Source organism: Natator depressus, chromosome 4 (genome assembly GCF_965152275.1).
Source record: "Natator depressus isolate rNatDep1 chromosome 4, rNatDep2.hap1, whole genome shotgun sequence".
NCBI classification, from domain to species: domain Eukaryota; kingdom Metazoa; phylum Chordata; order Testudines; family Cheloniidae; genus Natator; species Natator depressus.
Genome location: NC_134237.1, coordinates 50,840,377 through 50,959,071, shown reverse-complemented (window position 1 = coordinate 50,959,071; position 118,695 = coordinate 50,840,377). Strand labels below are relative to the sequence as shown.

At 42.1% G+C, this 118,695-nt stretch overlaps 2 protein-coding genes across 4 annotated transcripts; one reads left to right on the top strand and one right to left on the bottom strand.

Annotated features, from left to right (window-relative positions):
- The first annotated feature begins 11,596 nt into the window (after positions 1-11,596).
- On the top strand, positions 11,597-76,468 carry ELF2 (E74 like ETS transcription factor 2). Of its 3 annotated transcripts, none has more exons than XM_074950867.1 (9): positions 11,597-11,755; positions 23,127-23,343; positions 24,396-24,561; positions 55,905-56,018; positions 60,248-60,421; positions 65,602-65,688; positions 71,968-72,160; positions 72,636-72,986; positions 74,845-76,468. In XM_074950867.1, exons 2-9 carry the CDS (start codon positions 23,272-23,274, stop codon positions 75,470-75,472), a joined length of 1,785 nt encoding a protein of 594 aa, XP_074806968.1. In that variant the 5' UTR covers positions 11,597-11,755; positions 23,127-23,271; the 3' UTR covers positions 75,473-76,468. The 3 variants fall into 3 exon arrangements, with proteins under 3 accessions (XP_074806968.1, XP_074806969.1, XP_074806970.1); XM_074950868.1 differs by lacking the exon at positions 11,597-11,755 and adding an exon at positions 22,806-22,820; XM_074950869.1 differs by lacking the exons at positions 11,597-11,755; positions 23,127-23,343; positions 24,396-24,561 and adding an exon at positions 41,277-41,534.
- Positions 76,469-85,754: 9,286 nt separating this feature from the next.
- Positions 85,755-110,010, bottom strand: NOCT (nocturnin). Its single transcript, XM_074950866.1, has 3 exons — positions 109,192-110,010; positions 89,220-89,489; positions 85,755-87,876 (listed from the first exon to the last, which is right to left on the bottom strand). The coding sequence occupies exons 1-3, from the start codon at positions 109,448-109,450 to the stop codon at positions 87,041-87,043; spliced, it is 1,365 nt and encodes a 454-aa protein (XP_074806967.1). The 5' UTR covers positions 109,451-110,010; the 3' UTR covers positions 85,755-87,040.
- Between the last annotated feature and the right edge of the window lie 8,685 nt (positions 110,011-118,695).

Below are 118,695 nucleotides of genomic sequence, written 5' to 3'. Positions count from 1 at the left end.
TTGTGGATGTTTGATGTAGTAGGTGATTACATTAAGAGAAGGTAGTTTGATGAAGGATTGCGTACAGACGGGCAGCTGAAGGGGGTAATTGAAGGCTGGCATCTCTAGGGGGCAGAATAATGGTTGCTGTCAAGTGGCTTAACTTTTCATGACCTCGATTTTGTGGGTTTGAATCAGTTGTGCTGTGTATGGAGTAGCTGCCACGGTTATGTAAGGATGTGGGAGTGAGTCCAGAACCCTAAGGTTTTAGAACACAGACATCTGGAAGGCAGAGGGCAGACAGCCTGGCAGTCTGATGCCTATAGCTGGCTCAGATGGCTGTTAGGGAACATTTAAGTAAAACTAACTTAACTATTAAGCTCTTTATGTCTTAGTAAGAACAACACACCAGATACTTGACGCTCAGTATGCTGTGTATTAATTTCCAAGGTTTTTTCTGTGCTTAATGGAGTGGGCAGTGGATGAGCAGAGACGAGTGGGCCTGCGGGGCTACAAATGAAGTAGGAAAATATTTTATCTGGCATTAGCTCTGCCTGAACCCTCCCATACCAGCAGTTGTGCACACAAACCCTTTTCTGCTGTAGGACAAAAATCTGACAGAAAAGTCAGCTCCTCCCGGAGATAGTTTTAAGTGTGTCTGGACTCTTGACCCCATTGGTCAGGGTTGCATGTGCCTGTTCCCCCTCACTCAAGCAGGTTTCTATGTCTCCCCTCACATCAATCAATAAGGTTTGGTTGTGCTTGCCCCCACTGCTGCCCCACCATCAGTCAGGATAGCATGTGCCCACCCCTAAACTCTCCTCTAATTAATCAGACTTTTGTATGCCCCCACACCAATCGATCGATCAATCAATCAATCATGTTTTGTCTGCGTTCACTCCTTCCCAAATAACCAATCAGCTTTCTGTGTTCCTGCCCTACCCCATTAACCAAGCAGGGTTGTGTGAATGCCCCTTTCTGCCCTCCCCTCCTCAGAATAATCAGGCTTCCATGCCCCACCATCAATCAATCAATATTGTGCACATCCTCCCCCCACACCCTCACTGCCACAATCAATTGTGTTATCGTGTACTTGCACTCCATCGATCATGCTTGCGTGCACAGTACATATGAACTTTCAGTTACAATGTTAGTAGCAGCTAAAAATGACCCTAAATCCCATATTCGGTTAAAAAATTTTCTCTGTTGCCCCGGTTCTCTGCAGGATCCACCTCTACCAAGTTTTTGTGTGGATAAACTATAAGTAGAACTGCCAAGGAGATCTTGAGCCAGAGCCCAAATTTCAAACCCTTACCATTAAAAATACAAGAAACAAAACAAAAACTACATAGAAAATTCGAAGAGAAAAAACACTAACCCAGTCTTAAATTTCATATTAACTGGCGATACACTTTTGGAGAAAAAACAGGAATTTATGCCCTATTTTTGAACATTACCCTAACTATGGAGTCTCCATAACCAGGCATTTCCACAATTCTAACAAATACATGAGATATTCTGTACACATCTGTGCATTTGGCTGTGTCAAGAAAGGATGAACTAGGCCTTGAAAAATGATGGATTATGAGAATTTGGAGTGTCTATAAAATTTCCTTACTTATACATGTGCAGATTACCATGGTGATGTGCTGTTGGTTGAATCATTAATATCTGGTGTCTATACTGGCTGAGCTGCTGTGTAAGAGATGACTTCCATTGGTATGTCTTGATACATCAGTTACCAAAACCCCACAAACATAATTAACAATGAGATTTTGGAGAAACCTCAACTAAAGTGAAAGTTAATGTCAGAATCATTTAATGGTTGTCTTTGACCTCTCTATCAAAACAGTGCACTATTATTAATACCACAGTAATGCATCAAGGTTTCCCCCACCTATTTTTAAAAACACTTATAGGTGGAGCTGGTAGTACTGCCTATTATTAAGGTTATCTTTCTCATTGGAAGTGTTGGGTGTGCCTTCACTGTAGGGTTAACCTGGACTCCTGCCTGGGCTTTAGCCCTGAGTCCCTGACTATTCACATATACAAACTTTTTACTTGGGTTTGGAGGTGCTTTGAACGCAAGCTAACTTACCCAGCTGAGGGTATAGACTAGAGCCTGGGTTCTGCTTGAACTTGGGCTGTAACCCATGTACTTTGCAGTATGGATGCAGGCTGTAAACCAGTTATTTAACATGGGTACTGACAGTCTTCCAATGCCTTCCCAAAATTCTCTTGGGCCATATTTTCCTGCCCTTCTACCTACTCCCTTCTTCTGCACTGGAAGTCACCTATCAGTTTATGTACACCAGTTTAGTATTTAAATCCAAATTCCAAGTGTCTAGAAGTACTTCAGTTTACTGAGTTAACAGGCTAAAAGTCCTTCTACACAGGGGGAAGGCAAGCACAGACAAGTTCTCCCACAACAACTGTGAAACAATTCATAGAGTGGTGCAGCTTAGTGCAGCGCTAAGAACCATGGGATATGCCCCCAGAAGTCCTAGCCTGGGTTAGGGCAGTGCCAGTAGGGATGTGACTACGCAGGCAGGACAGGTGGCTTAGCAGTGTGGACACTCAGACCCAGACTTTGCTAAGCCAGGTTCCCTGACTGCCCAGACCTGAGTTAACTCTGGGTTTGTACTGCCATAGCACCTACAAGCCCCAGTCATAGACCAGGACCTCATTGTGGTAGGCACTGTACAAACAGCAAACAAAAAGACAGACACTGCTGCAGAAAGCTTACAGTCTTTCTATGTAATACTCTGAGGCCCTGTTTTCAGTGGCTTTATATCTTTGCCAAACTGTAACCATTTGGGTTGAAACTTTCTGTTCCAGTTGTCTGCCTCCGGCTGATTATTTTTATTTATTTTTGGAAAATTTCAGCCAAAACAGTTCAGCTGTTTCTGAGAGTGAGGTCAGGGGAAAACATGCTGTTTTGTCCATCTAAATAAACTCTGGTAAACTTTTATTTGAAAATCTCTAGCACCTCCATTGCTTGGAGCAAAGATCTGAAATTTGGCAGGGGGGGGCTTTTGTGTGGCAGACATGCCTTTGGCAGCCCCTGTCAAAACCCACCCAAATTTGGCCAAGTTATAAGCCTTTAAAAAATCATAGTTTGCATATGCTCCGTAGAGACTCAGGCACCAATCCACAAAGTTACTTAGGCAGCTAAATCTTGGTCCCAATCTTAGGCTCCACTGTGATCCGGGTGCTCCAGGTGCCTAAGTTTTCAGGGTAAATGTTCCCTAGGCATCTGTGTTTCTGCCACTGGGAGCATGCGCTGCTGCCTCACCCTAGGCATCTGGATGCCTATTTCCTGCCTAAGCCCCAAAGTGATCCACAAACTGGGGGAAATAGGCGTTCACTCACTCGTCCATCTCCAGGCAGCAGCTGATCAGGTACGTGTGCTCAGCAGTGGCAGTGGTGTCTTCCTATAACTTTTAGCTCGGTAGTTAGAGCACTCACCTTGGATGTGGGAGACCAAGGTTCAATTGCCCCCTCTGGCTGATGGGGGAGAAAGCATTTGAACAGGAGTCTCCCACCATTCAGGAGTGTTCTAACTATGGTGCTATGGGCTATTCAGCTATGGGTCTCTCTCAATCTCTCCTGTGTAAGCTGCTCCACTGTGGATAAATAATGAAAGAGTGATTGGAGTAGGGGGCACCGGACCTTGGTCTCCCACCTCCTTGGTGCCTCTCTCTCTCTTGGCCCATTACTATTTAAGTAATTAGAAACAATGGAACAGCATTCCCCCTGTCATTGACATCTCCCATTGACTAATTTAGATGACTTGCTGGCTTTTGTTGATCACATTCTAAGGTGCCTATCTCTCCCCATTCATTGTATAGGGAGCCAAGGTGCCTAATTCAGGTTTTGTGGATCACAATGTTGTTCCTGTGATTTTCTAGGTGTCTAACAATTAAGCATTGTGACACTGAGCATTGCAATGCCTCTGTCCCTTTATGGATCCAGACCTTAGATTTTAGCAACTAAATTCTCTGAAGATTCCATCTGTGCTGGGCATGCTCCAGCATAGGGCTGAGCAGAACTTTCCCTGCAATAAAGCCCTGGATGCTATGGGCTGATTGGATCCAGATTCAGATCCTGGCATGGGCACCTAAACTGAGAGTAGGGAGCCTGTCTCTCCTGTGTTTGAAATGACCCAGGCAGCATGGAGGAGAAACATGGAGAGGGGACAAGAGTTTAGGGGAGGGAGTAGATTGGAATAAGGAGCCTGGCCAGATCTGGCAGCTTTCTAGAGCATGGCAACATGGCTAATAGGAAGCACAGAATCTGCTGCCCTGAATCTCACCCAGCATCTTTCCCCCTAAGAAAGAATGGATGGGATTGCCTTTGCGGCTCATCAGTGCTACTGTTTAACTGGAAGGGTTAGTGTTTAGTAACTTAAAACACTCTCTGAAAGGGGCAGAGTGCATTTCCTTGCTTTATTCTGAGTTCTTTGGTGGTCAAGTGAGAATCAAATTTAGATCTCATGCATATCAATAGAAAAGACTTTCAGCTAGGGTACAATGGCATGATTAGCAGATTTACAAGCAATAATGAGCTAGTACTTTGTACTGGGATTTGTATGAAATTATTTTCTCTTAACCATCACTTTTCCAATACCAACAGAATCAAATACTGTATTGTAACTCTGTCTACTCTTTATGTTCAGGCATATATCAGCATCATTTTATTATTCCTTAAGGATCAATATAACATGAACACCAGGAATTGATCCATTTTGTGCCTATAAAAGGGGCTGCGGGCAGCAATTAGAATGAGGTCATCCAAGATCTAATCCTTAAAATAGCCAAAAATATTAAAAAATAGCTGGGGGCATATTTTGGTGTGGGTTAATGCATTAGCTTTTCATCTCCTCAAAGTTAAAGTCAGGTCATCAGCCCAAATAAGTTTGGTGGTCTTATCTGGCCTTGATTTTTGTATGTCTTAAACACATCACTCATTGCAGTCTGGTGAGTGCCCTAATCACTAGGTTATAGGATATTCTGATGTGGGGCTCCCTCAATCTCTGTTGAAGTTGGTCCACTTAAATTAAACAATGGACTATCTAAACATTAATTGGGCTAAAGAAAGCATTTGAATGACTATCTAGCTTGGTGGTTAGGGCACCCATTTGAGAGGTAGATGATCCCTGTTCCAATCCCTTCTTCCCCCTCAGGAAGAGAGGTTACTTGGACCAGGAGTCTCCCACATCCTGGGTAAGTACCCTGTCCACTAAGGATTACAAGGGAGTTCCTTCTTCCCCACTGCACCTGCTATTGTATAAGCTCACCTGAGAGGCCCAATCCCGTAGGCAGCCTCTGAGCAAGCCTAGTGGATTGCGCCCCCCCACCCACACGTGACTTGGGCAGCTGCACACCTATCTTTCCCAGTTTGTGTGGCAGGAGATAGGCATCTGGGCATCTAGAGTGAGACTGCAGTGCACATGCACAGAGGCAAAAACTTAGACATCAAGCGAATTTAGGCACCTACAGGGATAGGCAACAGCCAGGAGGGAGTTTTGTGGATTATAGTGGGGCCAAAAACAGGACTTAGGTGTCTAAGTACCTTTGTGGATCCTATTCCTGGGTCCCTACCATGCCCCCCCTTCTCCTCCACCATTTTAATTTCTTTTATTTTTACTTGTCAACATTTTTAACATTGGGATGGTGAGGAGAGCTGATCTGGAGTATTATTATGCCAGAAACTGTTAATGGATCCCATGAATCAGTTCCTTGATCTACAGACACTTACAGATGTCGATGAAACTGCTTGGTCTGCTAACCCGACACAAGGAGCTGGTCCCATTTTCCCCATCTGTTTTTTTACCAAATTCAATAGGATTCTGCCCATTAATGCCAAGAACATCCCCTGAAATTCTGTAGTTGATCGGATTTAGTGTTCTAAAGTTACCATGTTACACACAGACAAACAGAAAAATATCATCAAGTTGCATGTAGGACTTTGCTGTGCTTGGCCAACTAATTATATTTTGCTGGACATAAACCCAAGTTATCAGCTTCATGTACAGATTAAGTGTTCCTAAATATCTCAAAGGGTTGGTAGTGTACTGGTGATTAGCTTTCCCCACTCCAAATGCCTGTGGCCTCCTTACCTCATGATTATGATATAAACATGAACCCAGATCTCCCACCAAGGAAAGTACTGTATATTGCCACTGCTTCATTGGCTCAGCTCAGTAGGTGGTATGAGTTGTAATTTGTCTCAGTAAAAATTCTGCAGTTCTGCAAACGAGTAAACAAAAGGAAACAACATAGGAATAAATTGGAGAGACCAAGTGGAAAAGGAGAAAGCCCAAATACTTGTCAAGTATGCAATATATAGCCAGCAAAGATTACTCCAAAAAAGGGCATTTTCTGAAGGATTGTAATTACATTAAAAGAAAGGGACATACAGGCTTGCAATGATTTCATGGCTTTTTCCACAATAGAATTTTCTAGTGGAGCTTTTCTTCCTATGTCTAGTGCTCTTGTAGTTTTCAACTTCTAAAACATTTCAGCCTCTTTCCACTCCCTATAGTTTTTAGTAGCATTATCTCTGTTTAGGCTAAATGAAGACAACAAACCATTGGCTTCTTGTGTACTGACACTATCAAACAGAAGAGGGCACTAAATCAAAGGCATCAAGGTTGCTGAAAAGTACCACAGAGGATCCTTCCAGTACAGAGGAAACCTGAAGCTGAACAATGCAGACAAAAATGAATAATTTATGGTTTTTACTGGAGAAAATTGGCTTGATTTTGAAGCTTAACTGCAGTTTGAAGGAAATGCAAATTATATTGTTTCTTTTCATTCTACAGTTGTAGAAGGCAATTATCTTCAATGCATCATCAGTGGGGTTCTAACTGTATATCCTTGTCTACACAATTAGCATCTCAATTATCTTTTAAAACATCATAAACAAATACACTGCACAATAATACAAGCGCTGGAAACTCTCTTATGATTTCTAACAGAAAACTGGAATCTATGTCCCAAAAAATTTCTGAACTATTTTCCTGAATTCTTTACTGATTGCTATTATAATCTTTCTCTTTAAGACTGATCATAAAATTGAAAACTGATGTGGTCAGATTTTTAAAGTTACACACACACAACTGTGTATATGCATTTGATTGTGCTTAATTTATTCATTAAAATATTCAGTGTAAGTCTCCTGATCACGTATATGGAAGTGCACAGCTAGCTGAAGGACTAGCAGGCTAGTTGCAGATGCTAAGACCTAATTTTTCTGAGACAGTGTGTATATTTTACGAACAACTGTTAACTAAGTATATGCCTCAATAGTGGCGATTTCATGTAAATTGGCTGCATTACAGATGGGGCTGGTATCACCATCTAACATTAAAGTTGTTCCACACTGCCAGTTGTAAGATCGTGCTGTCTGTTGCTTATATCTTTGCCAAACTTTACCTGTGTGGGTTAAACTTTTCCATGCAAAGTTTCTGCCTCAGGAGGACATATATTATATTTTAATTTCAGCCAAAATGATTCAGCTGTTTCCAAGAACAAGGTGGGGGATGTTGTTTTGTCCTGTTAAAAGAAAACTGGCAACTTTTTTCTTTTTAAATAGTTCTAGTGCTACCAGACTTTAGGGACTTGACATTTGGCAGGGGCTGCGGGAACGCTTTGTGTCAGGGATGTGCCTTTTGCCATCCCTGTAAAAAATCCACCCAAATTTGGCCAAGTTAAAAGCCTTTGAAAAAAATTATAATTCACAGTAGAGACTTAAGCCCAGATCCTTAAAAGTATTTAGGCACCTAACTCCCATTGAAATATATATGAGGTAGGCATCTAGATATCACTGGGGATCTGGGCCTTAGATTTTAGCAGCCAGATTCCCCAAAGATGCTGTCCACACTGGGCATGCTGCTGCCTGGAACTAAGCAGGACTTTCCCTGCAGTTGTAGCTCTCAGCAGCTGCAGGTCCGTGCATCTGAACTGAGAACAAGGAGCCTGTCTCTCCTGTGCTCCCAAAAACCATCCCCCACTCATGCCTAAGCAGTGTGGAGGAGGAAACTGCTGGACTGGAATGTAGAGAGTCCAAGAGCTGGGACTGTGGGAGGTTAGTGATGATATGAGTTAGGGAAAAGGAGCGTGAGTGGTAGCAACTGGGACTGGAGGTTGGTAGGAATGAGGGAAACTGGAACTGGTAGCTGAAGTGGGGGTAGACTGGGACTGGCTAGGTAAAGAGACTGGGAGCTGGGAGTAGAGACTGGGACTGGGAGCCAGTCTGGCTGGCTGGGCAAGGAGGCTGGAACTGAGAACCAGTGGGGTGGAGGAAGTAGTTATGGGGAAGAGACAGATCTGACAAGGAGTCAGGGTATGGGGAGAAAACTGGGACTGACCGGCAACAAGACTGGGACAAAGAGCCAGGGGAGGGAGATTGGGAGAGGGAGCTACTGGGGTAGGGTGACTGGATGCCAGGGTTGGGGAGAAAGACGGATCAGATGAGGAGCTGAAAAGGAGAAGTGGGACTGTCTGAGCAAGGAGCTGAAGGTGAAAGGGACTGCGAATGGCTAGGCAAAAGGACCAGGAATCTGCAAAGGGAGACTAGGATTGTAGGGCAAGGAGACTGAGACTGGGATGAGCAGCCTGAGCAGTGTAGATTGGGACTGGCTAGATGGGGAGAATAGGATTAGGACAAGGAGCCAGGGAGGGGAAGGGACTAGTGGAAAACATAGTATGTGATCATGTAATTAAAGACTGTATCATAATGCAAACACAGAAGGAGGCTGAATTAAGCTTGCACAGGCAATCTTAATAAAGTTCTTTTAACACAGTTTTGTGTGTGTAATCTGTACATAAATTTCTATTCTATTCAAGGTCTTAAATCACAGCCAACATGTGGCATTTTAGCCTGGCTAAAGCTTAATATTTGCAAACAGAGGGTTCAGTTTGGAGCACACAGCTGTTTTATACCAGTGTAACTCATTGACATCAGTGGAGTTACTCCTGATACACACTAGTATGAAAGCAAAATCAGGCCAAGAATTGACATGCCACATCACTGAGGGGATGATAAATGTATTATACATTTGGATTATTTTAACAATCGTGTGGTTTTTTTATTTGTAGAAAAGTTGAATGGACATTTCAACACTGTCACTACATGTTATCTGTTAAGCCATTTTTAACATAACTGTTTTCAAAAGGAACTCTTATTACATGAGTATGTGTTTGTGTTTACATTGTGTGTCTCCCTTCATTTTCAGAAATAAGCATACATTAGTTCTATATTTATTAATTTTTTAATATTTTTTTCAGCCGATTCAGAGAGTTTTTTGACAATATAAAAATGTTGACAGAGAAGATTTTGAAAGTATATGGCCTTATGTGCTAATTTCTTTTCATATGTCATTTCACTCATTCTTTAAGACCTTTTCAAGTTTCTTTTCAAACTTTGGTCCTTAAAGTTAAGCACCTAAATACATATTTAGGTACTTAAATGAAAGTGGCCTGGTTTTCAGAAGTGCCAAGCTGCTGGTGCAGAGGCATGCTGTGGATCCTGAGGAACCTTCCGGCTTGGAGATAGTCCTACAACCTTTCCTTTGGATGAGGGGAATCCCCATTTCCTTGCCAGGATGACATGAGGGAGATCTCTGCGAGGGAATCACCACAAGGGTCTGAATGCAATAATTTTGTAATGTCATACTACTCCACTAAGATCTCATTTTTTCCCTTGGTTATAACATTGGAAATTATCCAGGGTAAAGTCTGATCAACGTGCACCACAGCAGAAATGGAAAACTAACCACCAACTCAAGTTCTGTGAACTTGCTTTGAGAGGAAGAGGGGAGAGAAGAGAAAGTTGGGAATTTTTCAATATAAGCTGTTGACCAACAAAACAACAAATCTCATTATTTTAGGTTGAATGCTAATCAAACTTGATAGAACCAAACGTGATTGTTATGTCATCTTATTGCAAACTGCCTAAGCGCCAATCCTACAAACATATGGAGGTGTTTAACTTTCCTAGTGCAAGTAGTCACTATTTGATTCAGCAATGTTTACAGAAACTGTCACTGAAAGTGTTCTTTTTATGATTTTCATTGTCACAAGCATGAATAGTAAGTGGACTGTTAATGTACAGCCTCTATTTTGCAAGTGACAGCTGCTCTTGCAACGAAGAATCATTGTTTTATTGTAGCAGAAATCAGTTTCTATAAATGTGTGGGTACCCAAACATCAGAGCTTTAAACCCCATACAAGTCTTTCAGATTTTTTTTCTTTTTACACTGATATCATTAAATTTACCAGTACATCTCCATTTCCATTAATATGACATTGTTTTGTATAGATGCCTTCTGTAACAAAGAAACAACAACACATGTTATAATATCACACATTACCAGAACAAAACATGTTTACTGATTTTTTTTTCAAAAATAGTTGGAAGGAAAAGCCAAAGTACTTCTTCAGCAAGACAATTTATATTTATGATAGGTACTTACTGAAATTTAAACATTTTTTTTTACTTCTGAAAAAGGAGGGCTATTAATTTAAGAGAGAAAATATATGACTAGAAACATCACCCAATATAAATAAAACCGAATAACTATGGAAATACAGAAAGAAAAAAATCCACAGCAAAATCTAATTTGAAAGTCACTTGAAAGTGAGACACTTTATTATGTTTTAACTGATACATCTGGTTAATGTAGATTATAAAATTATCAGAACAGAAATCATACCTAATTCTGGGTAATCTTCAGGGGAAATCATGGACATCAATACACAGGCACTATCAATTAATCATAGCAATGAGGAAACCGCTCAAGCATACAACGGACACTGAATATTTGTATTCTAGTTTTTTCCCGTCAATCTAGATTCCTTCTGTTCCAGTAATGACAATCCAAATCCAATAAAATCATTTTATTATTCTTATATTCTCCCTCCTTTGCTCCTCCTTCCCTTAACCTACATCTGCTCACCCATCTCTGCATCCCATCGATCTCCTCCATCACCCCCATCCTCCAAAATCTGCCTCACTGTCCCCCACTCCCGTTCTCTCCTCTGCCACCCCCTCGGATCCCCGATCTGTTTCTCCCTCGCTCTCTCCCCCAGACCCCAGGTTTTTGCTCCATCACCAAAAGCTGCTCCAGCCTCCTCCGTCCCCCAACTCGATCTGTTCCTCCTCTCCTTCCGATCCACTTCTGCTCCCTAAACACCTACCCCGACCTCTTCCTTCATCCTTCCGGCCCCCTATTTCCTCCTTTGTCTCCTGATCCGTTCCTCTCCCCAGCCACTCACGCATCTGGCCGGACTCCGGTGAGCTGCTGGGTGCTCGCTGCTCCAGCCCGGCTCGCTGCGGGCGTTACCTTGGCCAGGGACAGGAGCCCGAGAGAGGCACAGGGTGAGGGCAGCAGCCTCACGTCGCCAGTGGGCATGTGCGGAGGCTGTGCGCATGCCCGCTGGGGCCCCGTCCGGCGTGCGAGCATGTGCAGAAGGGAACGGGGCACGTTCTGAGGCAGGGCTGGTTCTGCTGTTACACTGGCCAAGCCCCCTCCCACCCCCCGGGGCGGCTGCTACTGCTGGGGAGGCCCCGGCTCTCAGTCTCCGGGCGGCTGCGGGTTCTCGGCCTAGGGGAGACAGGGTGACGCGACGCCTGCCCCGACACACAAACGAGGTGGGCGAGCAGGGGTGTTGCTGCTGCCGCCGCCTCCCCGTGTGCGCCAGGGGGCCGGACCCTGCCACCTCCGCTCCGCTCCTCTGGCGACAGCGACCCTGGCAGCAGCGACTCGGGGGTGAGTCCGGCCTGGGTGCGGGCGGGCGAATCCTTCTCCCCCGCTCTGCGTGGCGGGCCGGAGCGGGCTGATGGTGGGCGGGATGGAGGGGCCGGTTCAGGTGGCCGATTGGTGTCTGCCTGCGCCCAGCCGGTTCCCGGCGCGGTCTCGCTGTGGCCCTCTCCAGCGGGGCTGGGATGTTACCTCGCCCTCTCCGGGGGGAGGCTGGGATGTGCTTAGCCCCGCCGCTGTTTATCCGGAGGCTTCGGTAAATTCCCCCCCACTACGGACGTGTGTCCTGGGCAGGAACAAGGACCTGCCTGGGCAGCGCCCCCGCGGACAGCGGCGCGGCTTCCACCCTCAGCCGGAGCAATAGGAGACGGGGGGGGGGAGGGGGCAGGTGCTGTAGGTATTTACCACCGCGGAAGGGCAGTCAGGCGCTGGCGGGGGGAACTTGCCCCGCTCTCACTCGCGCAGTTTGGTGCTATGCAAACAAACAGGCTCGAGGGAGACGTCTCCGGAGAGCCGGGGTGATCTGCAAGGCAACAGCCTGTTCGCTCCGTGCTGGGGTTGACTGAGGCCATCGTGTTGCTTTGCAGCCGAGCGGACTGAAATGGAGCAGTTTGAATCGGTCCTTGGCGAATGAGTTGTCGGCGTTACACCAGCACCAGCACCATCCCCTCCCCCGCAGCCGCCTGCACTTTCAGTTTCATGTGTATTTACTCGCCCCCTTCCCTGCTCGGCGTTGCCTGTAACTCCTCGGGGAACCGTCACTCAGGCAGGGGGTTTGATAATCGCATTTGCCTCTCTTCGTGGCTGTGAGTAGCTGTGGATTGTGTGTTACTAGTTCTGGGAGTCAGTTTTTAAACAGTGAGTGTGTGCGTGCGTGCTGGGCCGAGGAGTTGGTGGCTTGGAAGTGTTTTTCACTTCTTTTGGGAACAGCAGCGTGAATCAGCCTGCAGTCCACACACGAATGTTTTCCAGGGTAGGAGCGCCGTAACTGAGACCATCTAGTCTGTGTTTTTTCCCTATGATTTAGTTCCTATGCTGCTCTAGCTCTTTGATGTGTCTTGCTCGGTTTTATGGTGGTGCTGTTCATGGGGATTCCCGTCCTGTCGTTGATGACCTACTAAACACAGAAATGTTAGGGAGTCATCACCAGAGGGCTTATATCCTGGAAGGGGAGGGGAGATTCTCAGCCAGGCATGATGGCAGTTCTCTTTAGCTGTCAGTATAAACATAGCCTCAGGAATCTTTGTGTGTTTAGTTTCCTACTTTCATGAAAATACCTATTCTATGTTTCTTCATGTTACTTGCCAGTCCAGAAGCAGAACTTCAGATTGATAAATATGAACATCTACATGTTTGCATAGTAACTTGAAAGGGTATTAGAAAAATATTATAGAAATGTTCTCCTGTTTACACAGGATGGGCTAAGTAAGATGGCAGCCTTAGCTTGCCCTATGATGGCTGGTTAGCTAGTAGCCTTTTCCCAAGTTTACTTTTAAAAAACATTTATTTTCTGCCACCCTTCCTTTCCTAATCGGGTTCTCTTATTGTAACATTAATTAAATATTGTTATTTTTAAACTATCATGGCTCATTTCTAAGATTGTCCATTTATGTTTTTTGAACTCTTGCTTATATATAACTGTATATATTAATATTTTGTAAAATATATTAAGATCTATCAATTTTGTATTTGTTTTTACTTACTAGTCCCTTTAAAGTTTTTATTAAAATTTAATTAATTCCTCATTTCTTCTTTCCTGTTCCCTGCCTATGACTAGTCACTACCATGTCCTCCACAAACAGTATTTAACTATTTTATCTCTTTTACAAAGAACAGCAGCAACAACAACTTTTTAAAGTAGTCTAAAGAGCCTCATTTTGGTGAAATAATTGTTTCCAGAGGATATAGTGTATTATGTCCTTGTCGTGCCATCTAAGAGTCAACTTCTTAAATGTATGCTGAGTTATTCAGAATTTAAATTTAGTATTCCCGCTATCAGTGCCCAGTAAATTTGGATCATAATATCAGACCTACGGTTATTAAGTATTTCTTGATGCACCCATAGTCTCAAAGTTCTATGCTGATATCATAATTAGTCGAGACAGAGGGCATGAAATCAGGATTGACACAAATTTAGGTGATATTCTGGTATGTGAAAATCTGAAATGCAAGAAAACAGCTTTGAAACAACATTCTAATAATCAAGTATTTCTTTTGCTCTAAGCGATATAGGCCTAAATGCTATGATGTGGCCATTTTGTACCACACTGCAGATGCAAAAACAACTCTTAAGATCAGTATAAAAGGATATTGCTGAAGTGGGGGGGGGGGTCAGAGAAAGGTTTAGTCGATGCATGGAAAAACTCTTATGAAAATAAATGGAAAAGATTGGGATTATTTACCTTAGAGAGGAGATATGAGGGACTTGATAAAAGCATACAAAATAATGAATAGTACAGAAAAGGTAGGGTGAATCAAAGCTTCAGATCTATCTAAGAAAGTAAGAACCAGGGGACATTCAATGAAATTGAAAAGTGGCAAACTCAAAACAGTTAAAAGGAAATAACTTCACATAATTAACTTGTGGAACTTGCTGCCACACAACATAATGGAGGCCAAGAGTTTAGCAGGATTCAGAAAGAGATGAGTTTCAGAGTAGCAACCGTGTTAGTCTGTATTCACAAAAAGAAAAGGAGTACTTGTGGCACCTTAGAGACTAACAAATTTATTTGAGCATAAGCTTTCGTGAGCTACAGCTCACTTCATTGGATGCATTTGATGAAGAAAGAGATTAGTCATTTGTATGGATAACAAAAATATCCAGTGATAATAGTAAATACTGACCAAAAAAAAGGTTTGACGGGATAGAAACCCTCATGGTTCAGAGCTTGAGATGACCTCTAACTACTGAGATTTTGGAGGAAACTCTTTGCCTACACCGAAGGGTTTCCTCCATCTTCCTCTGAAGGTGCTAGTACTTGCCGCAGTTGGTGACAGGTTACTAGATGAGACAGACTGGTAGTCTGATCCAGTATGGCAGTTCCTATGTAACTGGCCACAGAAAGATTACCCCAATGCAGGGGGATCCATTGGTGGCGTAGAGCTTCTGGTGTGGGGGATGTGGCCAGGATTTTTTGCCTTGGTGATTCTTAGTTCTTGTATTAGCAAGTTGGAACTGGCAACTGGTATAATTTGGCAACTCATTGGGCTGTTCTGAATTCACTGAGGGACTGACTCAGCGGACAGATGGCCTTGGACTGGGGACTGCGAAGACCACTATTGCATCCCCTAACTTAAGCAGTAGTGGTGGGTGCTCAGCAGCTGTAACGGAAGATCTGTGCCTGAATCTAAGGCCTTGTCTACACTGTCACTTTACAGTGCTGAAACTTTCTTGGTTAGGGGTGTGAAAAACACCCCCCTGAGCGATGCAAATTTCAATGCTGTAAAGTGGCAGTGTAGACAGTGCACCAGTGCTGGGAGCTACTCCCCTCGTGGGGGTGGTTTTTTTTTACAGTGCTGGGAGAGCTCTCTCCCAGCGCTGATGACGCGACAACACATCTTCTCTTTCTGGGTAATGATTCTCTGAGTTTCACAGCAAATGACAATGATCCAAATTTTCATCTGCAAATGCCAATTTTTTTTTTTTTTAAACCAGAGTTTGAATATCATCTGGGGAAAAATCTCACATAAGTACTTTAATTATAGCAGGTTTAGCAGAGAGTAATAGTGAAAATTTGCTGGGATACAGTAGCCACTGTATTTGTTAAACTGGACCCCTGTGCTGATGTGAAATCCTGTTACAGGTAAAGAGACTCTTCAGGGGGTCTGGATTAGTGGATCCCAGTGCAGGATTTGGGCCTGAATTTGTAACTAATTTAGTTTCCTGGCTGACTGCCCCATCCTCTGAATTGCATCTGTGGAAGTTTTGCTGCTGTTTTGAAAAGTAGTATAGTACATTGCTGCCGACTTCATCCATATGGGCACCGATCAAAATCCATCTCCCACACTCTGGGTATAAAAGAGGTTAATGTTTCAACTACCCAAAGTTCCTTCTGTCTCCTGCAGAAGTAGATGTCTGAGCACAGCTCAGTATCCTTAAAACTTCCCTTGTTTAATTTATTTGTTGCTGCTGCTGTTCCTTTTCTGCCTTTCTAAGCAGTGCTTTTGTCTAGATTGTGTGGTTTGTGTTTGTTTTTAAACCAACAACTCGGTTTTGAAGTACCTGTGTCATTCAGGTCCATCCCTCTAATGCTCCTTTTTCTTCTGTTTTTCTGCTCTGTTGGGCTAATTAGGCCTTGTTAGTGGTCTGTTGCCAAGTAGAATCATGGCTACCAGGATAGACTGAAAGCCTTGGGCTTTATGTGACCCAGTGATGATGGTCACTGTTGATTCATTGACTTCAGTGACTGGGAGAAGACTAGTGTTTCGACTTGCTAAATTTCTTATCTTCTCCAACAGTATTCAAAATATTATTGGGGCTGTCTCAAATTCCTGTGGATAGATGCTCGGATACTATAGTGATGTGGGCCATAAATATATCTAGATAGGCCTAGTTGACTGAGTCTGGTACTTAGCATCTGACACCATCTGTGACAAGTAGCCTTTAGTCTTGGAAGACTTATCTCCTTGCCAGAAGTGGTTTTTTGGACCACCAAAAGCAACAAAGATCACAGTCTCGCCTTTGTCTATGAGGAGTGTAAAGGTCAGTGCCAGGAGCTCCTTGATGCTGAGCCCAGCTAAATGGACTTGCAACTCCAACTCAGTTTCTTGGCATCTAGACTCAGTATTTCATGGCAAGAGGGAGAAGCTGAAGAGGTACAGTGCGACAGGCAGGGCCGTCCCAATGGGGGTGCATGGCCCCGGGCAGAAGTGACGGATTCGTCTCTTCTGGGACCGAGCATGCCAGCCAATCGCACTGGCCTGCGGGGCCCCCCAAAGCACGGGGCCTGGAGTGGTTGCCCATATTTGCCCTACCCAAGGGGCGGCTCAGGTGTTTCTCCCCTCCCCATTTCTACTTATCTGTCACAGAAGGCATGGTACGAAGTCATTCTCCGAGCTGCTTTCTGTTACCAAGGGGGTGATGCCTCATTGTTGCTCCCGCAATGTTAGTATTCTTGATGCCAAGGGCTCGGGGAGCTTCAGTGTTGCTGATACTCTGTAAACCAGGAAGATTGAGGAGATGATGCCGGTTGTGCCTTTGTTGATACTAGTTACAGTGGTTTTGTCATCTTCCTCCCCATAGACTCTAGCATGGATTTTCCCCTTTTTACTCCACTTTAAGCTTTGGCACACATACTTCTCTAGGGAGTAATTAAGCTTTGCCTTATCTTTCTGGCTGCACTGTGTCTGAATTCAACACAATTTTTATCCTGGACCAGCATTTACCCTGTCTGAACTGTATCTCTAGAGGTTCTTTGGACTCTTATAAACCTTCTGCACCTCCTTTTCCTTGTGGAGCCATGAGCCTTTGGCCTTGTTTGGCTTTTGTGACCTTCTCAGTCTTGGGGAATGAGAGCCGGGGGGCTGATCTCCAGAGAGGAATAGGCTGAGTTCTCCTCTATGTAGATGCCTGTCCTTTAAAGCGGCGGTTCTCAGCCTTGGAGGTTTGAACAGGTATTAGGGCAGAGGTGGGCAGACTACGGCCCGTGGGACCATTCTTCCCTCCCTCGCTGTCCCCCTCCCTCGTAGCCACACCAGCAGCACGGCTTGCGCCTGCGGCACCTCCCAGGCTTTCCAATAAGCCTGTTCTGCCGCTTTGAGTGGCATGATAAGGGGGTGGGGGTTGGATAAGGGGAAGGAGGTCCCCGGGGGCAGTCAGGGGACAGGGGGCAATTGGATGGGGTGGAGGTTCAGGGAGGGGGGTGGTCAGGAGACAGGGAACGGGGGGGGTTGGATGGGGGTGGGGTCCCGTGGGGTCAGGGGGCCCCAGAAGGCGGGGGACAGGGAGCGGGGGAGGGTTGGATAGGGGGTGGGGTCCCGTGGGGTCGGGGGGCCCCAGAAGGCGGGGGACAGGGAGTGGGGGGGGTTGGATAGGGGGTGGGGTCCCGTGGGGTCGGGGGGCCCCAGAAGGTGGGGGACAGGAAGTGGGGGGGGTTGGATGGGGGTGGGGTCCTGGGGGCAGTTAGGAACAGGGGTCCTGGGGGGGGGTGGTCAGGGACAAGGAGTCGGGGGGGATTGGGGGTTAAATGGGACGGAGGTCCCGGGGGGCCTGTCATGGGGCGGGGGTGTGGATGGGGGTCGGGTCGGTCAGGGGACAAGGAGCGGGGGGGGGGGGGTTGGATGGGGTGGGGTCTGGGGGGTGGTCAGGGGAGGGGGTCCCAGGAGGGGGCGGTCAGGGGACAAGGAGCGGGGGGCGTTGGATAAGTCGGGGGTTCTGAGGGGGGCAGCCAGGGGGTAGGAAGTGGGAGGGGGCAGATAGGGGGCGAGGGCCAGGTTGTTTGGGGAAGCCCAGCCTTCCCTTCCTGGCCCTCCATACCTTTTTGCAACCCCGATGTGGCCCTTGGGCCAAAAAGTTTGCCGACCCCTGTGTTAGGGGATTGCAATCACCCTGCTTTCCCCATATTGTTAAATGGGAAGTGGAGTTATGGCTAGATGAGGAGGGTCCTGGGATTGAAAAGATTGAGAATCACTCTAAGAAAATGATCTAGCCTTTAATCTTATGCTCCCAATTTGGCATCTCCATAGCTGTAGTCTCAGACTGAGTGGTCAGTAATAGAGGAGATGGAATGTGTGAGCTCTTTATTGCCTCCTGTCTCAAAGAAGGCAAACCGTTAATATAAAGTTCCTTAGAAAGTTTTGAGTACTTTTACCCACATCTGACTATAGGGTCTTTAGTAGCAGCCGTCCCCAGTGATTTTGATTTGGGAGGGAAATAATCACTATCTGATCACCTTGATAGCTCTCCATCAAGAGCAGAAATTATAATCTAGGGGATGAGTTTTCATAAATTAGTTGTTTGTTATATGTTCTGTAAATGGGGCAGGGCCTCAATTAGATTTGTAAACCAGCTAGGAAAATACCTAAATGCCCCCATCTTTGTTTCAGGGATAGGCAGGATCCAGCATCTCTAATGGGTGCCTTTCTCCTAGGTGGAGGACAATAGTTGCTCTGCACATTCCCTCTGACCCTTATTGTTCAGAAAGCCAAACAGGACAGAGTTTTATGTTGTTAATATCCCTGTCCTGGGCTTGACAGTCTGAGTTCTCTAACTTTGTGGAACTTATATTGGAGCTTTAAGTCCTGCTTCCCAGTCTACCAGATCTTTTATCTCAGGGTTGGAATGAGATTCTATTCTTGGAGCCGTAGTCGCAGGCTGACAGTTCAGTTTCTGATCTGGTGGGGTCACGAGACTGAGTGTTCTGTTGAGGTCCAAAAATTCTATTGAAAAGCAAGAAGTGTTCTACAAGAAAATTTGTCTTAATGAAATGGAAAAAATCTTCATCAGGGCAGCTCAGAAATGGATAGATATGCAACAGTCCTGTATTCTCTTAATTTTGGTCTTTCTACTTGATTTAAAACAGTCAGATCTGTTTATCAACCTGACTGTTCACTCACTATTCTCCCGACTGTTTCTCTGAAGATGGCATTCATCATACCTATAAATTAACCCAGCAAAGGGCTAGTGAGATCCAGGACCCGATATGTACACTGTGTTCAGTAAGAATAAGGTGGTCCTGTGTCTTCCCCTTGAATTTCTCATTGAGATGGAAACCAAAGACCATCACACTCAGGCCATTGCCATTTCTTCCTGTTTCTCCTTCACCTCATTGACAGCCAGGTTAGGTGCATTTTAAGAAGGACCCTAGTTATTTAAATAGGACCAAACTAATCTAGAAGTCCCCCAGACTACTTGTGCCATAGAAGGAAAAGACTGGGGTCAGTATCTCAGTGTACGTTGTCCAAATTTATCTATGTATTTCTGATCGCTAGAACTTGGCAGCTGTTCAGCCACCTTTGGGGGATTACAGTACCGTCAGCACTGGGGTTTTGGTCCATAACTGGGATTTCTAGGCACTATATTAATACAAATAATTAGATTTATGGCATGTCCTCATGGTGCATGTGTCATTTGAAATATGCAAAGTTTCTACTTGGTGCTCTGTATATACCTTTACATGGCATTACTTCCTCAATTTGGCCTTTTGATCTGATGCCCAGATCAATCAATTTCAAACTCAGACCCCTCCTTGAGGGTTGCTATTGCTTGTTAATCTCCCAAGTGTGGATCCATACAGGAAATTCTAGAAAAGCTAAAAATGGTTGTTTACCTAGTAAATGTAGCTCTCCTAGAGGACCGCGTTAATGGATCTACTCTTCATCCACTTCGGCCACTTTTTTTCAAAATTTTCAGTTAAGGATTTCTGAATAGTGAAGGAGCTGAAAGACAGGTGAGGACATGGCACTTTTTATATTCACAGAACCTGGGTGGTGAAGAGATGTGCATGGCTCCAGTGGATACTGCTTATGTGTTGGAGGTTCACTTCTTCTTCACCAAAGAAAAGGCTGACTATCCAGGGAACCAGTGAAACTGACTATGCACAGTGTGCTGTCAAATGTACAAATCAAACATTGAACATTTTTAAAAATTACAGTAATAGTAGGTATTGTTACTACAGTAGGTAAAAAAATTTGAGGCACGTTTTTTTCTTCAAGTTCACTGTCCATTTAGGGAAAAATCCAGAAAGGAGGTCAGATGATCTGGTGGTTCCTTCTGTCTTTATGTCTTCCCATCTACAATATTCCTGGAAACATATGTTAAGGCTAATGCATTAATTTATGTTTAAGAGTAATTTAGTATTTAACTGTATTAAAGCCAAACGATGTTGTTAGTAGAAATTAGTAAGTATATTTCTTCTTTCATACCTTATCAGGTGTTGACATGACCAAGTACTATACACCTGTTTGAGCACTGCATTTGTGTAAATTAATTTTTTCACAGCTAGGGACTAGTCTCTGATAAATATCAGTGAGAAGTACATAATTGTATATAGAGAGTTTTTTTTAAAAAAGCCCAGAACCAAAAAACCTGTCCTGATAAAATTTGCAAAATTGGAAACATTTTTAAAAAAAATTGAGATATCTGCCTTCCTGCTGAGTATCTCAGATAACTATCTAGACTCTAATATGTTATATGTTTGCCTCTCCCCCGTATCAGTACTTGGTGAATATTAATGAGGCAAACCAGTGCTCCACTTATGTAGATCCACTCACTGGTATCTTTACTTCTGTTATCATCTAGACCCTTTCTGAGCCTAGTTAGGTGACACAGTTCTAAAAACTCTGGCCAGTTGAGACTAGTGCTTCTGTTGTTGCTAGTGATCTCTGCAGATGCATTGGCTCTAGAGCAACAACAGTAGAGTGAGCAAATCCTCCACGTAGACATAACCTTAAATACTCAAAAATTGATGCAATCCATGTCAAATGACCTCTGAATCCTATTTTTAATCTCGTCACTTCTTCAGAGACACTTAAAAAAAAAATTCTCAGACTCCATTTGAGATGTAATTGCACCTGAATACCATGTTCCTTACCTATCATTAATTCCCTTAATTGCTCACTACCAATCTTTAAAAATGTTGCACTGATATTAATAAGTGGAGGGAGTTGGTAATTCCTTAATTTTAATGCTGTCAGATGTGTCTTCTGTGAGAGATGAAATGGTTTGGTGACTTAGTAAGATCCATTTTCCTAACCAGGCAGTCTGTGTTCTTCCTATGTCAGAGAATTTTATTGATGTATTTAGTAAGGGTTTGATTATCACAATAATTTAAGGGAAACACACACACTAGACCGAGCTCTGTGGAGTGATAGGGCTTCTTTGTATCACTTGGGTAATACAAGGCAACACTAAATCCAGTGGCTCCATCCACTGGAGGATTCCAGCTGCATAAGAGAATTCCCAGGTGGAATAGAGTCATTCCTCCTTGCAGCCCCTGGCATGGAGGAATTGCTAGTAAATGCTATTGGGAGCTGACACATGGTAAAATAAGTAGCCTGAATGCTATTCTACCTTGCACTGGGAAGTGGACCAGCCTCAGAATCCAGGGACTGTAAAAATGTCTTCAAACCACTTTGTTCATCTTGATTTATGTTCAGCATAGGTTAGCCAAACCAGAGGATTTGGACCACAGTATTTACTGAAGTCACAAATCATCTCTTAAAACTTTCCAGAGCAATAGGATATATTTGTTTCCTTCCCAAAATCATGTAACAAAATCACAACATTTTCTACAAAATCAGTTCACCTTACGTCTTCCTTTCCTTCCTTCCCTATTGTATTGGGAAACAATAAAGAAAAAAGTAATATAGAAAAATCTTATTAAATATTTGTTTTGACCGTTACTTGTCCCATAAATTAACTTTTTAAAACTATATTTGATTGGATGCATACAAGTAGCCCCAAAAGAATTGAACCTCTGGGTTTTCAAGGAGCGAATGTTTCCGTTGTGCTAAGGACAGTGACAGTGAACAGTTAAGAAGAACAGGAGTACTTGTGGCACCTTAGAGACTAATGAATTTATTAGAGCATAAACTTTCATGGGCTACAGCCCACTTCATCGGATGCATAGAAAGGAACATATAGTAAGAAGATATATGTATACATACGGAGAAGGCGGAAGTTGCCATACAAACTGTTAGAGGCTAATTAAGATGAGCTATCATCAGCAGGAGGAAAAAAAACTTTTGTAGTGATAATCAAGATGGCCCATTTAGACAGTTGACAAGAAGGTGTGAGGATACTTAACATAGGGAAATAGATTCAATATGTGTAATGACCCAGCCACTCCCAGTCTCTATTCAAACCCAAGTTAATGGTATCTAGTTTGCATATTAATTCAAGCTCAGCAGTTTCTCGTTGGAGTCTGTTTTTGAAACTTTTCTGTTACAAAATTGCCACCCTTAAGTCTTTTACTGAGTGGCCAGAGAGGTTGATGTGTTCTCCTACTGGTTTTTGAATGTTATGATTCCTGATGTCAGATTTGTGTCCATTTTATTCTTTTGCGTAGAGACTGTCCGGTTTGGCCAGTGTACATGGCAGAGGGGCATTGCTGGCACATGATGGCATATAGTTAAGGTAAATGTAAAACTATTTGTCAATTTCCAGGTAACTAAACTTTATTCCCTCAGCATTAAAAGCTGGTATGGAAATACTGTTGTGTGTGTGATGGTAAATGACTACTTGTTCAGAGTGTTGAAGAACTATCAAGATCAGTGCATTGTGTCTGAAGTAGAGTGCTCGCTGGTGCCCTCTTGATGAAGAGAGTAGTAACAATTTAAAGGCAAAAAGAAAAGGAGTACTTGTGGCAATGCAAAACTGAGAATTTACAAAACTTGTATTTTCCTTTTTTATACCTTTCTCTCAAATTGTTTTGTTTTTCAGCATCCCTGATTAGCAGTACGAAAAACCTGGTGTTCTGGATACATGCTACTTGGATACTGAATTTAAGCCTCTGGTACCTCAAGTTTTCAGCATTACTGTCTTTGGGATCACTAACAACTTTCAAAGCTCCTCCAAGGAATGCACCATGACATCAGCAGTGGTTGACAGTGGAGGTTCTGGCCTGGAGTTTGACAACAGTGGAGTAGAAAATCAGGAGGTTAGAAATCTGTATAGAACTTATTTGCCTACAAACTTCATATCACTCTGAATATAAAAAACAAGGGTTACTATAAACTTGCTTTGTAAAATAGGTTAGTAGTTGCTGAAGAGTGCAGGATATTAGTCAATTTTAAAAGTATCCTTTATTAGATATTCTCTTATCACAGAGAAGAAATGGAGAGTTGTACTGTCTGCTAAACTGCAGAATTGTATATAAAATGCATTTTTAAAAGTTTAAACAGGGTTTTGGGTTCCAGTTTGATATTTGTATAATATAAAGAGAGAAGACCAGAGGCCTTTAAAATTAGCCAGCTCCAAAGACTTTTTAAATCATCATATTTTATATTGTTAAGCAATGAGGTGTGTTACTGTCATATGGCTCGCAATAACTTTGTGTATAGTGTTCATAATTAATCAGATTTTCCACTCAGTTATACCTGTGCCCCACCACTAAGAAGAATTTGGCTCATTAAGTATGTTCGCAGGTTCAGGATTTAAGTATGTAACACTTCTAAATGTTCCTACCTCTAAACATCTGAGTAGTTCAGTTGACTTCATTGTGACCACTCAGATGCTTAAAGGTAAGCATGTGAATATGTGTTTGCAGGATAGGGACCAAAGACCCTGTGGTGTAAAAGGTACATTACCAGAAAGGAAATATCGTGTCTAAAACTGATTCATGTAAATTATTTCATTGGAGAGAGAGAATTACTTCATATCTGAATTTTTTTACTGGAAAACATAACACACTCTGCCAACATTCTCATGGAAAATAAATTTATTGTCACAATAGGAATATTTTAAAACTCTGCTGTTATCGTCTGGCTTTAAATATAAAACAAGTTATGATTTGGTAGTATCTCTTATGATAGGTCCTTTATTTTTAATTTTGTTTTAAAAGTTTTACCTTAACTTCCACAAAAAATAACTTTTTACAAATATTTTGTATTGGTATTCCACAAAATATACTAAAAAAACAATAGAAAAGAAGGGGAAGGCATTAGTTTAGATTTGGTGGTTCGATATTTAAGACTTTTTCTTTCCCTATAGGAAAATAAGCCAGTCTCTGAATACCCAGCAGTGATTGTGGAACCAGTTCCTAGTGCGAGACTAGAGCAGGGTTATGCTGCTCAAGTCCTGGTTTATGATGATGAAACTTACCTGATGCAAGATGTAGCAGAGGAACAAGAAATTGAGACTGAAACTGTGGAAACAGGTAGACTTTTTTTTTAAAATGTTTTTAATGAACTTTTCTTCTCCCTCTCCTCCCATGAGTTCAGGGCGAGCACTCCCAGAAGAATGTGACTTTATATTCACCCACAAGAAGAGATCCTGGGGTCCTATGCAGTTCCCATTAAAGTCAATAGAAGTCTTTCCATTAACTTAAGAGGGAATAAACTTAGGACCCTGATGTTAAAGTAGTTCAGTAAAAGCAGAGTTATTTATATCCAGATGTGCAAAGATATTTACTCACTAACTTCCAGTGAAATCTGTAGGCGTTAGATACATAAATACCTTTTGAGAATCTGGGCCTTAGTTCCCTCAGGCAACTGCTCCAAAGGGCGCATCAGCCCATTAAGATGCATATAGGCCAATGATTGTAACTTGATGTTAATATTTACAATAACTAGCTTCCTCAAAATTTAATTCATGTAATTAAGTCAAGACATACAAGTTTAACAAATTTATGTAAAGAAAATCTGTTAAGTATTGTTGTCATTTAACCTTTTCTGTTAGGCATATGTACACATCCAAGGTTAAGGTAAGTGTAGGTACTTCTTTCAGAATACTGGTGTGCAGGGCCTGGGAAACTTGCTGCAGTGGAAGAAGGGTAGACCAAAGGTGGTAACCTGTAAGAGTAACTAGTGAGATGCAGTAAGCTGTAACCTTGGGAATGTTTTTGTGCAGGGGATAGGATTTGGGGCTTTGAGTGGAAAATAGCTGCTTGCAGGAGTTGGGGACCGGTATTGTGTACAAAACTGAATGATAAAGCAGGCATCTAAATGATAAACACAATACATTAAATAACAGGGAAAGCACTTGTTAGACGACAGCAGCAGTTAGTCTATAATACTAATTTAAAAAGTAGAAGAGTACATGTTGGCTTCCCAAGGATCATGTGATTAAGTTATGCTGATGTACTTGAACCAGGAGTACAAATATTGTGGTTTGACTTTTCACACTAGACATAAAACTTCAGGTATTATAAATTGACAGAATAATTTAGCCTGAGCAGACTTCAAATAACTTAATGTTTCAAATGTATTTCTTACTAATGTGTGGAAATTATTTAAACTTCTCAAAGAAGACTGCTCAGTGATATGTTGACCATTAAATATACAGTAGTTCTTTGGATAAAATTAAACATAATGCTGTAGGAGTAAAGTTTAACAGAAATCACTTGTACAGCTTTGGAATCCACTGTATAATGAACTTGTTTTGTCATCTTACTAGTCAACTGTGGGTTTTGGTACCAGAGGATAGAAAATCAATATTTAAAATTCATACAGGCTTTAAAATAAACATTGCATTAAGTTCACATTTCATTATACAACTGCACTACTGAATATTATACAGCTTGTCTGTAAGTATTTCTGTAGTACTCACTGTGGTATCTGAGTGCCTAATGTAATCAGTGGGCTAGATTCCAACCCACTGCAATTCATTGACTTCTGTAGGGTAACACAGGATGTAAATAGCACAGAATATCCTAAAAGCTCTGAACCACTTTGAAACTAATCTGTTCACAAGCATATGATTAAAACACAAATTCCTTGTTTTCAGTGATATGGGACAATCTCCTTTTTACCAAATATAATGGGTTGGTTAAGGGTAAGGTTTACACAATGGACTTGTAACGTTGAGAGAGGATTTGAAGTTTATATCTTGTGTACCATGTAGTGAAAAATGATTACAAGACAGAGGCTACAGGCATCAGATCTGCTTGTGTGGACCCTCGTGTCTGTCAATGCAGCGCCAGTTGTACTATCACAGCCTGTGGTGCGGGTTTATTCTAGCAAAAAGTTATCAAGGACTGTGCTTTTGATGAATTTGAAGAATGTGATTCAAATAAGTACTGACTCGACTAAACAAAGCATAAGAATGGAAATCCGTAGTACTTAACTGTCAGTTAATGCTAGCAGTACGGGTTTGGTTTGTTTGTTTGTTTTTATTTTGGCCATACCAAGTTTCTTTAAAAATCAGATACTAATTCTTATTGAGGATTCCATCCATGACGAGCATAAATCATCAGGGTATTAAAAAAAACCAACCAAAAAACAAAAAAGCATCTTCATTTTTTTAAAAGGGACATGGATTTCATAGTCTTGAAAAATTTAAGAACAGCTCAAATGACATTTTTCTGAACATTCCAGAAATATCCACCAGTTGACTGAGAGTAGAAAAATTTCAGCCCACAGGAACACCATAAGAAAGTAGCTGAGGGTTAAATTTTATGCACACATGGCATTTCCACTGAAGTCAGTGGGTGCTTTTTGTAAGCTTCCAAAGCCAGAACATAGGGCTTAGATTGACTTAACTTATATTTACCATAGATGTGATGCCACTCTAATGGAGGAACCTGGGAGCCTACAATCCAACTTCTTTAGACTCACAGGGTATGGCTTTGCTGCCGCTGAGAGCATGCCTCCCAGTTCAGATAGATTGACATAAGCTAGCTCTGCTTGAGCTAGTGCGCTTAAAAACAGCAGTGTAGACATTGCAGTACATGCTTTAGCCACCCAGGTATGCTATTTTTAGCACTCTGGTTCAAATAGATCTAGCGCAGGGGTTGGCAAGCTTTCAGAAGTGGTGTGGCGAGTCTTCATTTATTCACTCTAATTTAAGGTTTCGCAGGCCAGTACTACATTTTAACGTTTTTAGAAGGTCTCTCGCTATAAGTCTATACATTATGTAACTAAACTATTGTATGTAAAGTAAACAAGGTTTTTAAAATGTTTAAAAAGCTTCTTTTAAAATTAAATTAAAATGCAGATCTTATCAGTTTAGTGCAGTGGTTCTTAACCTTAGGTGCACGCACTCCCTGTGGGTGCGAGATGCCCTTTCTGGGGGTGTGAGACATGCAAGATTTTTTTTTTTTTTTTAGAAGGTAAATCATCAAAAACACAAATTAAGCACAGGCACATAAGTACAAATACTTTGTTTCATCAAACCTATGTATTTATTAACATTATACATTTTTTAACGATTACTGTAATATACAAAGTTTTTAAGTTTTCAAGTTTTTAAGCTAATTGTAGTGTAATTTTTGATAAGGGCTGTAGAGCGCTGGGCTGGCTGCCGGTACCCCAATCCAGCAGGAGGGCTGAGCAGGGCCGGAGGCCTGGACCCTGGTTGGCAGGGGGCTGGGTGGCTGGAACCCCAGACCAGCAGCGAGGTGAGCAGGGCCGGCAGACAGAACCCCAGACCAGCGGCAGTGGCTCAGCCCGCTGATGGTCTGGGGTTCTGTCCGCCGCCTCCTGTCAGCCGGGGTCCTGGCCGCTGGCCCCACTCAGTCTGCTGCCGGCCTGGGGTTCCGTTCACCCTGGCCAGCAGTGGGCTGAGCGGGGCCGGCAGCTGGCACCACAGCTGGTAGCAGCGTACCAGTAAAAATCGGCTCGCGTGCCGCAGGTTGTCGACCCCTGATCTAGCGTCTCTCTCTACCCTTGGCTGGTAGGCACACTCCCAGCTGCAGTGTAGACATTGCTGTCTTAAAGTTTTGTTAAAATGCAGTGGTGGTTACTGTTAAACTGTATACCCTTCGGCAAAACCTTTGCAGTTCACCCTTAGTAGGAGCAGAATGTGTTTCCATTTAAGAAAATGTAGCCACTCTCTGAAATAAAGTTTACCTAAATCTCTTTGCTAATTGTACATATATTTTGAATGTTGATAATTATATTGCTATGACTAAGTCTGAGACTTAATAACAGTAGAACACCCAAACTTAATTTACCATTCTTGCATTGCTGAAGTATGTTTATATTCATGTAACATCACTAAATTTCTTTTGGTATACTGGATGCTTGGTAAAATGCCACACTGTTATGACAGTCCTAAGTAAAGATAAAACACTAAAATAATGCTATTTCAAAAATACAGCAACAGAAAATCTCTGGGAATACTTCAGGAAAGTTGCTTTATTATTTTATTGAACCTTGTTTGATCATGCTAACATGAAAATATTGTCAGCACTGATTTGTTTGCTATTGCATGTTGAGTCTTCAGAAACCGTGTCAGGTTGTGTTTAAAATACCTTTTGCTGTGCAGTAAACGAAATAAGCTATTTTGAAAAATATTGCTCTAATGAATAAAGAAAATGTTTATTCTCAAAGTGCTTTTCAAAGACTAGGTAAACTAAGAACATATTGATACTTAATATGTATCGTGTTTCAGGTAATTCAAGACAAAAATCTACTAATCAGTTGTATGCATGCGGTTTTTTTGTTTTTTGTTTCTTGTTTTTAAATGTGCCAAAATAAGTGAGTACAGGTTTGAGATTTTACAGAACAATCAGATCACAATCAAGAGGAAACCCAACTTTTTTTTTAAAGAGAAGTTGAGATTTCATTTGACTTCATTGTGAACTATGACGACTCCTTTTTGCTTTTGGCATTCCATCAGAAATCCTCCTTGTGGCAAAAAGTGAATGTCTGTCTGTTTTAATTTTAAAAATATTGTTGCCATGGGAGGTAGAAGACCTACCTGAAAAACTGGGATGTGCAAAGGAGCCCCTCCAAGATTACCATGTGATCAAAAATATTGAGCTAGAAAGACAACAATGCTGGTATGTTTGTTTATAATTTATTTAGAAATTAAGCTAGATAGGAAGATTAGTTATTTAAAGTTATCATATAAATGCTCATGGTTATCCTTAAAAAGTGTGGGGGGGAATAGTAAACAGTGGAGTAAAGCTTAGAACTCCCCATCCCTTTATACAATATAATACATTAAACTGTTTATTTTAAAACAAATTCTCTCTCTCTCTCACAGATGAAATTTCAGATTACTACATACAGTACTACTGCTGTGGGAACCAATTCTGTACATCCACTTCAAGTCTTTAATTGTTTTTACCTGTTTGTGTTCTTAGACCTTTTTCCATTTTAATTAAAAATGCTACCTTTTGATCTTTCTGACTCTGAGCCTCCAAGCAGTATTACAGTGGTCTAGATATGTCTGCATTAGTTTTGATACATTGTATGCTTAGCACTGAACATTAAATTAGGTTTAAACCTTATAGTTGGATTAGAATTGATTTTTTGGGGGAGGAGGAAGAAGAGGAGGACACAAGATAAAACAGTACATTTGATTAAGCTGTGTTACTAGGAAGACTCAAATGTGTACATCTGGCCTACATTTTCAGGAAGCATTTGCTTCCTTAACCCTTTAGAATTAGTGGTTGAGATGTATCCCATTGACAGAATTCGGACAGAGTAGGAAAATACTGTTTCCTGGAATTGACTGAGAATAGTTTAAAAAATATAAACCGAGTGTTGCTTGTTGTGGAAGATCTAAGCGCTGACGAGGCTGTCCAGTTGTTAGCTCTACAACCTTGCTTAAGCACTCAGCTCTTTTGAGCAAAGTTAATATCAGTTACTACCCCTTCATCAGGGAGCAAAAATGTAGTACTTTACAAAACTTTTTCTATTTATCTAAAAACTTTGGCTAAAAGATGGTGTATCTATTTTAATGAATAAATCAAACTTTTATTATGTTTTAACGTAAGAGGAGATTAAGAACTAATTTTTGAAACTTGAATTTAAAAAAATATATTTTGAACACTTAATGCTGCAGCAGCACTGGCCTAAGTTCCCATTTTCCCAAACTGCACATCATATGTATATACTAGGGCTGTCGATTAATCACAGTTAACTCACATGATTAACTCAAAAAAATTAAAAGGAGTACTTGTGGCACCTTAGAGACTAACCAATTTATTTGAGCATGAGCTTTCGTGAGCTACGGCTCACTTCATCGGATGCATACTGTGGAAACTGCAGAAGACATTATATATACAGAGACCATGAAACAATACCTCCTCCCACCCCACTCTCCTGCTGGTAATAGCTTATCTAAAGTGATCATCAAGTTGGGCCATTTCCAGCACAAATCCAGGTTTTCTCACCCTCTGCCCCCCCCCCCCACACAAACTCACTCTCCTGCTGGTAATAGCCTATCCAAAGTGACCACTCTCCTTACAACGTGCATGAAAATCAAGGTGGGACATTTCCAGCACAAATACAGGTTTTCTCACCCCCCCCCTTTTTTTTTTCCAAAAACCACACACACAAACTCACTCTCCTGCTGGCAATAGCTCATCCAAACTGACCAGTCTCCCCACAATGTGCATGACAATCAAGGTGGGCCATTTCAAGCATAAATCCAAGTTTAACCAGAACGTCTGGGGGAGGGGGGTAGGAAAAAACAAGGGGAAATAGGCTACCTTGCATAATGACTTAGCCACTCCCAGTCTCTATTTAAGCCTAAATTAATAGTATCCAATTTGCAAATGAATTCCAATTCAGTAGTTTCTCGCTGGAATCTGGATTTGAAGTGTTTCTGTTGTAAGATAGCGACCTTCATGTCTGTGATTGCGTGACCAGAGATTTCAACAATTTCCATCCCACGATCAACCTCAGCCTCGTCCAGTCCACACAAGAGATCCACTTCCTGGACACTACAGTGCTAATAAACAATGGTCACATTAAACACCACCCTATACCGGAAACCTACTGACCGCTATTCCTACCTACATGCCTCCAGCTTTCACCCTGACCACACCACACGATCCATCGTCTACAGCCAAGCTCTGCGATACAACCGCATTTGCTCCAACCCCTCAGACAGAGACAAACATCTCTATCAAGCATTCTTACAACTACAATACCCACCTGCGGAAGTGAAGAAACAGATTGATAGAGCCAGAAGAGTTCCCAGAAGTCACCTACTACAGGACAGGCCTAACAAAGAAAATAACAGAACGCCACTAGCCGTCACCTTCAGCCCCCAACTAAAACCCCTCCAACGCATTATTAAGGATCTACAACCTATCCTGAAGGATGACCCAACACTCTCACAAATCTTGGGAGACAGGCCAGTCCTTGCCTAGAGACAGCCCCCCAACCTGAAGCAAATACTCACCAATAACCACATACCACACAACAGAACCACTAACCCAGGAACCTATCCTTGCAACAAAGCCCGTTGCCAGCTGTGCCCACATATCTATTCAGGGGACACCATCACAGGGCCTAATAACATCAGCCACGCTATCAGAGGCTCGTTCACCTGCACATCTACCAATGTGATATATGCCATCATGTGCCAGCAATGCCCCTCTGCCATGTACATTGGTCAAACTGGACAGTCTCTACGTAAAAGAATAAATGGACACAAATCAGATGTCAAGAATTATAACATTCATAAACCAGTCAGAGAACACTTCAATCTCTCTGGTCACGCAATCACAGACATGAAGGTCGCTATCTTACAACAAAAAAACTTCAAATCCAGACTCCAGCGAGAAACTGCTGAATTGGAATTCATTTGCAAATTGGATACTATTAATTTAGGCTTAAATAGAGACTGGGAGTGGCTAAGTCATTATGCAAGGTAGCCTATTTCCCCTTGTTTTTTCCTACCCCCCCCCCCCCCCGCAGACGTTCTGGTTAAACTTGGATTTATGCTGGAAATGGCCCACCTTGATTGTCATGCATGTTGTGGGGAGAGTGGTCAGTTTGGTTGAGCTATTGGCAGCAGGAGAGTGAGTTTGTGTGTGTATGGGGGTGGGGGGGTGAGAAAACCTGGATTTGTGCTGGAAATGTCCCACCTTGATTTTCATGCGCGTTGTAAGGAGAGTGGTCACTTTGGATAGGCTATTACCAGCAGGAGAGTGAGTTTGTGTGTGTGGTTTTTGGAGGGGGGTGAGGGGGTGAGAGAACCTGGATTTGTGCAGGAAATGGCCCACCTTGATTATCATACACATTGTGAAGAGAGTGGTCACTTTGGATGGGCTATTACCAGCAAGAGAGTGAGTTTGTCTGTGGGGGGGCGGAGGGTGAGGAAACCTGGATTTGTGCTGGAAATGGCCCAACTTGATGATCACTTTAGATAAGCTATTACCAGCAGGAGAGTGGGGTGGGAGGAGGTATTGTTTCATGGTCTCTGTGTATATAATGTCTTCTGCAGTTTCCACAGTATGCATCCGATGAAGTGAGCTGTAGCTCACGAAAGCTCATGCTCAAATAAATTGGTTAGTCTCTAAGGTGCCACAAGTACTCCTTTTCTTTTTGCAAATACAGACTAATAGGGCTGTTACTCTGAAACCTGTCAAATTAATTATAACTAATCGCACTGTTAAACAATAGAATACCAATTGAAATTTATTAAATATTTTTGGATGTTTTTCTACATTTTCAATTATATTGATTTCTTTTACAACACAAATACAAAGTGTACAGTAGTCACTTTATATTTTTTATTACAAATATTTCCACTGTAAAAATGATAAACAAGAGAAATAGTATTTTTAAATTCACCTCATGCAAGTACTGTAGTGCAATCTTTTTATTGTGAAAGTGCAGCTTAAAAATGTAGATTTTTGTTGTTGTTACATAATTTGCACTCAAAAACAAAACGTAAAACTTTAGAGCCTACAAGTCCACTCAGTCCTACTTCTTGTTCAGCCAATTGCTAAGACAAACAAGTTTGTTTACATTTACAGGAGATACTGCTGCCTGCTTCTTATTTACACTCTCACCTGAAAGTGAGAACAGGCATTCGCATGGCACTTTTATAGCCAGCATTGCAAGGTATTTAAGTGCCAGATACGAATGTTTAGCATATGCCCCTTCATGCTTTGGCCACCATTTTAGAGGACATGCTTCTATGTTGATGATGCTCGTTAAAAAAAATAATGCATTAATTAAATTTGTGACTGAATTCATTGGGGGAGAATTGTATGTCTCCTGCTCTGTTTTACCCACATTCTGCCACATATTTCATGTTATAGCAGTCTCTGATGATGACCCAACACGTTTGTTTTAAGAACACTTTCACTGCAGATTTGACAAAACACAAAGAAGGTTCCAATATCAGATTTCTAAAGATAGCTACAGCACTCAACCCAAGGTTTCAGAATCTGAAGTGCTGTCCAAAATCTGAAAGGGACGAGGTGTGGAGCATGCTTTCAGAAGTCGTAAAAGAGCAATACTCAGATGCGGAAACTACAGAACATGAACCACCAAAAAAGAAACTCGGCCTTCTACTGGTGGCATCTGACTTAGATGATGAAAATGAACATGCTTTGGTCTGCTCTGCTTTGTATCGTTATCGAGCAGAACCCGTCATCAGCATGGACGCATGTCCTCTGGAATGGTGATTGAAGCATGAAGTGACATATGAATCTTTAGCGCATCTGGCACGTAAATATCTTGCAATGCCACTACAACAGTGCCATGCGAACACCTGTTCTCGCTTTCAGGTGACGTAAAGAAAAAGCAGGCAGCATTATCTCCTGCAAATTGTAAGCAAACTTGTTTGTCTGAGCGATTTGGCTGAAGTAGGACTGAGTGGACTTGTAGGCGCTAAAGTTTTACATTGTTTTATTTTTGAATGCAGTTATTTTTTTGGTACATATTTCTACATTTTGTAAGTTCAACTTTCATGATAAAGAGATTGCACTACAGTCCTTGTATTAGGTGAATTGAAAAATACTATTATTTTTTTTACAGTGCAAATATTTGTAATAAAAAATAAATATAAAGTGAGCACTGTACAATTTTTATTCTGTTGTAACTGAAATCAATATATTTGAAAATATAGAAAACATCCAAAAATATTTAAGTATTGTTTAAAAGCGTGATTAATTGCAATTGATTTTTTTAATTGCTTGACAACCCTAGTATATACACAAGTTATTTAGAACATAAATTCTATCTCTATATCTACAAATAGGAAAATGGGGATTAAATTGTTAATTCTACACCTTCAGTTATACTAACCAAAGAGTGATGGATGCACTGGTGAATTCTCTTTTCTCAGTTCATAAACAGCAGGCATCCCTTAAAACTGAAATCTTTGATGCCATCTTCTGCCATGCAACTCCGGTGTGTTTCCTTCCTTGAGAAAATAACAACCAATAGTCTAGTAAGACATTGGGTGCCATAGCTATATCTGCACCTTTCCATCTCCTTGAAGTGCACTTATAGGAGCAGTCCTGTAAGGGTTCCTTTTATCCCTTTTACAAGTCTGGGGTTTGTCTTTTGACCTGGCAACAGGTGTCCGCAATGACTTGAAAAGCTAATTTCAGAAGTATTCAGGGATGGAAAATTAAACTATGTGCCATTCTGTGGCTGAGAATATGATTTCTTGTAGTCTTTTCTACTAGGTCTGTATAGGTTTTGAAATGCTAGACCTTAAAATCAGATAATTCTAACTTCAAAGGTATCCCCTCAACTCCCAAATTCAATTCAAACTGCTATAGAAGAAATGGAAAAGCCTGAAACTCCTGCATTCAAATGTCTGTTTGTGATATGACTACTCAAATCATGTTGTAAATTAAAATGGGAGTGAAAGAGAGCAACATAACCAATGTAACTTTTAGATCTTGTTTCTATGTCAGGAAGAAGCAGCCCCGACAGTTGTCCTTGTGGTACTTCACCATTGTTAAACAGTCAACTTTTGGAATCTAAAGCCTACAAGGATACTCTAAGGAAGCTTTTGGAATAGAACATAACATGTCTGCTTTAGAGCTCTCTGTTAATAGTTCCTCTTGCTGAACAGCGTCTTCCTGTTCAAATAGTCTTTCTCCAGCATAGAACTGCAAAAATAGCATTGTGGGGCAGTCAAAGTTTGGGGCATAAGCTTGTTGGTTTTTTTTTAGTTTAAATACTGAAGACTCCACTTGGGATCTGAAAAGTCAAGTTATGTTCTTTCTGGTTCAGGCAGTACTGCTACCTGTGTGTATTTAAAAAAAAAATAAATAAAATTCTGCAAGCCAAATTTTTACTATACCTATCCAATTTCATACTGTCTGCCCAAGTTGCATCCTATCCCTTGAGTCCCACAGTATTTCATAGGTGAACACACAGCAGCATTTTTTCTTTATTTGGAACTTATTTAACAATTGATGCATGAGTCAGAATAAAATCCAGTTCACTATCAAAGCTTGGTGGGCTCTGCAGTACTAAATGGACTTAAATAGTTAAACAGTTTACTTTAATCATTAAAGTCAGCAGATCTATAAAAATAATTTTAAATAATCATATTTCAGAGTTGAGCTGCATTTTAAGGCCATGATTAATAGCAAGCTGCAGGATCATAGTAAAGGTTTACATAACTATAGGGAGCAGAGTACCTATTCAGATACTACAGTAATGGATAGGGTATAACAGCCTATTCTTGTTTTAGTTATTACAAGGAAATCTTATTTTATGGAGTTACAAGGGACAGTGATCCATTTCCTTTAAGGATCTAGTTCTTGGAAAGCAAGAACCAAATTAAATTAATAGGCTGCTTGTTTAAAACAAGCAAAAGGAAGTATTTCTTCACACAACGTACAGTCAACCTGTGGAACTCTTTGCCAGATGTTGTAATGGTCAAGACTATAACAGAGTTCAAAAAAGAACTAGATAAATTAATTGAGGATAGGTCCTCAATTAAATGGCTATTAGCCAGGATGGGCAGGGATGGTGTCCCTAGCCTCTGTTTGCCAGAAGCTGGGAATAGGCGATGGGATAGATCACTTGATTATCTGTTCTGCTAATTCCCTCTGAAGCACCTGGCATTGGCTGTGGTTGGAAGACAGGATACTGGGGTGGATGGACTTTGGGTCTGACCCAGTATGGCCATTCTTATGTAAGATAGCTGAACTGGTGTTTAAATGCAATCTGTGAACCCTGTTTTCCCCTAGATCTAACTACATGAATACATTAGTGTTCTAAATGCTAACTGGACATGTAGTGGAGAGAGAGTTCTGGTAAGCAGCCAGGCTGAGCTGAAATCACAGGGCTTTATCATGTGAAAGTTTTAGTCCATACCTGCTTGTGCCCCAACAAAGTCTTACTACATTGCATGATAATAGATGGGGCTATAATTTAGGCAGTGCATCTTCACAATACTCTTCTATCTGAAGAGCTACTTTTCCTGTTTATGGATGACAGTATTCAGACACAGGATAATTGTACTCTCATTGTGTAAGCACTATTTGCCACATAACTTGCTGTAAATCCACCTTCCAGGAGCGGTCTGTTGTGGGTTCAAGATTTAAAGTGGACATTTCTTCAAACTTGTAGTTTTGGCATAACTAGAATTTTACTTGTATGGACAGTGTATCGAACATGAAGTGTATCATTGGGCTGCTTCTGCTATATGCTCTGTACTGCTCTATTTACATAGGTATTGTTTCCCACATCTGCCCTGGATCTTTTCCTTCCACACAGGTGAGAAGGTGATGGCTCAGCTTCAGTAGAAAAAGGCTTAAAGCTAGAGGGACTTCTTTTACTAGAAGGTGGAACCTTGGCAGGGCTGCTAGCTCCTAGAGCATACCTAGAGGCTCAGGGTGGCATTCAGAGCTGTCAGCTGGTGTTTGGTGGGCTGCTTGTATAAAAGTGGCCCTTAATCAAGAGGGCTGTACAGGTTTCTGGACCCAGCATAAACCACAAGGTCTCTACTTATTGGAAGAAAGAGATTATCTTGGTGAGATGATTTCCCATCTTTCTACTACTCTGAAGTTCTTAAGAGTAAAATATTAATAATAATCTATTAATATACCTTAGCACATTGGGAATGTGAACTATTATTGACTTAGCTACTAAATAATTATTTCTTAAGAGTTGGTCATAGATGTGGACGTCACTAATTGAAGATGGAAGTTTCTGTAGGCATGCCCATTTTCCTGTTCTTCAGCACAGAAAGGTTCATAGAGCTGAGTTTAGCAGTAGCATGTAAACAGGTTAAATTGTTTTCCTCCCTAATACATATCCGAAAATTGAAAAAACAATGCATGTAGGCTCTCCTGATGGAGTGAGTGAGACACTAGAGTATGCAATATAATCCTCCCCTGTTGAGGCCTGCATCTCAACAAGTGTTTTATGAAGGACCATGTGGCTGTATTGCAGGTTGCTTGCTAAGGGGATGTGTCCACCTCAAATGCCCCTAATACATAGATTATCTATGTGCAGAAGAGAATCTGTTTGCCTTGTGTGACTCATGTCATCCGATGGATGAACAAAAGGTCTTCAGTATCTAGATCCCTCACTGCCAGTATGCAAACTCTGATGGGCTAACTCTCCTAAATGCTTTAGCGTTTAGATTTTATTTTATTTTTTTTACTTTCCGTAAAAGGACAGAAAATATCATGTTGTCTCTATATAAATCTATGGTACGCCCACATCTTGAATACTATATGCAGGTATGGTCACCCCCATCTCAAAAAAGATATATTGGACTTTGAAAAGGTTCAGAAAAGTGCAACAAAAATTATTAGGGGTATGGAATGGCTTCCGCCTGAGGCGAGATTAATAAAACTGGGACTTTTCAGCTTGGAAAAGAAACAGCTAAGGGGAGATATGATATGATCTATAAAATCATGACTGGTGTAGAGAAAGTAGATAAGGAAGTGTTGTTTACTACTTCTCATAACACAAGAACTAGGGGTCACCAAATGAAATTAATAGGCAGTAGGTTTAAAACAAATAAAAGGAAGTATTTTTTTACACAACGCATAGTCAACCTGTGGAACTCCTTCCCAGAGGATGTTGTGAAGGCCAAGACCATAACAGGGTTCAAAAAAGAACTAGATAAATTCATGGAGGATAGGTCTATCAATGGCTATTTGCCAGGATGGGCAGGAATGGTGTCCCTAGCCTCTGTCTGCCAGAAGCTAGGAATGAGTAATAGGGGATGTATCACTTGATGATTACCTGGTCTGTTCATTCCCTCTGGAGCACCTGGCACTGGGCATTGTCGGAAGACAGGATACTGGGCGAGATGGACCTTTGGTCTGACCCAGTAGGGCCGGTCTTATGACTTTCTAGAACTTTCTGGCTGATGTGACTGCTATATTTTTTTTTTAAAAAAAAACAACACTTGATAGAAGGAATAGAGACCCCTTCTAAAAAAGTTAAGGGAAGCCATAGGAGGACATTTACTCTACACATGATGGGGCCCTGTGTAGCTGGCAGATGTATGAAAGAAGCTGCTTTGAGCAAAACATACTGTCTTGATCAGTGGTTCTTAACAGGGGGTCCATGAACCCTTTCTGGGGGACCATGGGCCCCCACAGCTAAAACCCAGAGCCTGAGCCCTAGCACTTCCCGTGGTGCTGAAGCTCCAATCCTAGGTATCCCCTGCAGGGCTGAAGCTGGGAGCAGCGGGGCTGAATCCGGGAGCCCCAAGCCACAGTGCCCTCCATGGGGCAGAAGCCCTGAGCCCATGTGCAGAGTTGGGGGGGCACAGGGACTGTTGCTCCTGCCCCCCCAAAAAACTACAACACAAAGCATGGCAGTCCTGGTCCAGCTCCACACTTTTCCCGCCCCCTCCTCCCCCCCCCCCGTTGTCTCCTGGCACACAGCCCCCTCTTCTTGCACCCTGAGCTACCCTCCTGCCTGCACGCAGCCCCTAGCTATCCCTCTCCTTGAGCTTTTTCCAAACTTTTTGGGGTGAGCCCCCCACCTTTTGAGTTATAATTTTTGGTTGTGTCCTCCCCCTCCCACCCCACCAGACAGGCAGGTGGCCTGCTGAGGTGAGTCAGGGAGAAGAAGTGGCACTCCCTCCCCAGATGCTGCTGTGCAGAGCTGGCCCCTGCCTACCCAAAATAGAAGTCAAACTATGCCTATGCTGGAGTCGTCCCTCCCCCCAACCTGGCCAGGCCCTGGAATTCTTATAGCATGTTGTGGGGTGCCTCAGAAAGAAAAAGGTTGAGAACCCTAGATAAAGATTCCTTCTGAAAAGTCCCAGTGCACTGGATATAGTGCTTATACCCAGTTGGGTACTTTTTAAAGTCACAGTGAGACACTGTTGAAAAAACTTCAATATGTAGCATAATTTTGCTGATGTTGATAACTGCTCCCACTACACACTGTTTCAGTTTCAGCTAGATTACAGTATAGTTTATAGGTGGACTCTTATCAGTAAACAAAGGATGGAAATTCTCTCAGTATTGCTTCTGTAGGTACTTCCTTTCATGTCAGGCAGTGGAAGGCTGGATTTTGCCACTAAGTAATCTGCTCTTTAGATATTAAAGAACAGTTATTCAGTTTTTAGAGTAGAATCACACTCCTTAAAGTCAAAATGCTTATTGATATAAGATCAAGGTGCCTACAGTTGCTAATCTAAGTACAGCTCATTTGCTATGAGGTTTAACCTGATTTGGTGGGAAGGGTTAAAATTTCCTAAGAAAGAGTCATGCCATTATTTGGTAGATAACTAGTAGCTAGACCTAACCGTGTTTGGACATGATCTTTCTCATAGAAAAGTCAATGCACAGTGGCTGCCTTTCATTTGTCTAAATGAAGACCTGGAGTTTGCCTAGGACAAGACCTGGAACTTTTCACAATTCCTAGAGGGAAGGTTATAAAGCTGTTGGAGTCTTCCAGTTCTAAGACTGATGGAAGCTAGCAACCTCAGTGTATCTATGGTCTCTCTCAGTAATAAGAATCTTAAGTAGATGCTGTGATTGAATTATTGTCAGGTGGAGGAATTCTACATGCAGTGGGAGAAATGCTATACCTTGGCACATCTTCTATCAACAAGTCTTAGAGATGGACTTCACAGAGCTAGCTGGTCCAGAAAAAATATTTCTGCCAAATCTGAATGAGTAACTCATTGTATTTATGAAGTGTGAGACTACAGTGAATTATAATATAATCCCAGTTCTCTTGAAATAGTCAACTGTTGTGGCTAACTGTTGTGAGTTAAAGGTGAAGGTAAACAGAGTTTAGCAGTTAGGCTAGAGTTGAGGGACAGCTTAATTTTTTTTAATACATCCATGGCAGTAGCTAAGGCTCATCCAGAATTTGTTTGTGGAACTGAATCTCAACCTAATTTACCAATCTCTTGCAAAGTTTCTTTGTTAAACTACTTTGGAGTGGACACAGGCAACAACGCAGTGCTGGAAGAATGCATTTTAGCCTGCGGCTGACTTTCATATGTCTTCCTGATTCTGGTCTGCGGACGTTTGGGAAGCCTTTCATGATCTCCAACTCCTCCAGTGCTCCAGGAGGAATGGGGAGACAGAGCCTGGACACCTAATGGCACAAAGCTCCCTCCCTTTCATATAAAGGCTAGACTCCTCGGAGGAAGATGCGTTGCATGAGCAAAGCCGCCTCGCTGACAGCACGGGTGAGGAGCCTACTGCCATTCTGCGCGATCCTTCCTGTCGGCCCCGGACTCGCTTCTCTCTGCACAGGGACCCGCCGTTGGCCCTCCTCGGGGCTGGCTCTCGCCTGCCGAGCAGGTGCCACCTCGCTGGCAGCGGGGACGTTTGAAGAAAGTTGTCGCTCACCTGCCTGCTCCCAATTGAGCTGAGAAGGGCGGAGAGGATGCTCCGCAGTGCAATGGGCACGAGCCTCCGCTACCCACAGTCCGCAGACACCCCAGGCAGGGCCGCTGCGTTAGTGCGGAGTCCTGCCTTCTGCACAGGGGCAACGGCGAGCTGTGCAGGGCTCCTCCGCTGCGACTGCCGCGTTAGCAAAGGGAATGCTGGGACCTGCCCCGGGCTGCCGGAGCCTGTCGAGGGGAACCGGGCACAGCATTAGCTACTCGGTGCAGCCAGCAGCGGTGCCACTCCCCTGCCTCCTCCCCAGCTGCAGGTGTCTGTTTCCCGGCCTGCCCTTGCCCCCTCCCGCGCCGTGGGCTCCGTCGCTTGCTCTCTGTTGCTGCTGTGAGTGGCAGCCCGCCACTTCCTGTCTGAGGCTGGCGGCGGAAGGATCGCGTGCGCTGTGCTGGAGGAAGCGCTCCCCAGCCGCCGCGTTGTGTTGTGGGGGTGACCCGCGCTGGGCTGGCTGGCGGGCCGCTCGGTGTGCGGAAGGATCCGCGCCGTGTGCCCGCCCCGCGTTGGGGCCGCGTGTGACCGAGCCCGCCCGCTCTGCGCTCCCTGAGAGTCAATGTGAAGCTGCTCCAGCCCCATAAACATGGCGACTTCTCTGCATGAGGGGCCCACGAACCAGCTCGACCTGCTCATCCGAGCCGGTAGGTACCCCGCACAAGTTTCCTCTCCGCCTCGGGGGTGCGCGCCGGGGGCTGCGAGGGTAGCTGCGCACCCTTTGGGCCGGGGGCGGCTGCAGTGCTGAAGCAATGGAGGACAAATCAGGAAGTGATCACCTTGGGTAGCAACCTGGTTGGTATGGGGCTGGGCAGCAGGCCGGCGGGCACCTGTGTCTGCGCAGGGGAGCCCCTGCCTTTGGGGAAGTTGTGGCGGGGCGGGTAGCGGAGTTTTGTGGGGTTTGTGCTGCTAGGGAGAGAACCAGGAAGTGTGTGGGTTTGTCCGACCTCCTCCCTCCCTGCCGTCCCTCCTCCCGCCGCTGCCGCCACGCTGTCTGAGCAGAGAGGCCGTGGGCAGCCGCTTCCCCGCGCAAACACTCGTCCCCTCCCTGCGTTGGTCGGGGTGGGGGCAGTTGCCCCGTTCTTCGGACTGGCGGGCTTCGTGCGGCCCGGGGGTGCTGTACCCTGAGCCCGTTGTTCCTGTGCCCTTTAAATTCCCCTCTCGCAGGGGCTTGGATCTGTGCTGCTGAGGCGGGGCAGGCTCGGGAGCTGCAGGGAGATTGCCCGGCCCACGTGTGCGGCCGGGGGGGGCAGTGCACGGGGGTGATAAAGGAAAGTCAGTCTCCCCCTCCCCCACAAAACCCCATAGCGGAAGCGCCGAGCACCCTCAGGGGCCCGAGTTCGGGGGGAGTGAGAGCCCCGCTCACCAATCAACTACCGGGGACGTTCGGAATCAGAGCGCTGAGGTCTTTGGAGGCGGGGCTCGGCCCGGCCCGACCAATGCGAGCGGCGTAGGAGGGTGAGTGGCAGCTCCCCGTGGCGCTGACAATGCGCGTATGGAATTGGAGGGAAGAGGGTTGTAAACACGGAAGTGGGGGGGGGGGGTAAGGGGATGGCTGAGTGCTGGGGGGAGCGCGGTTGGGACGGGGCCGTCTCCGTGCTTGGCCGCGGGAGAAGTTCAGTGTCAAGCCGGCCAGAGGTGAGGGAAGCGGACAGTCTCCTCGTGAGGTGGGAGTGACTTTTGCCCGCCCCTCGCTTGGAGCTGTAGTGAGCGGGCCCAGCCCGGGTTTGGGTCCATGCACCCATGCTTCAGGCACTGGCTCTGCAGCAGGCAGCTCCGCTTCTCCACCAGCGCGCGTGGGGCTCCTGCCTCAACAGCCTCCCCCTACGGCCCGGAAGGAAGACTCGACCTTCCCGCCACGCCCCCCAGCAGGGTATATGTGCGGCAGGGGCTACGGTGGTCTGTAGCAAACTGAACGTAATGGAAAGCGTTGGGCATGGTGTGCTACACAGACGTGCCGAACACGCTTCTACAGTTACATTAACAGAGAAACTTGCAAACTTAAGTCTCTCTCTGTAGTCTAGCCCAACTGAAAGCTGTCTCCTTAACATCCCTGTGATTAAAATATCACTTGAGTGGTTTTGCCGTCCCACCTGCGGTGATGGATTAAGGGGATCACATTCATTTCAACCAAAGGATCTTCTACAGTAAATCAAAATTCTCCAAGCATTACTGCCTTGCTGCCGCTGCTATCCTGCTTCCCACTTTTTATGGAGGATGGTTGTGGGTCCCCCCCTTGGATACAAATCTTGCGTTCTCCTGGCCCAGAACCATGTATTCTCACCTTTATTCACCCCTAGCTGTATAGAAGGCATAGGTTCTTGTGGCTCCTAAGCAAAAAAAAAAAAAAAGAGAGAGAGACTGGGAATGTAATGAAGTAGCATCTTCAGACCACTGAGAGAGGTAATCTTATGTAGCTCAACAATGATGCCTCCAGTCAACTAAACATATCCCAGGGAAATTCCATTTGGTCATCACTTATACACTGAAGCCATCATCCTGTATATTTAGTGTGGAGGTGGGGAGAATAGAGAAAAAAGTGGTTGGACCTGCATAGGGTGACAGAGGATCTGAGTGAAATTATTACTTTTTGTTTGCAAATAATTATAAATATAGCAGTGTTATAATTTTTCAAAATAATGGGTTCTCAACTTGTCTGTGTATACGTATGTCTCAAACAGGTGTAACAGGGTTGTGATATTGCCCTTCCAATATTGCTAAATGAGAACGGGGTCCCAGGAAGATGGGTTGGAGAACCTGGGAAGCAAGGGGAAGGCAGTGTCCTTGTATAGAAAGAGTCCTAGAATTGGAAAAAAATTGAGAACCACTGTTCCAAGAAGTTATCTGCACAACCAGCAGCAGGATGCTAATGTTCTTTCATTTATAAGTCTATAAAAAATAAATTTTATTTGCATGTCTGTAGAGGTACAGTATTAACACTTTTCTTCTTCATTCCCATAACTGCTCCTTATCTGTAAAACCATGATGTATAGACAGAATCCACTGTTAGAGTATTGAGACTGGAGACTTCACACCTGTCTGGAATACTGTTAAATGTATTTAAAGTCAGGCATAAATCCACATAATGTGCCCAGTTTTTTTGATTAAAATGTAAATTGTACAAATTTTGACTTAAAATTAAAGTATTTTTAAGGTGTTGCATGCCTTTTGGAACACATTTCATGAATGACAACAAAAGTATACCATACAAAAACATTCTGGAAATGTATTTAGAAATATTTGAAAACAAAGATTAATCCATGTTCATTAGCATTTTAAGAATGAACTAAAGCTGGGATACAGTATAAACATTTTACTGCTGACTTCATCATTAGGACTGTGATGTCACGTATAGAATCATAGAAGTGTTGGGTTGGATAGAACTTCGAGAAGTCATTAAGTCCAGCCCCTTGCACTGTGGCAGGACCAAGTAAATCTAGACCACCACTTCTCAGGTTTTTGTCCAACCTGTTTTTCAAAACTTCCATTGCAGTCTCCCTTCAAAACATATTTCAAAGCTTAACTACCCTTACAGTTACAAAGATTTTCCCAATATTTAACCTAAATCTCCGTTGCTGCAGATTAAGCCTATTGTTTTATGTCCTATCTTCAGTGAACCTTGTGAACAGTTGATCACAATTGTCTTTATAGCAGCCCTTAATGTATTTGAAGAGCATTCTCAGGTTCCCCCTTAGTCTTTTGACTAAACATGCCCAGTTTTTAAATCTTTCCTCATAGGTCAGGTTCTCTAAACTTTTTATCATTTTTGTTGCTCATCTCTGGACTTTCCAGTTTGTATGGATTTTTCCTAAAGTATGCTGCCGAGAATGGAGGACAGCTGAGGCCTCACCAATGTTGAATAGAGCTGAAAAATTACCTCCTGTGTTTTACATATGGCAGTCCTCTTAATGCAGCCCAGAATATTAGCCTTTTTTGTAACCATATCACATTCCTGACTCATACTCAGTTTGTGATCCACTATGAACCCCAGATCTTTTTCAGCAGTACTGCTGCCTGGCCAGTTATTCCCCATTTTGTAGTTGTGAATTTGATTTTTCGTTCCTCATTGAATTTCGTCTTGTTGATTTCAGATCAATTCTTCAATTTGTCCAGGTTGTTTTGAATTCTAATCCTGTCCTCCAAAGTGCTTGCAACCCCTCCAAGTTTGGTGTCCTGTGAAAATTGTATACACATATTCTCCACTCCATTATCCAAGTCATTAATGAAAATATTGAATAGTACCAGGCCCAGGACTGACCCCTGTGGGACCCCACTAGATATGCCCTCCCAGTTTGACAGCAAACCATTGATAACTACTCTTTGAGTACGGTCTTTCAACAAGTTGTATATCCACCTAATAGTTGTATATCCACCTAATTGTAATTTCCCTAGTTTGTTTATGAGAATGTCATATGGGACTGTGTCAAAAGCTTAATTAAAATCAAGACACATAACATCTGCTGCATCCCCCCACCCACTGCTAGGCCATTAACCTTGTCAGAGAAGGCAATTGGGTTGATTTGGCATGCTTCTCTCTCCATTGTCCTTCCTTTACAACTTAAGGATACAATTCTGGTGTCCTTACTCATGAGTAGTCACATAGAAGGTTTCATAGAGGCCTAGTATTTAAAACTGGAGGCAATCGATGGAGGATGGATTGCAGGATGGAGTCAAGAAGTCTCTGGAATTTTGAGTTTAAATTAGACACCACCATGTAGTTCAATCAGACTCTGACAAGTTGAATATTAATTTGATTTTTTTAAATGTTATTTAATAATTGTTACTGCTTACTTTGGGAGACAACTACAATGGACACATTTGATATGTAAATGCTCTGTTGTCTATCAGTGTACTAAAGGAATATTAAAATGTTTTTGGTAAAATCAGATCTCTTCTATTGTACACAGAACTCCCCGTCTCTCCTGTGCCCAACACACACCTCAAACTATTTAAGATGAGCTTGTTTATTTCATTTAACTTCTTAAAATTCAGATTTTTAAAAGAGCGATATTTGTGTTTGGATTTATAATAAATAAAAAGCACTGTCAATCAAAAGCAATAGACACTCCAATAGGAGTTAGAAGAAGAAGAAGAAAATGCAGGAAAAAAAGCAGCTCACCTCCAACAGAACTTGCCCCTTGCTAACCAAAATATTCTGCATAAAATTACCTAAATTTGGTTAAATCCGAATGGTTACCACAGTTTTCACTGGTGGGGGAAAAAAAAGAGTATGAAACTAGGAACAACTGAAGTCTGAATCATCTTAAGCAAGCCAAGAGAATACAAAGAATAGTAGGGATAGGATTGCCTGATCAACACTAGTGGTGTATTTAAATTTAGTGTTCTTTTATCTTTTGTTCTTAATACTAGAGCTGTTAATGGTGTTAAATCATTTAGAAAGATGCAATTTGAAGATTAAATCCTTGTTGCCTTAGGCAAGTAGAGTAGGCCGAATGACTTCAGTGGGACTTACAAAGGTGAATAGGGTGAGCTGGTTGTGGCCCAAGACCTTGTCTTCACTAGAGAATTGAACTGTTTGTAACTGAATCAGTTTAAGCATAAACAATGTGTTCACACTAGCCATCCTGAATATAAATTTTGCCTCACATTTACAGAAGCCCTATCCTAAACAGTTTATTTTTCAATTCCTGCTGGGTATTCATCCTAGCTGAGCTCCCAGAAGTAGTGCATTTTGGCGGGTTTCACAAAGCCACAGGGACAATAGTGGGAGCATTAGCTGAATGCTTTCAGTTTATGTGCATCCACAGTAGCAGCCAGATGATTTTGACTTGACTTTATTAAGCCTGCTAAAAAGTGTCTTAAACCAGTTATTAGATCTTGGTAGGCTGTCTGGGATATTTTTGTGTGTGGACATAGTGTTCTACAAATGTGCTGGGACCTTTCACTGGTTTAATTTCTTTAGAGTAGAATAGGCCTAGATGTTTGCAAGGTATTTCCTTACTTAGCAGAAGTGGTGGGCACAACGTCTGTCTTTATCTACCCTTTAACTAATTGGTAGCCATTTCCACGACTGCAATATGAGTATCTGTACAATTCTAGTATGCCCATCACCATAGTATATAGACACCATATTTATCTACTTATTTTAATGTATCTACATGATGTCAAATTGATTTAGGACAACGAAGCCTTTATCCTAAGAAATTGTACTCTTTAGTGCTTTGGCTTTTCTGTTCAGGGGGTCTTCTAATACGTGTTTCTGAGAGCAAAAATTTCTAGCTAGTCTGTGGTTACTATATGAAGGCCTGGGCAAAGACGCACCTCAAAAGTGGCAAGACTCAAAAGTTCGTCCTGATCTTTGGTGGTATGAATTGATCTTAAAATTTAAAAAAAATAATTGTGGCCATAAGAGCAAAATATTTCTCTCGATGTTGGCCTGATAATTTGCTAATATCTGTACAAAAATTAGTGTTTGGAAACATTTATTCTTGTTTCTACTCTTCAGTTTTGTTTTTCTGAAGTGATTTCATTATCACTCTGAAGTATTTTTCAGATGACAGTCTTAAAGTAGTTAGTTCAGATTACTAGAATTCAAAATGTTCTACAAATAAACTGCCCTTTTAGATTTCTGAACAAATTTCTATCAAGAACCACCCAATAGTCTAAAATTGCTTTCAGCAAGTGGGCATATTCTGTTCTGAAAGTTCCTGAGTATTAAATGAATACATGCAGACACAGTTTAGCTATTTAATTAAATTATCATTTAAATACTAACATTTAGTTTTTCTCTTTTATGTGAAATATTGAAGTAAAATAATGTTCTTCTGTAGACCTTTATGAAATCATTTAGAATACATTTGCCATTCATGTATTTGTCCAGTTTCAATGCTTGGAATTATGAATTCTTCACTAAAGTATTGCTCTAGTTGCGACATGGTATTAAATAATAAGGTATTGTAAATCAGCTGCAGCAGTTAAATGTTGACCATGTAATGATAGCTATCAAGATAAAAAGACTGGAAGGGATCTGTTGCATAATTGTTGTTTTTTTTAAACTAGCCTTAAAAAAAATCCAGGCTTTATTTCTATTTGCTTTAGCTCATTTTGTTACTATATTTTATTTGTAACAATGCTCTTAGTTTTAAAACTGGATACGTTGCCAGTATTCTGCTCTGTAATGCTGAAGCACAGCACTGTCAGACTTACTTACCAAGTTTGGTGTTTTGTAACAGCTGTTGAGAGCCTTGTATAATCTACTGTGCATAATGTTTGTTTAGAAAGATGGAAATGAAATAAGACGACATTTAGGTAATAGTGAACAGAAACACTGACGTACTTACTACTTTTTAATAATTAAAACTCTCCTGATTTCTTTACTCTGTTAACTCTCCTAGTGGTGAGGGATTAGAAAGAGCCACTCGGCATGTTGGATTGTTCATACCTTTTTTTTTTTTTTAAGAGGAATTAATTTTTTTCTCCACAAAACATTTCAGTAGATGCCATCATTTTATAAACTGTCTAAAAGGTGCGAGAGAATCAAGTTGTTTCATATACGTAGTAAGATAAAACTTGGTGTAAAGAATGGAATGTGAGCGTCATGTTAGTTTTTAACTATTCCAAATAGGTAAGTGTCATTTCCTGTGATTCTGTTACCCAGTTTTACAAACTTTATCTCCACATGAGCGAATTATTTAGTCTCCTTTGGGCAGGTAGTAATTCATTCATAGGCGATTTTTTTTAAGGTATCAGAGCTAGGTCTTTATTGAATTGATTAATCAATACAGTTGATATTTATTACATTGAGTTTTTCAGACGTGCAAGTGAGTAGTATAGTTATAAAGATATTTCCGTTTGCGCTGAATAGGTACCTATGCATGTATGTTAAAAAATGTAAAGAAGTATTTTTTTCCTAATCAAATAAAAGGAGATTGTCTTACTATGGTGTAGTGCTTATGTATCATAATGATAGGTGTTGAGAGAGAATTGAGGTTTCTAACGTAATAAAAGTTGGCTACTCCAGACAGTCATTCAATGTTGTTGAAAGGCATTTTGCTGTGTAGCGCCTTCTGAATTATTTTTCCCTGTGAGAGTGTTTGTTTGTTTATGACTGGTTTTGGATTTTATTGGGGCACCTCTTTTCCTCCCTTCTTTACTACTCTTACCTGGTGACATGATAAAAAAGGTGGTGGTGGTGGTGAGGAGTGCAGTCTAATGACCTGCTCTGCTTTATCACCCAGATCTCTTGGTGACTTCAAGGTCAGCCAACTGGCTTATTTGTCTCATCTGCTGTTTTGGCAGCAATGGCAGTGCTGGCAAAGGGAGTCTTCTCCCCAATTAAATCTCCAGGATATCTCTTATAGTTCCCCTTTCTGTTACAAAGCTTCACCAGTTTCTGTTCCTGCCAGACACACACTACAATTTTGAGAATAAAAAAGACTTTTAGAATAGTCTTTGACAAAACTGGTCTAGTGTAAAAGGGACTGGAGAGATGTAAAGGGGCTCTAAAATGGTTTCAGGAAGAGAAGGATTCCTCCAGCACAGGAACCGTGGAACATAGCCATAAAGCTGCCATCCTGGGACCTCTCACAAGCCTGTGCCAAAGAAGGGGTTGGAATGGGAGTGCTGCAGAGATTGAGACACATTACTGTAATTGAGACTGATCGTCAGAGCTATCTGTATTACCACAAGGGCTGCTCCAACTCCCCAGAAATGCCTGGGAGGAGGACAAAAAGCGCCTCTCTTCCGCCTGGGCTGTGAGTTCTGGACTGTGCCTCTTAAGAGATCAAGCACAAATGTACATGTTTGGCATTAAGAAATGAAAATTATCATATAGGGTGATTTTTTTTTTTCTCCCTGCAATTGTGTGTGTTCAGTTATATTAACTTTGCATGTTTGAAAAGCCCTCTTAATGCTCTTTAGGCAGACTAACAGTTTTGAAGCTGTGTTAGATGGCTGTGTTGAAGCCTAGGGGAGAGCATGGCTAGCTAACATGGCTTTAAAGGTGATGGCCTCTGTCTTAACGAATGTTTAAAAGGGCTTTTAGATCATCTTAAGCTAACTTGATTAAACTAACATGATTGAAAAACACACCCTTTTTGTCCATCAAGATGGGGACATTGTAATGTTTGGTCTGATGCTTTTATATGGTTACTTAAGTACTTTACAGAATTTTACACACATAGTACATATGCAGAGGTAGATGAGAGGAGTTTTAAAAAATAGTGTACTTAGGGTTGGCAGAACTCAGGGTCTTTTGTTTTTAATAATTTAAATTGATCAGTGTTAATTTTTAAGAATTTTTGTATTTTTATCAATTTTCAGTTTGGGGAAATTATGGGGGGTGATCAGACAATGGGAGAGGACAGTTATTATTTAATGACAGTTGACATTGGGCTGAATCCAAAGCATATGCCCCTGGGAGGTGGGGCTCAATCTTCATCATCAGCCCCTGGGATGGGGGCAACCCCGCCTGTAGGTCAGCCTCAGTGTCTTCTCACCCAGCACTTGCTCCTCCTCCAGAGACGAGCATGCAAGGGTCACTCCAGTTTGCTTCTTCCCTGGACCCAGGGAATCTAACACCAGCCTTGCAGGTTACATAGCTCCATTTACTATTTCAGTGGGAGCAGGACAAGTTACACAGGACAGGGAAAATTGTTGTAAACGTAAACAATATATATCAAATATGGATACATTTTTAATTTGACCATCAGCTTCAAAACAACAAAACCCACAGAGTGATAATACTGAACTTCCTTCAACATGTTCAACTACCATAAGGGGTGAAGAACACAGAGGAGGTGATGTGACTAAGAAGAATAAAGCTATTAGCCTTGCAAAATTTAGGAAATACAAAGACATCTATTTGAATTTTGGTTTTATTCTTGAAGTGGAGATGTACCTCAACCGCAGTGTGAAATTTGTGCACAAGTACTGTCCAATGAATGTTTGACGCCCTCCAAATTACAGAGACATTTAATTACAAAACATGAACTATATAAGGATAAGCGAAAGACCAAGGAACTGCTTGGTACTAAAGCAGTAATGAAATCCATAACTACTGTGGATAAAAAGCTTTTAAGGTTATCCTTCATAGTAGCGCAGAAAATTGCTAAAACAAAAAAATCATAAACAATTGCTGAGACTTTGATAATGTCGTGTGCTATTGAAATAACAAAGGAAGTGTTTGGAGAGGAGAAGGCCAAGGTACTGACAAAAATGCCAATGTCAAATGACACTGTCAAACAACAGATCACTTCTATGTCAGAAGACATAGTCTCACAGTGTATTGATCGGCTGCGTGACAATGATGTTGCTATACAACTAGATGAATCCACAGACATTTAGAAAATGTCCCATTTACTTGCCTGTGTTTGGTGTGTGTGTGTGTGTGGAATAAGGAAATGAAGATTTTTTTGTTTTACAAAGAGCTCAAGGCAACAACAAAGTCAGATGACATTTTCAGACTGTTAGATGATTTTATGATTTCAGCAAAATCAGTTGAACTAATTGCATTCAGGTCTGCACTGATGGAGCCACAGCAGTGACCAGAAAGCAGTCTGGTGTTATGCAAAAAATAAAAGCCTTTGTACCTTGCGCTATTTGGACACGCTGCTTTCTACACCAAGAGGTGCTTGCTGCAAAAGATATTGAACCAAGTCTTCACAGTGTTCTGAATGCAGCGGTAACTCATTAATTTTATTAAATCCAGAGCAACAAACTCCAGCTGTTTTGCTGCACTTTGTGAGGAAGTGGGTACAGAGCACCATTCCTTGGTCATGCATACAGAGGTGAGATGGCTATCTTGAGGCAGAATGCTTGCCCATATATTTAATCTCAAGGAAGAGTTACGTACTTTCTTAGATGATAAGAATCCTGAACTTGCTGAGATCACGTGTGGCTGGCAAAACTGGGTTACCTTACAGACCTATTCAATGAATAAGATGAATGAAAATGATGCAAGATGGGAACATTAATTTTATTGCCCACCGTGAAACAATTAAGGCATTCAAAAGAAAACTACAACTTTGGAAAGTTCATGTCTGTGGGGGCACTACTGATATGTTTGAGCTCATACATTCTTTTATTCAGGAATGAAACATTAACTTGGACGTAATTAAACCTCAGCTAGCAGCGCATCTGTCTAGTCTGCTTAACAAATTTAATGATTATTTTCCTGAACTCACAAAAGAAGAAACGGCTACACACGTGGGCTACAGTGAGAACATTGAAGATAAACTTCCATTCCCATGCCATCAGAACTGTTAGAAGAGCTCACTGACATTTTGTCAGACAGCTCCCTCAGAACCAGGTTCAAATACATGCTGCTGGAGACATTTTGATATGAGTGTTCTTATGTATTCATCAATGCTGCTTCTGCTGCGCTGAAAATTTTGATCCCCTTTAATACCATCTACTTATGCAAAGCCAGATTTTCAGCCATGATATCAATGAAAATGAAGTACCAAATCAGGATGAACATTGACCATGACCTGTGCATGTGCATGTCAAAGATACTCCCCCATGTCTTGACAGAATTGTTGATTAGCACCCTCAACAAGTTTCACAGAATAAAACAAATTCAGTTTTTTAATTTTTGTGCCTCTATTGTCCATTTTTTAAAATATATTGTTTGTGTGTGTTTAACTGTGTAACTAGCCATTTAATACAGCTTTTAATTTACTGGATATGCAGAAAAACAGTTGTTTTGGTACAGGTGGGCTGTGGAGTTTTTATAACATTTTTTGGGGGGCGGGGGACTCGGAAAGAAAAAGGTTGAGAACCTCTGCTCTTACGTACAGCTGGGACTATACTGGCACCCAAACAGCCCCAGTACTGGGGATGTGCAAAAGTGATTTGAAGCTATCTTTTGTGCCTCTGCTCCTGTGATAGGTCAAGTGCTCCTCAACTGCAGAGCAGAACCCAGTACCACCTGTAAAAAATGACTAACAACTTCAGATGTGAAATTTATACAGATGTACACAATTTTATTAAATTAGAAGTAGTATAAATTAGTTTACTTAGAACTTAAATCCATCATAAATTGTTTTGTATTCATATAATGCATTTATGTACAGAACAATAAATCTTGAAAAGGTATAGGCTGCTAACTAGCAATACTGCAAACAATAATTCCTAAGACAAAGCAAATGAAAACAAAATGAAAATTTTCACAGCTGACCACAGGGGAAAGTATCAGAATAATTTTTAGATCTTGTTTGGAAGCTTTTTAGGGTCTATTTTATCTAAAATATAACTAGTATCCTGGGACCAACACTGCTGCAACACGGCATTAAATATAACTTTGCATTTTTAGTTTCCAGACTGGTGTGGAATTGAAATTGTATAATTAGTTGATTGAATAGCATTTCTACTTATGACAGGTTTCAGAGTAACAGCCGTGTTAGTCTGTATTTGCAAAAAGAAAAGGAGTACTTGTGGCACCTTAGAGACTAACCAATTTATTTGAGCATAAGCTTTCGTGAGCTACAGCTCACTTCATCGGATGCATACTGTGGAAAGTACAGAAGACGTTTTTATACACACAAGCCATGAAAAAATGGGTGATTATCACTACAAAAGGTTTTCTCTCCCCCCACCCCGCTCTCCTGCTGGTAATAGCTTATGTAAAGTGATCACTCTCCTTACAATGTGTATGATAATTAAGGTGGGCCATTTCCAGCACAAATCCAGGTTTTCTCCCCCCCCCCAACACCCCCACCCCAATATACACATTGTAAGGAGAGTGATCACTTTAGATAAGCTATTACCAACAGGAGAGTGTTTTTTTGCGGGGGGGGGCTATTACCAACAGGAGAGTGGGTTTTGGGGTGGGTGTTGGGGGGGGAGAAGGCCCACCTTGATTATCATACACATTGTAAGGAGAGTGATCACTTTACATAAGCTATTACCAGCAGGAGAGCGGGGTGGGGGGAGAGAAAACCTTTTGTAGTGATAATCACCCATTTTTTCATGGTTTGTGTGTATAAAAACGTCTTCTGTACTTTCCACAGTATGCATCCGATGAAGTGAGCTGTAGCTCACGAAAGCTTATGCTCAAATAAATTGGTTAGTCTCTAAGGTGCCACAAGTACTCCTTTTCTTATTTCTACTTATGACTGACTGGTGGAAAGTTTTACCTATTGAGTGTGGGGGCTGAGCCATCAACTACTGTATAGTGGAAGCTTTTACACAGAAGTTTGTTTTGCGTGTGTGGGGACAGTGACAGTGCAAAACTGGTCAATTTTCATTGCTGCTCTTCAGAATGCTGGGCACCAGTGAAACTGGCAGAATCATGTCAATTTCAAGTTGCCGCTGCTTGGGAAAATGTTAGCAGGAGCAGGGGCAGAGGCAGGAGGATCCAAAAATAGCAGCCATGGGAAGGTGGGGAGGGTATTGGAGAATTCCTTCCTCCTCTTCTTACAGCGGCTAAGGTTGAGGGGGGATGAGTAAGTAGTGGAGACTATTTCAACTCACAGCAATCTGGATGCTCTGGAGTGGGCTTTTTTTTCTTTCCGGCTGCTATAGAGTAGTGATGGAACATCAAATTTACCAGGCACCTACTACTCCAAAAAGATAAGCCCATAACTAGAGTCCAGGATCAGTTCCTTCTTAGAAATGTCAGTAGCCAGCTGATTGGGGAGCTAGGTTTTTCATCAAGGCACTGCATTGTCCCAGGGCCTTGCTGATAATGCCCTTCTCATATGTGCTTCTGGACTAGTATGTTTAGTCCTTTGGCAAGTAGGTGTTCGGTATATTTCTCAGTCCCTGCCTTTTAGTAACATTAGCTGGAGACCATGCTAGAAAGAGACCTTATTCCCCCCCATGTATCACATAACTTTGTATATATCTGAACAATTTATTTTTCCTGCACCAGATGTAATAGTTCATAGTTTGGGTATTTTCCCTACTTTTTAGTTAAGTGATGTCAGGTTGTTCACCAGAATGTTTAGTAATTGGATAGGTGTCTTGAAGTTCCAGTAGAGTTACTAGTTGAATCCTCTTTAGTTCATTGACGCTGGAGATAGGTGACTCTGCTTACTCTAAAGATAGATTCGCTCAGACATTGGCTGCCTTGCAGGAACGATTTAGCTTTGAGCAGATTTCCATAAATGGAAAGAGTAACTGGAGAGGGACAGGGTACCTTGGTGAGAGTGTCAGTGATGTGCAACAGGTGTTTATGGAGTTGCTGGTTTTAAAAACCTTGTCCAAGGGAGAGGAGTAGAGAATTGGCCTTGAATGTAGTGATATTTTAAACTTAAAATTCAGCTTGCTTGTTATTAGAAAAAATGCTATTGCTGTGCTCATGTTAACACATGTGTCCTGTGTCAAGGTATAATTTGAAATGTATGCTACAGCTAGATTTAATTTTAAAACTTTTTGTTTAATAACTTGGTGTTTGCAAGATTTAAGTTGAAAGCGAAATATTTAGTAGTTCGTTCTCTCTTCCCAGCTCTCACTTAGCAGTTTTCTACTATGCAGCTTTACACTCTTAACCCCCATCTCTGTGAAGTTGTAGTTAAGGTGAGGTAATAGAACATAGAATCAGATAGATCTGTTATGCAGACTACATTTTTTGTTGTTTACCTGTTCTGCCCAAATGAACTGAAAACATTACTAGGTGACCCTTGGGCTTTAATGGGACAGTGCTTGGCTATGCATCTAAATAGTAACTCCTTGTGTAGACAACAGTTTATCTATAACTATCCTTATTAAAAATCAGTTTTTTCTGGTTTAAAATTAAGGCAGAAGTCAAATCTCAAAGGCCTATCTTGTAATCCCTTAGTTACCTACCAGGAACTGTATTCTCACTGACTAACCAAAATCCAGTTTAAGAAGTGGGGACATTGGTTTCTAGTTGCCTTTGATCTATCTAAAACATGTTTTATTGTTATTAGCATAAAGCCCTTGGTGTAATGACATCTGTCAGATTTCTCTTGGGTTTCACCTTGTACAACACAATTCAAATGTATGTTGAATCATGTAAGGAGGTTGTATTACAGCACCTGTGACCCTCTTATAAATAACCTTGTATGATTATGTTTTGTATTATTTTGCAGTGGAAGCATCAGTTCATGGCAGCAATGTGCACTGCACAGATAAAACAATTGAAGCTGCAGAGGCTTTGCTTCATATGGAGTCTCCTACCTGCTTGAGAGATGCCAGGAGTCCTGGTATGTCAACCACAGTTGCATATTGTATAAGATCTTTCTCCCTTCACTAATTTAATAACCAGATTTACAAGGAGCTTGCTTATATTGAGGACTGTAAGATGTTAAATACATTTGTTTTCTCATTTCAAAACAATTGTTTGATTTGTTTTAGTTCCCCAGGTTTGTGAGAGGTTTTATTTGGTGTCTCTATCCTGAAAGGGATATACTCCTAACAATTTTCACCCTTCTGAGGCAGGATCTTGGCACATTAGTTAGTTTTAACGGTAGGATAGCTTTGAAAAGTCTTTGCCTAACGCTTATTTCCTTGCAAAGCAATAGGCACCATGGTACTTTTACGAAGTGACAGTGAATTCTTCCTTCAGATGGAATGTCTCACTTCTAGAAACTTTCTCATCCTAATGAGCTGAGGATCAAAAGCATTGAGGTAGTTCTAAAACCATTGTAAATAGTGCTTTCTGTTAGACATGGTCCATTCAGTGTCCATGACCCTTTAAATAGGTTATCCCTTCAGTCACACACAATGGAGATACATGATGATTTTTTTCTCTTTTATAAAGGCTAAAGTATGACATTTTTAGCTAGATTTATACATAAAACTTTTTTGGGCGTGAAAAATTGCAGACATGAAACTTACACCAGTCAGCTTTGTTTCTAGTTTGTTTCATAAATTGTTCTAAGCCTGACCCCTAATTTGCCTGATAAAGAACCAAGTTACATTCCTACAAGAGAATTCCAGTCTAACTTTTCCATTTTATTACAGAGGAGACTAAATCATACACAGAAGGCATGGGTCTAATTTTCAGAAGTGCTGGGTATCGAAGACTCTCGTTGAACTCAGTGGGAACTGAGGGTTGTCAGCACCTCTGAAAAGTAGCTACCGATGTATCTTAGTATAATTACACAACCACACAAACTACATTAAAAGAACATTAGTGAGGCTGCAAAGTCAAGCACTCAAAAGTTAGGAAATGCCAGAATGTAAGTTGTCGATGCCATATTAATTTGGACCCCTTGTGTGTATATGTTATGATACAGTCTTTATGTGGTCATATCATTACTATTTTTTTTTGCACAGGATGGACCTACTCTGGAGATAAATCAGGGTTGTATAATGAAGGAGTCTGTTGTCTGTAGGACTCCTGCTTCATTTGTTGAAGAAGTTGGAAGGTGTGTAGCTAGTGAGGCAGAGTTGTAGGAGATGAAAGTATGATCTCATGGTTAAGGCAGTTGAATGCTGCCCTAGATAATTGGATTCTGTCCCTCCCTCTGTGATGCTAGGCAAATCACTTTAACCAAACATTTCACAGGTATTCACTAATTGTGTGTTCCTTATTTTCTGGGTGCCTGACTTGCGACCCTTTGGTCTGATGTACAGAAGTATTGAGTGCCCACAGCTGCAACTCACATGTATAGAAGCTGTGCTTTGAATATATAAAATGCTATATAATGCTAAGCACTCTGAAAAATCAGGTCCTAGGCATCTCACCTAGGGCACCCAAAATTAGTGGATACTCTTGACCTTAATCTCGCTGTGCCTCAGTTCCCCATCTATAAAATGTGGATAACCATACTTCCTCATGTCTACGGCGTGTTGTGAAAATAATTTAATATCTGTGAAGCACTCAGCATAATGATGAGTGCCATAGGAAAGCCCACAAAGATAATTCTGTCTTTGGAGTTGGGTTTGAATAGTGTACAGTAAGTAAGGCATGGGATCGCTCGTTTAAACAATACATTGAAACCAAAATATTGAATAGCTGCTTATTAAACGAGCACCATTCATTTGGTGAACTGAATGAGGCAGGGATCTTGTGGAAAAAATAGCATGTGGTCATAATTAAAGACTGCATCATAATCCCTATGCACATGGAGGCCTAATTAAGATTGCTCTCTCCCTGCCCCCAGGGTCCTGGTCTCAGTCTACTCCCCTCCCTCCTCTGGTTCTGGCTCTTGTCTCCTCTTCACTAGAAGAATAGGGCAGTTTCCTCCTCCATGCTGCCTGGGCCCAGCAGGTGGAGCATTGAGTGCACAGGAGAGACAGATTCTCTGACCTCTGTTCCACTGGCAACTCGGCTGCAATTGCAGGGAAAGTCCTGACGGAACCCAGGCTAGAGCATGCTCAGTGCAGGTGGAGTCTTCAGGGAATTTAACTGTGAAGCTCTAGCAAGTCTCTACTGAGTTTTGTGAACCACGATTCTTGAGATTTATAACTTGGCCAAATTTGGATGTATTTTCACAGGAATAGAAAAGGCACGTCCCTGACATAAAGTCCTCCCCCACCCCTTGCCAAATTTCAAGTCGCTTTTCCAAAGTGGATGAACACAGGAGCTACGAAAACAAAAAAGTTGCCAGATTTTTTTTTATATGGGCAAAACAGCATATTTCCCCATAGCCTTATTTTTGGAAATGACTGAATTGCTGTGGCTGAAATATTCCAAAAAAATTCAGCCGGAGCTGGACACCTGGCATGAAAATTTCAGCCCAAATTGTTAAGAGTTTTGCAAAGTTATAAGCATCTGAAAACAGTTGGAAAGTGTGGGCAACCTTAATAATAAGCACTGCTCTGAGCCCCACCTGTAATAAAGACAAATGAGAATCTGTCACATTATAAAGTTTGGATACTTTGGTGAATGTAGAAATCATTTGAATGCTTGGGAAAGAAGCCACTTTCAAAAGATGTGAGATGATTTTTTTTGTTCCCTCAATTTAGGCCATTCTAAAATCAATTAAAAATATTTAATACAACTTGGATATTTTTTGTTTAAATATGTATATATCAAAAGTATAACTCATTAATTGCAACTTGACTTTGAATTTTGTTTTTGTGGTTGAAATCCAATCCATAGTAACATATCCTGCAAAAACATAAGCATGTACTCAACTTTATGCATGTGATTAGCCCTGTTCCCTTCATTAGGGCTACTCATGTGTAATTGTGCATGAGTTTAAGTGTCTATGGGATTGGGGCCATAGTTCTTAGTAGCTAAGTTTATCTCTTTTTCAAGTGCTGTAATAATATTTAAGGATTATAAGTTTCTCATGAGTTTTGCTATATTTTAATGTTTGCTTGAGAAATTTTCCTATCGTGTAAATATATAACAAATGTATAGTTGCCCCCTAACTCTACTAGAGTCTTATTTAGAACAGTTATGGCTCCTTGGCTGAATCTGTATTTATTAAAAAAAAATGGATTTCCAACTAGGTAAGCCATAATGGCTCCTTTGGAGACATTATGTACTATATAATTTGTTGGGTGATATAATGTAGCATACAACCTGTGCTAGGGGGTGATACAAGTTATACATGAAAATCAATTAATCAAGTGAGGACAATAGTTCATGTCCAGTAGCTGAAAAAAGGTAATCTGGCTACTTTTAATAAATAACAAAAAATACTTATAAGCCTGAATGTACGTTTTAGATGACCAGTCTTCAAAAATTCACCTAAAAACGATTTTTGAAATACATGTGCAAAAATACAACTAAAATTGTAAGCTAATCTCTTTCTTTTTTTAATATGCTGAATTTTAAACAGTTTCATAGTTTTAAGTGGGGACAAAGGGGACTCTCCTATATGCATATGTAACATTTTGATTAAACTTAATGGTGTGTTCAGTTCTATAGTGGTTTGTAATCATGGATAAGTTATAAACTTATGAAAATAGGAGTGTATGATAGAACTGCTGGTGGGCCATTAACGTCAGTAAATATCAAAATGCCACATCTTAACTCCTACCCATTTTTGAAAAAGTTAAATTTGGGCTTTAAAGAGGAACGTGGAAAGTTTCACTAGTACTTAAACGTATCTGATTTAAAATGCAGCCATTTATCTTTCACTTATTTTTAATATTGTACAATGCTTTCTTACTATGTTAAGAAAGAATGTTACTGACCTTGCAGCAAACAGTTTATTTAAGTCTCTAGTCTTATTTCTGCCCTTTAGACAAGTTGCTGCTCCCTCTGATGTGAATAGCAACATTCTTACTGACTTTAGTGAGACCTAGATTGAACTTTTAGATACCTGTCCTTGCCATATGTCTAATAACATTGACTTGTATATGCATGTTTTGGGGACTGGATTGAGCTCCTGAGTGACAAATTATGTAAAGTTTGCGTGATTTGGTCCCTGAATCTTAGGTCCCTTCCAGGTTCTTTGCTGTAAATAATTTGATTTACGACATAATAAAGTTTCTACCCAGCTCCTTTATCTTGTGCATTTTTTTTCTTTAGTGGAAGTCTTTGTCCCTCCATGTGTGTCAACCCCAGAGTTTATCCATGCTGCGATGAGGCCAGATGTGATAACAGAGACTGTAGTGGAGGTGTCAACTGAGGAGTCTGAACCAATGGATATGTCTCCTGTTCCAACATCCCCTGATATCCGTGAGCCAATGAAAAAGAAAAAAGGTACACATGACTTTTATTTAAAGTAAGAGATTTTAAGCATATTTTATCCCTAGTCCAAAGTATTGTATGCAAAGTTTCTGGTTCAGGTGGAGATAGTTTTGACAGTATCCCCACTCATATGCTAATGTGTACAAAGTGAACTCTGAGCTGTGAGCATGCAATAAAAGAAGGGGGAAAGCATAAGCAAAAGAATATGGTTTGTTAAATCATAAGAAAAAAGATTGAAAAAATAAGGATAAGAAAAGGAGGCAACACTGGAAAAAATTAAAGGATTTAAGACAGAATTTGTCTGTAAATATTCTCTGGAATATGTATAATTTCTTCCATAAGTCACAAAGAGTATCTCAAATATAAATAAAATTCTAAGTTTCTTGAAACAATTTAATAGTTGAAACCTGTGAAAATCTTGGTGTGTTAGACATTCTTGCTTATCTAAGGGCCCTTTTAAAGATACTGTTTTTAATATATGGTTGCCTTAAATACCATTTCAAATAATTCCAAATGCCACATCAGAAACAAGTTCAGGCCACCATGAGAGGAAATGACATCTGTATAAATTATTGCCTGGGGTGGAGAGGGGGGTTTAAGAACTGTAGAATGCACATTAGCGCCAGGTGTTTCATTGAAAGTGTTTGTGGGTGGGTCCTTGTGAACAGTGACTTTATAGGCTGAAACATGCTCCTTTTCCTCCTACTAGGGCTGAGGTTCACAGCTCACACTAGATGCTAAGGCCTGGTGTACAGTTCACAGTTAGGTTGATGTAAGGCAGCTTACATCAACCGAATCATGTCAGTGTCTACACTACAGCCATGTCCTTCCAATGTAAGTGCCCCAGAACACTGAGATAATAACTCCACCTCCATGAGAGGCATAGGGCTTATGATGGTGTAGCTAGGGTGACACAGTGTCTGTGTAGACACTCTGTTACTTACATGGGCTGTTAGCTCTCTTGTCATGGCTTTCATGGAGCTTTCATTTCTCCAGCAGAAATGGGATGGGAGTGTGAAATTGACAAGAAAGCTGGGCAGCTAGAGCACAACTGTTCCCAGCTTTCCTGGAGAGCTGGGTAGCTGGAGCCTGCTCACAGCTGGGAGCCAGGGCAAGAAGCCCAGGAGGCTGGGTGCCTGCTCCTGGCTGTTGGCTGTCTTGTCAAATTGACAAGGCTGCCCGACTCCCAGAGGGGGAAGCGAGGGGCTGAGAAGTCGAGGCAGCTGGATCCCGCTCCTGGGGGCAAGAAGCCACGGGCGGCTTCCCCCCCAACCCCCCCACTGCACTCCTAGCAGGGAATGGGGAGGTGAGAAGCCCCGGGTGGCTTCCCCTGCTCCCAATGGGGAATGAGGAGCTGAGGTGGGGTGCAGCCTGCCGGGAGCCCAGTAGCCTGTGGGGAGCTGCCAGCAGAGCTGAGAGACTGGACTTTCAGCTCCTCACACTGCCTCTCTGAGGTTGGTGGAAGCACTGCTGGTGAGGACACGCATCACGGACCCAAAGAGGGTAGTGTGGCTGTACGTCGACCTAATATAGGTCAATTTAAGATTTTAGTGTAGACAACACCTAAGACACTGTAGTTGAACTTCCAGTAGTACCTCCATTTTGCCATCATTAGCTGTGGCTTATTTTCTGAATATAGTAGTAAGATTGTTCTTACTGTCAGCACCATGAGGAGAAAAATAACTTTGTCAAAATCCAAATGCCATAATGAGTTCTGCAGTAGCTACAACAATACTCTGTTCAGCCATTTTGATGCTTCAGATATCCAGTGAAAAATAAAATCTACAACCCTCCAAAATCTCTCTCTATCAAACAGTCAGATATACCAGAGTTGGGTCATGTTACTAAAGCTGTCTTAGCAGTTAACCTTCAAGCAGGCCAAGTTTTTGGTGCCAGTAACTTGAATGTCTAATTGTTGGTCGGAAAGACTGAGGGCTTGGCTACACTTGCTAGGTAGAGCTCATTAAAGCAGCCCCGGGCGCCCTAGCTCACTACCCGTCCACACTGGCAAGGTGGGTAGAGTGCTCTGACTCCACGGCTAGAGCGCTCCTGGTACTCCACCTCAGCGAGAAGATTAACGCTTTTTGCGCCTTGGCTGAAACGCCCGGGCGTCAGTGTGAACAAGGTGTTGCATTACTGCGCTCTGATCAGCCTCCGAAAACGACCCATAATCCCCTTAAGTCAAGTGGCCACTCTTGTCATTGTTTTGAACTTGCTGTAGGAATGCGGGTATGCCCTTTGAAAGCTCCGTTTCTGACAGGCGGCATGCTTATCTGCTCTGAGACAAAGCAACCATTAGTGTGGAATGCTGTGTGTGAGAGAGAGAGGCGGGGGACAGGGGTGTCTGCTGCTGTCTGAACTTACAAGGCAGCATGCTGACATACTCTCAGCCCCCCCCAACCCACTGTCTCTCCTCCCACATACACACAACACACTCCCTGTCACACTCCACCCCACCCACCCCTATTTGAAAAGCACGTTGCAGCCACTTGAATGCTGGGATAGCTACCACAATGCACTGCTCTCTCTGGCCGTTGCAAGATCTGCTAATGTGGCCATGCCAGTACGCTTGTAGCTGTCAGTGTGGACAGATTGCAGCACTTTCCCTACTGCACTCTACGAAGGCTGGTTTAACTCAACGTGCTCTATATCTGCAAGTGTAGCCATGCCCTTACACAACTGCAGTGCAGCCAATTGTGTGTGTGCGCCTTTTGGGACTTTCTTCTTTCCACAGAATGTCTCTGTCTCTTCTTTCCACTTTTTCATTTTTATTGTTTTATTTTTTTTAAAAAATCCTGCTTCCTCTCTGAATTTAGTAGTTTAGCTGTTGCCTCGGTTGAAGCAGGCGTGACTAAACCATAGCATCAGCAAAGTATTTTCCTTTAAAAATGTGCCTTCAGTGGGCAGTAATCCTCCTCAGTATATGTCTTTTGTAAATATTCCATTGTCACTATAAGCTTCAGCTCCATTATGTGACTAACTGGACTCTAATTTGTAAATTTTTTAACCATTGTATCAAATTATAAAATCCATAAATCACCAATTTTAAAAAATAAATATAAGAATTAAATTATTAAAGGAGGAAGCTACTTTCTTGCTTGTTTGCTTGACACCCATTGATGAAGGAAATGCTACTCAGCAGGGGAATACATGAATTTGGAGAGTTGTACAGTTTTAAGAGTTTTGTATATTTTATTTAATAGAAAAATGTATGTAGCAAATGTAAATCATCTTAAAACACTGAAATTCTCCAAACTCATATGCATCTGCTAAGTGGCACTGCCTTCAGAGGACGGCAGCAGGCTAGACTTCCCTGTGGCAAATAGTAAAATAGCAGTTTTCATTGAGGCACCAGAATCATTCACATATATAGAGATGCTTCTGTATGACAGAGATTTCTAAAGATTTACAGACAAAAAGTACATTAAGATGGAGGACACAGCAGTAGTTTAGGATAAAGTACAGTACAGGGATAAAGCGGTATAAATCCAAGGAGTTCATTATGTCTAACTTAACAGAAATGCAAACATGGTATGGAAATGCAGAGTTAAGGCATCCAAACAACTGTAGCTCCTTCCTGAAGTGATCTTTATGATTAAGTAATTTTAATGTTTGTGGTCCCAGATTAGAGTAAACAGACTTTTTAAAAAACACTTTTCCCTAACCTACTATTGTGTCGCTACCAGACAGAGTTATAGTCAAAGAGTAAGTTCTATGATTTTTGGGAGGGATCTGCTCTATTTTTTGTACATTACAAAGAGTTTGATACCCTGCTTTAAGTGCATCCGATGAAGTGAGCTGTAGCTCACGAAAGCTCATGCTCAAATAAATTGGTTAGTCTCTAAGGTGCCACAAGTACTCCTTTTCTTTTTGCTTTAAGTGTAAGACTCACTTCTGCCTTAACTATGGAACTGCAACTGGCACCTCCATAAAAATACATGTTGTTAAATTTCAGTGTTTGATGCACAATACTTTTCTTCAGGAGTAATTTGTGTTCATGTTACTAAGATACGAGAGGTATTGGTTGAAGTTTTCTTTAGCCTTGAACAGAAACACAAACTCTCTTCAGCTTGCTGACCTAGGGTGAGATCTTCACCCCTTGCTCTGGCCCCTTTATGCTGCGTTAAAGGGCCATAGAGTGGCTCTGAAAGCACCAAATCTGGCTGGGGAAGGATTCCCTTGGCACAAGAACCTGAGGAAATCAACTGTAAAGCTGCCTTCCTAGGCCCCCCCATTGCAAGCCCTCCTGTTGGGAGCATAACTGGGGGCAGGAAAGGCATGCCAGGGCATGGCCATAGCATGCACCACTGCAGAGATTTCAGGCAGGGGGATCATAGGCAGCCACGGAGAGGATGCTATAACTTAGGCCCCGAAGGCTGTCTAAATAATTCTGAGAGTCACAAAGGAAAGCAGCCCAGCATCAAGAAAGTAGAAAATTGGCTTACAATCACCTTAGCCCCCCCTCTACGTGCGCTGTGAGTTTGGTGCTGCGCCTCTTGGAAGTACAGCACAGACTCTCGCTCCTAGCCCTTTAACGGACAAAAGGTTAAAGAGAAATGAAGGGATGTAGTACTTCATGTTTTGACCTCTGCTTCAGTGGTGTCATAATGTTCTTCTACTGTAAAATGTGTTTCTGCTCCACAGTTGCAGAGTAATGAAGGGATTTTTAATGTAAGAGCTGTTTTCCATATAGGTTAAAAAAAAAAAAAGTACAATTTCAATGGTCAGATTTCTTAAAAAATTGTATTCCTTATATTTATTAATCTTTTTGTAAAACAAATTAGTTCTTCTGAAAGGAAGCATAAAATACAATGGACAAGATATTTAAATTAATATAGCAGTAATTATTACTGACATCAGACCAAAGGAATGCAAACTTGTAAGTGTGTTAATTTTTATGTTTAGCGCATACCTTATATTTAACTCATCTGGAACTGAGTTACGTTGACTTACGAAATCCACAATCAAACTTAGTATTAGTTTGTGACTTAGTGTTGTGACTTGCAAAATAAATAATCTTACCTTATAATAATATAAGATTTTAAATTAGCCTACTTGATAAAGGCCTATTTGTCCATACAATATAATAAGGGAAATAACATGAGAAATGTGAATTACCACTCAGACATAAGATGTTAATTATTTCTATTATATGTATGTCTTACAATTTTATTTTTAAATGTCATATACAGCTGGCCGTAAACCAAAGACCCAACAGTCAGCCATTTCCAATGGTTCTCCAGATTTAGGTATAAAGAAGAAACCCAGAGAAGGCAAAGGTAATTTTCTTCCATGTATTAAGTCTTAAAATAATGTAGTGCATTTTATCTAAAAATCCCAATACATCTTTCATGCATTGGTACTAAATACATATTGTAAAATACCAAGATTTGTAAATACCTTGTTGAAGTCAGCGGAGCCAGAATTCCACCCCATGTTTTAGTATGTGTTTGTAAAGGGTCTAGTAAATTGAAGCCTTAATTGGGGCCTCTAGGTTTTACTGTAATATCAATATTTAATAATCATAACGACTGCCGTTATGATTATTTTCATCTGAAATTCTGTTTGCACATATTGACTTCACTTCATGCTGGGTGTTGTGCTCCCTGTGGGCTTGTTGCTGGACGCATGCTTTGTTACGCTGCCCCTGGAGAGCCTGTGGTCAGGCAGAGCAAGCAAGACAGTGTGTCTGCACTTATGCTGTATAATAATACATTTAAGGACTCCCTGTTGAATGTTCAGAGAAGCTTGTTGCATTAGTAGTGGATTCAGCCTCTGCAATAGCTTAAATATACACAAGGAAGTACCCTGCCTTAGCAGTAGGTTCAGTGGTTGGCTTAACTAGGTGGAAAACTAATTATTATATATTTTCTTACATCACAAGACTTGGTTTTGTGTCCACAAGATGAGGCAGGAAGAGAATGCCTTTAGTGTGAAGTGTTTTGGCCCTGCGAGGCAATGCTTGTCAGTGCACGACCACCATCACCTATCTGTGTGTATGAATACGTGCCCCTGTGTTGCCAACTGTCACTACCTTAGAGCCTTCCAGTTGTTCTTTCTTGACTAATTGGTCAGAAGAGCCATGCTTTCACCATCAGTTCCACTGATGCATAGAGTATCCTTCCTTGCTGCCCCTTCCCTCCAGTCAGCAGAAAGGTGGTGGTAGTAGGCATTCACAAGTTGCCTCAGAATCAGTATGTGATATATCAGATCTTCCTCCAGTGGAAGACACAAAACATGGATGCCTTTGCTGCTTACTAAACAAAAAGTGGTTTGGACTTCTGCTTGTGGCATAAGGAAAAGATCACCCTAAGTAAGGGATACTGTTTTCTGACGCAAATACTCACCAGCAACCACACACCACACAACAGAACCACTAACCCAGGAACCTATCCTTGCAACAAAGCCCATTGCCAACTGTGCCCACATATCTATTCAGGGGACACCATCATAGGGCCTAATCACATCAGCCACACTATCAGAGGCTCGTTCACCTGCACATCTACCAATGTGATATATGCCATCATGTGCCAGCAATGCCCCTCTGCCATGTACTTTGGTCAAACTGGACAGTCTTTACGTAGAAGAATAAATGGACACAAATCAGACGTCAAGAATTATAACATTCAAAAACCAGTCAGAGAACACTTCAATCTCTCTGGTCACTCGATTACAGACCTAAAAGTGGCAATACTTCAGCAAAAAAAACTTCAAAAACAGACTCCAACGAGAGACTGCTGAATTGGAATTAATTTGCAAACTGGATACAATTAACTTAGGCTTGAATAGAGACTGGGGGTGGATGGGTCATTACACAAAGTAAAACTATTTCCCCATGTTTATCCTCTCCCCTCACCCCCCACTTTTCCTCAGACGTTCTTGTCAACTGCTGGAAATGGCCTACCTTGATTATCACTACATAAGGTCCCCCCTGCCCCCGCTCTCCTGCTGGTAATAGCTCACCTTAAGTGATCACTCTGGTTACAGTGTGTATGGTAACACCCATTGTTTCATGTTCTCTATGTATATAAATCTCCCCACTGTATTTTCCATTGAATGCATCCGACGAAGTGAGCTGTAGCTCACGAAAGCTTATGCTCAAATAAATTTGTTAGTCTCTAAGGTGCCACAAGTACTCCTTTTCTTTTTGTTTCTTTATGTTGAAGAAGAGAAAAGGAGAGAAATTCCTATACACCTGTCTGCTAGTACAATTGTAGCAAAGGTCTTAACCAAACTCAAGAGAGACAAAGGTTTCGTGAACTTAATAGCAACATACGGGATGAGACATGTATGGTTTTCAGCTCTCGTGTAGTTGGTAGTGCAAAATCTCCTCCTTTGGAGAATGGGCATAGATACATGCTCTGTTCTAATCCAGGAGTCCCCTCCTGTTTACCTGGTTCCTTATCAGGGTAGAGCTCCAGAGGCCTGGTGTTTGCGAGCAGGTGTCTGGGGGAGAATGGGGGAGGAGTAGTGTGACCAAGGTAAGTCTGTGGTGAAAACCACTGTAAATAAATCATTTAACTTCTCTGCAGTGTCCTTATGCTCTTTAATTGCTCCCTTTACTTGTTGGTATTCCAGTGAACCCCATTGATTGTCACAGATTTTTGGTTGCCCTTAAAGAATACATTTGTGTTGTGTTTTGGCACTTTGCATTTCAACATCCTCTTAGCCCTCTTAATTTCCATTAAAATTTAGCTGATGTAGTTTGTTCCTTTCTACTGGCTTCACTCGAGCTGGCTTTCCATTACTTGAAGAATACTTTAGAGAAGTGACCTAGTTCTAGGCCTTTTAGAGAACCTGTTTCTGAAGAATGTCTAAACTCTTGTCTCCTTGAGTGTTTTCTCCACTGGGGATCTCTTCTTCTTTAGTTGACCAATATTTTGAAAGTTTATTTTTCTGAGGACACTTTTCTTTGAGACTGACTCTGCTTGTGTCTCTTACCCCTTCTTTTATATTAAAAACAATTCATGTATCTTGCTGGGTATTGGCTAACTTAACATCTGTCAAAATATTTAGTCTCCAAGAATAAGAATTTGACAGTCCTGGAATTTTTAAAGAAGAAGCAATTACTTAACCTGTAATTGTACTTATTTGAAGGGGTCATCTCACAGGATTCTCAATTTCCAAGATTTATTGGGGAGAGTTCTCTCTCCCCCTGAGCCTGGCTAGATGTATATTTTGTTTATTGTCTGGGACGTATTGTGGGGTTGTTGTGTATTCAAGAGTTACTTGCATGTTTATGGTTCGTTTTTACATTTGGCATCTTTTGGGGAACTCCTTACACAATTCAGCACTGACGGCAAGGTTCTCAGGGACTAGCGGAGTGACAGCAGATGGTGTGCAACCAGTTTCATATTGGACTACAACTGTCAAAGATTATATTTATGCATATAATATGCACACAAAGATGTAGACTGATTCACTGGTGCATCCCTGGTGCTTTGAGCTGCTGTGGTAGTGCAAAGTAGCTGTAAACGTGGCTTAATTGGTCCCCTGAGGAGTCCTTATTGTGTGTGTGTGGGGGGGTGGGGGTGGGATCCCTAGGTGGTAAAGAATGACTTAGAGGTCGTTGGAAGTATTTTGATGAAACAGTTTTTCTTGAAAACGCTGATTTGTTGAAACTGAACCGTTTGTGTGAAAACAACTCGGTTTTGACAAATCTTTCTTGAATCACAGATAGGGTTCTGAGTCATTAGAGCACGTTCATAGCTTTCCAGTGAGATACAGCATGTGTGTTAGCCCTGGAAGGACGTGCCCTATTGGGCTTTACCATTGTGACACTTCTGTGCAAAGAAAACCTAGTTTAGATCATTTAAAAAGGTTTTCAGGCATTATTTCCTCTTCCTCAGAGGTCTGTACGCTTGGATTCACTAAGGGATCCTGGCTTTATAAGTGAAGGGATTAAAAAAATCCCATTGAAATGTTTTAAAATTTATATTAAATATTAACAAAAACACTATTTTAGAAAATATCTAATAGCTACAGAATATGCAGTGGTATAATCTAGTTTTATTGGCACTCTTTTGGGATGATCTGCCACACACTTTGTGATTAATATGGCTGTCCCAAACTCCTGCTGATGGAAATATACATATTTAGTTCAATGCAGACTATGAGGGAAGAGTGCCACCTACTGAATCACCAGTACCACTTCTTGCAGCAAAATGAGGGCCATTTCCTTTGATCTGGCACTTTGTGGATCTAATGTGTTTTTGCACGGGAAACAACAAACGTTGAAATTCTTGTTCGCTTAACGCTCTGAGGTTTTCATTTTCTCAGTGCAGAAGCTATTGCAGAAAGACAGATAGCATTGATAGCTGGGGTTTAGCATGTTGGTAATGAGCATTGGAGAAATCCTATCTGGGTGGACCACAAGTCAATAATTGTTAAAAGAATTCCAAAGAATGTACAGCAAATTAACGGTTTAATTTTTTTCTAGTAGGAGCAATTTATTGAATTGAAAACTCATTTTTGCTTTTTTTATCATGGCAGATAGAACAGCTATTAACTATTATATCTAAAAAACAGCACTTAGTACTGGAACTTTGTTTCCATTTCATTTGGCAAGTCAGAATAAAATGATTAGATCTGGGAGTGTTTCGGAAGTGTGGTCTCTTGGTTAGAACTGAGAACTGGATTCCTAGATTGTGTTCCTGACTGTTACTCACTATGGGAGTGATATGAATTTCATTGAAATCAGTGAGAAGTTTCACATTGATTTTAGTGCGCTTTGGATCAGGACCTGTATTGCTTTAGACAAGTCATTTAATCTCTGTAAAGTGGAAATATAAAGTGGAACTATAATAGCTTCCCCAGATAAGGGTTAGTAAATTTTAAGGAATTTTGAGGACTGTGGCACTCTTTAAACTACCTCTAAGGGAAGTAAATGTATTTTGCAGTGCTTTTATCATAGACTTTGTAATAGTCTAGCCTCAATGATGCTGTCACCAAGTTTCAGGAGCGAATGCTTGAGTATTTGTTAATTGATATGGCAGCATGTTGCACAAACAGATTTATTCTTTAATGGGCTTTTGTTTATTTACTTGGGCTTCTGCATTCCTCCAGGATTGAAAACTTGGTCAGGTCTCAAAATCTGGGGACTCTGACTGTGTCCCTTTAATAGGGTGGTCAGATTTTAATCTGTACTCTCATTGAAGGGCTTCCTTTATTTTATTTTTTTAGGTGTTAGTAAATCTCAAAATTTACAAACTGTTTGAACTGTGTTTCAGCATTCAACAGTCCTTCCTCTGCTCTCCCTTTGCATGATTCTGCAGGTTCTCCTTTCCTTTTTTGACAGGTTTCAGAGTAGCAGCCATGTTAGTCTGTATCCGCAAAAAGAAAAGGAGGACTTGTGGCACCTTAGAGACTAACAAATTTATTTGAGCATAAGCTTTCGTGAGCTACAGCCCACTTCATCCGATGAAGTGAGCTGTAGCTCACGAAAGCTTATGCTCAAATAAATTTGTTAGTCACTAAGGTGCCACAGGTACTCCTTTTCTTTCTTTTTTTGATGATTTGTTCACATAATCACTTCCTTCCACCTGTAATAAACAGAATGTGGCCTGTGTTTTTCTGTTCCTAGCCCCCTTCTCCCAGATGGAAGTGGTCTAATTGGACCATCCAAGCAGCCTCTCTGTTTAAATTTAGTGCAGTGCTGGGTCTTTTCTATTACATATGCTACAGCTCTGAAACCTGAGAGCATACACTTACTTAGATTGTAAGCTTTTTGGGGTAGAGACAGTCTTTTTCTTCTCTGTTTGTATACTGCATCGCATAATGGGGTGTTGATCTATGATGGCTGTGGGCTACTGCAGTACAAATAATATTACATAGTAGGGGAATGGCTTGGAGATTTAGAGGTGTTTTAGGCACTCTGATGTTACTGTTGGGAAGGTTTAGCGCAGCAATGGAGTCCAGTGAACAGGCTAAGACACCTTGTGAACACTGAACTCCCAGTAATAAAGGTGAGGGATGGAGGCAGGTCAAAAAGAAGGTGGTTTCTAGGAGCTTGTGTATGGGGATATCTTTTCCCCCCGTCCTCTGCCAAAGAAAAAGTTTGCCTTTCCTTAAGTAATCTCTCTATTCTCTCTCCTTCTCTTCCCATCACCAGACTCCATCCGAGAATGTACAGCCTATGTTCTGGAACTGCTATCTGCAGTCTTAAGAGCTGAACAGAACTCCTTTCAGAGCATTGTTTATGTCCTCTAGGCAGCCAGGAAGTGTTGGTGGTGTAGGACTCCATCACTCCCTTTCTTATAGCAGTTGAAAGCTAATTTTGGTTTGACGAGTCTCCCACATCATGCGGCATAGCTTTAGTGCTAGCCCCTTTGAGTTTCAGAATGTAAATATTTATGAAATCTTTCCTAAATTTATCAGAGTGAACAAATACATTCACATTACAAGTGAAGGTTAGGCAGGGGATGGTATGTAATGTAGTCATTCAGAGTTTCTGTATCAGATAGTTGTCTAAGTGCACTTTTGTATGTCTATATATGGAGAGGTTTTTAATATCTTTAAGTGTAAGTTGTCTAACGTTCATATGCTTTCTGTTTTTGTAGGAAATACAACGTATTTGTGGGAGTTCCTTCTGGATCTTCTTCAGGACAAAAATACTTGTCCTCGATACATTAAGTGGACTCAGCGAGAGAAGGGCATCTTTAAACTTGTGGACTCCAAAGCGGTCTCCAAGCTATGGGGAAAGCACAAGAACAAACCTGACATGAACTATGAGACAATGGGAAGGGCCCTGAGGTAAATGAAGGAGAAGAATATTGGGGCTTTCCTTTAATTACAAAATAATCTGCAATTATATAATTAGTCATTTTAAATCGGAGACTTAAAAAAAAAACCAAAAAAGTATGATCATAAACATCTGACCTACATTTTTCTATAGCTACTAGATTTTAACTCTTTACAAGAGTTAAAATGCAACTGTATACTATAAATAATAATCTCTGCCATTTTCATTGCTTTTTCATATTCCCAGTGAATATATTTTATTTTTTAAATATTTTGTATAAACATGATTTAAAAAAAAACACAATCCAAACTTTTAAGCCATGATTGTTGAATAGTTATGCTTAGCCAGTATGTTTGATAGCTTTTTTTCCTATTATTGTAGAAATTAGTGTGTTTTTGATCTATGTCAACAAGCAAGTTTGAAATGTTGAGTCCCTATGTACATCCATCAGTGTTGTTTACTTCATAATTGTACTTTTCCTTGCAGATATTACTATCAAAGGGGAATTCTTGCAAAGGTTGAGGGGCAAAGGCTGGTATATCAGTTTAAGGAGATGCCAAAAAACATAGTGGTCATAGACGATGACAAAAGTGAATCCTGCAATGAAGATTTATCAATGTCTACAGATGAGAAGTCATTGGAACGAGTGTCATTGTCTGCAGAAAGCCTCTTGAAAGCAGCAGCATCTGCACGTGGTGGAAAAAATTCTTCTCCGTTAAATTGTACAAGAGCAGAGAAGGCAGTCACCAGAGTTGTGAATATTGCCTCTCCAGGGCATGAAACGTCATCTCGTCCTCCCACCACCACTACCACTGTTCCAGCAACAGCAGCTCCCAGGTTCGTGCCACACTGTTTGTCATCTGCTGAACCCTTCAGTCAGGAAGCTGAGTTTTGTTGTAATATAGTGCCTACAGATAAGCTGGTGTCAGCCACCTTGCTAAAACAATACTTGTGGTAATGGGAGCCCAGCGTAGGTGGTTGTAAACTGGTCTCCAATCATGAAGCCCTTAGGCCAAGATTTTCAAAAATAGGATTTTGTGGCTCCCAAGGTCCATATTTAGGCTCCTAAATAAGTGGACTGATTCTTCAAAAGGGCTGAGCAGCCTGCAAGTCAGTGAGACTGACCTGCTAAGTACTCAGCTCGTGAAAAATGAGACCACTTATTTAGGAGTCAAACTTTAGACTCCCTTAATTTAGAAAGCTTTGGCCTTACTATTTAAACCAGTGGTCCCCAAACTTTTTCCATCACACCCCCCTTACCAATAATGGAACCTGTCCGCACCCCTCCTGGGGGCTGTGGTTGGGAGCTGGGAACGGGGCCAGGATTAGAGCCACCGCTGTGGCCAAGAAACAGATTGCTCCTGGGGCCCGAGCTGTGACTGGGGGTGGGGCTGGAAAGGAGCTGGGGGCAGAGCAGGGCGGCGTGGCACTCCCTGTCTGCCCCCCATGTGGGCTGACACAGGCCTTGCTGTCCGTCCCCCCCCCCGAATGTTCTTCCATGCTGCCTTGGGGGGCGCTCCCCACAATTTGGGGACCACTGATTTAAACAGATTTTGTTTTTAAACATAAAATTTTTGAATTTTTTGAGATTATCAAAATAGCATTATTACCGGATGGAAACTGATTTACCAATCTAGCTTCTGGGACTAGAGCCCATTGCAAGCATCTCATGATAATGTCTCATCATTAAGGCTATGTTTTAGTCATGGGTGTTTTTAGTAAAGGTCATGGACAGGTCACGGGCTGTAAACAAAAGTTCACGGGCCCGTGACCTGTCCATGACTTTTACTAAGAATACCCACCGTGACTAAAACTTGGGCAGGGGCGCTCTGGTGGGGGAGCGGTCTGGGATGCTGCAGGTGCTGGGGGAGGTGACCTGGGACCCCTGCTGGTGCTGTGGGAGGTGGGGGCCAGGCTGCAGCACACGCTGGGACCCCCTCTGGTACTGGGGGGAAAGGCCGCAGCAGGCAGCCCGGGACCCCCGCTGGTGCTGGGGGAGGGCAGTGCGGGCTGCAGCACATGTCCCCCGTTGGTACTGGGGGGAAAAGGAGGGTTGGCGGGGCTCCCTACCCGGCTCTGTGCCCCTGCAGCTCCTAGGCAGTGGAGGTAGGGTCAGGACAGGGGCTCCTCTGCTTGCTGCTCCTGCCACAAGCGCCGGCTGCCGCAGCTCCCATTGGCTGGGAACCGCAGCCAATAGGAGCTGTGGGGACAGTGTCTGCGGGCGCTGGTAGCATGTGGCGCGGAGACCCCCCTACCCCCAGCCCTCTGCCGCCTGGGAACTGAAGAGGGGCCTCCAAACCCAGGTAGCGCCCCCTCCCCAAACCCCTGCCCCTAGCCCTGAGCACCATCCCACACACCCAAACTGCCCGGCACGGGCAGTCCCTGGGCCAGCACCAGCCGCTACAGAGGTCACGGATTCCGTGACCTCTGTGACAGATTCGCAGCCTGCTCATTGTGCTGCTGCTATCAGAATGCTTGCCACCAGACTCATTTTTTAAATAATCTGATTTATTTAACTGAAGAAAAAGGATGTGAATTCTTTTTCTGATTGCTGGGTGTATCAAAAATGGTACAGTTTTCTTTTGGCACAACTCCCTGTAAATCCTGGGATTTTTATCCCTTTTAATTTTTGTGGTGACCTGACAGCTGTTTTAACACAATGAATGTATATACACATATATTAATCTTTCAACAGGACTGTTCGTGTGGCGATGCAAGTGCCTGTCGTAATGACATCTCTGGGGCAGAAAATTTCAACTGTGGCAGTACAGTCAGTAAATGCAGGGTCACCATTAATAACCAGCACAAGTCCAACAACGGCAACAACCCCAAAGGTAGTAATCCAGACAATCCCTACCGTGATGCCAGCATCTGCTGAAAATGGAGATAAAATCACAATGCAGCCTGCCAAAATCATTACCATCCCTGCTACGCAACTCGCACAGTGTCAGTTGCAGACAAAAACAGGCCTGACTGGGTCAGGAAGTATTAACATAGTCGGAACCCCATTGGCTGTGAGAGCACTTACCCCTGTGTCTATAGCTCATGGGACACCAGTAATGAGACTATCAATGCCTGCCCAGCAGGCATCTGGCCAGACTCCTCCCAGAGTTATTAGTGCAGTCATAAAAGGGCCAGACGTGAAAACAGATACAGTGGCTTTAAAACAGGAACGTGAAATGAAAACACTGCAACTTGTGCAAGAAGAAAAGCCAGCAGATGGAAGCAAGACTGTGACGCATGTTGTAGTAGTTAGTACGCCCTCAGCCATTGCCCTTCCTGTGACAATGAAAACAGAAGGAATAGTAACATGTGAGAAATGAAGAAAAGGCAGTTACCAACATGGATTTTCCTGACGTTTATTGATTGAGCATTCTGACAGACTTGGGGTGGGGTGGGGGAATGGACATGATCAAGAAGGCAAAAATGAGAGTTTAAAAATGTAAACATACATGCGTATATCAGAGACTTACTGGAAATTAACTAACTGTCCCATGTTTCAGTGGGAATTGAACCACACATTCATATGCTGACAGAAAACTGCCTCTTTCAGTTGGGAAACAACTGAACCTATGAAGAAGGAAAATTATAGGGACTGGACTGAAAGGGACCAAACAGTTCACTACGATATCAAGTTACACTAAGACCTGGAACACTAAAATGAGTTCTGTGAGAGGCTTGTCTTGGTTTAATTTTCAGGGGGAGAGGAGTCTCATTGTTACAAATGGCAAATCTGATGCATTTTTGTATGCATACCAGCAATTACTACTGTGTGCGCACAGTACTCAACTGGTGCTATGTGAAAAACTCTGCTACTAGGTATACTAGAATGTGAATTAAAGGAGAGGATTAAGAGCTTCTAAAAGAAGACAGAGAGACCTAGAGGGATTTTGTATCATACAGCTTAAGCAGATTTAAAATGAAAGCCTTAGACTGATTTTCAGTTATCTTTCTTGAAATAAGCTAATGGCTTGTTTGTGTAAAGCTTTTTTATTAAAACAAATTTTTTAAAAATCTTGTACCTAGCACAGTATTGTTATAGAATTACATGTAACATATTTTGTATGGTAGTTAAAGTCTGTCTAAATTTCTTAATTGTGGACAAAATAGCAGCAGGCTTTTGGCCTTTTGCTGTAACATGCCTGTGTCACTCACTTAGCCTTGACATCTGTGCATCCATTTCAGTTTCAGCTCCACTCTGTCACTTGAAAGGTCACGCTCAGCATGAATTTTTGTCAGGTAGTTCTAAACCTGTACAGTTTCTTAGTTGAAGTTAAGAGGGAAGTACCAGTGTTCAGAATGAACTATAATAGTTTGTATATTCAACATTTGAAGTATATTCTATTTTGTTGTACTCTTGTTTCAAAGTGTATTCAAGTAGGTTTTACTGAAATATAGAAATGAAATTTAATTGATTTTGGTGTGTTTGTTTTTCTTAAAAAAGGAAACAAGAAGATAACTTGTTTCCCCTCTGTCCAACTACTTACCTGCTTGTTTGATATACTCCAGTCACCAGGCTAAGAGGGCGGTGACACAGTCAGGTAGTTTGGAGCTCCCTTACACTTTTCATGGAAGAACTCTGCTCCCTTACACATAGTGTTGTGAGGCAGGTCGTCAGAATAATTGGCAATTTATTTTTTAATCTAATGACTGCTGATGGACATGTGCTGTGTAAAATCCTCTGTTGGCAGAGTACAGCTGATGTTACATTGATTCGATTGAACGGAACACTTTTGAGTAACAGCATTAAGTGGTAGCACAGCAGTTATTATTTACTATTTTATGTAGTGCCCAAAGTATTACTAAGCACTTTTACACACTGATAAGACAGTTCCTGTTCTTAAGATCAGACACGAATGATAAAACTGAGAAGAGACTGGGGACAACAAAGGTTACAAAAGGAGAGCGTGGTTACTTTGGATAGTCATGTGCATGCCTTCAGGATTCTGTTATATATAAATGAATTGCAAAGGTGTTTTGGAGGACCTGGTCTGTGGGGCAGTAGATGAGGCAAGGGAAGATGGAAAAGAGTGGGTTAGGATGCGAGTGGAAACAGGAGGGTGAATGATAAGGACATAACACAGGGACAAGTGGGGCTTAATCATAATGTGAGAAGTAGGAGTGGCTGAAGGAAAAGTTAAATTCCCTTAGGTTCATTGCAGGAGGTTGTGAAGAGTATAGATTAGTTAGTACGCCTTACTCACACTGCCTCCTCTACCACCTCTCTGGGCACTTTTTTCTCTGGCTTAGAAACATAAAAAATAATAAGGAAATATCTCCTTTTATATGCCACTTTCATCTTTAGCTCTCCAAATGCTTTACCAAACCTAGATGAATGTTATCCTCATTTTACAGAGAGGGAAAACAGATTCAACACAGGTAGTAAGGAAAAAAACACTCCATCAAGCCACCTGTCCATGCAGTGCAGTATTCTGTCTGTGATAGTAGCTAGTACTCTACACTTCAAAGGAAAACAGTGTAAGAATCCCAGAGTGGCTGATTATGGAACAGCCTGACCCCAGGGGAAATTTCCTTCCTCATCCCCATCAGTCAATGGCTGGCATATGCCCTGAAATATGAGGATTTATATTCCTTATAAAGTTCTGTGGACGTTCATTATCCATATACATGTCTAACAGTGCCCATGAATTCTATCGGGTCCCTTATCTTTTATCTACCATTTATATTATATACCTCTATCTTGTCCCTTTTATTTATCTAGCCTCTTTGCTGTAATAATTTGTCCTTGTCCTTCTATTTCTGTCTTTTATGAGATTAAGTTGTTAAATTCTGTTGTATATAGATTCTTACATTGCGCTCATCACTATTATCTGAGCACCTTCCAGTAGTTCATTAGGCTATATGACTACAACTGTCACATGTTTTGTTCTCTCATTCTCTCCTCAGGGGGAGAACTGTATCCAGTGGAGTGTCTTATTTTGTGGTTTTGTTTTTTGGTGACTTGCCCAACGTCACATGCAAGACAACAGCAGAGACTTGAATGGAATCTAAGTCTTCTGACTCCCAGTCAGGTCTCTTATACACTGGATCACATTGACTCGATTCTTTCATTTGCTTATGGGGGAAAAGAAAATTGGGGTGACAGTTTGTTTCAAATTTCCGAGGAGGTGGGTGGAAAACAAAATGATGTAACAAAATACATGGAAACGTTACAAAAAAGAGATCTTAGGTTATTCTGATTAAATGCTATAGGTGATTCTGGTGCTGCAGTCAGTCAATAACAAAAGGGAAAAGGTATTTTTCAACTCCCTTTGAATAATTGAGGATTTTGCCAACACAGGGCTGTCAATCGTCTGATTCAAGCACAAGTCTGATGATTTCAGGTAAGGTTTTTGTGTCTGAACTATCTATTTAAAATTTTTTTCTGTCACTTGTTTCCTTTGTGTGCTACTGGATGTATGAAATTCCAAATGAACCTTTTTAAGTGAAAGCCCTCTTAGACCAGAACCAGAGAAAGAACCACTGCAGGGTGTGAGAAACAGCCTGTGATCATGAGCATCGATTTAGTGGAAGTAACTGTTCAGGGAGTCCTAATTTTGCCCCTCAATGTCAGTGGAACCACTGTGCACACACACAAACAGTGAAATAACTTAGTGGCTCGTTTCCCTTTTTCTCACAGAAGTCAGATAGTGGTGATCAGCTACAAAACCTGTTCTCTTAGCAGGGTGGAGAGACTGTATTTTCTGGTGACGGGGTTTGGGCAGGCAGAAGAAGTTCAGCAAAAAGCATTTATTAAAATTTGGGGCTTAAGCTTAACTTTGGGTTTTGGCATGTCTCACTGTCCACTTTGTTCGTTCAGCTGATGTTTTAAACTTTTGGTGTTGGCAGGAATACGTAGCAGAGTTCTGTATCCATATGAGAATTAGACCGAAAACAGTGGTTAGAGGGGGATACTGCATGGTTATTACAGTTTGAGAGCAGAGGGCTGTACAGACTCTAGATTCACTTAAGCACAGTCTGAGTTTATAGTCTAGAGAGCTTGTGGATCAATAAAGGAGATGTAAAGAGAGGAAAGCTGCACCTTAACTAAAAAGGCCAGCTAATCCGGGTTGCATGTCTGTAGGGGGAAGTAGTGAAGGAGAATGGAGTTGTCAGGCCAGAACCAGGACCAAGTCAAGCCCTTCAGGCAGGAAGAGATGATACAGAACCCAGATTGACTTCATACAGATAAGCCAGTGGGTGGGAAGCATAAAGTCTGCTGTATAGTGAGCACCCTCTGAATATACTCACAGTAGAAGAGAGGTTTGAGAGGCAGAGAACTGACTCAGGGAAAGGGTGGGAGCAGCATTCAGTGTGTATGTCGGGCATTCTTTGTCCTAATGGTTAACCCTTAGGATCAGAGATTCCTATAGGATGAAGAAGCTGAACCCTGCTGCTGGTGAAGTGCTGCAGTACCAGAGAGGAGGCCGGATTAAAAAAAAATGACAGCATCCTCACGTTGTATACAATGCCCTTGATCAGCTTATTTGTGTGAAGGGGATTGGGTAGGTGGTTGATAGGCTCGCCAACTAGTCCCTGAGGAGCTGCCATGTCAAGTGGGACTGTGTCCTCATCTTGGCCTCTTCCACAGACTCCTATTTCAAGAACCTGGAGGTGCGTGGAAGGGATTGGAAAGACGACACCCAGCCTACAGTAGCTACGTCTCGTGTATCTTGCCACTATGAAGGAGAGAAGCAAAAACAAAAAGCTGCCCTTGCCAACTGGAGCCAGTAGGGTTGGAGTTGCCTAGAACCACTGTTGAGAGGCAGAGGTGAGAGAACCAGAGACCATGCAATGGAGAATGTCATATTTTTTAAAGAACACTTTTATAAGTCTTCCATATAAGCAATTGCTAACCAAAGGGATGTTGCATGACCATGCCTGAGAGAAGCTGCCGTCACTCAGACAGTTAAGATATGGCCCACAGCATGAAACTTTATGAACCTTTGAATACGTGGAGTTCAGAGAAACTCCCTTCCACCTAATGCACAATGCCAGTTAGAGTGAAGTTTCTATACACAAGTAAGGATCCAGACTTGATGACACTTACTAGACTGTAGTCAGGACTTCCTCTACCTCTTCCTCATGCAATCATAAAAATAGAAGGATAGAGAGCAGATGTAAGTTGTACTTCTGAGCCCAACAGCCTAAAGTTAAGTTCTGAGCTGCCACTATCTTGGCTGTCCCCTCTTTCCAGCAGTGAGTGTGGCACACTTGTGAATGCTGCTGCAGATCACTCATCAGAAGCACCGCAAGTGCTGTTAAAATCTGAACGCCTCCATGAGTATGCTATGGCTGAAATGGAAGGGATGCTTACTGTGCACTTCAAACATCCAGTCCCTTTGTCTAGTTCTTTTTAAACTAGCTTCTTAGAAGGGTAGGCAGGCTTTGGTCACTATCAAGGTACTGTATATCTGAGAGCTACGGGAGGAAGCTCTCTTAAGCTACCCTGAAATTAGGAAAGTTGCTCCTCAGAGCACCTACACAGTACTCTGCTCAGTTTGGCAGCTTAGGCTGGTGGTAGTTTGGAGAGGGGGCTAGCACTAACACTTCAACCCCCGAGTGACTAGAGCAACAGCAACCTCTCCATGATGGTTTTTACAGATCATGCTTGAAGGAAAGACATTCTCACCCCTAACTGAAGCTCAAAATTTACTACTTCTACAATTCTCCTTCCCCACTCTCCAGCATATTACTTAGTAAATTCCAGTTAATGACACCTGTACAATGTCATTGGAGGCAAGGGAAGGGGTTGTTGAGGACATGATTTGAAGACAAGAGGGTTTAGGTCAGATGTTCAAAGTTATTTTGGTGTCTAAACATGCGTAAAAGTGCCTAATGGGATTTTCAAAAGCAGCTATGGCAATTAGGCATCTAGACCCCTTTGAAGATCCTGGTGCTTATCTGCATCTCTAAATACCTTTGGCCCTGTGTAACCACAGTCCTGGTTTGGTCGGCTGAACTTCTTGAGCCTGCTGCTGCTCGAGGTGGAAAGAATCCAGGCTTGACTCAGAGCCCGGGGTGCCTGTGCTGGTCAAAAGAACATCTTTAGTTGTAAAATGAGCACATTTGATACAGAAGCCATTGAGACATGGTCCTGGAATCCCACAATGTCATTAGTTCAAAGTCACTTCTCAAATGAGACCTGCATTTTAGAGCAAAGATATTCTATTTCTGTGTAAGCCAGACTACCAGACCTAGGTCAAACATGAGTGGCAATAAAGGGCTGCCTTTCCTGTGTTGTGACCTTGACTAGAGAGCTGAATATCAGACTATTAATGGCTGCTGTGGCAGGGGCCTTGGTCTATCAATTACAAAACCGGAACCCTACGCCATCTGCTCAAAACTGTCTATTCTCATGGCAACTGCTGCAAACTGTGAAACAGACAATCGGTTGTCATGTTACCCATCCTATTTCTCAGTTTGAGGAAGTCCACCTTCTTAGCATGAAACAGTCCGGAACAAGAGTTTGCATTTTTCTAGCAGATAGTTGCCAGCATCTTACACTTAGCTTTGATTAAAGGGAGAGGAGTCAGTTGTTACTAGACTGATCCAAGGACTTCAACAATATTGAAAAGCTGCTTTGGAGGAAAAATTCCTCCCAACAAAAATTATGTTCTTTGTCACTTCCTCTGCTTGGTGAATAACAGCAGAGATTGAGCAGGGGTACGGTATAGTTAGTGGATAAAAGACAGTGTCATATATCAACTTGAATATTAAGGAAAAGTAAATTTACTGTATTGTGGGGACTGACATCTCAGTCCTTACTCACTGGAAGTTGGTTGAACCGTAGATGCCCATTTCAAACAAAGATGATCATAGACAGAACAAGTTAAATTCAGTTTATGCCACATGTAAACCTATTAGTGGGTATTAGGGTTTTTTTTGGGGGGGGATGGGGGGTGGGCAAGTGACATTACTTTGAATCCAATTGTTTAAGCTCTGTGTGTGTTGAAAGATGAACGTGCAGCAGGTTTTTGTTTTTTAAAAACAAACTTTCAGACAATGAAATAACTTCATCATTACTTCCTCCAGTATAACTTTGGGGTGGGGACAAGGGCTCAGTGACGATAAAAGTTAACACAGCCTCTACCTAAGATTAAAACAGAGAATGTGACATTGGATATTGAGTAGTGTATGTTCACAGAGCAGGCACAGTCCCAGAAGAACTTGGGTGGTGAAGACATTTGTACTTTAGAATCAGTCACGCTGTGGCATGGAGTCCTCCCCCCATCCCCCAAAACAACAACAACAAAGATCGTTGCTCTCCTGCTCATTCAGATAAATGACCAGTGACTATCAATACGAGAACAAAAGCACTTTCACCACTGCTAACTCTTCTTTTGCAGAATAGTAAGAGACCAAGGGCAACGTTTCATTTTAGTCTTCCTCAGGGCGGGTACCCACAAAACTTTAAGGCAGCAGCTGGGTTAAGAGGCCGAAGCTGACCTAGATTGCAGTGGTTCATTGCCAAATGCTGCCCAGCTTTAATAGGTACGCTGAGGGAGAATGCACCACAGCTGCAACTACAGCAGTTGTAATCTCCTCTTGCAGGTCTACCAGAGAGCTGTGACTTTCTGGGCCTGTTAAATCAAGAATTAAGTGACTTGCTTTCCAGCCCTCTAGCATCCGGTGCCCCACCTCTTGCTTCCCTCTCATCATCAGTCTCCAAGGACATGCAACAGTTGCAGACGATCCCCGAAGGATCACCATATAAAGATTTGGCAGTGATGACAGTTGCACAGAAATCAGACCACTGAGCACAGAACAAATGGAGGTAACTTTTTTGTTGTTGTTAAAAGTATGGCAGTGGTTTTTAACTCTTATTTGAAAAACAAATTAAACTGTTGATGGTGAGATTCTAAACAAAACGGTAAAAGTATCCTTCGGATCTTCTGAAACACCCCCACCCCTCCTGGGTGAGAGGCAGTCCATCAATCAGAAAAAGCCATTGTGGCCGATCTGCATGATAGTTTGGCTTCCTAGGTCCTGTTAGTAAACAAGACTTATTGCAGCCTCTGTGCTGTGGCTCAGTGCCCCAGGAGAATTTGAGAATCACAGCGGAGGCATTTGTGAGCAAAGCCAGAGAATTTTTCCAGCAGCATGAACATACAAAAGAAGGGAAATGTTTATAACAAAAGTGCAGAGGGTGGAGGTGGAGAAAAAGGATGGTTTGCAGCATTTTGGGACCTGGCTCAGAACGGAAGATCTATCATTTGTTTTCCAGTTGTGGCATGTGTGACAACATAGGGAACCTGTGCACAATTTGAGTTCTGTGTGAGATTATGAAATCTTTGCATCTTTCAGACTGCAAACTCTATTGTCATCTCTAGTGTCTATTTGCCTCCCTGTTGGACTGAAACTCCAAGTGGTAGTGATACAGGGCTGACAATAGAGGACATTAACTCGGGTTTTCCAGCTAAATACAAGCATCCGAGACAACAGGCTGGATTTCACACAAAAGAATTGGTTTGTCAGGGGCGGTGGGTCATGTGGCAAAGGTCTGATCACTTGAGGCTAATCCAGGAGTCACCTGACAGACTGACAGGTTATAAAAGGGCAGGAGCTGCTGATCTATTTGAGGTCTTTACCCATTTTCACCAGCTCAAGCAGAGAGAAGTTGTTGCAGGAGTCTGAGGCAGGGGAAATCCTGCATAGCTGAACTCAGCCCATGTCTCAAGGAAAGGATGAGCTCGGGTGAGGGAGATTGCGCTCAGGATGTTTTCTATGTGATCGGTACACGCTGTGCTTTATCTGTTAAAGCAAGAGCAGTGGTGTTAGAAGCCTGTGCAAAATGTCTGTGTGTTTTAAAAGTTACACTTAATACATGCCCCCTTGAAGAGGTAAACCAGAAGGCTCATACCTGCAATGGGATTCTGGGAAAAGTTGTGTTTTAAGCTGGGGGGGGGGGCGGGCCTGAGGGGCTGCCAGATAGAGGAACTGCACCTTAAGGGCCTGCCTAGGATCCCCAAGTCAGGGGACAATGCTCAGACTCTATTCAGATTCCAGACACTTAACACATGGGGATCAGCATCTGGATCCCCTCGAAGCAGCCTGGTGAGTAGCCAACCGTGGGTGCTTGATTGGAGCTATGACAGCAAGTCACCCAGACTATGTAATATCACAGCTGAAAAGTTAGGCCAATACCTGATTGCAACAGCTTCTACTTTTGGAATTGCAATTTGCTGGAAGATCCAGCAGGGAAGAATAGGCGCTTGGCTTCTGATGAGACTGGGGTGGTGTTTTTTTAAATTATTTTAATATTAAGAAATGAAAGATGAAATTTTGAAAGGATCCAATTTGTTACAGGTTTAAGTGTTAGATAAATAATCTCAGTTTTAATACGGTTTTTAGAAATACCCATCACTATTTCAGTCTATCAGTAGACAGGTGTGTTGTCACACATTGACAGAGACCTTTTTCTGAAACAGCACCTTGGAGTGGAAACATGGAAGTGTTTCATACAGCAGCTTGCAGGGGGCAGGAAGAAACAGCTCTGAGATTATTTGGTTGAGTTTTCACTGAAGAACTTCAAATTGCTGAGGCTGATGGCCCAAGTTTAAACGACCATTAAACGTGATTCATGAGTAAGTCTCCACAGTGAAAGTGAAGGGTCATACTACGTCTGTGATCTACACAATTCTGTTGACACCCAGGCATGTTTTGCACTGGGATTAAGGACACACAAAATTGTGGCTCAAGACACTAGCAGAAGAGTAGAACTTTAAAGACTTTTCAGAGAAGAATCAGAGAAAGGCAGGGTAGAATGAGCTTCTGTGATTCTGGTAAGACAGAGCAAGCAGGTAGTGGGGTAGGAATGTAAGACAAAGCAGTGGACAACTCAGTATCAGATTGGAGTGTTTACTCTCCCACTCCAACCATTCCTGTTTGGAATGGAGGGAGCTAGCCAGTGGGCACATATCTGCAGCAGAGGGCCCCTATTTCACTTAGCATCGCTAAATGAAAATGCTCACCTCATGAGCAAGTAGCCACACTTCCTTTTTCAAATTGATAGAATGCAAATACCTGCTGTCATCTGGGAGGGGGGGAAAAAGACAGTAGTTTGCTCCAGCTCCATTGGCTTGCTAATGTGGAATTCGGTACGTCAATTAGGGTTGCTAAAAGAAGGATATAGCCATAGCCTACTGTAAGCTTTAGATGCATTTGGCTGTACTACCAGAGAAGGCAGTTCACCAGCAAAAACAAATGCCAATTTCTCATGAGTTTTCTCTGTGGGTTCTGGATGCCTTTTTGTCCCTGCCTCACCAAATTAAGTCTATAGTTTTGTGGTGGTGGTAACACTAACCTGAGGACTGGAAATGTCACCACCACAGACAATTTCTGAAAAATATGTCTAATAGAAAGTTGTGATACTTGGACACTTTAGCAAGAAGACATTGCGTTGATGATTATTTTTAAAAGACCATTTATTAATGTATCTGGAACACTTACAATTCATAATGGGCCAGTAACGTTACTTGAACTGAAATACTGCTTTAGTTTGGAATTGCACTATGTGTGGTTCCTTTTCCCCCCAACCCCCCCCGAAAGTCAGCCCCATGGCTTCCCCACTCCAGCCACCATTCCCCCCCTTCCCACCCCTACTTTAACAAAAACCATCACTCCTGTATTCACAACCCATAGCTACAGGGCCTTCTTGGTGAAGAAAAGCACTCCCCAAGGCTGGCAAGAGCTGCTTATACTAATATTTTTCTCCCTCCCATAGTTCAAATGCATTGCTAGAGTTCCAGTTACCCACAGAAAAGAGCAACTCAGGACTGCTGCCAACCCTTTTTGTCCTGTGTTTTATAATGGCAGAGGCAGAGCCATCAGTCCCTTTCAATACATTAAGTTTATCATTTTCTAAAAATGTCAGTGTTAAGTCTTCAAAATACAATGCTACATACACAACAAAAGGCAGGGGGAGTGGGGCTTAACATGAAGATCAGACCTTTATCCAAACAGTTAGTAGAACTAGGACAAGACTAAATAAGACTCTAAATTTAAACCGTTCCGCAATGTGTGGCACTAAACTGACAGGCAAAATATTCCTGGATTAAGTGTGTCCTTTGAAAGGAAGTGCAGGGAAGATAGTAGTTCTAGCTTTGTGTCTCTATAGGCCATATATGCATTGATGCAGGCACATTTTCTGCAGAACTGAAGGGGCTACTACATCATACACTATGGTCAAGTCTCCTCTCTTAGGCACTTCTACTGGGAGTAGGCTTTGCATCACATTACATGCTCTATGGAAGCTCCTATCAGTTCTTAAAACACAGGTTAATTCTCCCATCTCAAAATCATTTCAGAATTACTAGGGCCTTCCTAGATCTGCTTGTGGTGTCTGAAATGTATTCAGTTTCCTACATTTAGACTTCACACAACTTGGTCAATTGCATTGCTTACACATCAATATAAAAATAAATAAAAACACTTATATAGTCAAGCTTCTTACCCTGGTGTGCGCACCAAGGGGAAACATTAAAACTTGCCCTGACAGCATGCTAATTTTGTTTGTTTACATATTCACTGAATTCTTAGCTTGAGAACTTAAGGCCTGAACATTCATTTCAGGATTGATCCAGTCCTTAGACAAAGGAGTTAATGAAAGGAGAAAGAACGGAGTTTCCCCTCCAACTTTCAAAGTAAGACGTGGCAGAGCACACATTGAACAAAACCATCGCAACTCAAAAACTGGCAGTCAACTCCTTTCCCCTCCTTTGGAGGCTTCAAATTATAAGGTTTGAATATCAAAGTTACTTCCAAGTACATGCCTGAAAATATATTAAGTCATCCATATACCCCCATCCTTAAGTAAATCCAACCTCATCAAAAGTTTCCTTAAAAATGGCAAGTTAAGACACTGCAATACCATATGGAGTTTAAACAAGTTATAAAAGCCTGTCAGGGTCTTGATTAAAGCTGAAGTCACACACCAAAGACAGGTGGTCTGAAGGGTAATTGAAGGATGGCAGCCTGTTGGGTCCAATTTGTTCTTCAGTCAGCAGGCCAAGAGCAGAGTTTACATTTAAGGCATGCTGGGAATACCAGATATAATCCAGTGTGTGCCTGCACTCTCCAGAAGGCCGGATCTTCCATGTAGTGTAAGGAGGCTCTGATTGCCCATCTACACTCAGCAGCTTGTAAGCACTATTCAGGTTGAGACTGGAATTAGAGAATTCCTTGTAAACTTCTTCGGTGGGCTCTGCATTGAAGTCTCCACAAATTATTAGAGGGATCTCTGCTCCTTGGGTAATATTTTTTAGGTTCTGTAGAAGATCGCAGCCTTGTGCTGATCGAAATCTCTCCCAACCGGTACGGGCTTTCAGATGAGTGACTGCAATGCAGAACAGCTTCCCAGTTTCACTGCATCTCAGCGTCTGGGCTATGGCCACTTGGTTGGTTTTTAGCTTCATTGCCGTCAGACGGATATTAACACTGTTGGTCAATGTAAAGCGGTCCTTGAGAAAAAACAAGGCACAGCCATCTGGTCCGTTGTTATGTTCCACATCTAAACAGGGGGACCATGGCTTAGGGAAGAAAGTACACTGGTAGCCTAGCCGACTAAGGAGTGGCTGAAAGGTATCAAAATAATGGTCCACTTCTTGCAAGCACAAAATGTCTGGTTGGTATGCAAGGATTTCCTCCAGAATGAGGCACTTCCTTTCTTCCCACTTGAGAGCTTCCATGGGGCACTGAATGAAGTTGTCCTTGCCTTCTCCAAGAGCTGGAATGAAAAATCCATCAGTACCTATTAACTGCCAGAGCAAACCAGCCTCTCCCTAACTTAGACTTGCATGGGCCTGTGAAAATAAGGGACTCCCTTGTAAACATACTGCCAGCTACGGGTAAGTAGTATGCAGATTTCTACTCAAAATCTGGACCTAACCCCAAATGGATTTAAGGGTTAAGTTAAAATTAAGTGTGATTTATAGGACCTATTGTTTTCATTTTTCCAGGAGAATTTATTACCTTGCTTTGTAGGATACATGTGTGCAAAAGTTGTAGCATACACCAAGGCCATGGATACCAGACTGGATTGGAGCTGCGGCTCCAAAATACCCAGTTACAAGTACTTGTGGCCACAATTTTCAGGAGTGACTACTGATTTTGGATGCCCAATCTGAGATGCCTTAAAGGGGTGTGATTTTCAGAAGTGCCTGGTAAGAAAAATATAAACAACCTCTACACACTGAGGCCCTTGTAAAGAAGTGTGTCACACAGGGCACCCCAAAAAATTACAAGTTGCTTTAAACTAGATTAGTACATGTGGCTGCTACGTCACCTTGTAGTGTTTCTTGTTAAGTTTCTTCCATGCTATTGCATTTACTCTATCATCTGGAAGGTGTTACAAGGCAGAAAGGACTCCAGATAGGAGAGCTATTTGACAATATTCTTAATCTCAATATAGTCTTTTCAAAAGTTTAAAAAAAAACCTGTGCAGAGAGAAGGGGAGATGAGGCCCCTGTGCCCAGTTTAACCCTCGGCACTGAGTGCACGATGTGGAAAATACCACTATAAACACAATTATTCCTGTCAATTATTCCACTTCAAATGTGCTTTTCCAAGTAGCAATAACCAAGACAAATGAAAAAATTCCTGGAACTCCGAACCAAGTTTAACTAGTTTTTTTTGTGAATACATTGCCACAGGATGATCTGAATGTGTTAAGTCAACTTCAGAAGAAGAATTATAGAGGGCAAGTCTACTTTTTGGAGGTCACTAAGGATCCAATAATGGGGTGCGTCTCAGTGTAATAGGAGATGCCTTGTATTCACATAAAGATGGGGAGACAGGAGAAGTAGCTTCAGTTTTATAAGTACAAGAAAAGGAAATGTTTGTGTGACTGTTGTGCAGGGAAGGTCACATGAATTCAGACCCAGAAGTTTTCTATTTTTGCTATTTCTTCCGAATTACACTTGCCTCTACCCTAACCCTCCCAATTCCATATATTTGTACTCTGTGCAAACACACTATATCTACATTAAAAAAAATACATACAATTCATTTTTAACAGCATCTAGCTCCAAGGGGACTGCCTCAAGTTGGAGATTTATATGAGGTTCATACCTTGCGCAAGAATGTTCCACTGCATGACCCTAATGGGACGATGGGTGCTGGCAGAATCTGCCCTCAGGTCCACAAAGTCTCTCTGGAGTCGGGGAGGGCGTTTTTGAAGAACTGCCTGGCATTCCTGAAGCAGATCTTTAGGATCTATGGGATCCACCTGCTCAGAGTCTGACTGTTCCAAGTATTCCCGATGCTGGGAGGCAGCACTGCTATTCAACGTCTTAGCAAGCGCGCTATATAGCCTGCTCGTACTGTTTCCCATGGAACACGCTGGAAAGAAGGAAGTGACAGTTCAGCATCAGGTATGATTAACTCCCCCTCCCTATTTTCAAATACAGGGTCGATCTTTCATCTCCCAAGTCAGAGTAGGCTAGTGAATCGATGGTAGTGCTGCAAAAAGTCCAGAAACTTCTGACATTTGCCCCTCACTGTATGGGAATGTTTCAAAGGGCTGCACAAAAAGCACATAATCAAAAAAGACAGCTAGGGTTGTCTCAAAGTTATGTTTTCTTACATCTTCATAGCATCTTAAGGGGAACTGACTAGGCTCTTTAATTTTTAAAAACTCCACAATGAATACTACGGCTAATAGTTAGATTTAAGTTACAAATAAATGCATTCATAAACAAGGAATCCCATAGCACTTTAAGTTTCCTGCATAAATCATATTTTTTGTCCCTCATTGTAGATCTTTGTCACATACTGGCCCATATCTGGGTCTTGCCAGGTTGCGAGGTATGTAACGAATAGGTCTGCTGGTTCCTGGGACTATTTATTCTTGGACAGAAACCAAGAGACCAGCAGAAACTGGCTTCAAGATCCTCCCTCCCCCTATTAGTATGATTCTCCAAAAATGTTTTGTCATGACAATTCTTTTTAGCTTTTGAACCAAACAGGACCAAATTAAATGATCTTCAATTTTTCCATCCATTTCCTTACGTAGCTTTGTCCAGAGGATTTTATTCACATTGCGTGGGCACAGTGTAAAAATCTGACAAATAGGGTTGACTCACTGTGTTGATCTCCATCCTAAACCAGCCACAGAAAAGTTGGGTGTGTGAACACACAACCCTATCATAGCTGTGCAAACTGCTAAGAGTATTCTCCATACTGTAGCCTTCCACCTCAGACAATTCAAGAAAATAGAGGCAACAGAATGAAGTATAGGAAATTTCTTAGAAGTGAAATGCTTTCGTCAGAAGATGCAGCAAGGACCAGTAGCTATGAAAGGTGCTGCTAACTTTGTGAAAGCAAAGTTCTGCCTTGTCTTGTACCTCATACATCAGTGGGATTGCCCAGGGTGTGAAAAAATGTAACATTTGCCCTAGTAATGTTCAGGAGAAAAGTTATGCTAACATGGCAACTGCTACATCAGAAGTTATTTAAATTCTGGGATTCCCTCGGGAGGTGGAAGACATTCATAAATTTCCCAACTAACTTGTGTCATCATTAGAGCTGGCTGGAAGAAGACACTGCAAGTTGAGGTTTAGAAGTGTATTTTCATTCCGCAATAGAAAAAAACCCAAAGCCTTTTGAACTGTTTTTTGCAAAAACTGAATTGTGCCAAAATGGTTGGTTTTGGAGCAAAACCAGCGCCTTTGATTTAGGTAGGTGTTTTGGGGGTACCAGTCACTTCTGATGACACACTCTCCCACTCTATAGCCTGGTGGCTGGAGTATTGGCCTGGTACGTGGGAACCCCAGACTCAAGTCACTGCTCTACCAGATTTAGAGCATCACTCTGAATGTTCCAGCCAGCTCCCTGTCACCACACCAATGCACTGTACAGACAGCATTGTTCACTTTGCAACACAAACCTCAGGGGAGAAGGTACATTTTAAACTTGAGCAAAAATAAAGTGGTTGCAGGGAAGGGACTGAAAACTTCAGAAGCTTGAAAAGCCTGAGTATGAGCTGCATATCCAACCTTCATCCTAGATATGGGCTAAAGAAACACCAAGCCTACTATGTTTCAGGGTTCCCTATGAAAATTCTTATAAATATTTTCCATCATGTTTCTCCTACGTTGTACAGAGCTACTGAGTTTTGCTTTCCACCTACCCTACTTATTCCATTTAAGGAACTGTTGCTCCCTTCCTGGAAACTTCGACAACAAAACCAGGGGAAGCCTTTAAATAAGTAGTCTCTGCTCTTCCCTCTGAGGAGGGGAGTCCATGAGCATATGTTACATAACCTCTCTCTGCAATTATGGCTGTGGAAGTTAAGCTGCACTGGAGAAGCAGATAAATTCATAGTTCCTCATATGCTCTGAGATCTGAATTGCACAGCTTCAGGACAGCTGTTGTTTTAGGACTCCTGTCTCATACATATTCTTTTGAGATATACTGCTGAAAAGTTCAGCTTCTCCAGAATTAAGAATGCATCTGACAAGCCCCTCACCACTTACATATCTTCTATTAAAGAAAAAATTCTTAGTAGATTTTAAAGTCAGATAAGTCAAATACTATTCACCTAGCTATTTATATGGTGTCCTTTTATTTTAACGATGCAGCCAGTAGCAGCATCTTGCTCTACAGCAACGAAGAGGAAAGTTTCAGGGGTCAAACCGGGTACTCAGGATTTACATGCACAATGTGCACGTTTGAAAGGTACTTCATTTTTGGAGCACCAGAACTGATGCTATTTGGAGGCCACAGGAAATCTGTATTCCAGTCTTTTTCAACCAACTCTACATTGGTTATTTTAAAAGGACTCTACTATTAGTATACTACCACGTCATGTACTGTAAGTTATTTTCAAGAATTTCCTACTAGAGCTAAACCCACCTTGAAGAGGGTGAATATGCAGATGGATATTCCCTCCTCCAAAACCACACAAAAGAATGCCAATTCACCCATTCTAGCCTCAGACATAGATCAGAGAGATGGACCTTGCTTTATAGGCCCTGTACTTTCTGCTCATTAAACAGTTCATCTTCCCCTGCCCCTTCCAAGCACCGTATCAGCAACAGAATTTACATTTCTGGCTTCAGAACTTTATCAGGTGAGGTTATTTTATATCACAATAGCCCCGAAGACCCCAGCCAAGACTGAGGCCTGTTGTGCGGGGCACTGTAGAAGCAGCCCATCCCTGACCTAAAGGGCTTGCTGTCTGAACAAACAAGACAGACCGACGGTTGGTGGGGAAGAGACTCATCCAAGGTTGCACAGCAGGTCAGTGGCAGAGTTAGGAACAGAACTCCGATCTCCTGACTCCCCAGCCAGTGCCGCTTCTCTGCAGTGACAGAACCTAAGCAGCAGGAGGTGGGAATCCTGTCAGATGTTGGCCCCCTGTTTTGCTTATTAACAAAGGGGTAGTTGCAGGTTAGACAGCTACATTGTTTCATTTTGGCTGAGGGAGAAAAGGGAAGAGTGTTGTTCAGGGGTGTAGAGTTAGAATTTTTTCCCCATTACAGTCTGAGGTCATGGTGGAAATCCATTAACTGAGTTCTAGGGAATAAGCCCAGCAGATAAGTTTCAGTCAGAGCTTATTTCATACATAAGCACCCTCTTGGTCAAAGGTACAGTGCTATTATGCACGCTGCCCTATGCCTGTTATGGATCCACTCAATCTGTGGGCTTTCTGCCTCGAGACCTAGGAGTAGGGTTCCTTATTTACCCAGGCTAAAGCCTTCAGCGATCAGAATAGGAGGTTAGACCCTAACTTGCTCTGAAATGCTGGGCAGCTAGGTGCTCTCATTGACTCTCTCTCCCTCTCCCACCCCTCCCCACCTTTGGTCCTTTTCCCCTCAAAGTCTGTCTGCCCAATTACCCCCACACCGCTTCTGATTGCGAACATTTTACTTCTGCTCCCATAGTATTTCTCACTACCCCACCATAGGCCCCCCAACAGCCCTCTAGCGCCAATGATTCCCACCCTACCGTACTCCACAATCCCTAGTAACGCCATCCCTGCAGGCAGCCTTTTCACCTGTACCCTGCAAAATCTGTGCTCCCCTTTTGCCCTGCAGTCCTCTTCTGCCCACATGTCCCACGGCTAGCCACAGCACTCCCTCCGCCCATTCTTCTTCCACATGGCCCATGGAAGACCCTCCCCATCTTTGGTGCTCCTTTGGAGGTAGCTTTCTGGGCCCAGCTCTGCCCAGTGCAGGGACAGAAAGCAGAGACTGGAGCCTGCTGCCAAGAGGTCAGGACAGCAGGCATTCTGAACACCGTGCTAGGTGCTCTGACTGGGGAGGCAGTACTCCCAGCACCTCCCCGTAGTGACAGGACCCAAACAAAGGTGTGCGAAGTCGTGTCAGAAGCCACCCGCATGCCGGAGTCCCACTGCCATTGTAAAACCACAATAAGTATGTTTAAAAGAGTGCCCAGGAACACAACGAGGGAACAATTACACTGGACATCTGACAGCATCTGGTGTCTAGGCAAACTGATCAACTTGCGGGGAAAAGTCACATATTATCCCCCATCTGAACTTACCCAGGGAGGAAAGAAAGCGAGGAAGGCCCAGGAAGAATGGGCAGAAGACCATCACAGAGGACACTGAATGTGCTGGCATCACCTAGGAAGAAGTACCGCTAGTAGCGAGTGACCATAATCAACGGAGGAGCTGGACTGCCCAGTGTGACAGCGGCACAAGAGGAACTAAGGTCTACGGTAATCTTAAACATTACTTTTTTTAAAAAGACTAGTTTCCCAAGATGACCATGTTCCTTTAAATCCTAATGAGTATTTTAGTTTAATCTAATCCAATATCTTTAGGTTGACTCCCAAGGCCATGTGGAACCAAACGAAATGGCTAGAGATGTTCACCCACTTTCTGTTCAGCTTGTTATAAAACCAGAGTGTCATGATGACTTGCTTGACTAGAGCCCTAGTTGCCATTCACCTCTCTGACTACCTTTTTTCATGTCAGATCTTACAAAGGGACCGCTTCATTACTTGCTAGAAAAAGTACTAAAATTGTGCTTCTACTCTGAAGAGTACATAAAAGTGCACCTTCTTACCCATGAGATCTGCTTTTTGTATAATCACACCTGCTGTCTTTCATGACAAAAAAAGTGTTAACTTTCTACTCATATTAGCCTTGCAGAGTCAAAACAGCTAAGAAGGTTCTGTTCTCTTTCACACCAACAGAATGGTTTTGGTCATTTCAGATAGTTATACCCATGGCTTTAATGGGCTTGCTATGGAATTGCAAGAGGTCACTAACAGCATAATTGTATCTGCAGAGCCTTTTACTCCTCGATGATGTGCAAGAAGGAAAGAAATCATCTTGGTTCTGAAAGCCCAGGATTAGTCTGCAGGGCTGACAACTAAAAACTCCCACTTCCCCACCTTTTAGCTTATAAACTGATCGTATTTGATATGGAAACAGAGAGAAACATGGTGCAATCTCCTACCCCTTCCACCCCCTCCCACCCAGTACCTTAGCAGAGCAGAAACTGTATTAAGCTTACTGGTCTGCAGTTTCCTGGATCCAGTGGTGCATAGGCAACTCATGGGAGGGACATAAATGGGGGGCACCAGCTAAAGGGGGGGCTCATAACCCCCCACGTGACTCCTCCCTGCCCAGGGCCCCTGTGTTCTCCCCATCCCACGTTACCTGGGCTGGGGGGAACCTCTGTCCTCCCACTGCACCGGATACAGACTTCGGAACTGCAGCGCTCTCCAGAACCGCAGCAGCGAAAGGAGCAGAACGTGGGGCCACCGGGTGGCCCCACACTAGCAGCTCCTCTGGTGCGGCTGTACCACCCCCTGTCCTTCCATGCAGCTGCATCTCCTGTCTGAGGTCTGTACAGCCCAACAGAAGACAGGGCTGGGGGCTGGGGCAGTACAGCTGTGCCGAAGGAGCTGCTGGTGTGGGGCTGCCCAGAGGCCCCATGTTCTGCTCCTGTGTCTTTCCGGCGTACCGGCAATAAATATCTTAATGGTATGGCATACTGTACCGTACCGTCCTACTTGCGCCACTGCCTGGATCATTCCTCAATACAACTTCCCCTTTTTGTTCTGTAAGAGTAGATATGATGTTTACCATTTTCCACTTTTTTTTGACCGTACCTTTCCTCTGTACTTTCTCTAGAATGACCACCAATGATTCTGGTGCTACTATTATTCTGTACTACAGTAGGTCCCACTGTACTAAGCACTGTATAAATATAGTACAATACAGTCCCTGATCCAAAAAGCTGACTATTTAAATAAATAACTTTCTGCTTTAGCATTCCAGTGCAAATTTTAAATCATGTCTTGCCTATTTAAATACATTCCTGTTGTCTAGGTGTTTGGGGTTTTTTTGTTGTTGTTTTTTAAATCTATTCTTTCCCAACTGTGCCTTTCCTCTACTTATATTATTACTATCTGGATAGTGAAATACTTTTCTATAAAGGATTTCAGCCATTGCTTCTCCTGATCAAGCAGCAGATCTATACTTCAATTATAAAAAAAGAAAGTGGTCTGACCTTCTACACTGGAAGAAGCGGATGCCTCTCCCCCAACAGATTCTTTGCAGAACTGGCTCTCTCATTTTTTGTTTACCATTGAGATAAATAAGATTACACAACATATTTTTTAAATTCTGATATTTACTAGTAGTTTAGAAGGAATATAGCAGGTTGGGTACTTAAAGCTTCTGGTAGGACTTAAAGCCCCATACAGCTGTTAAAATTAACATCAAGTTTAAATATATTCAAAAATAACTGGTTATCTATACATGCTGTCCTTTCTCACAGAAATACATGGAGATGCTGTCTTACAGCTGTCAGATACCTGATTAACTATATAAAACATTTCCTAGCCTGTACATATGTGGAAGGTTCTAAATACTTCCAGTATTACCCAAGAACAGTGCTTAATTGGTGATGGGGCTTGCTAGGACTCAGACCCAGCACCTCTAGGCTGGCAGTTTGTAGCCCCGACCCGATGGGCTTCGCGTGTCAGTTATGAAAGTAAGAAAATTGCTTGAGGCCCGGCCCCTCTTTCATTACAAATTAAGCACTGCCAAGAGCTCAGCATTTAAGTTGAGCACAGGTTTTGCAATACTCCAACAGAATTCCAAAACAGTAAACAAAGAGAATAGTTATCTTGCGTACGCACCTGCTAAGCCGCTAGGATGCACCAGTGCCAATACAGTAAACAAAGTTAAATAGTGAAAGGTACATAAATATAAGCTCTAACATCACATGACCATTCTTTATTGAACAAACTAGTCAAGTAGGGACATCTAGTGGCCACTGGCAGAATTGCTTCAAACAATCAAGGCTAGCGTGGAAAATATTTTTGGTTAAGTGGTTACAGTGAATTTTTATAGTAAAGAGCTAAGCTAAATAAGCTATTACAGTGACCAATACACTGAGTCAAGAAAAAGATTCTTGAATGAAATTATGCTTGTTAGTCAATATACGGGCTTTGTGGACAGCTTTAGTACCAAAAGATGAGCAACTTGAACATTCATCATGTTAGAAAGTATTCTTTATTATAACAGTGGCATAAAAAGAAAAGGAGGACTTGTGGCACCTTAGAGACTAACATTTATTTGAGGATAAGCTTTCGTGAGTTGCATCTGATGAAGTGAGCTGTAGCTCACGAAAGCTTATGCTCAAATACATTTGTGAGTCTCTAAGGTGCCACAAGTCCTCCTTTTCTTTTTGCAGATACAGACTAACATGGCTGCTACTCTGAAAAGTGGCATAAAAGTGACTTCAATAGAGATTACAGTGAATGCACTTTCATTATAACCTCAGAACATATATTCATAACTTTTTAGAAGTCACCTTAGGCTGAAAGTTTTTCAGGTTTTGTCTTGACCCAAAGTGAGTATTTTTTGGAGTTTGAGAAAACTTATTCAAAAGAGGTGAATAGATTTAAGAGGGCAAAAGAGATTATTTTTGTGTTCAAACCTAAAAAGTAGCTGAGATTAGATACTGTTCATGTGTCTAGTAAGAGATCTAGAATGTATACAGATTTTGTCTAGGATAATAAATTAAAATCTTACCAGTGAACAAATCTAACCCCACAAACACATCGTATGCAGAATGATACCGCAACATCTTTAAGTTCCAAGTAATTTTTTCTAGAGGCAATATCAAAATATTTTGGTTGATGTTTATTCAGCATTTTAGGTCTCAACATAGTTCTTGCTGTACTTTGATCATGTCTTTCAAGAAAGTCTTTTAAATTGCAATGTAATGTTTTTGCCTTTGAACTGCCTGATAGTTTGAAGAGTTCCTTGGGGGAAGCCCAGACAGAGATCATACAGCAGAGCCGAAAAGAAAAGAGAGACATTCTGATTAATTGTTAAAGCATTTAATGGGACTGTCCTGTGAATTTTGGAAAAAAATGGTAAATAATCCTTGGTCTCAAGAAATTTGAGAGCCAGAGCCATAATTTTACATATCTATCACTATCCTGACATCTACCCTGATGTGCTCTCCACGGTGATACGATGCACAGATCATAACTTAGATTTTCCTCAGATCTTTGTCTTGTACATAACACACTGTCCACATTATCAGACCACAAGTAAAATGTCCCTCAAGCACCCTGGAAAATTTTACCCCTAAATTGAACATGATGGACAATGTGTCATGTACAAGAAAAAGGTTTGAGGAGAATCTAAGTGGTTAAATTGGCACAGCTAAGCCAATAGGCTCTTAAGTCACTCAAGCCCTTTTGAAAACTTTAACCCTAAGTGCTGGACTTGAAAATATAGTCTGTGTCTCAACCCACTGATCTAGTTCTCTCTGGGCAGTAAGACTGACAGAACATAGTAGAGCGCCCAGAGAAAAAACAGGGTATTCAACAGCACTTATGGTAAACGACCAGGGATTTGAATAGTTTCTTCCTTCTATTCCACTTGTTAATACAAAAGTCATTCCCGTACCGTAAGAGGCTGAGTTTAATTACTAGACCACCTCTTGGGGTGCAAACTGGCACAGGCAGCTAGTTATGCAAGACCAATTACACAAGTTATTATGGATAATTTGGAGATAAGAAACAGATGTTTCTATTTGGAGTGAAACATGTTTAACTAAAACAAATGTTTCTTTAAACTGAGAATACTAATTCACACAAGAAACCTTTGTTTCCACTTTAGACTCACAGCTCTCTCTAATGTCTCCTGTCCCACAAGTAACTGGCTGCAGTTTCAGAAATCCTTTCCACCTACACCAAGTCTGTGCCGGTTTGCCTCAGAAATGACAAACCTGGGCAAAACTATTCAGAACATCAATCACGTCGCTGCTTTCTGTGCAAGGGTATGTGAGGAGATCGCAGCTGAAGTCACCTAAGCCATACATTGAAGACAACACCTTGAAAGATATAGTGTCCATGTAACCCACACACCTCCTGGGTGTGGTGTTCTGTCCCCACAGAGACCACTTAGTGATTAATGAATCTGACAGCTTTAGCTAAAAGCCATGTGGCTTATGCAGTAAAAGCTTATGCATTTAGCTTCAAAGGTCCCAGCTTCAATCCTGCCCACCAACGACCAGGGTCTGTCAGCATTACAAGTGGGGCTCGTGTGGGATATCAACTGGGAAGCCTTTGAAGCTTGGGACGTGCTTCCTTTTTCTTCTAGCTCTTGTCAAAGTTTTCTCTTTTGTTTATTAGAGTGCTCCCTTTTAGTAGATCTCACCTCAAAAAGGAGTGTGGCGTAAGAGACACTTTTTTCTACCACTACAATTAATCCCTTTTATTAAGGGTGTATTTAATAAGGATTCATACCAACAACCACAGAAAAATTGATCTTGTATATAAGAGTTCAATTCAGTACCTTTACCTCAACCTGGGACCTGTGGAGCTTAGTATATGAGCCTCTACTGCATAAGCTAAAGCCACGTGGCTCTTAGCTAAGGCTGTAGCAGACTCATTAATCTCTAAGTGGTCTCAGTGCCACTAGAGGGGACATCATCATGCACCTCATCCCCCATTCAGCAACCCATGTAAATTAGGATAACTGAAGCCAATGGAGGTACACTAGTATAAGAGAAACAGTCAGGATCCAGGTCTTCAGCAAGAGAGCAATTATAGTGCTCTCCAACTATGCAATATAGTGTATTTCAGAACAGTCATAATGCAAATTCTGCTCCTTTCAGGTGAAGTGAGGCACAATTTCTGTAGCAGATCTAGAAGGAAAAGGATACTTACCCCTGATAATCTGAATTTTCAAAAGGAGATCAGCTTTTCCTGTGAAAACTCTGGTAACTGTGGTTGCTATAGATGGGCTCTTGTTTCTTCCAACAAGAGCATGGCACCACTGAAGCCAGGTTATTTGGCCTCTCCCAGACTTAAATTGAACCAACTGCTGCTCTGTGAATTACACAGTATGAGGAACTATGTATTGGCCACTTATTTACAGCAGGAAACAGTTAACTACTCTAAAGTTCCACAGCCCTTGGATGCACAATACCAAATTTATTCTTCAGCTTCCATGGTGGATTGATTTAAGTCAAAGTGATTTAAATCACCAATTTAAATCAGCAAGCAGGAAACCTTATTTACATAATTGATTTTACTCATATCTTGCATTAGTACTTTTATTTTTCTAAAGAAAGGCTGATTCTCCATGGTTGGTAACCATTAAAACATGCTGATTTGCAAGTAAATATAGCCTTTGAACTAAATTTGGTGCTTTTTTTACAATCCAGCATACACTATATCTTAACACGTTTAAGTAATTATATCTCTATTTATTCAGATTCTCAATTTTTATGTTAGAAAATAGTGAATGATGCACTTCTTATTTATTAGATTATTTTCTTACTTCTGATTTGTGTCAAGTTCTGCATGGATGGAAATTCAAATTCAATTTAAATGCTTAAACAGCATTTTAATTTTTTCTTATTAAAGAAAACTACCTTAAATGTGCTGGATACATAAGAAAAAGTCTCAAAACATGTTTTGCATTTAAAAATAACTGATTTACTAAACAAAGGAAGTAGGAGCTGCAGTTAGTGAACTTAACTGGTTATTTCTATTCACCATGTCCTTCAAAATTTTAGAAATAGTAGATCTCATCCTCTCACACCCAGTTTTATTCTTACATTTGATTCTTAAAGCTTTCCTGTTTTTTCAGCTCACATTGGTTTCTTACCTTTGAATCAACTGGTCACAGAACTGAAATCAAGAAAATCTTCTTTCTGCATCTGCAGAAGAAGCTACTGCTGACAAAAGCTGGGTTACTAATTCAACGAACTCTAGCTCCAGATGCTTAGTCAGTTCTAGTACTTCCACTAGTTCAGTGCTTCAGCTTTCTTTAAACTAATGGCAGCAAATATTCATAGATTCATAGATATTTAGGTCAGAAGGGACCATTATGATCATCTAGTCTGACCTCCTGCACAACGCAGGCCACAGAATTTCACCCACCACTCCTGCAAAAAACCTCACACCTATATCTGTGCTATTGAAGTCCTCAAATCGTAGTTTAAAGACTTCAAGGAGCAGAGAATCCTCCAGCAGGTGACCCGTGCCCCATGCTACAGAGGAAGGCAAAAAACCTCCAGGGCCTCTTCCAATCTGCCCTGGAGGAAAATTCCTTCCCGGCCCCAAATATGGCGATCAGCTAAACCCTGATCATATGGGCAAGATTCACCAGCCAGATACTACAGAAAATTCTTTCCTGGGTAACTCAGATCCCACCCCATCTAACATCCCATCACAGGCCATTGGGCCTATTTACCATGAATATTTAATTACCAAAACCATGTTATCCCATCATACCATTTCCTCCATAAACTTATTGAGTTTAATCTTAAAGCCAAATAGATCTTTTGCCCCCACTGCTTCCCTTGGAAGGCTATTCCAAAACTTCACTCCTCTGATGGTTAGAAACCTTCGTCTAATTTCTAGACTAAATTTCCTGGTGGCCAGTTTATATCCATTTGTTCTTGTGTCCACATTGGTACTGAGCTTAAATAATTCCTCTCCCTCTCCGGTATTTATCCCTCTGATATATTTATAGAGAGAAATCGTATCTCCCCTCAACCTTCTTTTAGTTAGGCTAAACAAGCCAAGCTCCTTGAGTCTCCTTTCATAAGACAAGTTTTCCATTCCTCGGATCATCCTAGTAGCCCTTCTCTGTACCTGTTCCAGTTTGAATTCATCCTTCTTAAACATGGGAGACCAGAACTGCACACAGTATTCCAGGTGAGGTCTCACCAGTGCCTTGTATAACGGTACTAAAACCTCCTTATACCTACTGGAAATACCTCTCCTGATGCATCCCAAGACCGCATTAGCTTTTTTCACGGCCATATCACATTGGCGGCTCATAGTCATCCTATGATCAACCAATACTCCAAGGTCCTTTTCCTCCTCTGTTACTTCTAATTGATGCGTCCCGAGCTTCTAACTAAAATTCTTGTTATTAATCCCTAAATGCATGACCTTACACTTCTCACTATTAAATTTCATCCTATTACTATTACTCCAGTTTACAAGGTCATCCAGATCCTCCTGTATGATATCCCAGTCCTTCTCTAAATTGGCAATACCTCCCAGCTTTGTATCATCCGCAAACTTTATTAGCACACTCCCACTTTTTGTACCAACGTCAGTAATAAAAAGATTAAATAAGATTGGTCCCAAAACCGATCCTTGAGGAACTCCACTGGTAACCTCCCTCCAGCCTGACAGTTCACCTTTCAGTAGGACCCATTGTAGTCTCCTCTTTAACCAGTTCCTTATCCACCTTTCAATTTTCATATTGATCCCCATCTTATCCAATTTAACTAATAATTCCCCATGTAGCACGGTATCAAATGCCTTACTAAAATCTAGGTAAATTAGATCCACTGCGTTTCCTTTGTCTAAAAAATCTGTTACTTTCTCAAAGAAGGAGATTAGGTTGGTTTGGCACGATCTACCTTTTGTAAAACCATGTTGTATTTTGTCCCATTTACCATTGACTTCAATGTCCTTAACTACTTTCGCCTTCAAAATTTTTTCCAAGACCTTGCATACTACAGATGTCAAACTAATAGGCCTATAATTACCCTTTTTTCCCCCTTTCTTAAAAATAGGAACTATGTTAGCAATTGTCCAATCATACGGTACAACCCCTGAGTTTACAGATTCATTAAAAATTCTTGCTAATGGGCTTGCAATTTCATGTGCCAATTCCTTTAATATTCTTGGATGAAGATTATCTGGGCCCCCCGATTTAGTCCCATTAAGTTGTTTGAGTTTCGCTTCTACCTCAGATATGGTAATATCTACCTCCATATCCTCATTCCCATTTGTCATGCTACCATTATCCCTAAGATCCTCTTTAGCCTTATTAAAGACTGAGGCAAAGTATTTGTTTAGATATTGGGCCATGCCTAGATTATCCTTGACCTCCACTCCATCCTCAGTGTTTAGCAGTCCCACTTCTTTCTTTCTTTCTTTCTTTGTTTTCTTCTTATTTATAGGACTATAGAACCTTTTACTATTGGTTTTAATTCCCTTTGCAAGGTCCAACTCTACTTGACTTTTAGCCTGTCTCACTTTATCCCTACATGTTCTGACCTCAATAAGGTAGCTTTCCTTGCTGATCCCTCCCATCTTCCACTCCCTGTATGCTTTCTGCTTTTTCTTAATCACCTCTCTGAGATGCTTGCTCATCCAGCTTGGTCTACAACTCCTGCCTATGAATTTTTTCCCCTTTCTTGCAGGCTTCCGATAGCTTCTGCAGCTTTGATTTAAAATAATCTCAGGCCTCCTCTACCTTTAGATCTATAAATTCTTCAGTCCAATCCACTTCCCTAACTAATTTCCTTGATTTTTGAAAGTCAGCCCTTTTGAAATCAAAAACCCTAGTTGCAGATTTAAGTTTGTTAATCCTACCGTTCAGTTTGAACTGAATTAGCTCATGATCACTTGAGCCAAGTCTATCCCCTACAACCGTTTCTTCTATGAGATCCTCACTACTCACCAAAACCAAATCTGAAATGGCATCCTCTCTAGTTGGTTCAGCAACTACTTGATGAAGGAATCCATCAGCTATCGCATCTAGGAAAATCTGAGCCCTATTATTATTACTAGCACTCGTCCTCCAGTCTATATCTGGGAAGTTAAAGTCTCCCATGATCACACAGTTTCCATTAGTATTTACTTTATTAAAAACATTAAAAAGGGCTCTATCCATATCCAAATTAGATCCCGGCGGTCTATAGCACACCCCAAGCACTATCCCAGGGGAGGCTCTAATAGTTTTCTTCCCCAATGTAATTTTTGCCCAGACGGACTCAGTCATATCCATTTCATTGCTTCTTATTTCTTTACATTCTACCTCATCATTGATATACAATGCTACTCCACCACCTTTACCTTTATTTCGATCTTTCCTAAACAGCACATACCCCTCAATACCTGTAGTGCAGTCATGACTACTATTCCACCATGTTTCTGTTATCCCTATAATATCTGGTTTCACTTCCTGCATCAGTAGCTCTAGTTCCTCCATTTTGTTACCTAGGCTCCTCGCATTAGTGTACAAACATCTTAATTTTTGCTGTTTGGCCTCACTCACATTCTGTACCCTATTAGGCACAGTCATTCTACAGCCAGTATAACCTATTAGACTGGTATCTACACTGCCCTTCCTCCTACCCATGGCTGTATCCTTTCTTTCTTCGTTTTCTTTCCTCTCAATGCTAAAATCCGGCGTGGAGATTACCTGGACATCTCCCAACCATCTCCCCCAAATTCCCAGTTTAAAGCTCTCTTATATACTCTCAAATATATACTGCTTAATATTTTTTGTATTTAAATGATTAATAGATAAGTAGTTGAGGCCTTAGCATAAGCTGTCAATTTCAAATTTAATTTTAAATAGGTTTATTTTTTAAAAATAAGCTTGTATTTAATTTAAAATAAAAATATTTTTTTTTCATTAAAAAAACACATTGATTTTTATCCAACCTATCAGCTTCTAGTGCTGACCCTCTTGAATGGCCATATCCTAGTGAGGGTCAAGACTTGACGTGTCTATTTTGGCAGAACTCAACCCTGTACCCCCAATCCAAGATAATTCAAAATATTATTAATTTAACAGGGGGAAAAAATGAGGATATTTAGGTTTTTAATGTGTTATTGTCCATAGATTTATAGAACATCTTCAGGGCTCAGCAAAAGTAGTAATACATGCCAAGTGCCACCATTAGCAAAGATTAAGACTCAATCCTTCAGTTTACTCCACTAATGGGGTTCCATTCAGGTGCACTGGTCCACCTGGGTGGAACCAGTTGTATGACTGGGGCACAAGTGAGACTGATACAACTGCCAGTGAAGTCAGTGGAAAGACACAGACTTAATCAGGAGTTGGATCAGTCCCCAAAGCAAAATAGTCAGCATTGTTAGGATATAGATATTCAGGCCTGTCGGTAAAGGCCTGTACTAGAAGAATTTAGGTGTATTCTTATCACTTGGCTAGTTATAGAGGTATAAAAGAAAGAATCAAAATCACTGTCTGCCAGTGTAAGGTCCTTCTATTACTGTGACAGTCTGAGGCCCTGTTCTTAGATTAAGGCCTTTGGCTAAGCAACAGAGGCAGCCATAAACTGGGAAGTGAATGGTCACATCCTCACATTCCAAACTAGCACCTTATTTCAATGTGACTATTGGGCTGTTAGGAATACAGTCCTGTCCTGATAGTGCCTATCACCTCCAAAGAAAGGGAAGTGCCTAGAAAATGTAAAAGGAAACTTAGTTTCATAGCATCCTGTCTGGCAAGAACTCACTTATCAATAGCTGGGATGTGAAATCCTCACTTCTGTTTTGTTTTGTCATTATAGTTCCCACTTTGCTATTGTTTGTCTGTATAATCTCTGTCTGGTTCTGTGATTGTTTCTGTCTGCTGTATAATTAATTTTGCTGGGTGTAAACTAATTAAGGTGGTGGGATATAATTGGTTACATAATCATGCTACAATATGTTAGGATTGGTTAGTTAAATTTCAGGAAAATGATTGGTTAAGGTATAGCTAAGCTGAACTCAAGTTTTACTATATAGTCTGCAGTCAATCAGGAAGTGAGTGGGTAGGTGTGTGTGGGGAAAATGGGAACAGGGAATGGGGGTGGGGAAATTGGAATCATGTTTTGCTAAAGGGGGAAATGGGAACAGAAAATGGGGTAAGGAAATTGGATCACGTTTTGCTAAAGGGGGAAATGGGAACAGGGAATGGGGGTAAGGAAATTGGAATCATGTTTGGCTAAGGGCAGGAATGGGAACAGGGACACGGGTGTAAGGCTCTGTGATGTCAGAGCTGGGAAGGGGGACACTAAGGAAGGAAACTGGAATCATGCTTGCTGGAAGTTCACCCCAATAAACATCGAATTGTTTGCACCTTTGGACTTTGGGTATTGTTGTTCTCTGTTCATGAGAGAAGGACCAGGGAAGTAAGTGGGTGAAGGAATAAGCCCCCTAACAAGCATACTATAAAAACTGATGAATTTAAGTATTTACAGCAATGATTCTCAACCCGCAGCCCAAGCAGCACACAACTGCAGCCCATATGACCTCCTGAGGGCCGGAACTAGGGGAGGGACACTTGCTGTGGGCGCAGAGCCGGCAGGGGTGGGGTGCCAAAATGGGGTGGCGCAGCATCAGCCCCTGGCAGGATTGGGCCCAGAAGCATCGGCTGGAGGCTGGGGGGCTCAGCACCCCTTAATCCCACAGGATTGCAGGTTCAGTGACCCTGGCTGGAGTAGACTCCCCAGCACTAGGACCTCAGCAGCAGGTGGGCAGAGTGGGCTGCATGGCTGAGCTATATGAAGCCAAGATAGAAGACCAATGAGCATGGGGATGGGGGCACAGAGGCATGGGAAGAGGGTGCAACCGGTGCATGTGCGACAGACTCTAGTTGGGGACTGGTGGCTGGGGGCAGTCCATGGATGGGGGGGGGGGAGGGTTAAGTGCTGGGGGCAAATCTTTGGGGGCATGGGGATAGTTGCTGGGTTGGGGGCCTGGATGCTGGAGGGGGCAGTTCCTGGTGGAACCGTTCTGACTTGGACAGGGCACCGTGTCTTTGCAAGGCAGGCATGTGTCCCAGCCCAGTGTTGGGGGGCTGGATGCTGGGGGGACAGTCCCAGGAGGGTTGGGTGATAGGGGGTATTCCTTAGCTGGGGGTGGGGGCAGTCTGGGGACAGTCATGGGCTGGGTGCATGGGGGGCAGTGCTCCCCATCTTTGCAGGAAGGCTACGCAGCCACGCTCTCCGGGCGCTTAGCCCAGCCATGCCATCAGCATGGAAATGAGGGTGGCAATACATGATGCCATACCATGCCACCCTCACAGTAAATTAATTTGAATAGTGAATGTTTTGATTTATTTTGCTAGTTTAAAATGCTCTTTGTAGACATTTGCCTGTGTTTAAATGAAAGGTACTATATTGATTTGAATTGTATTGTTGTCATATAATAAATACTAAACCTTTTATGTTTTTTGTAGATGTAGAGGTAGTGTGTGTGTATATGTATGTGTGTGCATATATAGTATGGATGCGGCCCACAGTGGTAAATAGGTTGAGAACCTCTGATTTACAGTCCGAATATCATTCCTATAATTTGTTTCCTGATTAAACTTTATACCTCTGCAGCACAACTATACTAGGAGTTTCCACTGGAGTAACTTTAAATTACACCAGCACAGTTATTAGTCTAAACAAAGCCTAATATTGCATGTAGAAACATGTTTTGTTTTTGCTTTTCACAGGATGCTAACTGCAAAAAAGCTAGATCAAAATATGCAAAGTCTTATGTGCATACTCATTCAAGTGAGCAAATTCAGACGTAGGGCATTCAGTCTGATCTTCTCTTTCACCATTTGTGTACAAGAATGATCAAGTTTGAGAACAGATCATTTATGTTTTTAACCATATTGTGACACAATACCCAGGCATGAAGTGGGTGAGGATGTACCAAGAAGTTTTAACTCTAAATATCTTGAGTTTTGTAAGTGTGACTCAGACGTTGAAGAGCAGCACTGGCCGGAAATTTAAAGTTGCAAGAAGTACGATTCTAGAGAGACCAAGAAACATAAGTCTCTGTGGATCTTTTAAAAATTCCTTTTTTAAACATAACAGTTTGGAAGATTTATAAATTCTGCTACAGTGTTTTCAACTAAAAATCATATTAGCACCTGGCTCGAACATGGACAGCCATAAAGGGAAATTAGCTAAAAAACTAAGAAAAAATTATTTTAATCAACCGGGAAAAATTGTGGAAAATAAAAAAAAATCAACGATCAGTATGAAAAGTAAATTTGATTTAAAAGGTTTCAGAGTAACAGCTGTGTTAGTCTGTATTCTCAAAAAGAAGAGGAGTACTTGTGGCACCTTAGAGACTAACCAATTTATTTGAGCATAAGCTTTCGTGAGCTACAGCTCACTTCATCGGATGCATACTGTGGAAAATACATAAGATATTTATATACATACAAACAATGAAAAAATGGGTGTTTACCACTACAAAAGGTTTTCTCTCCCCCTACCCCACTCTCCTGCTGGTAATAGCTTATCTAAAGTGATCACTCTCCTTACAATGTGTATGATAATCAAGGTAGGCCATTTCCAGCACAAATCCAGGGTTTAACAAGAACGTCTGAGGTTCACTTCAGGTTGGGGGGCTGTCTACTGTCCGCTATTCCTACCTACATGCCTCCAGCTTTCACCCTGACCACACCACACGATCCATTGTCTACAGCCAAGCTCTGAGATACAACCGCATTTGCTCCAACCCCTCAGACAGAGACAAACACCTACAATATCTCTATCAAGCATTCTTACAACTACAATACCCACCTGCGGAAGTGAAGAAACAGATTGATAGAGCCAGAAGAGTTCCCAGAAGTCACCTACTACAGGACAGGCCTAACAAAGAAAATAACAGAACGCCACTAGCCGTCACCTTCAGCCCCCAACTCAAACCCCTCTAACGCATTATCAAGGATCTACAACCTATCCTGAAGGATAACCCGACATACTCACAAATCTTGGGAGTCAGGCCAGTCCTTGCCTACAGACAGCCCCCCAACCTGAAGCAAATACTCACCAGCAACCACATACCACACAACAGAACCACTAACCCAAGAACCTATCCTTGCAACAAAGCCCGTTGCCAACTGTGCCCACATATCTATTCAGGGGACACCATCACAGGGCCTAATAACATCAGCCACACTATCAGAGGCTCGTTCACCCGCACATCTACCAATGTGATATATGCCATCATGTGCCAGCAATGCCCCTCTGCCATGTACATTGGTCAAACTGGACAGTCTCTACGTAAAAGAATAAATGGACACAAATCAGATGTCAAGAATTATAACATTCATAAACCAGTGGGAGAACACTTCAATCTCTCTGGTCACGCGATTACAGACATGAAAGTTGCGATATTACAACAAAAAAACATCAAAACCAGACTCCAGCAAGAGGCTGTAGAATTGGAACTCATTTGCAAATTGGATACAATTAACTTAGGCTTGAATAGAGACTGGGAGTGGCTAAGTCATTATGCAAGGTAACCTATTTCCCCTTGTTTTTTCCTACAAACACCCCCCACCCCCTCCTCAGACGTTCTTGTTAAACCCTGGATTTGTGCTGGAAATGGCCCACCCTGATTATCATACACATTGTAAGGAGAGTGATCACTTTAGATAAGCTATTACCAGCAGGAGAGTGGGGTAGGGGGAGAGAAAACCTTTTGTAGTGGCAAACACCCATTTTTTCATTGTTTGTATGTATATAAACATCTTATGTATTTTCCACAGTATGCATCCGATGAAGTGAGCTGTAGCTCACGAAAGCTTATGCTCACATAAATTGGTTAGTCTCTAAGGTGCCACAAGTATTCCTTTTCTTTTTTATTTAAAAAACACACTTTTTTTTTTAAATCTTTCAGAGAAAGATTAGGTTTTTGTTTAAATCCACACCGCATTCCTTTAAAACCAGCCTACGTTGGCCGGGATTAGAACGTTCTAATGCCCACATTCCATCCATGGAAGCTTCAGACCCCGAACATTCCAAACACTCACCTGCTCGGGAACTCGCAACACCTGGACCTACCGCTGCAGAGCACTGGCCGGCCGCGGCCCCCTGGTGACAGCAACCACAGCGAGGCGCGGCAGAGGAGGAAGAGCCAAGGAGGGCAGGCGGGGAAAGGGCTCTCTTCACCGGAACAGGAGATCGGAGCAGCAGCAGGGACGACGACGAGGAGGAGGTGGTGGTGGTGCAAGGGGCACAGCAGAGAGTGGACAGGGCCGAATACAGGGACCTAGCAGGGCTCTGATACATAATCCCGCTGTCCCCCAGAACAGCTAGACGAGGGCACCAAAAAGCTGGTGAGGGTGGAAGGCTTGCCGGCGCGGCGTGCGGGGTTAGCTCACCTGCGGCTGCCGCGAGCTCCTCCTCTAGCGTTAGCTACCGGTCAGATGTTACTGGGAAGCCACATACGTACACATGGGGAAGAAGGAGCCGGCGCTGCGCAGACACGGCAGGAACAAAGGCCGCCCCCAGCCACGCAGTAGCTAGTTCCCGTTATCACCCACGCCTCCAGCTCCCACCCAACGCGGCGGGGACTCCAAGGAACCAGCTCGGCTCCCAGCGCCTCCGACACATCCGGCAGCGCTCAGCCCAGGGGCGGGGAACGCTCCACGCAGACTCCGCTCCCCTGCAGCGAGCCTGGACTCGACGGGCTGGGACTCCTCTCGTGTGGCCCGGTGTTACCGGGCTGCAGGCGGCCTTTGGCTGGAGAGGAGGGGGGCTGGTGAGCCTGCCTGGAGCTGGGCAATTTCCAGTCCACCCCCTCTGCCGTTTGATGACGTGGGCTTGCTCGCAAAGGGTTTCCGAAACCATGCTCTGCAGTTGACATCACACAGAAAGAGGAAGCTGATGGCCCGGCGGGGACTGACTGGCTGGGAGGGATGTAGGGTAAAGGTGGGAGCATAAATAGCCTGTGGCGGGGGCGCAGCAGACTAGATGGAAAGGAAGAGAAATAGCGTCTCACCCTGGAAATCAGCTGACTTTGAAAAGTAAACTCTTCCAAATGTTCTGCTACAACAAAGCCCTCTCTCTTGTGTATGCCCTGACTTGGATCCCTTCCCATATTGGTCAGTATCCTTCTATAGTGCTGGCATCTAAGTTTGCCAGATCCCTTTTCAGTAGTACTACCTTGTGGATAATCTAAGCACTATACCCAGATGTACAGACTCTCTTTCCTCGCCCTATGTATTACATACTTTTTTTAACATTAGCTTTAATACATTTTTTTAAGGATTTTGGTAATTCACATTTGGATGATTTCCCTCCTTTGTAAAAAGTAACATAAAATAGTCCTTTGCAGTTTTTCAGTGAAGTGACATGTACCCTTTATGGTACTGTGTGTGTCCATCCATAGTAATAATAAGTGCTTCCATGGGCAGAGTTGGGGGGGGGGGGGGAGGGACGCATGGGAGGGCGTTTTCCCCCAAGCCTCAGGCAGGCAGCCTGAGCCTGCAATGTAAGGAGTTCTGCAGAGAAGACAGGAGATTTGCTGCTCCCAGATGGCACCCTGAGGCAGAAAGTCAGAATTTTGTTTATAAACAGAGTGATTAACAAATGATTAAGATAAGAAAGGGCTGTTAGGTCGATTCCTGAAGTTAAATGATCAGTTCCAAGCTTGGTGAATTGTAAATAGTAAGTAGCCTAAATGGTAGAGAGTAATTGTAGATTTTTCTACAAATTGTTTCAAGTGTTGTATTCAAGAGGTGTTAACAAAGTTGCTAATATCTTTCTTTGAGAGGATAACTGATTTTTTAGACAAAGGAAATGCAGTAGGTCTAATCTACCTGGACGTCAGTAAGGCACTTGATACATTTCCACACGAGAAATTATTAGTTAATTTGGAGAAAATGAGGATTAATATGAGAATTTAAAAAGTGGATAAGGAACTGGTTAAAGGGAAGATTGCAATGGGTCATCCTGAAAGGTGAACTGTCCGGCTAGAGGGATGTTACTCGTGGAGTTCCTCAGGGATCCGTCTTGGGACCAACTTTATTTAACATTTTTATGACTGACCGTGGCACAAAAAATGGGTGTGCTAATAACACTTGCAGATGACACAAAGTTGGGAAGTACTTGTGGCACCTTAGAGACTAACCAATTTATTTGAGCATAAGCTTTTGTGAGCTACAGCTCACTTCATCGGATGCATACTGTGGAAACTGCAGAAGACATTATATACACAGAGACCATATATAATGTCTTCTGCAGTTTCCACAGTATGCATCCGATGAAGTGAGCTGTAGCTCACGAAAGCTTATGCTCAAATAAATTGGTTAGTCTCTAAGGTGCCACAAGTACTCCTTTTTCTTTTTGTGAATACAGACTAACACGGCTGTTACTCTGAAAGTTGGGAAGTATTGCCAATACCGAGGAGTACCAGAATATCATACAAGAAGATCTGGATGATCTTGTAAACTGGAGTAATAGAAATGGGATGATATTTAATAGTGTAAAGTCCCAGGTCATGCATTTAGGGACTAACAAGAATTTTTGCTATAAACTAGGGATTTATCGATTGGAAGTGACCAGTGGAGGAGAAAGAGCTGGGTGTATTGCTTGATCACAGAATGACTATGAGCCATCGATGTGATGCAGAGCGGCCATGAAAAAGGCTAATGCAGTCCTAGGATGTATCAGGCAAGATATTTCCAGTAGAGACAGGGAAGTGTTGGTACCATTATACAAGGCACTGGTGAGATCTCATCTGGAGTATTGTGTGCAATTCTGGTCTCCCATGTTTAAGAAAGATGAATTCAAACTGGAATAGTTGCAGAGAAGAGCTACTAGGATGATCTGAGGAATGGAAAACCTACCTTATGAGAAGAGACTCAAAGAGCTTTACTTGTTTAATCTAAGCAATAGAAGGGTGAGGGGAGATATGATTACTCTGAATAAATACATCAGAGGGATAAATACCAGGGATGGAAAATAGTTATTAAAGTTAAGCATCAATGTGGACCACAGAACAAATACATATAAATTGACCATCAACAAGTTTAGGCTTGAAATTAGGTGAAAGATTTCTAACCATCAGAGGAGTGAAGTTCTGGAGCAGCTTCCTGAGGGGACAAAAAACATAACTGACTTCCAGACTGAGCTTGATAAGTTTACGGAGGGGTAGTAAGACAAGACTGCCTACAATGGTGTGTGGTCCATCGGCTGGAGATGGGACACTAGATGGGGGGGCTCTGAATTACTACAGAGAATTCTTTCCCAAGTGTCTGCCTGGTGGGTCTGGCCCACATGCTTAGGGTATAACTGATCATCATATTTGAGGTCAGGAAGGAATTTTCCCCTGGGTCAGATTGGCAGAGACCCTGGGGGTTTTCACCTTCTGCAGCATGGGGCATGGGGTCACTTGCAGGTTTAAACTAGTGTAAATGGTGAATTCTCTGTAACTTGAAGTCTCTAAACCATGATTTGGGGTCTTCAGTAACTTAGCGAGAGGTTAGGGGTCTATTACAGGAGTGGGTGGGTGAGATTCTATGGCCTGCAATGTGCAGGACATCAGACTAGATGATCACGATGGTCCCTTCTGACTCTAATAAGCATATCTGAGTAAGAATATATATTACAATTTTAAACCTAACCAGTGTTCCATAAGTGACTTGCCACAAGATGTCAGAACATGTTAGTATTAGAGCTGAGTGGGTCTAATAGTTATTTAATTTTCTTTCTTGATATAGGAATTAGATACAATGTTCCAGTCAGATATTTTGAAGTTATTATCTGCAAAAACACTAGAGTTTTCATTTGCCTAAGTACCTCCTGGAATCACTGTTAAAATTGCATGCCCCCCGACCCCATCTGAAATGGTGCCCCTGTGGGCAAACACAGAATATGTGTCCCCCTCCTTCCCCCAATGTATGCGGCCCCATTGGCCTGACTGGAGCCGCCTCTCCAAATATAGAAGTCAAACTACCCCTATGCTTCTGATAGAATTCACCCTGGGGTCAGAAGTCAGCACTGGTGGTGGTGGGGTCCTCACATTTATAGGATTTGATTTTTGTTTGCAGATGCAGTGGTATTCAGTGTAAAACTGCATGAGGTGTGTTTTGTTTTTGTTTTGTTTTTTAATCTTGGTAACGTTGCAGTCAGGAAGCCAGGGGCGACTCTACCAATATTGCCGCCCCGAGCAGTCGCCACCGAATTGCCGCCGCCGCAATAGCAGCGGTGGGAAGAGCTGCGGAGCTGCCGCCCAAAGGCCGCGGCGGCGGGAAGAGCTGCGGAGCTGCCGCCCAAAGGCCGCGGCGGCGGGAAGAGCTGCGGAGCTGCCGCCCAAAGGCTGCGGCGGCGGGAAGAGCTGCGTCTGTCACCCCATTCTCAATGCCGCCCCAAGCACCTACTTGGAAAGTTGGTGCCTGGATCCGGCCCTGCAGGAAGCACTCCAAAGGCTGAAGTACTTCCAGAGATTTTAATAATTAACATTTTCTTTCTTCATATGGACAGGAGTGTATTTTCTGCCAAGTCTAGTGTTGTCCATATAAAGTAATAAAATGAAAATATAACTTTACATAATGATCAGATTGGAAAGATAAAACAAATCTCATCAACATTTTATTTTTTGCCTTTTTAGTTAAAGAAAATATAACTGATAGCAAATCCTTATCTCCCCTTCCCACATCTAATAATGCTTACACCCCGGTAAAAATTTACAAGAATTAAAAAAAAAAATGTAAATCTCTTTTCTAAAACCTTGTTGCACCTGATCTAATCAGGCGTGTAATTGTTACTAAAAGCTGAACGGAAAACAAGAAGTTGACAGTGAGTCAAGCTATCTGATAGGCTAATGTACAAAGTGTTGTCTAGAACAGGGAAATGGAAATTAGACATCATGGTCTCTATTCTTAGATTTGCCACTCATTCACGGGGTCACTTTGGGTGAGTCACAGGCTAAATTTACACATTTGGATGCCTAAAATTAAGCATCTACAATCCCAGTCCCACAATGAGCTCAGCATGGGTGTGTTGGATCATATTAAAGAAGTTCTGTATTAAAATCACAAATGAGTTTGATTCCCCATAGTTTAAATTCCAGGGTATTACTAATTAAGAGATCTCTTCGTTTTTGGTACTGTTTCTCTCCCTCTATGTGTGAAACTTGCAAGCTGCTAATTGCGTTAGTACATTCTAAGACAGAGTCTGTTCTCAAAGCAATTCACACAGAGAGAGACTCAAAGCAATACTCTGTAACAACAGAAACAGCACCCAGAGACTCCCGCCCTTTTGTTGTATTAACAATTGTGATTAAAATAGAGATAGAGGATGTATGTGGATGGATGCTTGGTGTGGATAATAACTGAATGATCAGGGAGGTGCCAGCCTAAGAATCCAGTGTCCATCGGCTGAAGAAGGCGTCAAGTGGAAATAACCAGAGGACCCCCGGAGGGCAGACTGGAATCCACGCAACAGCCTCACGAATGGGAGAACCAAAGAACAAGATAACATCTTGGAGCCGTCAGGAATGTACTATCTGCTGATTGATTCAGCAACAGCATGATGAAGCAATTCCCATAGACTGGCATAGGAAGAAATTCCTATAAAAATAGACTCTAAAAAGTGAGAACTTTGGGGTCTGATTCTGCAAACCAACTTCCAGGAGCATCAGATGAGCATCTGACAAGGCCCGGCTCCCTCCTCATGTCCAGGCCACCTGGCCAGTGGCTTGGCATGAGCAACTCTAAGGCTGGTAACTATCATAACAACCTTGCAGAACCTGTGTGTGTGCGTGTGTGTGTGTGAATGTGTGAATAAATATGAGATTGAATGGAATGTTATAGCTATAACTAACTGCTTACTCTGATAACAACCTTGCAGAACCTGTGCGTGTGTATGAATGAATGTGTGAATAAAGATGAGATTGAATGGAATGTTATAGCTGTAACTAACTGCTTACTATGATTCTTTCTGTATTCACAATAAATGTGGTATTTTGCCTTTTTCCCTTTAATAAGATCCTGCTGGTTTTTACTTTATTGGTACAACAGGTGGACCCCCATTGAAGTCAGTGGGGACTCCATGTGGGCACCGACATTTGCTTCTGTGGAGCTCATTGCAAGGATCTGGGTCTATATCCTTATGTATGCATGATAACCCGGTAGCATCCTAAAAATAAGTGCAAGATAAAGCTCATTTAAAAAAAATTTCCACAGAAAATTTTGACTTTTTGTTGAAAATCTGAAAGTTTCAGATTCTTGATAAAAATTTGAAGGTTTCTACAGAAAGCAGACACTTTCTGTGAAAACTTTTGTTGAGATGAAAACACAATTTTCTACTGAAAAACAGTTTAGAAGGAACATTTTCAACTGGCTCTAGTGCGAGAGCTGAGCCCAAAGATGCAGTGTAAAATATTTACTAATAACTCATCCAGGCAGATGATCATGCTAGCTCCAAGCAGGATACAATAAGAAGCCTCCCTGCCTTCATTAGGAAGAAGCTACAACCAAAATTCACCCTAGAAAATTCAGACTCCACATTACTTTCTGGAAACTTCACCCAACAAGGAAGTCTAGAAATAGAAAAGCGAATAAAGCACAACCACCACTGTCTGCCTACTGCTGGTGTCAGAGTGCCTCCTTCTATCTCCCCATGGTCTGCAGATGATCTATGACAGGCAAAAAGGGAAGGAAGAAGACTTCAGCTTTGCTGGATGACACCACAGTTCATTCCAGACAGTGTTTGCCACAAGACATTTTTACAAACCTGTGCTGCAACTATGAAGAAGGGGAAAAAAGCTTGTTTCTCCTTTACCATGGAGGCAAAAAAGTCATGCCCCTCAGAACTGTTCTGTAACATTATTCACTTGACTTTATATCATTTTATAAATCTGGAATGACTCCACTCAACCTCAAAACCTATCATAGGTGCTGGAAGTAGGAGTGCTGGGGGTGCTGCAGCATGCCCTTGATTGAAGTGGTTTCCATTATATACAAGCTTTACAGTCCAGTTCAATGGCTCTCAGCACTCCCACAATAAAAATTGTTCCAGCACCCCTGAAACCTACCATCTCTCATTACAAGGAATTATCATTTCTCCCATCACTCATTGCAAGGAGATCATCCGTGTACAGAATGGCCTTGCAAGATCCAACCTACAATGCCTTCGTTCCAAAAATTCAGCCCAATGAGTGACACAAGAAATAGTCATGGAAGCATTGACCTCAGTTAAGACCACCATGTGTGATTCTGACAGCTGTTCTTTCAGGCTGGAAAAAGAGAGTAGAGAATATTCAAGATCCCTACTAAAAGAGACTGTCAGCACTTCCTTTGAAGACAGGAGTCTACCTTCCATTCCAAAGCATGCAAGAGCTCAACTAGTACTAAGAAAGCCATCATTTGCTGTTGGTAATCTTGACAATTACCACTCAACACCAAAACTTCCTTTCCTAAGCAAGTTAATTGAGAAGTTAGCAAAAACAGCTTTCAACCCCGCTGTCAGTTGTCAGTATCCTGGATTTTTCTCCGAGTTCAGATCAGTGCATGGTACTTGTACAGCTCTTGGTGGTCTAGCGGATGACCTTCTCTTATTCATAGGCAGGGAAGTTACATCCTTACTCATTTTGCTGGACTTGTGCCTGGCATAAAACAGGAATGATCACCAAATACTCATGGCCTGCCTCCAAGCAGCTGCATGTATGAATGGAAATCCCCATAAATAATTCAGGCTCTTTCTCCAAACAGAACCAACTGGTTGAGGAAGAGTTGCTCATGACTGTCTCCAAAGCCCTCCCCTTTAGTGGCTCACAAGATTCAGCCCTTTCCCTTCATATTGCTGAAAATGTACATGAAGCCATGGAGAGCTAGTTAGACAATGTATGCTGAAATGCCAGCAATATGTAGACACCTCTTTAATGTTTTTACAACAGATGTAAATAGTACCATTTCTCAGATCGCCCAATGACTAGCAGAGCTCAGCACCTGAAGGGAGAGTAGCTGGCTGAAGCTGAACCTCCACAAGGCTGAGCTGATACTGGTAAGAAGAGGAAAGTAAGTGCTTCAAAGAGCTCACCTCCTCCATGATATGCTCCTCTGCTGAAGACCCCTGGCCATTCTTAGTTTTGTAACCTTGAGGTCCTCTTGGCACCCTCAGTGCTTTTGAATGTCTCAAGAGCCAGGGATGTGAAAATCGCCCATTTCCATTTGTGTCTGCTAGAAGATTTCTCCATCCTAATGGCTGTGAACATGGCCACAGTTATACATATATTTGGAGCCTGGAGGTCTATACTACAACTCATTTAGGAATGAAACCACATACCCTCAAAAAGGTCCAGCTGGTACAAAACACAGCAGCTGATGTACTAAGCAACACAGATTGCTGTGAACACATCATCCTAGTGCTCTGCTCTCGACACTGGCTTTTCATTTTAAAAAAAGCATGTAAGTTTGAATTTATATTCAACAGCCAAATTATAAACTAGGCTGCCGAAAGTTAGGCACCTAACTATAGATTTAGGAGCCTAATTATAAGTGGCCTGATATATCAAAGATGCTGTGTACCTGGATTTATGGGTGCTCAGTGCTTGTAAATATAAGTGCTTTGATTTTCAGATGTCTCACTGGAATGCTGTGACAATGAATGTTTGTAAGGTGTTTTGGGAGCCTCAGGCAAAAGACACTGCTATATAAATGTAAAGTCTGTATACAGTATCGTGTAAATCGAGGCCCAACTACATAACCATTGAAATTGCATCATTCCTTTAAAAAACAATCCTGTGCCTATTTGGGAGTAGAAGTGGCCTTTCTAATCAATGGGTTGCATACTCCAACCTTTTATTTAAAATAATAATTCACAAACATTAATCCTTTGTAATTCCTTTGAAGTAAATAATTATTATCCTCATTAACCTCTCTTCAGTTTCTATATCTATAAAATGATTTGTCTAAGGTCACATAGCAAGTCATCAGTACCAGAGCCAGCCTTAGAACTCAGAATTTTCTACTTCCTAACTTCATGCTCAGTCCACTAGACCATGCTGCTTCTCTGTAACGTGCGCTATTTCTCATGTATCTCCTGGTCATCTCTCCTCCACGTCATCACTAGCCCTGCATCTGGCTACTTCTTGGCCTGCCAGTCTCTTCCTCTCCCCTGTTTCTCCCACTCCATGAAATCCTTGCCCCACTGGCCTCTAGGCTGCCTGCATCTGATCCTTCATCCCATTGCTTTCAATCTGTTGCCCCTGCATCCGCCTAGCTTTTACTGAGCCCCCACAGCTGCCACTCCATCTAACCCTCCTGCTCTACCTCCTATCTACCACTCCAACCCAGTCTAGTGTCTCATATGAGATTTAATTTTTCATCAAATAATTAATGATTAAATGTTAAACATTTGATTACTATGCAATTTATTCACTACAGGGTGGCAGCTGGAAATGGGCCAAACTATCTCAATATGAGTTTTCTGAGCTTCCTACTTCTTTCTTTGTATTAAATGTGTTATTCTATGCAGTTAGGGTTGTTAAGCTGTACATGAACAAATCAGTAGGACAGCATCTAGCGTTA

Excerpts from the sequence above, each read along its gene's own strand:
- ELF2 (XM_074950867.1), top strand. The coding sequence starts at position 23,272 with ATGACATCAGCAGTGGTTGACAGTGGAGGTTCTGGCCTGGAGTTTGAC. Across the intron at positions 24,562-55,904 it reads GACTGAAACTGTGGAAACAG|TGGAAGCATCAGTTCATGGC; the intron begins GTAGACTTTTTT and ends ATTATTTTGCAG. Across the intron at positions 65,689-71,967 it reads GAAACCCAGAGAAGGCAAAG|GAAATACAACGTATTTGTGG; the intron begins GTAATTTTCTTC and ends CTGTTTTTGTAG.
- NOCT (XM_074950866.1), bottom strand. The coding sequence starts at position 109,450 with ATGTATCAGAGCCCTGCTAGGTCCCTGTATTCGGCCCTGTCCACTCTC. Across the intron at positions 89,490-109,191 it reads TGTTGCGAGTTCCCGAGCAG|CGTGTTCCATGGGAAACAGT; the intron begins GTGAGTGTTTGG and ends CCTTCTTTCCAG. Across the intron at positions 87,877-89,219 it reads GTGGAACATTCTTGCGCAAG|CTCTTGGAGAAGGCAAGGAC; the intron begins GTATGAACCTCA and ends TTTTCATTCCAG.